This window comes from Falco cherrug, chromosome 1 (genome assembly GCF_023634085.1).
Source record: "Falco cherrug isolate bFalChe1 chromosome 1, bFalChe1.pri, whole genome shotgun sequence".
NCBI lineage: Eukaryota > Metazoa > Chordata > Aves > Falconiformes > Falconidae > Falco > Falco cherrug.
Genome location: NC_073697.1, coordinates 72,584,644 through 72,728,822, shown reverse-complemented (window position 1 = coordinate 72,728,822; position 144,179 = coordinate 72,584,644). Strand labels below are relative to the sequence as shown.

General features: G+C 39.2%; 1 long non-coding RNA gene across 1 annotated transcript; it reads right to left on the bottom strand.

The window, feature by feature from the left end:
• Nucleotides 1-34,064: 34,064 nt before the first annotated feature.
• LOC114017163 (uncharacterized) lies at nucleotides 34,065-88,422 on the bottom strand. The gene is made up of 3 exons (XR_003562052.2): nucleotides 88,277-88,422; nucleotides 69,872-69,963; nucleotides 34,065-37,174 (listed from the first exon to the last, which is right to left on the bottom strand). It is a non-coding gene; the product is annotated as an uncharacterized LOC114017163 (long non-coding RNA).
• Nucleotides 88,423-144,179: the final 55,757 nt, after the last annotated feature.

The following is a 144,179-nucleotide window of genomic DNA, read 5'->3' as shown; positions in this document are numbered from 1 at the left end:
ATTCATTTTTCATTCCTTTGAGAAAATGATCTAGTCTGAAATTGCCATGTCCTTGCTCCATCTCTGCTCTGATCAACAAAGTGAGGCCAGGTTAGTGCTGGAGAGGAGGAGGCATTAAAGGTCTAACCCTCCCAGAAGAATACACTCTTCACCCACACACACAGCTGTCCAAAGAGAGGTTTCTTCCCTTGGAAGGCTGTGGTTTTGCACCACACCACGCTCAGGCTTCTGCAAAAGTGCATTCTTTCGTGTCCAGGAGCAAGCCCTGATTGTGTCCTCTGGCTAGGCTAAATGGAGAAGGACCCCTCAAAAACTGAGGTCCAAGCCTCCCCTAATTTCTATTCTGCCAAAACACAGTCTGAGCAGTTCAGCCAGTGCCATGATAGCCCAAATGATTTTGAAAGGATTTTTTTTTCTTTTAATTTGGGTTTCCTCCAATCTAACTCAAGAGTAAATAAACCTTTTTACTTCTAGCTGCCTAGAATGAACCAAGGCCACTGCAAACCTCACTTCAGGCCTGTAGTTTCCTTCTGGTCAGCACTGCCACGGCTGTGTTAATGGTCATCAAATGTCAAGAGTCACTTTCACCTTGAAAAAGCTTGGAACAAGAGAATAACAACTAAAGCTTGAAGCTTAGGGATAAATATGTGATTTACGTTACACAACAGAAGGAAGGTTACCTGTATAGCACTTCCTTGGTAGGTGTATGCACACATAGAGAGAAGAATCTGTTCTCCTTCAGACACAGCGCACGTTTGTATGTGTTACAGACAAGGAACAGATGACTGTTTCAGATGGCAAAGGACTATAAAAATGTTAGTGGCTCTCCTTTCATTTTTGGTAATTTAAAAAGTGTTTTAATGAACTATTGCAAACTAGATTCTGAAAAGTCATATGGTATTTTAAATAACTACCAAGGAAAGAGATTACTTTTAAATCCTGTATTTTAGAGCTCACAGGAGACCTCAAGTAGTTTGTTATTCATTTCAACTCAGTGCAAGCATTAACAAGCTTACTGGATAAGGCGTCTACTTTCTGAAATGTCTTGACTCTCTAATGCTCATTATTAATTGTTCTAACATATATAATTCAGTGCAATTTATAGTATATGTCTGAACATTCTTTAGGAAATTAGGATAATAGGGTCTCTGGCCATTAAAAATGCCCTGGACAATGTATTTTATTACTTGTCAGTTATCTTCTGTTTTGAAAATATAAATTCAATGAACTCTTAGAAGAGGGGGATTATTAAAAAGGGCAAGAATATCAAAGTGGCAAAACAATAGCATTCTTTAGCTGCTAATAATCTCAAAACTGCTAGAAATGCTTCCTGCAGTCTGTGTTTTAGCAACCATGGCAATGCTAATAATATTTTGTATCCTCAGGATTCTCAGTCATGTCATTAGTACAAACTCATCTCAGGATAAATTCTCCAAGCAGCTGAAGGAGCATTTTGGGACCTTGCTTCTGCAGTATCCCCCTGTGTAATGTGGGTGCTGCGCTGGGGGCAGCAAGCTGGACACCCCAGTGCAAACATTGAGGGATGTAGCTCAGGGCTAGTGTCATAGTCGTGACAAGCCTTACCCAGATATGTGACACTGTCTGCTTCATGGCACACCAGCCCCAGCAGTTGTAGGTGGGGATGAACCAAAGTCACAGGCTTGTAGCCTTAGTGTGCCTGCCATTTTACACTACAGGAGAGGAAGCTTGATAGCTGCAGGTGCCATCAATGCTAGCCAGGTTTATTTGTTGTGCTGGGTGAGAGCAGTGACTGCAGTCATGTTATACCTCTGTACCAGACCCTTCTTGTTTGTTCATACAGTGTCACACCTTGAAGTTTCACAAAAGCCTTGCTAGGTAAAGAAAATGGTTGTTATCATTAGGGTTGACTGGAAAGCAATGTTATGCATTACAATGTCTGTGGAAGGTAGGAACCAACCTGTCTATGAAATTTCTTCCTAATAGTGGCAAATCAGAAAAGCATGTTGGTTTTTTTGTGGTGCTTTCTTGTGTCCTGGAGCTCTGTTTTTTTCTTACACTCAAATAGTTCTTAGTGCAGCACAATCATGGTTCAGCACTCTCACAAGCCACAGTGACAGAAGTAGAAATAATAAATAAAGCAGTGCTCACATCTCCCAAAATATTGATGCTTGCTGATTTTGGAAGCTACAATAAAAACAACACATTTCAACAGCAATACATTTCACATTTCAAGCACAATAAAACATGTCAGTTTTGTAAAACTTAGGGAAATGTAAAGCCCCTTATCAACCTCTGTTCTTCTGGCACTGCTGAATTTAGTAAACCTAATCTTGAGGCATCTGGCTGGCTTAAACCTCTCCTGTTTTATTCTTAGATGTCACTGATTTACATGATAGTTTGCCTTAGACAGAGCAGTCAGTCTGTGATATTTGATCCCCATGGGAGTGTTGATTAATAAGGGCTGAGAGGAAAAGTTATAACTGCAGAAAATGAGAATAAATGAGAGTCCTTTGTAAATGAGAGTCCTGGGATCTGCAATGATTTCAAATTACGTTTCAGCATATGTGCATATGTGTGTGTGTGTGTAGTCAGTCCTTTAGTATGCCAACAGCTCTTACTGCAGTTTAGAAAAGATGCTCTGAACATTAATAATCTGTAGAGCTAAGCTATCTTGGTTCAGAAAATTGTATAAAAATAACACTGTCAGAGTGTCACAATTGAAAAGAGAGAAAGAAAAAAATCATCCTGCAAAAAAGCAAGAGGCTAAAGAAAACAGAAGTGCTAGGTTTTGCAGCTGAGAACTATGTAATTTCTTCCTGAAGGCATAATAGGGAAGAATTTATTCCTTTGCAAAACAAGTTCCGAATTTGGGGCATCAAGAAACAGGAGAAGGAAGCTGTAAGCTTGACACTGTGCCAACCACCTGACTCATTGCTTTGGGCTGTTCCGAAGAAAACTGAAGTGTCTCCATTTCCTATATTCCAATTTTGAAAGGGTCACTGTGTGGTCTAATAGCCCTGGCTACATAAAGCATCTGACACTTTTTCATATGACCATACATGACCTTTCTCAATGTGGAAAAGGCTATAAATCTACACATTACCACTAAAAACCAATAACCAGTTTTGTTACATGCATGTAACAAAACCTCCACTAAGAGTTATTGATAAATGTTTGTGACATATACAACCAAAATTTTGAAAATAGCTTTGGAAACTTGGAATTGGAATTGGAACATTCTCAGACTTTGATGGTGACCTTCACTGAACTGATTGTAATTTGGGAATACTGTGAAATCCATACAGGCAACATTTTGCAACCAGCCAAATGTTGAATGGTGGTAATAATTTTCAAGGCATATGATTAGGTTAATATTTTTATTTTATTTAACCTCTGATTAGTTGTACATGGAATATTAAAGCTGGCATTTTGCAGCCAGTTTAGCTAGGGGTATTTAAATCAGAACATAGATCTCTCTTCTAAGTACAAATGAGAAGTGCAGACACTTAATAGTTTTGAAACATATGGTTAATAGGCCTATATTTTTAATTTATAGCACTATGATTATATTTTATTTTTCAGTTTGTAGATATTGGGAAATGAATCTTCAGATGGTCTTAATTATTTTGAATTCAGCTAATGAGGTATGTTGCTGCAGTCCAAACTCTAGGCTCATAATAAACAAAAGCTAAAAGAAGGAAATATACCCATTCTTGTTTTCTTGCTGAATGTTATTTAGAAAAAGAAAATGAAATTTCCTAACTACTGAGCAGATTCCTTTTAATTATTGATCTGCATCTCCAAAATTCACTGCTGCACTATGTACTCTGTGCTGGGTTTTTGAGAGCCCTCAGCTCTTATTTCCATCAGCGATTGGTATGATCTGGAGGGCAAAAAAGCACAAAATACATCTGTGCTATGAAAAAGCTGACCAGAAGCAGCCAGCTGTCAGAGCCGCCATGAGTTGAGAACTTGCCCAGCCCCTCTGACCAGCTGCTCAGCATCTGTACAGTATTTCCCCTCATTCTCCTGCAAAGCAAGGGAACAGGTCCATCTCATTTTTCAGGTTAGGAGCTGAGGACAGGAAGGGATCAGGGTAAGGCTGTGTTTCAGGTTGAACACTCATCCTGAGTTACACAGTGGGAGCAGGCCCTTTTCCCATGAGAGGAGGCAGGCCATGTGCTAGAGCAGAAGGACAAGGCAGGATGGAGTGCTGACTGAGTACTGGCATGGCAGATGCCATGTGGAAGTTGCAGTGCACCACTGCAGCCAGGGACATCTCTCATTCTGCCACTGTGACTAGGGAATAAGGCAAGTAATAGATGATTTGGAGGGAAGCAGGGATGATGCCTTTATCAGTGCTCCTCTCTTCCTGTTCCCAGAAAATGCCTACCCGGCAGACAACCTAAGTCCATGCTGCAGGTGAAGGCTGACCCATGCTAAAGGCTGGTATCCTGGCCATTAAACCATCCATCTTCTGTACTCACAATGCTGTACTTGAAATAACTTTCATTTTCCAATTCATGTAATGAAGATGGGATCTTATGAACCATGTTTTCCAGTTCTGCTTAACAACTTACAGAATCATAGAACCATTTTGGTTGGAAAAGACCTTTAAGATCATTGAATCCAACTATTAACGCAGGACTGCCAGGTCCATCACTAAACCATGTGCTTAAGCACCACATCTACATGTATTTTAAACACCTCCAGGGGTGGTGATGCCACCACCTCCCTGGGCAGCCTCTTCCAATACTTGACCACCCTTTAAATGAAGAAAGGTTTCCTAATATCCAATCTAAACCTCTCCTGGTGTAACTTGAGGCCATTGCCTCTTGTCCTGTTGCTTGTTATCTGGGAGAAGAGACCAACAGCCACCTGCCTACAACCTCCTTTCAGGTAGTTGTGGAGAGCAATAATGTCTCCCCTGAGTCTCCTCTTCTCCAGGCTAAACAACTCCAGCTCCCTCAGCTGCTCCTCATAAGACTTCTGCTCCAGACCCTTCACCAGCTCCACCGCCCTTCTCTGGACATGCTCCAGCACCTCAATGTCTTTCATGTAGCAAGGGGCCCAAAGCTGAACACAGGATTCAAGGTGCAGCTTCACTGATGTCAAGTACGGGGGGACAATCCCTTCCCTTGTCCTGCTGGCCACACTGTTTTCTATACAAGCCAGGATGCTGCTGGCTTTCTTGGCCACCTGGGCACACTGCTGGCTCATGTTCAGCTGGATGTTGACCAAGACCCCCAGGTCCTTTTCTGCCAGGCAGCTTTCCAGCCGCTCTTCCCCAAGCCTGTAGCATTGTGTGGGGCGGTTGTGACCCAAGTGCAGGACAAGGCACTTCTTGTTGAACCTCATACAACTGGCCTCGGCCCATTGATCCAGCCTGTCCAGATCCCTCTGCAGAGTCTTTCTACCCTCAAGTCAATCAACACCCACACCTTCAACCTGGTGTCATCTCCATACTTACAGATGTTGCAATCAATCCTCTCATTAAGACTGTCAATAAAGATATTAAACAGGACTGGCCCCAATAGTGAGCCCTGAGGAAACCACTTGTGACCGCTCACCAGCTGGATCTAATTCCATTTACCATTGTTTGGACTTGGCTGTCCAACCAGTTTTTAGTCCAGCATAAAGTCCAAGCCATGATCAGCCAGTTTCTCCAGGAGAATGCTGTGGGAGATGGTGTCAAAGGCTTTCCTAAGATCCAGATAAACAACATCCACAGCCTTTCCCTCATCCACTAGGCAGGTCACACTGTCATGGAAGGAGTTCAGGTTTGTCAAGCAGGACCATGCTGCATCCTCTCATGGATGCAAAGTATCTGTTGTGACCAGAAATCTGAGTATGCCTCTAGCAAACAGCTGCATTCAGAGATTAAACCAGACACCTGTTTAGATACTGTAACAGTTTTTTGCTATGTATGTTTTAAAGGGTACAAGGAAAACATGGAACTCAAGCAACTTTGCAGCTAACTCCATTTCAGAATATCAGGTTTCCTCATGCCTTGGCCACTGGTTGGACTTCCCCTGACAGTTTTCTACCACTGTGAGGGATTCCTGGCCTTTCTTGTGTGTTGTTTGTGCTGTTCCTTGCGGGTTCTATGGAAATCATATTGAGGGAGAAAATAGGAAAAAAAGGGGTTGGGTTTTTTTGTTCCCTTTCATTCATTGTTGGTACTCTCCAAATGAAAACCAGCAAGAAAGGAAGGTAACATAGGACTTGGCAGAAAGCCAATGCACAGGAGTGTTGCAGCAGGCTGAACACTCTGAACCTTTTGTCTATTTCAAATATCCCTGTTTTGTTCTGAGCTGTACAATCTGTACAAGCCCTAATTCATATGACAAAACCACTTATGTAGGATGTCATGGCAAAATTTTGTGGTTTTGTTTTGGTCACACCAGTCCTGATGAGCTCTTCACTTGGGATCTTCTTCATCCTGTTATCCTCGTCACTAGAATTTCTCAGTGTATGTCAAAGTAGTTTCAAGACAGCTGCTCATCTTTGCAGAAGACACCAAATGCTTGATGTGATACCCACTGCTCAGGTGTTACTGATTCGTACTACGGTGCATGAACTACTTTATACTGATGAGAGTGGTCTGGTGCCCGAAGTCATCATTCTGTGTCATTTGCCCCATGTTTGGTGGCATTACTAAGGATCAGCATTCTTTAACCTCCTGCCACCGGTCCTTCTTGTCCCTGAGCACTCTTAATTCTGTGTGCATATCCCCTTTCCTTAATGCCCCACAGCCTTCTGAACCCTTCAGCAGACACAGGGCAGATGCACAATTTTTGTTTGTCCATATGGTTACCTTCTACCAGAGTGAGAATTTGGTAACTGGCTCATTTACTGCAGCATCTGACTTTTAAAGGAGTCATTGCATTCCCTCTGGGTTGAATGCACGGGTAGTTCCCACCCAGACAGGTAATATAATTCATGGTGCTGGGTCTGTTCTGGGATTTTGGATTGAACTGTTCTCCCTTTTCAATGCCTAACTAATAGAAAAGAAGGGTAATATACTGTTATGTATAAATTGTCTTAGGAAAAATATGTTATGACCTTGATTTAAATAAACTCTATTAATAATATAGGAAAGGGGAGAATGGGGGTTGACATGATTTCCAGCAAGGTATTTACAGAACTGTTTGAACAGACTTTATAATAATTAAAACAGGGTATAGGTTATGTTAAAGTAAATGAAGTCAATTTAGTCCATCATCATTTTTACAGTGTTGCAAATTAACATAACAATGACAACTATAGTTGTCATTGACTTGAGCAGCAGCACTTAATCATTGCAATTAATCATTATTAATACATAATTCATAATGATCAGTCATGCTTGACACTAGGATTATAATGAGCTTATATTAAATATTATATACATATAAAAGGGCATTAATAGCTGTCCAAAAGCTAGGAAAATCAGTTCCCCGATTTCCATTTTGATGTTCTGTTATGAGCCATCACTGCCATGTGTCTGAATTTGTTAGGACTTGTTTAGTTTGAATTAATCTTGACAGGTGAGAAGTAAGATTCCAGCACATATATGCAAATTGCATAAATGTCCCATATTTGTCTAATATAGCTGTTACATGCCTCACAGATCTGGTAAGTCAATTAGGCAAAACTCCTTTGCTCAGAACCGAGCCAGTGCTTTGGGATTGCAGCCCTGCTCTCTTTCCCCATGGTGCACTGAACATCATAAAAAGTAATGTCTGGTTTTCAAAAACAGCTCTCGGTTCCTCTTCAGCTGCTATTCTCAAAATTTGTTGAGGAAGTGCTGCTTCTGAGGTAGACATTGAGCTGTAGTTTATACCTATTCCAAAGCTGATTTTCAGGAGCACAAGAACCTCTGAAAAGTAATTTTGCAGGCTGCCTGTATTCAGAATCCCATGCACTAGACCATGTTTTGGTTTGGTTTCTTTTAACAATTTCGCTCTTTATGTGCTCATCTAATTCTTTGGGAAGTAGAAGAGTAATGACATGAATTAAGTACTTTTTCAGAAAGCTTTGGACTACTACTTTTTAAGTTAGATCTGCCTGGGTATTTTAATGAGTCTTCACACAGAAAATCAACCATGGTTCAGACACATATTGTACCCCAAAACAAATCAATTTGTTTTAAATGGAAGGCTCTCTTAGAGGGTGTTGTTTTTTGTTGGGTTTTTTTTTTTCTTAGAGTGAAAAGCAAAAAACATATTTCAATTTAAATTAATTTTAAATATTTTAGTTTGGTTTAAGGAAAATGAAAGAACACAGTGTACATATTGGTAATGAACTGCAGTAATATTTGGTTCAAAATGACTGTTGTTTCAGCATACAGCAGTGCCTAGAGAAAGCCAAAAATTCAATATAAACAAAACAAAGGCATTAAAGTTTGATACCCACACAATTTCTAGGCAGAGGGTAAGGACCCACTGGTGAAGCTGTTCTGTGTCCTGGTACAGCAAAGGATTTTTAAAATCAAGTGCTTTTATCTTAACCAAACAAAATATTTCAAAAGCAGAAAAGCTGCTTTAAATTCCTCCTTGAAATAGAAGCATCTTCAAGGGTAGTTTGGCACAACTAAACTAGTAATTCATCAGATTTCAGCCGTGTCTGATCTCTGAATAGTAAGAATACCATCTATGCCTGAAGGGCAAACAGAACCATGAAACCTGCACGTGGGTAGAAGTCCTCAGAGCAAGCTTAGATCAGCAGGCAAAGTCGTGGTGTATTGCAGATGAACGAAGGCAGTGGGTTGATTGACATGGATGATGTGCAGCTGTAGCTTGTTCCCACTAAGTGGTTAAATAGCCCTGAGGAGGGTTGGGGAGGTGTGGCTTGGTTCCTGAAGTAAGGAGAAGCAGGATGGGTATTAGAATCTGACTGATGGTAAAAGCCTTGTTGCAGCTTGCTAGCTTCTGTGTGCTGTGACAATTGGTGCCCTGTATGAGGCAAGCTGATTTGGAATACAACAGTGTATCTGCCTCAAAACTGACCAGGCAACTGGGAGCCCTGTGTTGGTACGTACTGATTTCAGAGGTGGTCCTCCTACTGCAGGTGTAATTTCAATCTTGTTTTCTACTCAGGAAAGTTCAACACACAAACCTGAGGGTTTTTTTGATCTTACCAATATTTTTTCCTGAGTTTAAGGATCCCTTATGAAACTGTTATTTTTATCATGCTGCAGTACCTTTCCTCTGGGAAATCAGTCCTTGTGCTGCCAAGGGTATGAGTCTGTTTTTCAGCTTCAGTCTGGTCCTTGGCCTTGTGTTTCTCCTATCCTGTCAGTGACACTCTTTACTCCATGGCTGCCATGCCCAGAGCAGATGCTACCAGAGCAAGTTATTTCTCTGTGCACTGTAACCATGCACAAACACGGAAATATGAGGCTACCAGTAATGTAGAAGAACCAGGAACAAAATTCTGTGCACCTTGTTTTGGAGCCCTGGCAGGCAGCTATTGATTAAAATAGGACTGTACTGCCTTTCTTCCCCCTGCATATTCTCACTGTTTAACTGTGATAAAATGATTTATTACCTAAATTAAGAATGGTTTCTGTCTCTGTCCTATTTTTTTTTTTTGCTCTGAATGGCACATGGAGCTGGAGGAAGGTGAGTGGGGAAAAAAACTTGAAAAATAATGTTGCTATTAAAAAATATTTTAAGTGTCTATCTCTTCCTAAAAACTAATCACTGCAAAAGTTTTTAGGGAAAAAGTAGTCTTGAAATGACATGACAAAAGAAGGTCATATTAAGAAGAATATATTCATAAAGATCATATTAGGAGTTAAGACGTTACATCCATTGCAGGGTTTTGTTTTAAGGAGAAAAAAAAAATTATTTGACTGCTAAATCTTCAACACTTAAATTTTCAGTCCCCTGAGAGAGGAATCATATGCTCAGTGCCTTGAGTCCCTGCAGAAAGTTTGGGAGGAGTGGGGCAACTCAGAGTTGGATCCAAACCAGCTGAACTGCAAGCAAGTAGAGCTGTTAGGGAGGGGATTAAGAAAAACTACTTCAGCGGTGGGTAATTACTCCTGTCAGCTTGGAGCTTCACTTGGGATTGCAGAAAGGCACCTTTGTCCAGCTGAGGTCCACAGCTTGAAGGAAATCACCAAATTTTTTTTCTTTTTTTTTCTTTTTTTGGTAATGGGGGACTGAGACGGGTTCACTGCTTCTATTAAGGAGAGCAGCAGCAGCAGATGTACGCAGGTGTGAGCCACAGTGCTTAGGGGATTCAAGGTTAAGGAGAGCATAGGTCTCTTCAGGCTGCTGTGGTAGCTGGTGTCTGGTTTTGAATTGTGGTTAGGGACTGACAGGCAAATGCTCTCTATAATCCCTCCTTGTGATGCTAAATCTCTTATTGTGTCCAGCTCTTTATCACTAAGACTCATAGATTCAAGATAGAGGACAGAAGCTCTTTCTAGGCACATTTTTTCTGTCTTGTTTCTTTATACCAGTCACTTTTCTATTGATGAACTATTACTGCCCACATACAAAGGTCAGAGTGAATGACTCATCAAGATTAATGTTTTCAAGAATACTGGATTATAAATAATAATGTATGTATGTGTTTACCTTCTTTGAGGTGGGGGGTTAGAAAACTAGTTGGTTTCTGAAATGCAGTGAACCTATACATTTTTCAGGATGCTACTGTAAAAAAGGGTTAAGTGGAGCTTTAAAAAGTTGACAAAATTATTTTTTTCTGAAGAATTGCTCTTTGTGTGATGTCCTAAATATAATATCAACTAATTTCCATTCTGTTGTATGTTCCATTGCAGCCCTGTGAGTCCCATAAGTAGGACTGTGATTCTTCTAGTGGCAGATTGAAAATACATAGATAAAAGTATATTTATGTGGACATAATAAAACTCTGTAACATATGGTGGGTGGGTGTCCTCAATATAAAACAATAGAAATAAGAACATGTATGCAAATTAAAATTTTATATACATATGAATTTTCATCTCTAGAAAGTCACTGCTTAACTTAATATACAGACCAATTAATGTGTCTGTGAATGAGTGACACTGTCACACTGACGTGTTGCAGACGTGAGGAATGTGTTATGATTCTTTTATTCCTCACTCTGTTTAGGAGCACACACAAATTACTGTGAACTCCAATAATGCTAAATTAATTTACATATTATCTGCATAAGAAGCTGCAGGCATTTATGTAGGTAATAGTGATATGTCTGTACACACAGCAGAATATTCATTACTTCCCAGTCCTTGTTAACATTTTGGTAAAAGTCTCAACTCTTCCAAACTGAGAGCTCTTGATAGCCAGTTATGAATGAGAACTCTGAAAATCTGTACTCCTGTGAAAATGTGTATTTCCTGTGTGTCCCCCTGCTTGAATTATCAAAAGATAATTTTTCCCAGATGCCTGCTTGCTGTGTGTTTTTCATACCTTGGATTGCACATGTACCCAGTGTAATCTATGCATTTCAGTGATGTTACACGGAGTTTTAAGTATCTGAAAATGTAGTCCAAGATCTGGTGCTTATTACCTAGAGCCAATTGTCAGTCAATACTGATAAACTTTCACTTGGTAAGGTTCAGGTGCTTGGAGGGAAAACACTGGGGAGAGTATGAGTAACATCAACAGGAAAACATTGTGTTTCAGTATTCATGTTGTATGCGAACTACCTCTGTCCTGAGAATGTTTCTCCCTTCTCTTACCCACAACTAGAATTCAGTTACAACCCTAATGATGTCTACTCTCACAAACATCACTTTCAGGTTCTCTGGTGCGTTTTTTTTAGGGAGCTATGGCAGCAGCGAGCTTCCTCTTGCATCCTCTCTATCATCTTAGTCACATCTCCAGACCCCTGACAGACAGTGAGTGACCTGCAATGTCTATATAAAAGCTGCAGTACAGCTTATTATAGATTTTTAAATCATTATTACTTGTGCAAATATCCTTCGTTGCTGTTGAGTCCCTGCTTCGGCAATGTGAGCTGAAAAACATCTACAGATGTAGAGCAGGAACATGGAATTCTTTGTGTTACTGCAGTAACAGGGATGGTGAAAGAAGCATGGATAGCATTTTTATTATTGAATCCAGGTGTAAAAGTAGCAGTTTTCTGTGCTGTTTTGTTCCTGTCAGGAACCAGCTGCTGGGGTACCCCAGTGACAGCCTGAGTCTGTGTCTTCAGCCTCTTGAGAAATGCCACCACTGTGAGGCCTGGTGAGGCTAGGGTGGCTTAGTGAGGACCCCAAAAACAGGCACCAGAACCCCTCAAGAGCTTCCCTACACACTACTGCAGGTCCATCTGGTTGGTTCTTGGAGACTGCTGCTGAAACTGGATTCAGAAGTAGGAGCACGCTCAGTTGTTCCCTACCTGTGCCCACGGAGGTCACCATTACTGTGCCTAGAGCTCTTTCCACACCCAAGCCCAGTTTAAATGTTACTAGATTTGAAGAGCAAGACACTATTACAGATCAAGACCTTAAAATTAATTATACCTTGGACACGATTAGAGATAATCTCAGTTAGTAGTCACCTGGGTTGATGAGGGTTAGTGATGAATGATGATTTCTAAATACTTCTGTTCAAGGTGGCTGGCTGATTTTTTTTTTATAGATAAATAGCAACAATGAAGCTTTTTGGCATCTGCCATTGCTGCAGCATATGTTTTCAAGAACTTCTTGCTATACATGTTGTGAATACAACTTGTTATGGCAAAATCAATTTCCTCCATTCAAATGCAATTTGAGGGTACTTTTTAACTACATGGAATTCTTCTTGCTAAGAAGAGTCAAACAGCAGCATACAATTTACCTTCTGTACCACACCCCCTTTAAATTCCCTTATGAGCTACCAGTTTGAGTCATTTTTCCATTTAAATCTTGTATATTATCTAAAGGGGGGGAAAAACCCTTCCATTCTTGTTACAAATAGGAACAGGTTTAAAAACTAAAAGATCAGGTTCACACAATATCTGTGAATTAATTCGATGAGGTTTTGAGCTAATGTCAGTGGTTTTGGGTTGGCTTATTTTATATGCCTAAATTTATGCACATTAATAGTCATATTTTGTCACATAATTTATTGTTCTCCATTACCACATTTTGCTTTTAGCCTAATTTACTATCCCTATTTTTAACACTATGTGTTACTTTGTATAAAAATAATCTCACCCAGATCCTTACCTAACACTTTTTCCTTCTAGCTCTCATGCCACTTGGGGAGCAGGGTTAGATAATTTGGTTCAGAAAATTTGTTACAGACTAGAAAGTTTAAAAACATTTCACTCAATTTCTACTCAAGTAGGCTTCTAATTTTTAAAGAATTTCAGAGGTGGCAGAACATGCTATACTGACAAGGTCTGAGGCTGGTGTCATCTACACAAGCAAGACTGCACACAGCAGCAGAGCAAATTTTGGGTGAAGGTTTGTCAGCTCCTATTTCATCTGAATGTGTCATGCAGTCCTATTAAAAAAACTATAAATATGACCCAGGATTTGCACCTTTTTTCACAGTACTATGACTGTTCTTCCCAAGTTATTCTTTTTATTCTGGTAATACTTTCTACTTCCAAAATACATGAAGTACTACCCAGCACAGAAAACAGTGGCAGAACTTATCTCATGTAAAAGGCCAGATTTAAATGTATTTATGTGCCAAATGATTCAGAAACTGAGACCTAAGTACTTGGGAACCCACCACGTTTCTAAGTCCAGATATATCCCAAAAAACTGCAATAAGGCCCTTCCTAGACCCATCGTTAGTCATGCTGAAATTCATGACCACTCATCTAAGTGTGTTACCTGCCCTCCACATTTTTCTTATGATAATCTGAGGATGCTGTCACAGATCTTAATCTACACTTCCTTTTCTAAAACTTTCCACTAACAGTGAAATTGGTGAAATAAATCACAAGAAAAAATCTACTGCTTCCTAAACATATTTGTCATTGTATTTTCTCCTATGTGGTAAGATCTCCAAGAGTAACTATACTTAAATTAAAACAAAAGTATGCAAATATTCTTCATACTATAGTGATTTTGGAAATGGGGAACTTTTACTATTCATATCTTCATTTCAACTTTCTTCTAATCTGTTGTGTATGTTTCTGTAACACAGAAAACATTTAAGTACATTTAAATCATAAAAAGCTAATATGGTCCATTAATGGGTCAAATAGTGTTTTCAGATGTTCTTTTTGAGTTCTTCAGTGGTGTTTTTCCAAATCATGTTATAAAAATACATAGAAAAATACTTGTAGCAGAGACTTGAGTAAGGTAGACTAAAAGCACATCTTTTCCTCCTAGATAATTTACTTACATCTTTCTTGGCAAAACATGTATATCATAATTTAATCAAATATTTTTCTTTTTTTAACCCAATCCCATACACCTTCCATAGCCAGACTTAAATGTTAATTGAAATTAATATGAAAGAAGGCCTTATTTTTAAATCCAAAGCAACAAAATCCTGATAGCCATCATTTCACATTGAATGAAACTTTAAGACTCTTCAGTCTCAGAGGTACTAAATAACAACTGATATGGTGCCACTTCATCTTATAGATACTAAATCATTATGAAAATCAAACTCTTATATTTCATCTTTAATTTTCATTTCTTTTTTTTGGTAACAGGATTTTGTGGTTTTTGTTTCTAAATTCTAATTCTGAGGTTAGATGCAGCTCATTTTTTCTGGAGAAAAGGAGGCTCAAGGGACACCTTATTGCTCTCCACAACTACCTGAAAGGGAGGTTGTAGGCAGGTAGGGGTAGGTCTCTTGTCCCAGGTAACAAGCAATGGACAAGAGGAAATGGCCTCAACTTGCACCAGGGAACATTTAGATTGGATGTTAGGGAAGATTTCTTCACCTAAAGGGTGGTTAAGCATTGGAAGAGGCTGCCCAGGGAAGTGGTTGAGCCACCACCCCTGGAGATGTTAAAAAACGCATAGGTGTGTTGCTTAAGGACATGGTTTAGTGATGGACTTGGCAGTCCTGGGTTAACTGTTGGACTCAATGATCTTAAAGGTCTTTTCCAACCTAAATTATTCTGATTTTGTGATTCTATGATTTTCATGTCATAGTTTGGAAGTTTTTATGGATTATTTGTTTCCATAAAGATTGATCTAGCAAAAGAAATTGGTACTTTCTCATTGAGGTTTGTACCCATACATGTTAACTCGTTATATAGTTGAACTCTACAACCTATTTATCTTCCTGAAATAAACAGAAATTGCTTTGTCACAAGCTGCAGAATATATGCAGGACTGCATGATACTCAGTCCCTACTGCATTCTGGACAGTGATATATTTTAGCATCTAATATTTATGTTCATTTCAACTTGTATTCACATTTTTCATCTGCAGTGCCCTTGGTGATGATAGAAATTAGTTTCATTATGGTTTCCTTTAAAGGACATCCAGGCTTGGAGGAAAATCAGGGAAGAGAAAAGTCATCTGGAGGCATGGGCACCAAAGTGATATGTCAGGAAAGTATATCCATGAATTTCCTGTTGAAGCATAGTGATCCTCAATCCTCTCTTGTATTATACACTTATAAAATACCTTCTCTGATGGTATGTCATTTAACTATACAGGTCTTTATATCAAAACTACTGTTTCAAGCCCAGGTTGAACCATCAGTGCTAAGGAGGTCACCCTGGAAAAACAAAATGGATAGCAGTCTTGACTTCCCTTCCATCAGACACAGGCACAGATCTGGCTGCTACAAGTCCATGGAAAGTCCTTGTGGTAGCATTTGTTCCTGTTATGTGAGATGAGGCTGACACTGCTATCTGTCACTCAATGCATTACACAGGTTTCGTGTTTATGCTGCGTCTCACACTTTCTTTTTTCCTGAGATGGCCTCCCTCTAGACTTCTGCAGTTTAAATCTCAGCAGTCAGGTGCTATTTTTCCTGTGTCTAGCTTGTCAGCCTGGATCTTATAAAACCTTGAACAGGTCCTTTTCTCCTCCCCACTTCCAGAATGGAGACATTTTAAGTAAGCCAAGGTTCAGTATGTGACAGGAAATAGATGAAATAATAAAGCATCCTTCCACACCATATGAAGTTGTGGTAAAGGTGTAGTGAAGGACAGGGTAATTACAGGGAACAAAAATGTTCTGTGTTGCCTGATCTTCAACATTCAACTTGCTAAAAAAATCACTGAAATTATACTATAGCTGCAACATTTTTGTATGACTGGACCTAATTATCTGATACTTGGTCAAATGGACAAAATCTATTAAATATATATGAAAATGTTTTGCAATATACAGATAATAACCTTGCCCTTTAGACCTCTGGTTGCAGAGATAATGATTTGGGGATTGCTAAATATTTCACTCATGTTTCCAACTTCTGCAAGCTGTTTTTCTTCTGAGAAGGAGTTTGCAAGATTTCGGTAGTGCCTCGACATCTCATTACAGGGAAGGAAAACAGGCAGGCAGGCACAGGGTGTATAATCTAAAGCTATTTAAAGAGAATGTGAATGGGGAAGTGAGCAGAGTGACTGATAGAAATTCCAGGACTTTCAAATAAATTGACAGAAATGTAAGCTTGCAGTCTGAAGATAAATGTGTTATTCAGAGTTTTCTGGACAAAAACTTAAACCTGACACTGCTTCTGGCTGTGGCCTTCAACAACTCTGGTACCTGAAGGCCATGAAAATGATGTGGATGAAAGCCCATCCAGGTTGAAAGAGTTTCCAAGAGAGAGTTGGTCAACCACATACTCAAGACCAGCTCTGCTAGGAAGAAAAGAAAGGTGGTTGTTATCGGCAGCTCCACACTGAGGAATGGAAGGCCCAATATGCTGACCAGACCCAATCCACAGGGAAATCTGCTGTCTCCCTGGAGGCCTGGTGAGGGATGTTACTAGAAAACACTCGTGTCTTGTACAGCCCTCTGATTACTATCCATTACTGGTCTTCCAAGTGGGCAATGTTGAAGTCAAAATGACAAGAAGTCTAAGGGCAATCAAGAGAGATCTTTATCGACAATCTGGACAAGGGGATTGGATGCAACATCAGCAAGTTTGCAGATTACTTCAAGTTGTGGGGGTGTGGGTGTTGATCTGCTTGAGGGCAGAAAGGCTCTGCAGAGGGATCTGGACCAATGGGCCGAGGCCAGTTGTATGAGGTTCAACAAGAAGTGCCTTGTCCTGCACTTGGGTCACAACCGCCCCACACAATGCTACAGGCTTGGGGAAGAGCGGCTGGAAAGCTGCCTGGCAGAAAAGGACCTGGGGGTCTTGGCCAACATCCAGCTGAACATGAGCCAGCAGTGTGCCCAGGTGGCCAAGAAAGCCAGCAGCGTCCTGGCTTGTATAGAAAACAGTGTGGCCAGCAGGACAAGGGAAGGGATTGTCCCCCCGTACTTGACATCAGTGAAGCTGCACCTTGAATCCTGTGTTCAGCTTTGGGCCCCTCGCTACATGAAAGACATTGAGGTGCCGGAGCATGTCCAGAGAAGGGCGGCGGAGCTGGTGAAGGGTCTGGAGCAGAAGTCTTATGAGGAGCAGCTGAGGGAGCTGGAGTTGTTTAGCCTGGAGAAGAGAAGACTCAGGGGAGACCTCATCGCTCTCTATAACTACCTGAAAGGAGGTTGTAGGCAGGTGGCTGTTGGTCTCTTCTCCCAGATAACAAGCAACAGGACAAGAAGAAATGGTCTTGAGTTGTTCCAGGGAAGGTTTAGATTGAGTATTAGAAAAAATTTCTTCATCTAAGAGGTGGTCAAGCACTGGAATAAGCTGCCCAGGGAGGTGGTGGCATCACCACCCCTGGAGGTGTTTAAAATACATGTAGATGTGGTGCTTAAGCACATGATTAGTGATGGATCCTGTCTTAATGGTTGGACTTGATCTTAAAGGTCTTTTCCAACCTAAATGGTTCTATGATTTGCCTACTTTCCTCTTTTATCTTATGTACAGATAAGGAAAATAATACTTAGTTACGGGAGTAGTGCTACTCTCAAGCCATTTTCAAAAGCCTATTTGCACAGAATGCAGGTCTTAAATACTTTGTTAGTTAAAGATTACTTTACATCATCACAAAGCATTTTCCAAAAGAATTGTATGTCATAACTCACCAAAATGGAGGATGTTAGATGAACAGTTACTAGGTGAAAATCTTGTAGCAGTTTTCTTGTTGCCTTCCCCACCATTCTCCTGAGGGTTTTTGTAGCCTGTATGGTTTCAGTCCATGCCCCTAAAAGCTGCATTAAGTCAGTGAGGAGGATGCAATCTAGGTCAGATATAGATGTAGGACCAAGCTGCAAAGGTGATAAAACCAAGAATATTTTAAGCTCTGCTGCTAAAGGATACTTTACACTGGAAGCTATGCACTAAATCTCCAGAGACTTTGTTCAGTCTGTGTTGTGAGTTATGTTATCTTCTTTTCCCTCAGCTATACCGGATACATAAGGGTCCTTTTGGAAGCAAAAATTGTCATGTATGAAGTAACTGCTCTATATGGGGAAGACTGGCACAAAATTCTTGGATTTCAGTATTTTAAAAGTAATTAATTTGCCTCTTCCAGCACTGCTTAGTAGGAAAGTTCCCAGCTGATCCTGCCTGGTCTCCTTCAGCTCTCTCCAGGCTTTCTAAATCATGATACTCAAAGCTGAGGCAGGGCCTGTCAGTGGTGCTTCTTTCAAACTGACTGCAAAAGAACCACAATAGAAATTCAAAGACAAAAAAGTAGGTAAGAAACTAGAAAAATGTTATTAGTAGCAATTCCCTGTAAGGGGGTGGGGGGACTATCGCTGGGGAGGAACTCACATGGCCAGGTGTTTGATACAGTGCTTGAATATGACACAATTCATATCAGAATTGACAGCATTTTCTCTGTTGCAGAGAAAAGTTCAGACTTATGCTGTCATGCTGCCTCTCAGAAGCTGTGTACAGACAAGGCGGATCTGTAGGAGCAGCGTGGGTTTGGAGGTGCTGGTCAGTTATTGAGGTACAGAAGGAAATTAGTAATGCTCCTGGGAGGGCAGTGGGAGTCCCGGGCAGTTTATTTCAGTGCAGGCAGGACATTATTGACTGCAGGCTTATTTTTGCAAGTTCACAGCGCACTGTGAAATACTTCTTTGTGTACGCCTCAGTTACCATTGCTTCTGAAAAGTCCAGGTAGAAAGGATTGCAGTGCTTTGTGACTGTCATAGTGTCTTCTGTTGCTTCCCAACTGTTGCATGGAGGAGAAGCAGCTCTCTGGTTCTGCCTTGCCCTACATGTAGAAGTTCTGAGGATGGACAACTTCAGCCAGGTAGCAGTGCAAAGGTCAGGCCTCAAAATTTCTGCACATACTAATATAATCCTAGCAGCAGCAGCCCCTCCCTGTGCATTGGAAATGGTTCAGCTGGAAGGAGTGCCTCCCAAGCCCGTGGGGAAGACTGGAGTGAAATATGCTGTCTTCTGCAAAGGTGTACCGGAGCATAGGCTGCAAGCCAGTTTTTAAAATACAAAGTGCAGTGGTTTAGGACATCTTCAAAACGCAAGTGAGATGTTCAAGAGATGTAGAGCACCTGTCTTTTTTTAGTGAGAGGTGTGACATCACGCATTGCATCTCTGAGGGAAGAAAATGGTAGTCCAGGTGACATATCTGACAATCTACATCTTTATGTCATTCTAAATTTTTTTCAGGTACTCTTCAGATCTTATTTTTGCATAATAGGGGCAACTTATTGTATTCTCCAATTTCAGCCAAACAAGTTCTTGCCCAATATTAAATCCTGATGCTAGGGGAGTTTGTTACAGTTATTACACATGTGTTTAGGAATTGTATTCTGAAATAAGTAATCTACATGAAATATGGGAAAACTTTGTATAGGAAGGACACAAATCTGTGAAAGTCATCATCACTGAATTAACATGTTATGTTTGCTTGTTCCTATCTGGGGAGATTTTTCCCCCAGTATGCCATCTTTCTGTTGCTGTCCCCTTCTGTCTGACAGAACTATGAAGTTTTACCTCTAAAGTGAAAATTCTGGGACTTGCTGCTTCCTCTTTTTTGCATTATGAAAATAATTAGCCACTGACGAATGTTCCTTTTACAACACTTCTTGAAGTGATGGCATATTTTCCAAATAAATTTGTCTGTCCACATAATATCCACAGTAGCATTTGGTAGGAAGGTTTAACTCAATAAAGTTCTCCTGAAACTTTCACAACGAAGACCACTTTGTGATCAAGTAAGCATAAGAAATTTGCATTGATTCAGTATGAAACCTCAGCCAGCCTTCAGCAACACAGTGGTATTACATGTTTGTACTGGCTCTTCTGTGAAGCAGTCCTAGCGATGCCAAATGCAGCGTAACCTGTTAATCTTGAAGAACACATACTTAATTTTACACCTGGATCTCAATCTGTAGTCTATTAAAATGTCAATATAAATTATTCTGCTTAGTAGGAAAGTCTAAATACTACTACTAATAATAACAATTATACTAATACTAATAATGACTTACAATAGGTAATGATTTAGTAAATTATCAGATGTTGAACAAATCAATAAGGAAAAGGCCTTTGGGACAAAGAGAACAAGAAGGAGGCCCAAGACTGGGAACTGAAATAAAAAGGAAGACAAAACAGATGAAGGCAGCACCAGAAGGTAGCTAGCATACAAGTGTAGAGAGATGCACAGCAAAGCGGAAGCAGAAAAACAAGAGATTTTGAAAGAATAAAGAACAAGAAAGGTATGAGAAAAACTAATAATGCTAATATGGCATGGGAAGGAGAAAAACAAGTCTAATATGAAACAAGCTCTAGCAGAATGCCATATATCTTAGTGTATCAAAGTGATAACAAAGAATCATAAGAGAAATGAAATATTGAAGAGAGCAGTGGGAAGTAAGAGGATAAACAAAATGCGGAAACTCTAGGGGAGGTTGAAAGATTTATGTCTTCCTCCTTATTAAGCCTTATTATTAACAGGAATAGTGTTCTATTTTATTTATAGCATCAAAATAATGCTGCTGTAAAATCTTCTCCAATACTGTATCATCAGCAGCAACTACATGTTGCACTGCTCTGCTGAAACAGGTAAAGCCACAATCAGCCATAAGCTTTTTCTCATTTCCAATGATGCTGATCCTTTGGATTTTGGCAATTCAATGCTCCTCTGCAGAGAATCTTTTAAGTCTCTCTAGCACCTTCTTTGGATAAATGTGCAGAACAGGCAACCAGAGTGACAAGGAGCTTGTTACGGTAATGACTGATTAGGAGGAGGAGAGAAAAACAGACAACTAGGGAACACACATTTGTGGTTCAGTGCTGAAAATAATGGGATTGATACTATAAATTATAATAATAATGAAACAGGACTACAGCTAATGCAGAAAAAAGGATAGAATGGGGGGTGGGAGGGTGGGAACACTTTGCATAATGTGAATAAGGTACGTATGCAAAAAATAGATACCATATGTAAATGACTCTTGAAATAAGAACCAGGAATAAGATAAATACTCCCATACACTGATGTCAGTTTTGACAGTAATAGTGTTTAGTATGACTTGATAATTGATGACAGAAACTGTCTGCTCTAAAGTCTTGTGACACTATTACTTAACTCAATTAGTTCAAATTACAGAGATGTAGCTGAATAAGCAATATTATGGACTGTGACTCACATAAGCATTTCAGTCTGAGAAGGTAATTCAGAATGTACTAACTAGAAGCTAATAGCCAGCAGGAGCACATGCACAATTTATGACTTTCATTTAAAGGGGACCGCTTACCACAAAATAGCTACTTTAAAAATGAGAGCACTTAGGTCTGTTTTAACAACTTTCTGGACAATAAAGAGAAAAATCTGTGTTAAATCAAAACCATCTTTCCAAGCTGTGAAACTTGTGTTTCACTACTAATTTTGACAAAAATCAATGCAACATCATTGACACAGATGCATCCTATCAGAAAGGTTTCATTAGCTTTACTTCAAGCATCAGCTGAGCTGTGGTTCAAAAGAGGTACTATCAGAAGCATAAACATTCTTTCTGAGTGCATGTGATTTCATTTAACCACTCACATTAGCTACCAGGTTCAACTTTCCTATGACATTGATCCAGGAGGGATTTCTTTTGACTCTTACAGCTACTACCTAGAGCAAAGTCAGGTCAATTGAGTCTAATGGTGAAAATATTAATATGTCAGTGAGAGCTTTCTCTGAAAAGGTCTTTAAAACTTACCCCAGAAGAAAAAAGATTAGATCCCATACCCACTAACAAGCTCAGTGCTTACAATTGTCACCTTATGCTCACAAGCTATACCAATTACATTTCTTAAAACAGGATTAATTTTTTTCATCACCACATAATCCATCACATATATCTGATCTGAGAAAGTCATTGCTTTTACAGTCATCAGGGAATATGTAACCTTCTTATTTTCCTTTCTTATTCTTGTCTTTACATTACCAGAGCTTGGGGGATCTTGGGTGGGGTGGACAGACTGTTACGTTGTGGGTATTTTTGTCTTGAGGTCTTTTTGTGTTTATTTACTAAGCTTTGTCTTGCAGTGCTTTTGTGCATGCCACTTGTAAGAAGATATTTTGGGGTTTAATAATGTACTAGACTGAGCCTTGAGCTTTCACAAACAGATCTGTTGAGCAGTACGCAATGCTGAGAGAGAACCAGATTGTCCTCAGAACATCTGCTAGTCGTGGCATGGCCTGGGGCATACCGTCACATTTATGCCATTGATTGACAGTACAGCCTGCTGCACTTTGGTAAGTCCAACTAGATGGCATTAGCGTACACCATATTTTCTGCATCGCACTTTCTCCTTGGTTTCCACTCATTCTTATGCTTCAAAATGTAAACCCCACTTTGAATACATACCTGAAATGATGGCAGCATAACCTTTTTGTTTTCAAGGATGAAATACCAGTATTGTTAAAAAAAAAAACAAAACCCAAAACAAACAAAAAAAACCACAAAAACCTAATGTCACAGGTGTGCTTCTTATTAAATAACTTCTCTTCAAGGTCTCTTTCCTATAGCAATTGCAGCTGATGTGGCATTATCTCATTTTGAAGTAGCTGCTCAGAAACCATTCTCATGCAGTCTTTCTGCCATGCTATTAGCTTAGCAATAAAGACCAGGATAAAAATTCTTAGAAATTTTTTGTGGAATATAACACAGTATATGGTTCAAATCTAGATTCATATAAAAAAAAAAGTCCTGAGGGGGGCATCTAAACATATGTAGTGATTCAGGTGTAAACTATTAATAATTTCCATTGCAAAAATAACTCAGAAAAATACAAAACTGGATGTTCAGACCTGTGTCTCAGTTACTATCCTGAGGTCTTTTTGCTCATTTGGTATCTGGAACATTTGGGGTCTGAGAAGGGATTCATTTTTGCACTTTACTGTTCCTCAGGTGCCTGGTTTTGTTCCTCAGCATCATCTCAGCAGTCCTGAGCTAACTCTAACCTCCAGCACCAAGAAACCAGGCTTTGGTTTAGCTGGGTTAGTAGCCCTCAAAAGCCTCTGAAGGAAGACTGGAGCTAGGGATTGCCAAATCAGGAAGATGGAGATCCTGGTCCAGTATGTTCCCTGCAGAAGGATTTTAGACACCCACATGTGCCACTTTCCAGGATACCTGACCTTGATGTTAAAATGCTCTAAATGGGTGTCAGTAAGACTGCTGCAAAAACTATGCTGTTGTGCAAAGGATGCAGAATCTCTGCAGAGAAAGAGCTGTGCTCATAGCGCACTGCTGGTAACCTGGGAGGAAGGGAGAAGATCCAGGGTATGCACTGCTGTGATCCACTGCTCCAGTGGCTCAAAAAAATCAGACGAGCTCGTGCGTTTTTAAGTGTTGATAACCCTTGTTTTGCAGGTGATGAATTGCAGATCATTTGCAGCTATGACAATCTGTAATCGTGTTTTCTCAAATTAGCTCAGAGCTCTGAAAAACTCTGGCGTGCAGCAAGACAGCCCAGTGGGAGAGTGGGATTTTCCTGCCTTTGCAATAATGCATAAGTGAAGGCTCTTTTCTATGATGTTTATGGACAGATAACTATCTCATCTAAAGTACATCTGAACAGATTGACTGACTTCAGTGAGACTATACGTGTTTGCATCAGCTGAGGATCTGGCCTGAAGTATTATTAAATTATATATTGCAGTTCTATAAACAACCAGGTCCTGCTGAGTTGACAGGCCTGATTCATGGGGCCTGTTTTGCCACAGAGGGCAGCTGATGGGCAAGATAACCAGTAGCCAAATAATTAAAACACAATTAGACAGAAGGAAGCCAGAAATTCACCACCAATTCTCCCTCTCCATTTAGTGCTTCACCATACACTCGCGATTCCCGTGGACAGCTGCACACGCACAAGGACATTACCTCCTAGCTGCCTTGCCATACCTTCTCCAAGGAGAGCAGCAGCCGACAAGCAGATTGTTTTCCTGAAAATGGGGCATCCTGTCAGCAGGAAAAAACAAAAGGAACAAAAGGTCTGTTTGAAAATAATGCAGTTGTACTCCGGCACAACCTATATTCAGACCAATTTTTCATCAATTTTGTTTTAGATAACTCATCCAAATAAAAAGCAATAAGTAAGCTAGCAGGATATTTGTGGATATTTATGGATTTCTGTTCATTCCTAAACCAAGGCTTTTCTTGCAGGTGCTGTGATTGACATGTTCACAGTAGGAACACTAAAGCTGTATTTGTAAAGAAGTTAAAACAGTACTTGAATCTTAAGACTGTGCTGTCAGGTCCTGGAAAAGAACAGAAAAACAAAGGAAAAAAGAAAAAAAAAAAAGCATAAAGGAGACTAGAAAGTCTTCATGTGCAAAAAGGAAAGAGATTTTATTTTGGCATAATATCTGAGGTCACAGGGCCCTGCCCTGTAGGACTGCAGAAGAATCTCTCAAAAGCAGCCCTTTCCCTCTGTCGTTTGGAATAATGGAGGAAGCCCCCAAAAGCCTGGTGGTTTAGGCACATCTTTATTCAGCTTTTGACTGAAGTTTCTTAAGTACTCAGTAAAAAGAAAAAAAAAAAAGATATTAGAGCAAAATATATTTTATATCATATCAAATATAGGTGCTTTTAATTTTTGTATGTGTTAGCTTGTGAAAAGGCTTTTGCGGTTAATGAACCACTTTCAACAGACTTCTGGGCCTGAACCTGTGTGTCTGGTCATGTTTCTGCTCCTTGCCCAAGCATGCTGCCTGTGCCTGGCATGGTGCTGGGAAACCCCGCTCATCCCTTAAGGGATTTCTGCCTGGGGGTCACCCAGCAGGGCTGGGCAGAGCAGGAGTGTGTGCTGCAGGTCGCCTTGGGGCCTGCGGGAGTCACCTGTCCCTGTGAGGGGCAGCGAGTACTAGCAGGACACCCTGGCACATGGGTTGGGGTGGATCAGGGCACATGGGTGCTGCTGCACCATGAATCTCTGACCCCTCCTTAAACATGCATAAGCAACTCAGCAAGACACATAAGCAGTGGCTCAGCATAGGAGCTCTGAAAGGGATCTGCAGAGCGAGAGCCATGCAGGTAGTGGCCAGCAGCACAGGTCAGGGAGGAGTAGAAAAGAGGATAAATGTGTAACTTGGGGATTCCCTAAGCAAGAAGTTAATATATTTCCATAATATCACTTGATGGATTTTTTTTTTTATTATTGTTATTACTCTTTAAACCAATGTGGTTATGTTGTTTTCATTCCTGTGATACCCCATGGAAATACATGCCACTGCCTGGTTATGTGGCACATGAAGCAGCATATGCCACTGTCTGCTTACCTGCTAAATTCATAATACAACCAATCGTTGTATTAAATTTATTCATGAATCTCTGATCCCCACATATACGCCTCATGATTCTTGGAATTTTTTAGACCTTTATCATGAGCTTCAGAGTTGAATTTTTCTAGGATGAGGGGGTTTGTTAGATCCTTATACAAATCCATGTCTCTTACCATCCTTATTGCTCCTTTGGTTTATTTCCTCTGTATGTTGTAGAGGAGGTAGACTGCAACAGTAGCAAAATGATCACCGGTCAGGTGAGCTATGAGCTGGTACTGGAGCACGAACTGTTCTCTAGTTCTTTTTCCTGTTTTAACAGCTCAAAAATTTTTCCTCCCCCCACCCCCCAAGTCATATTTCTTGGAACTACCTAATGGCAAGATCTATTTCCTAGACAGCTATCTGCTCACTCTGAGGCCACTTTTGTGTACAGTTAAATTTGGGTTTTTCTCATGTACAGTACTATATCCACATTTAACGTCTCCAGTCCTTTCACCTCCACTCAGTGCCAGAGGTCTTTCTGCACCTTTACACAGTTGCTTTCCTTTTTTACTACCTTGGACAAATGAGTATCATCAGTTGCCTTTGTGACCTCAGTGTTTGTGCTGTTTTCCAAATCGTCTAGCCTAACTCTTTTCTTCGGTGGTTATGCTAAAAAATAATTTGATGTGCTGGGTGAAACCTTTTTGCTCTGCTGTCAGTAGAATTTTGTTACTGACTTAAACGGGATTAGGGCTGAACACATCAGGCTTCGGTTATTCCAGCACTTCCTTTATTGGATTTTTTAAAAGATAGAAATAAATACAAATTTTAATTCTTTCTCCTCTTTCTTTTTTATTTTTCCCATCACCAAAAAGTATTGAACAAGCATGAATTCTGTTTAAAAGAATGTAACACAATAGGAGCCTTCATCCTGATTATTAGATATTAATATTTTCTAGGGCTGTTCTGGATTATACTGTTATTATTGATAGTTTGCAAATATCACTATCTTCTTACCTTTAAGATAAGATTTCATTTGTTGCAGTTATATGGTGGGCAACACTAGTGAAAGTACTGGAGAATTATTTAGCAGAAATATAAAGTCAATTCAACTGTGTAAACTGAACTTACCAAGATTTGAAAATTCCTCTTTGTAGTGATACTTAGCATTTCTACAGTGTCTTACATCTCCAACACAGAGTGCAGGCATTCACTAATTAATCTGACACCCCATAGGTAACCTGGAGTTGCTATTCTTATTTAACATGTGAGGTGGTAATTTAATATCCCATCTCTGATCAGCTACAGGCTCTTTGCAGCTCTCCAAGAGAAAAGCTAAAGACTCTGACCATTTTTTTTCCACACTACCAGCTTTCAGAATTGTCAAAGCCTAAATTCTGTTGCTTCTTCTCACATCATAACAAGCTGTAAATGAAAACGTTAATGTTTTTTCACTTTTGGAAACTTTAGTTTCTTTCTATTTCTTTTGACAAAATAAGAAGTATGAAACTGTATATGTAATTCAAAGAAGCTACAGGAGCTCCAGCTATATGGTATGTAACATTCTGCCACAATGTTACTTTTTTAAAAATTCAGAAAGTGGATAATGACCCATTTTGAAATACAGCTGCATGCAGCTGATCACTTGGTCCTTCCTTATGCCTTTTTTGGCAAGAACCATGATTTCCCAAATCTGCCTTTCCTTTGTAATAAGTAATAACTTTGATGAAAATGAGTTTCAAAGCTTTGCCAGAGAAAGTTTCCAATCTTGCTGCCACTTAATCTAATATTAACTGGTTTTATATAACTTTCCTGCTCTTTTATGATTTAAAGTGCCCAAAGTCTATAAGTAGCTCTTCAGTATGCCCAAAGCCCTCTTAATATGAATCAATGTTGTATACATTTTAAAGCTGTGATTTTAATGCTCCTTTAGACATCTCTAGATTAATGCTTTCTGGTGATGAGCTGGCATATTATTAGTGTGATGAAGAAGAAGACAAAGTAGGAATAATTAATAATTATTGCCAGTGGACTCTGAATCTAGGGAGAAGGATGTGGAGGAAAGCAGTAGTCATTTGTAATGTGATCTCTTTCTTTTCCAAATGGAGGAACACCAGCTTCTTAAACAGCACACCATCCATCATTTAAGGGTGAACAAGATTATTTTGCTAGGAGCAGTAAACTGCATACATGCTACTCAACTCACAAAATGTGCATATGGGCTCAGACTTCCAGAAGTGATTTCTCAATCAAGGAGGCTGCTCATATGGTACATAATCTTAGTCTTCAAGATCAGTTAGTGGACACTATTGACACAGGCTGCTTTCATTATCATGCACTGCTTCAGACACCTGATGTGTGAAGGGCAAGGATAGGTGTCCAAATACTTCACTGCCCCATCTGTCCTTTCTGTTCTGCAAACTACCCAAAAATTTCCTTCTCATCTCTCCACAAAATTGAAACATGTAAATTGTCATTTTCCTGCTACCCTATGCCATGTGTTAGGATCTGATACCCAATTTTGCCTATATGTGTGTTTCAAGCTGGTTTTTCTCTGTTTTATTTCTTGGCATCCATTTGACCATGGTGTTTACAGACAGCTGCATATTCCTCATGGTACTGCTACTGATGGTAAAGAGGTGACTTGATGTGCTGTCCTCCATCCTTCTCACCCCAACAGGCAGTGAGTTTGCCTCCCTTTCAGTGACTGGTGGTTAACTGGTAGTATTCAGCATTTGCATTGCAATCTTTAAAATGAGACAGTGGGCTCTTCTCATGCCCAGGAGCTTCTGATAAAACGAGTGTTTGTGATGGGTGGCAATGGCAGGTAAAATTGCCCTCTTTGTCCTGTAAGCACTTCACAGACCCAAACATTTGCTTTTTAATAGGCACTCTGGGTTGTGGCTGCTGTATAATATAGGAGCTGTCAGGAGGAATTTGAGGTAAAAATGCAGACATTTCTAACCCGTCAATCAATTTGAAAATTTCACATTCATTTTATTCTTCCATTTGTGTTGTCTTGGTCGCATGTGTGCACACACACACCCGCTCTTGATATATTTACTGTTACTGTCATCTTGAATTGCTCCTTGCCAAAGGCAGCATAGAAATATATATGCTTCAAATTTGGTATGGTAGGTAATCTCAGTATCCTGAATACTTGCAAACATTTCAAAGGAATCTCATTTTAAGAATTGCAATTTAAATTTGCTACTTTTTATGGAGATAAGGGAGAGACCCCAACTTAAGGAAGGCTGCCCACAGCATTTTCCATATAGCTTTGATATTGTTGACTGTTGCAGCATTGACATTGTGTGTGTGTGTCAAGATCATGCAATTCTTTAGAAACTATTGCAATTCCAGACAAACCAAGTCACTGCTCAGTGCTGCTGGACTGCTGCAGATTGAGGAGTCTTCCAGGCTCAGGACATATGTACAGCTTAGGTAAAGTGGCTTTAGTTACGGTTGAAGAGAGCCAAAACCAGCTTCCTAGTAGAAGGCTGGGCTATAATTTGAGACCTGCTGACGCAATTCCGCTGAGAAAATTCTCAAGATGTAAATGAAGTGATAGTCAGGTAAGTAAATGGGATGGAGATTATTTGTAAATGAGAATCTACATATCATGGGAAGTGAGTGGCTGAACACCTGGTCTGGGTAAGGGACTCTGGTATTTGGGCACCTTCCTTCAAATAACCCTGGGGCATGTGCTCTGCAAATAGAATCTTATTGCATACACCTAAATATATATAGAAGTCAACTGTTCTTGAGTGTCTGATTCCTGCCTAGCATAAAGCCAGGACTGACAGAGTATGTGGAAAGGGAAAACACTGTGATAGGAAGTCAAAGATGATAAAACTATTAATAAGCCAGTAGGCTGCTGGGTTCTAACGTTCTTCTTAAGAGCTTTTCAGAATTTGTGAGTTACAGAGAAGGAGCTAATTTTAGGTCTCTCTAGTTTTGTGGAAGTCAGATAAGTCCTTTTACAGTACAGCTATTCTATCTTTAGGGCCAGTGATACACTCTTTCTTACTCTGTCTTGCACGTGTATGAAACACTGAGATGGAAGGCAAATTTTGTACAAGGCTGTCTATCCTTCATCTTTCGTATACCTTGACTGGATTCTTGGTTGAGCATGTGTGCATATATATTATTCTAAATTGTTAAAATCTGTTGGAAAATAGACTTTGAAGGGTAAAAAAATATAAATCCTTTTTCTTTTTTCCATGGGCTTCTGTTTAAAAAATATTAAATGAATGCAGTACATACTTTTAGTGTCTGACAAGAAGTCAGCTGTGAACTCACTTCAGTAAAGTTTTAGTGATAAATTGCATTATTGGATATTTATTAGATAAAGCAATATTTAAAATCAGAAAACCACATGTGCATTATTTAAGTTTGAATACTACTTTTTTGCTGCACAAGCTACTGCCATCCAGAACTTCTGCACAATTTTTTTGAAGTCAGATACATGAATAAAATTGCTAAATATTTTTAATGTCTGGTCACATACTTAGGAATTTAATATGGGTTCAGTGTTGTCTTCTAATAATTTAGATTTGTTAATGCATGATATAGAGTTGTTGATGTTCACGGGACAGTTTTTAGTCTTGCATGAAAAGAGGAACACCTTTTCCTCCTAGTCTTCTGAAATGTATTTTGCATTTCTAAAACAAACTGATATCCTTTTTATTCCTAGAGCACACATAGATGCTTTAAATTCAGCAATATCTTTTTTGGCAAGATTGGAGCATATTAGTCAGAACAAGAGTTTCAAACCTTCAATCTATAGCTTTCAACCTGCAACCTAGCAGCTCTATTTTGCTGCAAGGTCAGGGGATGTGATTCCCTCCCACTGACCATAAGAGCTTAAAGCTTGGTCCTGCTTCCTTTGTGTGACTTCAGATCCATGTCAGACTTCAAATCAAGCTCCACAGCCGGTAAAGCCAAAGGAGGATTTTCATCATAACACTGGAGAAAAAAATTCATGCTCCTATGAAATCAAAACTTTAAAAAGCCTCCCATGTGTGGTCTAGGCAGAGTAGCTAAGAAATCCTGACCGGATCTCCAGCATTACAGTCCATTATTCTCAACAAACGTTTTCCTGCTGACAAGATGCCCCTTTGCTTCTCCTCGTGTTGTAAACAATTGCTAGTTAATATAGAGATTAATTACCTTTCCTTTATATTTGGGTACTCATGGGAATATAAAAACTACTGCATACTTGCAGAAAATATTCTCATTAATGTCACCTTGGTGTTATTGATAATTCTGCCATCAGTCTTCTGTAACCTTTGATCCCACCTGTCTGGGCTGTAACAGGTTGATAAACCTCAATTGAAAGCATCATCAGCACACGGTCTTATTTTTCCAGATAAACTTCTCATAGACTTGAAGGTGAAAAGTTCTTCATCCTCCCTAGCCTTCTGCAAGTCTGGGTCCCAAAAGATTTGCTTTACTTTCACAAATGTAGTAGATTCACATATTCAAACATAATCTGAGCATTGCTATACGTGGCTTAGTACTGGAAATTAAAAATATCTAAGGCAGTAGTGGCACCATTACCTTTTATTTCCCTGGAAACTTTGTAATGGATAGGAATCCAGATTGACTGGCTGACAGTGACAGAAGTCTGTTACTGTAACACATCAGCTGTCCCACTCTTGGCATTTGCATGCATTATTTGAATATTTACAGTAGAATTATTTTAGCAAAACTGTAATATGAGGAGTATAGCAGCTCTAGGCAGTTGTAGATTAATTTTTTTCCCCAAGATTAACTGTGCTGTACCTATAGCGTACCTGATTACTTTTTGCTTATTCAGCGTGGACTCTGTTTTTAAAATAAAATAATCAGGTAATTCAGTGTCTGTCCCTGTTTGCAGAGAGCTAGAATGATCTGCAAGGAAAAAGAAATAATGGCCTCATAAAAACTGCAGATACACTACATGAACCCCACACATTCTGTGGCTTATGTATTCTGTGAAAATTCAACAGCTGCTGTTGGCACTATTGCTATAGAGATAGTGTAAGTTTCATTTTCCTGAGGAGTTTAAAATCCAAAATTTGGAGTGGTGTCCTATAATTTACATTAGACTTCCCTGTTATGCTTATCAGTAAGTCTGCAGAGCATACACAGGGAGCATTCACACTTTATGCACTGGTTCAATATTTATCATACCTTTAGTCTCCTGATGTAATGTTCTGTATTTTTCTAAGAAAACTGGATTTTTTTTTTTCATTTTTTCCCATACATTATTTCTTTGACTCCCCTTTGTCCTTTTTCTTACTAATGCACAGTTGCCATTTTCCAGAAGTCTTCTCACTATCCTTTGAAGGCTAAACTAAAATGATGGGCAGTGAAGGACTTTGTGATAAAATTGAAATCTTATCCATGGTCTTTAAACTGGTACTTCACTGAGGTTAGTCAGATGTATACTAGACTGGCTCAAAAACCTGTGATGCCAGAAGACATGACCTTTTAGCTGGTTCAGACAGAGAAATTATTTTTCATGACTGAGAGGTTATATCCACCCTCTACCCCTGACATGCAGTGGGCATGCAAGGCAGAAGTCGATTTTTAACAGCTGTGACGCTTAAAACCAGCATTTATGAAAACACGTGCCTCTTCTATGGGAACTAGAGGTGTGTTTGGCAGAAGGCACAAGGAAGAAATAAAGCAGGAGGGAGCTTTTGTTGGTAGGAGCTTGAGAGGGAAGGGTCTATGCCAGGTTTTCATCTGCAGCATGGTGGCACAGTCACCATGAAGTCAATATGAGCACAGCCTTTGATGGCACCAAGTCCCCTGTTTCCTATGGAGAGTATAGCTTGCAGGGTGGCTGAGATGTTAAACAGCACCTGTAATGGGGAAGGTGGAGGGTTTGATTACATCCAGCATCTAATTTAAGATATTAATGCCTTTTCCAATACAAAAATAATATTGTTATTATTTCACTTTAAATATGAAATGAAAAAGCCTTTCCCAGCAGTGGTTTGTGTGGAATGTACTTGACAGAGGTTAGACTACTCAGGGGAGCTGTTTCACCAGCACTCTCTGCATTACAGAAGCTATCAGCCTTTGGATTATGCACTACGGACTATTATACGTGCAGCTATTATACTTGTATCATTTTTATGTATTTTCACTATTCCTATCTGACAATCTTACTTGCATCCCTTTATATACAAGTTTCTATATGTATATGTAGATATAAAAAGGCATTGCCTTGTCTTGATAGTTTAGGAATAATTAATTCTCAGGCAGAGAGATGCATTTGAAAAAACAATTTGAAAAAAAATATGCTGAGATACCTACAGCAAGCACTGCTTGTTCTGTTGAAACACTGCAATGGCTAGTTTAAAGTAGATGCTCTTCTAAAATGTAAGCCAGGGCTTCTGAAGTTTAGGTAAATAAGACTGTAGTAACATTAATAATAGTTGCCTAATATCTGTTGTAAAATTTAATCTGTATATCGCTTATAATCTATAATATGTTTTGTGATCTTGTAAACATTTCTCAAAATGTCAAAGAACAAACTGCCTATTGGACACTTCTTTTTTCTGACTGGTAAGGTTTCTAACATATAGAAGAGATTCTTCTGCAGCTCCTTTGTAAGGACTACATTTAGGATTAGTCTGCCCTGGACATGTGCTGGTGCTCCTGGAGAGCATCCACATCCTGTCCTCAGGCTGTGTGAGACTCTCAGGAGGAGCAATGCTCTTCTCTGTAGAGACTGCTGCTTTCTTCTTTGGCATTTGACTTCGTAGCCAGCAGGGGGTTTTTATGGAGTACTCATTTTGTAAGGAAAAAGCATTTTAAAAAGGCAAATAAATCAGAGGCTGGATCATTTTTACCCAGGTTTCCTCAGAACTTTGATGTGCTGGATATCCCCGCTCCACTTTCAGTCTGCTCCTCTGCCTCCACAGTGAGATGGATCTGCCGCCTCAGAAGCAGATCCCCAGCTATACGTAACTACACACAATATGTGACACCATAAACCAGTTGGAGATTTCCCCAACAGTGAAATCTGCCTCAAATACCTCCTTCCTTCTGCATAGCTGTATGGGAATCATCATGCCCCAGGTAGCTATGCAAGCATACAGATGGGTTTTAGTTATAGAACTAATTAACAATTATATATATGTATGTATTTCCATTTTATAACCAATGCCATTTGGATGTTTGCCTGTTTGTGTATTGTATCTTTGCAGTAAGGGGGGGGGGGGGGGGGGGGGGAGGAAGAAGGGTAAGGGGAACAAGGGCCTCGAGGGTCCTGTATATTGAATATTGAACTAAGTAGTAGTAAAGTAATATCACTAAGCGGTGGGTTCTCTAGCAATCCCTCAGTATCCAGTATAGCAGAGATTTCAGTTTGTAACTTCTTAATTAATTTCTTAGCATTTTTTAATTTTTAATTTATAAATAAAAAATTCTTGCTGGTGACTGAATTTAAAGTACACCTACAGTCAGAATACTAGATGTTTTGCTAGAAGCATGTTTTTATATTTTTCTGTCTGCAAAATCAATATAGGTATGGCAGAGCAAGCTGTATTCCTTTGTCTACTGTATAATAGAGTTGGCTGGAAGACAGCAGTCCCTTTTCACAACAGCCTTTGAGATTTTAAAATTTGTTTTCCTTTTGTTTTCTTGGTTTTAAAACTAAAATTACTTTTGAAGTTTTGAGGAAAAAATGAATTGCTTCAGAGGTCAGTTTGTACGCTTTCCTAATAGTTACGAAAGTTATATGAGAAAAAAAATAAATAAGTGAGTCCACAATTGATTTACTTCTGCAATACTTTACCACTGGTAAGAACTCTCCTCAGATCACAGGCTGTGGTTCATTCAATATATTTAATAACTTTAAAGTCTGTAAGGACCCAAATAGATTTAATCCGTAAACCTATTCTACAGCATACCATACTATTTCCTCCAATGAATTTCAACTCATTCCTCACAAAATAATCAAAGGAAACTCATGATTTCCAGTGTTGATACATGTTCCAGTCAAACTGTCCATTGTTTTCAAAAGATATAAGTTTTTCTAAAAAAAGGGGGAAAAAAACAACCTGGCTGGGAGGCATAATGGAGTACTATTTGAGTAGGAAGCTATTTTAATCTATTCATTTCATCTTTTTCACTTTCCTTTGATCTGTTTTCCTTTAAATTAACATATTCTCAAATATGGCAAGTGGTCCTCTTCAAGACAAAGTGTTTTGGCTCTTTAAAAATGTGGTTACAGACCTTCAAATAGATTTTCAGCAGGGGAGAAGATAGTAATTGCATCCTGTCCCCTCTCACCTGAGCCATTCAGTCTATTGGCAATAGCGATTTTTCAGTAAGGATCTGCAAAGCAGAAGGTTGACTGGCTTTATCTCCTGCTACGGGCTGTCACCTTTTGTTGTTGCATTGGCCTTCCTGCTTGCTGTCTCAACACCAAGAAGGAAAGCTTACAATGCAACATGCGGGCAACCCCCTTGCAGTCACTATTGCTGACATGTAATACATGGACTCCCAGCGCGCAATTCAGATCTGTGGCTCTGGCACAGCAGCACGGCCATGAATTCTGTACAGTCATGCAACTTTTCCAAGGAGTCCAAAACCTGCAATACATTGATGTATTTTTAATACTATTTTGTATGAATTTACATGGTTAACATATCTGCTGTTTCCTCTCATCCTTTGCAAAGGAAGAAAATAAAGAAATCCTTGGTTTTTGGAAGTGGAAAAGGAGGGCTGATGGCTGGCTGTACGGCTCTGTGTAGCCACAGTGAATTGTCCTGCAGGTATATTGAAAATGTCTTATTCAGAAACGATCATCAGTGATTGCTGATGGACTTTTTTGATAAGTCATGTATATATTCCAAATTCAATGCCATGCTGAGACCTTCTTGGTGCAAAACTATGGAAATTGTTCCCTTGGCTCATCACAAGTGATGTATTTGCAGTAGCTGCACAGTGGCAGTAATACTGCCTGTTTCTGAACAAAAGAAAAGCCTCCATTGGGACCCTGCTTCTCCTTGCGTTCTTACCTCTGCAAAGGAGAGGTGTTTGCATGAGTAAGTCCATCCACATACATTATCTGAGGGAACGAAGGACCCAAGTCTTGTATGTTTAATATTAAAAAAAAAAAAAAAAAAAAAAAGACTCTCTGGTTTCTACCTCAGCCTACAGGCTGTAGGTGCAAACCTTTATTAGTCCTGTACATTTTTTAATCCCTTGAGTCTTCATCGGTCTTGTACTGTAGAATGCAGAGAGGAAATCTGGATTTCTTCTTATGTCCTTGATACTTGAGTAGAAAAGCACAGTATAAAGAAACATGGCTAAACACCTTGTTACAGGATGCTTTGTCTCAGAGGAAAAGCATGGGTAGTTGAGTGTCTTACAGGAAGGTTTAAGGGTTGTTTTTTTTTTTTTAATGCTTTGTGCAGGATATATATATATGTAATGTTATTATATATTGATTGTAGCTAAAGATCAAGATATAATGATTCACAATTTTATAGCCTGCCATAAGCAGAAGACAAGCTTGATGTGCTTGAAGTAGTTTGTGTTGCTAAGGATATATTGTATGGTTGTAGTCCAACTGAGCGATGATCAAGGAATGAATAACTGAAGCCATGTTATTATTCATCAGATAGGAGTCCCTTGCCAACTGGAGATAGAAATCATAATTCATAAAGGCTGCCATGTGAGAATTTAGCTTCAGGAATCTAAATAGGCACAAACTGAAATAATAAGTGGTTGGTATTCACTGTCTATGACGAGACATTTTGAATCCAAATTCTTTGAAATATTTTCTTATGCCCAGCAATAAGATCTTATTCTTATCCTCAATTTTATCTGCTATTGTCCACCTTTCAGCTCAGTTGTGATGATTATGAAGTTGAGACTTTCTAGTGAAAAATAGTAGAAACTTGAGGTCTATAGCAAAAGCTAGGATTAAAGCAGTCAAATGAAAAACTAATTTGAACTTCAAAAAGTTTTACATGGCTGACTTTTATCCTTCTGGCCATTAGGCACCAACCCAGTGCTCTGCTCTAAGGCCTTGTTGGTCTGTGATTACTTCATAGCTGGGAGAGAGGGGTAAGGAAGTTACCTCCACAAAGTATCTGAGAGCTTAGGTAAGGCAAATTGCCACAAAGGTCTCTGTGTCTCCCTCTCTGCTTCACTCCGATCAGGGGGTGTCAATAGTGAGGAGGTGAGGAGGACAGAAGGGCTATGGTTATCCGTGTGACCGAGTCCTGTGTCTCACCAATGGCTAAGGAATCAAGCTACTGCCATAATACTACATATTAGTATTTCTTAACAAAATGATATTCTACTTTCAGGTTTAATAGATCCTTTCATATTTTCTTCTATCTGGGGACTTAGGGAGAGGGATGTGCTACTTGCTGCAGGGCTGTTGTGTTCCAAGGGTAAAATTGTGTTTATAGGAGCTCTTGGAGTAGAAGGGTCAAAGGTTGAAGGAAGTGGTGTGAGCACAATTCAAAATATCTAGGAACAAAAAAGAGAATAGAACAGGCATATTTTAGGATTTGTCTCTTCTAACAGGCATACTTATCTATGTAGACTAAACAAGGTTAGGCTGGTGAGATCATTCGATACTTTGCAGAAACATATCAGGACAAGCCTATTCACAGGCCAGGGCTGTCTTTAGCTCATTCTGTGGTTTTAATCTTGTTGCCTAAATGCTGATAAGGAAAAAAACCACCCCAAACCCAAGCACTGTAAGTAATTCACACCAGCATCCCTGTAGTTGCATGTCTTTACAGCAGTCTAGCGTAGATACTGAAGCAGATCTGCATCTTTGAGTACCTGCTGTGGCTGCCAGCCTTGTGCTGGGGACAACTCTGAATAGCTGGAAGCCCAGGGATGTGGCTTCCTCCCCTCAGTCTGTTTTACTGGTTCCTGCATCAGTTAAATCATCCACTGCTGCTGGGTCTGACTAATTCTCCATTGCTATGTATCTTTTGCAGTCGCTTACTGCTGTGCAGTAACCCTGAATGCTAACCTTGTTTATTATGTGAGTGTAAGAGACTTAAATAAGTAAGCATCATTTCTTTTCTCTTTCCTGAAGTATAGTTCCTCTTGTCCTCTTGCGCTTTACCTTCTGTGACCAAGCATAAGAAGAGGCATAAGGGTGATTTTTGTTGCAAGCCTACATTTCCTTTGCTCTCTGGCTCTACAAAGCACTCACAGCATCTCAGGGACGAGTTGTGCTTTGCATTTATAATTTCTGTCACTTTACTGAATCCAAAATGTAAGTGGCACTGAAAATTGGCTGCTTCTGGTTAGGTTAGTAATTCCCTTTCAAAGTGAAAACCGATTGTAAAGTGGTATTCTCCAGACTTGCCCAAAGTCTGGGGTTTTTCTCTCTGTTTGCCACTGTTGTGGATCAGACAATAACTTGTAGGAGAGTTAAGGAAGACCTCTGTTTTAGACTATGGGATTTTTCCAGTCAACTGGATGAACTTATGAAGGACAGATAGGCCTGATCTCTTTTATTTGTGTGTGTCTAGGGGACTCGGTGCTTTGAAGTAAGCAGATTTCCATCAAGGATGAGTTCAGTCCTGCTGGTTTCTTTCCCTGTATGACAGAATATATATTTATAATTATGCTTGTATCTGTAATAAAAACACTTATTTAAATAAGAGAAAGGGGAATGAGTGACAGTAGGTGTTAAGACCACAGAGTGAGTGACTAGACAAAGGCTAGTGGTTCAGAAGCCCTGCTGAGCCAGCGCCTGCAGAACGCATGCTGCCAAACAGTGCCGGCTGTGGCTGCTTGCTGTGGACCACTGATCCATTGGATGAACAAGGCTCAAATCAAAGAATAGGAGACAAGCCATGTCCTTTCTGTTTTCAACCCCTTTCTTACCCATTACCCACCCCCTGCCTTTCCGCTAACATACATGCAGACGTACACACATGATCATTCATCCTTCTCACTGTGTTTCATTTCCAATGAGACTGATGAGGAAAAGAAGCCTTTTTTAAGATGTTCACTGCTAACATATCAGATGTTCATACAGAAACAAAACAAAAATAACTGTATATATTTCAGGATTTGTTTTTTCTACAATAGTTTGGTGGTCTTTCATGTCCTGAAGCACAGTAACAAAGAAATATGCAGGTACCTCTTTAGCTGCAATGCTAACTGTGAGTGACTTTCAGCGCAAGAACATTTTGAAACTTGAATTGGTAACTGCTGCTTCAGAGACAGGTAACTCTGATGGATTATGGCATAACACAGCTATGCAACATTTGAACACAAGTCTAAGTGAGCTAAGGCACATATATTGGTCTGTATTTACTCAATGATAAAGAAAATCTACTTCTGGCATCAATGTACTTTTCAGCCATGTATCTGAAAGTGTTACCAAAGAAAACCATTGTGTAAATGGCCTAATAGCATCTCTGTTTAGGATTTTATGCTGTATGGCACTGCTGGTGGGGAATGTTAACCTTAGTGCTGCGCACAAGGTGGAATGCCTAAATCCAGTGCAGCTCTGTGTTTTCTCAAAATTTCAGAAGCATTTGAACCTGTAAGTGTCTTAAAATCAATTTTAAATGTTACTAGATTTTTTTCTGATCAATATTATCAGGATTATGGCTAAACACAGGAGTAACTTCTGATATTCCTATCATCATATGTCAATTGGAATGGACTGTGCTACAGTGGTGCTATTTATGTCTGTTTCAGAAGAAAAAACAGTGAAATGCATTTTAAAAAAAATTACGTGTAGGACAGAAATTCAGTCTATCTAATGTCAGGGTGAGATTGCACTGACTGTTTACACTCTTCCTATGAAGGAGAACAATGAAAATTAAGACAGGCAAGCAGTTAATTAAAGTTAAAGATTATTCAGGATATGCTACATTATGTTTTGTTGGTCTTGAATTTCACGTGATGTGAATCAAGTGAAGGTTAGGTTTCAGGGTCAGAGGCAATAATATTTCTCCAAAGAGCTGTGTTATGTTCAGACCATGATTCAAAGCCAGACTCCTCTTGCCACAGACCTGATTTAGAAAGCCCGGGCTGAATTTGTGATCATGTAAAAGGGGTTTGCATCTGTGCTTCTGTTCTGCAGAGCTCAACTTTTCATAGTGGTATGGAGAAAAAGGGAGAAAAAAACCCTTAAGTGTTCCTTATCAGCAGAAAAGCAAGGACTGTGTAACATATGGTTATGTGAGAGACGGTCCCTTAATAACAATCCACATTTCAAAATTTATATTTGCTTCTGGCAAGAAGTTCAAAAACTGCACTCTAGTGTCTCTAAGTTACAAGTAACACTGGTTTTGGCCATGACTTTCAAGGGCTTTGAAGGACTTTTAAGCTGTGTCAGGATCTCCAGAAGGGGCGGGGGGGGGAGTTCATAATCTTCAGACTAAGAAACTAAGCCACTTCTTTAGACTCCAAGATTTCTTTCAGCTTGGAAGGGTGTGATCATGGGGAAGTCACTATCTTTTAAGTTTCTCAGATTTCATAACTGGAGAGGGGGATCTTTGCCTTCCATGTTAAAGTCCTTTGAGGCAGTTGAGCAAAAATAGTATATCACAACGAACTTATTATTTTGATAAACATTTACCGTTTTTAGAAGATTTGAATCGGTGACCGAACTGATAGCAGTACATTTCTTAAAAGAAATGTAAATTGTATTTCACTTATAATGTGATGCTTAATTACACTGCTTATCTTCCTTGAAACATTTCACAGTAACGTACGTTTAAAATGCAATGTCCACTAGAAAGGAAGATTGATCCAGGAAATACTAATGATACCCACTTCAACTAGCTATTAAATACTACTGGAACGTGTCACATTAAGAAGCCACTTGCTCAATGTGCCCCATCCCACCACGGATTGGTCATGATTAACCAGGATGACCTTGCAAGAACCACAAATGGTCTGTCAGTTCATGTTCTTCATTGTTAAGAACACAAAGGTTGCTCTGCAAAGTGTTTGCAACCTCTAGCAGCACAGCTAGGGAGGAATAAATCACTTTGGGCTGGTTTCCAAAGTTGCACTGGAGTCACAGAATGCATTTTCATTTTTAGGACACTGTTACTGAAGTATTATTTGGACAACAAATTGGCTTAACTCTATTACCTTTAATGAGTTCAAATGCATGTAAGTCATACTTGCAGGGGGGTGTGGGATGGTGGGAATCCAATAGTTCTCTAGTTGTGAGAGCTGAGAAGGCATTGATTTTTTTGTCCTACCCAGTGACCTTCTGACCTTTTACTTTTCCCTTTCTCAGTAACACTTCTTGACTGGGGCAGCTGTGATGGAGAGGCCCATGTCTGATAGCCCAGGGGCAGAAGGGCACTGTCTTTCTCTCTGAGGCTCAGCCCTTGGTTAGTTGATGACCCTGGATAAATCACATGTCCTCTCGGAGCACCACCATTTCTCCCTACAAATTAGAGGCAATAATGCTTTCCTACACTGACTGGTAGACAAAAAGTTTGTATTTCATTAGCAAGGAGTGCTTAAGGGCACATTGATTCATGCAGTATGGGAGGAGCATTTGCATACAGTGGAGGATATCCTCCCATCAATATCCATCCATGGCTGCTTCTCACAGTACAGAAGGAAATACATATGAAAAGTCTGGATGAAATAGAAGCTAAGCCTAATGCATTTATAGAGAATTGTTAGAAGAAAGGAGGGTGCCGCATTTTTTTCCCAGCACTGTGCAGACTATTCTATAATGGTTTACACTGAGAAAAATAAAGTTTGTAGTAACTGTATAGTTTGGATAAATGTATGTTCTGTATCTCTCTCAGAGAAGTAGTCCTTTATGTCATTCATGTCTTTTTAATATGCATATGAATTATACTATAGGTTTTTCTTTTTCGCCACATCCTTGTACTTCAGAAGTGTGTTTGAAGTGCTTTTCTCCCTTGAGAAGCAAGTAAGCTAGCTGGCCATGTACATTATTGAAAAATATCAGAAGTGCAATTCATCCACCAAACAGGCTTCTGTGTCTCTCTAGTGAAGACTTTTTACAGTTGTCTTGCTCAGAAGTTATTCTGGTTTATATTCTTTTGCCCACTGCATTGGGGAGAAGATGACAATACATTTAATGTGTAGAGTTGTTTTTCCACCTCTAGGACTACAGTTCACATCCAACTTGACCCTCTCAAGTGCTATCACTGAAACAGATGGAGATGAGGCTTGGGTGAGCATAAATCTGAACAATTACAAGGATGGCTTTTAGCAATTTGAACTCAATAGACAAAGAAGACAAAATATACATGAGTAATGGGACCCATGCTGAGCACATTTTTCTGGGGAAACCGGTATGCACACAGGAAAGAGGAAGGGGTAGAAAGGTTTTCAGAAAACTGACAGATTGGACTAGCACATGTTTTCAGAGGAGCATGGAGTGATGGGTAGGTAACAGGGTTTCCTGTCCTGCATTACATCTAAAATCAAAAGAGACCACACATATGCTTTGCTGTGTGTTGCTTCTGATGATTACAGTGCAGCGTTCAGATTAATAAAACTTAAAGGTGTAGGGGGACCAAGACAGTGGTTTGTTTGACGTTGATAATGTGCAGCTGTGGCCTTGCTTTGACGATGTACAGCTGTGATCCTGCAGCAAAGTGGTTAAATAACTTTGAGGGAGTGTGGGAGAAAACCTGGAAGAAGCAGAGACAAAGAGTGTGGTCTGGCCTCTGGAGGATGGGAAAATAGTGTGGACGCTAGAGTTTGACTAATGGTAAGCTTTTGGCAGCGCGTGTACAGAGTGTAAATTTACAGAAGCTGTGGCTACCGAATAGTAAAGGTCTTTGCTTCAGAATCCTTGCAAAGTCCGTGCCTTGTACACCACATAAAGGTACTTGAAAAAGACACAAAGGAGTTCAGAAATGAGCTACTGAGGTTAGGGAGCAAAACAGGACATCTTTGAGGTACTTGGGGTTCTCGGGGCAGCTGCTGTTCTTATCTCTGAGAATTTCAGAGTAATGTTCAAAGCCTGAACGCCAATGGCTTTGATAAACATGGTTATCCTTGAATATGTAGAATTATTACTATTTACTCCACAACTCATCTACCAGTTCCTTGTGATCTTTCATGAGTATTAGTCAAAAGTTAAGTGGTTGAATCTGTGTAGTTAATTTTCTTTTTTCCTAATATCTTTGCCAGTAAAGAGACTTCTGCATGTATTCTTTAAAACTGCAACATCGTGTTCTGTGAGCTTTAAGAAGTGCAGCTGAGTTTATAAAGGAAGCTGAGGAAGGTTTAATGTTGTTTGCTTTAAATACCTTCAAATATTTGCTACCTGCCCCAGGTAGCATTTTAGCTTTCATTTAGAGGCTTTTTTTTTTTTTTTTTTTTTTTTTTTTAATTTGCCGCAGATAGCTTTTTTATCTCCTACCCCACCCTACCCCAGCTGACTTACTCAGGTTTCAGCTTTTCAGACTTTAATTGGTGATGTTAGCAATTCACTTTTTTTTTTTTTTATCCCATATATGCACTTCTTTATTAATCTTTAAATTGTGTTTTGAATGCTGGCATAATTAGTTCAGTAGATACCAGGTGAGATAAGTTGAAACAGCTATTCAGTCAAGGTGAAAAAAAAATAGCTTGAGGGGGTTGTGTGTGTGTGTGTTGGTTGGGTGCTTTTATTTTTCCTCCCAGATATTTTTCAGTTGCACCCTAAAGATAGCATTTTGGTTCTTAATGACAGTTCCTGAGCCTTCTCATGCAGCTGTGGAGCTGGCAGTCTGGCAAAGGTCTCCCATGTGAGGATGTGGTTGAATTCTTGGACTGGCCAACCCAGACAGCTGTGCAGGATGGTGCTGATCCATAGGCACAGTTATATGCCCTTACTAGCAGGTTGCAGTTGGTGGTGAGAAAGCACTTTGGAAACAGATTTGGAACAAGGATTAGGGACATCACTGATAGAGAAGAAAGAACAGGAAGCTTTCTTTTTGAAGTGCTATGACACCCGGTAGTCCACAATTTGTTGTTTGAGTTATAAAATATGTGTAAAAAGGACAATTTATTAGACATTAACCTTCAAGGCAGTAATTATGAAGTAAAATAAACAGGAAAAAAAATCTATGCATGAGCTTTAATTTTTTTAACAGAAGATAGTAACTTCACTTGGAACAGAATTTCGTGACAACTAATTCACCTAAGCATATAAAGGCTCACATTTCAGAAGAGGTTGATGAAGTCAGGGGCTTAAAAAAGAATGTATTAAATTGATTTTAAAGAATCCCTTAAACATCTTTTGTTAATCTCAGTTTAAAATGTCATAAACTACCTGAAACTGTTAGTTTTCCTTAATTTTTATATAGAAATGGTCTGAGCTTGAAGCCACCCATCTAAACAGTGGGAAAATTCAAAACTGCAATAGATTTTAACAAATCTATAGGAAAAATGATGTTCATTCTATTTATTTGTGTACAGCCAGATTTTCATATATGTTGGTTTACATGGCTTTCAGTCTGTAGGCCCACTTTGAGAAATTCATAAGCATTATCCCAAAGAGCACTAGTTTGATCATTAAAATTAATGTAGTATTATGTTATTACATTAAATTAGTGTAAAATTTAAAGTCATTTAAGGTATGGGGTTTTTTTCCCTCTGACTCCACTTGTATCTGAAAGGAAGTAAAGTTTTCTGAAAGTCATTCAAATTGTTCTTAGTTAAGAGAAAACAAACAAACAAATGAGCACACTGCAGGCAATCTGGAGCAATTAATATGAGAGCTGTCAGGGGGGTATATTATAATAAGATGAACTGACAATGCTGTTCAAGGGCTAAACCTGAAGTTTCCACTCCAAAGAGGAAAATGACATTTATGCTGATTACAACTTCCTTTTCAATTACAGCTTTCTTTTGTGAAAGATTAATTATTTTCTTTTGTGGTTAGATGAGGAAAAGAACCCCTCCATGTTCTTTTCCTTGAAGGAGCTAGCTTAGGACTTTAAATTACGGTGGCTGAAAAATTAGGGAAAAATAGAAATTTCACAACAAACACCAACCAGCTGCTTCTGCTGTATATTTAATATGTACAGCTCTATTAGACTGGTTTATTAATACATCTGCAGGTATTCTGCAACAGGGGCCAGATGGCACGGGAGATGGATAATGGCATAAAAAGGGTTGCAAGTAGCAATCTCTTGCAGGTAAGAAATCTCCAAATGATGTTGCCTTCTGATGTCTATTCAGCAACCAGCCTGAATGACTCAAGAGAGAGGGTTTCATTCCAGCGCGTGGTCCTGTACCACCAAAACTGCAGTGAATTATTCTCCCATATGAGCAGGAAAAAAACCCAAACATGTAGAAGTGGTGACAGGTAATTAGGCAAGCGCTGTCTACACATTAGCAATGATGCTCCTTGGTAGGATTGTGCCGGACATTTGTTTTATTTTGGGAAGTAAAAAAAAAAGACAAAATCCAGCAGCTGACTCTGTAGATGGGAGTGGATCTGTGTCAGCAGCGGGGTCCTGGGCTCTGAAACATGCACACAGTGGGCTTCCAAAAGGTGGCATCAAGGGCTACGCTGATTCGTACACACAGCAGTATAGCAGGGTGTGTTTTTAAACTTACATGACTGACTCTATCTTCCTGAATTGTAAACTGAAGTTCATTCTTAAGGAAATCCTTTTATCTTTTTTTTTTTTTTTTTAAACCCAGTCAACAAATATTAGAGGGAAATAAGTGCCAGGCTTTGTGCTTGTTTCTCTACTTTTATCTTCTAAAAGTTTAGAAGTAGTTTGTTGTTTTGAATTTATGAGCTATGGAAACTGGTATTATTAGGTGACAGCAGGCAAAAAATTGAGAAGTTATAGTACTGCAGTCTTAATAAAGCTGGTTTAAAATGATTTATACAGATGCAATACAGACATGATCCTGTTTTCTCTGTCTGATGGGGCCATAAGAAAAATCACAGTGAGATTCATCATATGACCAAACCTGCAAAAACTCAGTTTAATGGTCAGAGCGTACTGTAGGTGTATTTGTCCAGAAACCTCACCTGTGTGTGGATATTACCTTGTCACTCAGGCTAAGATAACATAGTCATAATACAATATACGCTTTGCATCAGACCCCTTGCATCACTTTGGGTTTCAAGCATCAAACATAAAATTAATGAATCCTGTTTCTCAGGCCACAGGAAGGCAACCCTTTGTCTTTAATCCTTTGAACTGCTTTTGGAATTAAAGGAATGATACTACCTGTACTGTAGGGTTGCACTTGAAAACCTTTTCTGATGTCAGCTAGCTCAGGTGTACCATGTAATTCAGGTTACCACGTAACTGCGTGAGTATGTGTGTGAAAGGGTATTAAGCACAGCATGAATACAGACTGTACACTGCTTTGTACCCAGATGAACAGGGATGCTGCTGCCTGACATTGCCCTGTTGTAAGTCTGGGGGTGTGCTTGGACAAGCTGTTGAGGGTGGTCTAGGGAGGTATCTCTGACGCCAAGGTAAGTGTTTCTCTGGTATCTCTGTCTCTTGTAACACTAAGTTTATTTGTACCTTGCAGCTTAGTTTGTAATAAATCACTCTGATGGCCATTCATAACAACAGTGGCCTGTTGCTTTTCTTCAAATTCAAATAATCCCCCCGTCTCCCCACTTTTCAAGGCATCTGTTGAAACTTAAACTCCTTCTCCCCAAATGCTAATATATATGGCTGTCAAAATAAACAGAGTCCCTATCAATGAATTATTGTTTTGGAATTTGTGTACATGCAGGCTCTCGGTGTATTTTTTAATTATTATTTATTTGTTTGTAAAGCTCTGCCTCATGCTATGATGTTGCTAGTCCTGTAGATAGAAAAGACTTCAAACAGGAGCAGGGACAGGTCTGAGTAAATCCAAAATTAAAAGGAAAAAGTAATCAGCAACAGCTATATGTGTGTAATTCTTGAGAATGATTCTGTAAAAGCACATTAGCCTTGCACTGTGAAAGCATAGGAACCATTTGTTTGCATGTGTGTGTGTCAGCTGATGTACACTTGTGAAGTCAGTGATGTTAAAAGACAGAAATAAAAGCCCGATCCTTAACTGGTGTAAATAGATTCACCACCTTAGCTTTCTCATACCTAAAGCAGTTTATACTTGCTGAGGTTTTGACTCAATGTAATATTAAGTCCAAACATCTATAAAAATAAAACATGTAGAAAGAGTAAATATAAATTAAGACCTGTGTTACATAATGAGGTTTAAATCTTCATTATTCCATGGAAAAAGATAGTTTGACCTGAAAATAAAATCTTACTGGAAAAGGTGGCTATAAAACTTATTGTTAATATGACCAGACAGTAAGAACTGTTTAGTGAAACATGAGCTGAAGGACTTGGGGAGGTAAAAGTATTTATTTTACATCTAAAATTACATCCTGCAAGAATTCAGATGGAAGAATCGGATTTGCAGTGTTAAATCTGAATCCAACAAGAATCTGTTTCTACTATCCAGTGACTTATAACTTGATCTGCTCAAGCAGATAAGTAATTGCCATATCTTAAAATAAGTATTTTATTTATTTAGCGTGCTTTCAGGCTGTCAGAAGTGCTACAGCTAGATGTGAAACAACATCTACCACAAATAGGAGAAAGCAGTGCAAGAAAGTCCTTGGCTAAGATTGTGAATATTTGCCTTTACAAGATAAGGGTCCAATCAAATGCCTTACTAGCAGAAGAATATCTACAACTTCATAAATCAATCATAAATTCATGTTATAATTGCTACTACTATTCTTCATGCTAGGTGTTCTACCTATAAAGAGTTCTCTAGCTGCCTGTTTAATGTCCCCTGGCTCATTGTAGATGTTAATTTTTTTATCATGTTAGCTCTTTTGGTCATGTACTTCAGATTCCCTTGATTTTTCCCTTTTAAGGAAGTTCTATTACGTACTTTCCATCTCTCTCTTAGCATTACTTATCTTCATGACACATCTCTTTTAATCTGCCCCAAAATTCACTCTTGCTTTTTGCTATATATCTACTCACTGTTCATACATGGTAATGCCTCATTCTTCCACTCATGTGTTACTCACTCAGTCACTTTTAATGCATAGGAGGAAGAAAGGCTTTCCACGCCGCCTGCTGTCAAGTGCATTTAAGGGACTGTATTCATAGCAGAGAGTAAATGCTATGTCTGGGGGCAATTAACTGCACTAGTGAAGCAGAGGAGTTCCCTGACTGCAGGGTCCACATAAGCATAAACCTTCCAAGAGCTGAGAAATTCTCATCTTTTGCTGGAGCCACAGGGAGCTGAAAGGCTCTGAATGCTTTGCAGGAGCACATCATGAAATTTATGGAGAAGCCAAAAAATATTTCATAAGGATGACTTTATGGAATGTTACTCTTGCCTTGTAGGGGCCTGCAGGTTTTATGGTGCTGCCTTGTTCAATGCAATACCATTGTCAACATGGGAAGAGCCTCGGCAAATCATTAGTTAAGAGACAAAAATGGAAAAAGCTTTATTGAGACCTAGATTTTGCTGATTTCTTTCATGCCGTGTTACAGCAATGGCACTGCTGTACCCGTCAGTCATGAATAACCAAACCAACCAACACATAACCGTGGCAGTGGGAGCACTATTAGATGTAGACAGATGTACTAATAATCTTGCCCCTTCTTTTAGTGCACGGGTTGAGGTGATTGTTTGTTATGCAAATAGGGGGAATTGCATCTCAAAGTGTGATTTTTGTAGACTGAATTGGTTAATAAGCTAATTGGTGTGCATACTAAAGAGGATTTGTAAGGTATTTACACATGTACAATGGATGATTTTCAATCTTTTATCAACTTGGCTGCAATAAAGAAAATCAATTAAATGAAATAAAATGCCATGTACTAGGGATTAGTGCTTGCAGAGATTTCACTGCAATAAAAATTTTCTAATAAGAAAAGCCTAAACTGATAGACTTGAGGGTTTGGGGGTTTTTTTGTCTTAACTAACTGGCTTACATATTATCAGATGTGTTTCAGTTAATTTAAATGTTCCACTTGTGTGTTCATATCCCCATCTACTACTGTGTTCACCAAAAAAAGAAATCCATGTGCTAATCCAGAACAAAACTGTAATCCTTTAAATTACATTGAAATCTTGAAAATGTAGAGAGGCAAATATAAAAGTTTTCAATTATATGCAGCATGCTTCTAGTGAACGTGGATCAAGTGCAATAGATTCAGTTTAAAACTAACTAGCTCCAAACCAGCAAAATCCTGCTCTAACTTCCTTCCAAAAACTTGCTTAGGTTATTCCATGTGAATGAATTGAAGCTGAAACACTGTCTTCATAAAAAAAAAAACCTCATTCTGCTTTCTTCATCCCATTCTCCCTCAATATGCCTTGCTGACTAACAGCGGACAAATATAGTATCCAGTGCATTTCTGCACTCAAAATGTTAAATCTCATGATACACTCAATAATGGTGATGATTGTTCCCTTCTGGGGAGGGAGGAGCCCAAAGCTACTGTGCCATTGTATTTTTTCTGGTGGTCAGAAAAACAGTTTCTCAGTTCTTCTATTCTCACTTATTTGGCCATCCGCACTGAATAGGAATATTTCCAACATTGGTATCCTTCATACACACAGAGATGATTCACACCTAATATGCACAGACAGATTTCAGAGCTGTCTTACAACTTTATACCACGTTTGACCTGTAACTGCAAAAACTGTTAAAAAAGATGGTGCTCAAAACCCAGTTAATAAGATACTTCAGAAGGCTAAATATGCTGCTAGTTTAACAAAAGACTGCAAAAGTTCTGCTGAATGGGAAAGTAGCTGGTACTTATAAAGAAAGATTTGGTAACTAAATTTGCTGCTAAAGGTTCCCAGATGACCTTACATACTGATTTAGTTCTCCAGTCAAGCCTCACTGAAATTTGGAGCTGTATTTCTGTTGCCTGCAATAGGCTTCCTGTAAGTGTGTGTGTGTGTATGGACCTGCAGAGCAGCAGTCAGCTAATGTCTACTAAATTATTTTTTTTCCTTTAGTGAAATGATGCAGGGGAATGAAGGAACATGCACGTGCAGGTCCATGCTGGAGCAGCCTACTGATCATTTCCCTCTTGGTAAATTTGGTTTAACAGTTTTAAGAGCAGATTAAGCTGCTATGTTGATTTAGCATGCAAAATAATGTCTATGTTAAAATATTCAACCCAAGGTAAGCTAATAGCAATATTAAACTCTCAAAAGAGTCAGCATTCTTTTAAAATGTCTTGGGGGGCATAAGAGGCAATCTCCACTGAAGGCAATAGGAGTTTTACTGCCGATTTCTCTGGATTTGGGATTAAAATACATATATGTTATTGTATTAGATCAAATTGTATTCACACGCACACATTCAGTATCCACAGAATGAGGCTGGATTAACCATCCCAGCTGACCAAAGGGTGCGTTTCTAAGAGATGATTCCATGCCTGATGGGTTCTTATTCCTATTCAGTACAGTTTATGTATATAATATTCAGATTAGAATTATACTGGAGGAAAGTATAGTGAAACATCATGATTGCATGGAGGTTGAACAATTATAATACAACTAACTACACTGTTTAAATATTCATTTTTATGAAAGACATTCATTATGCTCTTCATCTGGTAAGTTACTCTCACTTAAGACTCATTCCAGTGTTCAATCTCTGATAGAACATTGGAAAAAATCATGAAATATTTAAATGCTCTCATTATGGTCTGGACAGCTTCTGTTGACAGTGTATCCCATGCTTCATTTACAACAAAGCTTACAATTTTTGCCAGTTAGAAATCACTGCCATTCCTCTTAGGCAGAAAGTTTTTGCTACTAAGAGGCAAAAAGAGAATTGCTGGGAGAGCACAAATCCAGAACTACTAAAAGGTCCTTGACTAGCCTAACATTTTTGAGATTTGCACTGAACTATTATTTAAAGTTACAGGGTAGATAACATTTAGACACACTGTGTGGCATCCAGCATAACATGTAACACCATCCAGCACAATATGTAACACCAGCATAAAAATGGCATGAAATAGGACCCTTGTACATTAAGGCTTTTTAATCTCTTACCTTGCATTTTGTTCTATCTTGTTCAGTGCAGCTTCTGCCAATTTCTGTACAAACCTAGCACATACATCTGTAATTTCATGCACTTGCTAAACCACCTATTGTTGAGTGTGTGACTGTGCCTCAGACTGAATTGCAGAGCTAGCAGCATTTTTGCTGTGTACCTGCCTTAGACAACTGCCTCCCTAGCAAAGAAAGCTTCCTTTCAGAAGGGAGAGTATAAGGCTGGGATATCTGAATCACTTTTGTCTTAGTGCTGAAATCCTTTCTGTAAGAACAACACATTATTTGAAGACAAACTGAAAAGAAAAAAATACATGTCTATTATTGGACAGAGGCTAGCCACTGGAGCGCTGAGGCTTCCTTTTGGATAAGCTCTTCAGATCTGAATTCTTATCCGAGTACACTGAGCAAGGCTGAGCCTTTCCAGGCCACATCCACCTCTGTATTGTCTGTAAAGTCTGCCAGGAATATGCTGAATGCAGAGAACAACCACAATCACCAGCCACCCTCTGCAGCTGCTGAAGACATTGGTCTCAGCTAAAACCCACCAGCACAGCCTTTAAGGTGATGCTGTTTTGGATGTGACGCCAAGAGCTAGCAGGCCTGCCGGGAGTGGGGATGTGGGCTGTGGCTTGGCCCCCACCACACTGCAGTGCCCAAGGCTGCAGGCAATGCTGGCTCCCCCTTGAGCCCTGTGCTTCAGGAGGGCAGCTGTTGCCCTGGCTTCCACCTGACCAAAGCTCTCTCCAAGCGTCTCAGCACACAGCTCCTGGCTGTTCACACCTACCCTCCAGCCTGCAATCTCCCTGCAGTTGCCACTGCAGTCTCATCTTCCAGATGCATCCTTGGGCCCTGCCTAATATCTTGAAGCACAGATGGGGAGTTTCAACACTTTCTGTGGATTTATAATGATTAGAAAAGTTGTAAATATGATGTATAATGAATTTGACTTCGGTTTCCTGCATGTCACGCATCCCGGGATACTGGATTTTCAGGGTAGGGTATTGTATTTTTGCCAGTGTTTGCATGCTTTGGACAGCACTGCCTTATTGACCTGAAAGTCCAGGTATTACTGTAATGTAAATATTAACCATAATGCAGGCCTCTGAGAAGGTAAGAAGTTGTCTGCCACTTCTTAATGTGAAGAGAGCAAGAGGCGGTCACAGCTGTTTTAGCTGTATGAACTATTTATGCACAGTATCAGATAAATAGAGATGAAGGAACCACTCAGTTTTGGGTGGCCATAGGGATTTTGTTGACCAAAGCTTTCCACTCATCATTTCTCAATGATGCTTTAGGAGCCATTTTAACATATGGGAACTTAAACACTTCTCTGTCACTTTACAAATGACAGATAGGGAAAGGGTGTTCTTTCTGTAGTGATGGAAATGCTCAAAGGATGTTTGTGCAGTACCAAATGCAAAGTGGTGTCAGACCCTTCCTGAGGCTGAAAAGAACAATGGCAATAGAAATAACAGGAATACTATGCTGAACTTCACTGTGTGAGGTGATGGTGACACAGTATTTCCCAGAAAGAGCTGTTGCAGATAACCACACAGCATGGAAGATAAGCAGAGTAAAATATGATTATTCAAAGCACAGACCATTGGGTAGGTTGAAGAACAATGCCTTCACAAGTGCAGGGTAATCAATTATTTCTATTTTCTGAGCAAGAATACTTTCAATTGTACTGCAGACAGAATTCCCTCTGGTTGAATAAGCTGCTGAAGTGGAAAATTTTATTTAGCAGCATTTGGTAAGAGTCTCACAAGTCTCCACTGAGTCATTAGGAGCGGTACAAAAAGTTCACTTTAGCTGAGTTAAATTCTGGCTCCTTCCTGGGTGAACATGGTTGTGAGGGGTTGCAGTAGCCCTGCATGTATTCTGTAACACCCTTCCTTCCCATCCACACCAAGGAGCCACACGAGCACTTGGTCAAGGGCTCCAAGTGAAAATTGCCCAGGTTTCTAAAATTCCCCATCTGTAGCTCTAAACTAAAAAAACAGGATGCTTAAATATAGTTGAACTTGGTTTTATTCTGTTACATCAGTGTTTACCAGAAGCCCCTTCAGTGATTATCAGCAAAATCAAATTTATGCCTTAAATGTAGTTTGCTAAGTCTGAGGTTGACCAGAGATCCAGCAAGCTACAGAGGGCTAATATCAATTTTACCTATACTTCTCCATTTACTCCTCCAGTACCATGAACATTATACATGTTTATCAAGAGCAAAAGGTTGCTAGATGATGTTCTGTCATGCTTCCTATAGCTTCAATGAGGTATTTCCTAACATGCTAATTATTGTCAGAAAATGCCAACTGATCAGAATGCTCCAAATTTGACCTCACCCAGCTCAAACAGGTGCACAGGAAAAGCATTTCTTTAGGAAATGGGAAATTAATTTTCAAGTCCTCTTACTACTTGATTGAGCCTAAGCTTTCAAGGCCATCCTCCTGACTGAATGCTTTTCTGTGAGGAAGGCAGGTCTCTCCTTCTGGGGTTGTTCTGCCCTGTACAAAGTAGCTGTTATTTATCAGCCTTGATACAAACTTGTGCTGATCCAAACCACCGGCCCATACCGGTTACTAGACAATCTGTCCTTCTTTCTAATTCTTCTTTCACTCACCCTTTTTTTTTTTTTTTTTTTGGCGGGGGGGGGGGAGATAAAGATGTTACTGTGAAATATTTTGATTGTATCTTGATGTAGAGGGAGAGAAAAATATATAATGAAGGGAAAACAATTTCTCAGAAACTGCATTTGCAGTAGGTATTTCACTTGGTTATCTTAGTCTGGGTGAATGAATACATACACTTTCTGGTCAAATTAGAAACCTACGACTAATCTGTTGATAACATTTTTATAGCATTCCTGGAGATACAGCATCGTTGGAAAGATGACTAAATGCGCCCTACAGGTTTTACATCAAGTCAACTGTGAGGGCCCCTTTCTGGGTCCAGCTGGAGTCTGGCATAGAAAAACAGAGCAGGAAGACTACTCTGCCCTTTCTTCTCTTCCCTCAATGTCATGCTCTGCATTAGCTGACACAGGCTGGGGCCACAAACCCCCAGCCCACATTCCAAAGACAGGACTGCACTTGCACTAGCCCCCAGGGACCAGAAGACAAATGAGAGCACCTCGGGAGGACCCTGACTGAGTAATAGTGGTGCCAGCTGGAAAGGTTAAAGGGCACCCACCATTTGCACTGCAGTAGGTTAACATCAATGGCCTCCCCCAGAGCACAGCCAACAAAATAAAGCAAAAGATGCCACTTTTAGCCTATTATTTGGAGTTACCAGAATGCTTTAACTGAAGGAGAGCGAGCAAAGCTAATTCAAAATGTTATTATCTGTTTGTCTGCATGGTGGTCATCCAGACAGCACACTAGCCTCTTGTGAAGGGATACCCGAGATAGCTCTCTTTGAGCTAAAGTACTGCAAGTAATATAACCAGACTAGCATGGCACTCTGCCCAGACTAATTTATCTGTCTTTTCAAAGGCAGGATATCTGACAGGTCTGTTTTATTCAGTGCCTCAGTTGTCACTAATGACTGCTGTGTAACTAGAGCCTCTGAACAGCACAATAATCAATTTTAAAAAGGTCTCACAAGAACTCCTTGAAGTTGAGTTCTCAGTCATGCTAATGATGCTAGATGAGTCCATCTACATAGACTGGTTGTCTAGAGTAAGCTTGCATGAAAACTACAGAAGTTCAATACAAGCTAGAAAACACATCTTCAGGCTGGAAACCTATACCCCAGCTTCAGCTTCTGAGAGTCATTTCAGAAATACCAGGGCTGGCCCAACTGTGCACCTACTAAAGGTCAAAGTTAAGACATCAAGGACTGGGGACAGTGCTCAACTTGTGCTTGAAAAATCCAACCTGCAGTCTTGTAATGACCCCGTTTCAGCTGTTACTGCATTTTAAATTCTTCAGTGTGCTGCTAAGTCAGACCATCAGTGAGAGGGCAGCAGAGATGTTAAGCCTCACTATCTGGCCCTGGTTCTTTGACATTTTTATCAGTTTTTCCACTTCTTTTGTCTGTTTAATCTATTTCATTTTCCAAAGCCATCAGTTGTCTACTAAAGTTATTTCTTTCCAGACGTTATTACTTTTTTTATTTTGAGATGTTATTGACAGGTATGATGCAGGCAAACTGATACCTAATGCAATAATAAATTAGATACAGCTGAATCCCAGTTTCCCAATATAATCATATTACAAGAAAGTATTCCGTTATACACAGGAGACCCTAATGAAGTCAACACAGCTGCTCATGTGTAAAAACAGCAGAATCTGATCCACTGAGTTCAGCTGGATCTGGCAGGTTTCCAGATTTTCTGAACTAAACTACTCTCGTTTCAGACATCACAGTCACCAGTAGGAACCAGTAACATTCAACATCAGAGCGGCACTTCCCAGAGAGTGTCCTCTCTAGAGCTGATTAAAATAACATAACCTCCAGAAATATAAGATCAACAACTGTATTTACATTCATTGCTTAAGGGGATATTAGTTTACTGTTTATTATATTGTAACATTCAAAATAATATTTATCATAGCCTGAACCAACTCTTTGCTCAGAGCCATTTATAAAAGTCAATGAAAACAGTAATTAATTACCAGCTCTGCTCTAAATGGTTCAGAAAACTTTATCTCCATCCTTGAGCTGTCTTTCCTCTAAACTGCAAGTTTAGTTTGTTCCCCTGACCCCCTTTTTACTTGTTTTCAAACTCAGAAAGAACAAACTGGAATATCTAATATTTTTCTTCAAGCTCTGCTGTGCCTGTTCCACAAGATGATAATCAATATGTCCCTTCTTCCTCCTGTGCTCTTTTCCATTTTGGGATCTCTGGGCACAGCATCCATGCTATCTTTGCTTCGGAGAAGAATTTAGGATCCCTTTGTCCCTAAACCGCAATAGCAGTTCTCAGATACAGTCTTTTTTTGCTTCTGTAAATGTCTGATGGGCTCATTTTCTCTAATCACTTCACATCTCATGTACTACAATGCTCTTTTTACCAGGTTTGGTTAAGGATGTTTTACATGGACAGCATCTTCCTGAAAATACCATCTCCCTTAGCTAAGGCTACTTTGTTAGTTTCTTTCACATCTATCCTCAGATGTGAAAATAAACACTTTTTTTTCTATCATACTACAAAATTTTTTATTCTATTAATGTGGTATGATTCTCATCATCATTTTGGCCATGCATTCTTTGCAGGTTCTTATCTGTTTATATCTGTACATTCCATCTTGAAATTTATTTTTACTCAATTCAATAGGATAGATTGGTTTTGTGATGCACTCATACAGTCCCTAGCCTGAAGGGTTTCTAATAACAAGGATTTATAAGCACTGCATAAGTATAAATTACAATGTCAACAGTATTTTTAATTTATATAGAAGGCATAACAACTCTCATTTCAGTCGTTTTTTTACTGTATACATCTTGTCACACTTGCCACTGCTAAAATAGATATCTAGAATGTGGAGCTTCTGAATAGTGTGAGATACTGGAAACGCAGGATGATAAGATAGGCTGTGGAAATTATTTAAAAACAAAAAGCATAATCAATATATTATGACTTAAGCAAAAACCCAACAAATTACTAGTAACGTTAGAAGCTTCCACTATTTTCTTCCACATTTTTGTACTACTTGTACAGCCAAAAAGGATGAAACCAATGATAGATTCTACCAAAGTTAGATATTTTGTCCTGTGACAGATCAGGTAACGGGGGCGGGGGTGGAGTGGTTTTGTCCAAGGTGTGCATTGAATCTGAATTATACAATAAATTCAACAGTAGCGTAAGATGGAAAAATGTATCACCACTACTACTATTTGCTGAAGCACACATGGGTTCAGTAATTCAGAATGTGTAACTTACCCCCACTACCTCTGAAAGACATGCCAGCAGATAACTGCTCCTGGAACTAATACTTTGGCCTTAGAGAAGACCATATTAAAGCATACTTTATTCTTTAGGTCTTTCTCAGAATCCTGTTCCTGCCAATATGTAAATAAAATGCTAATCGAGAGGTGTGCAGGGAAAACATATTCTGATACGTTGGCGCATAGCATTTTCAAGCAATACACAGCACATTTATCATTATGTTAATGTAAGATCCCAAAGGCAGCATTGCCTTAAAGGCATACTTGAGCATGCCAAAGTTTTCCCTTTTGTAGGAGGCAAAATAGAAGATAGATTTGTCATTCATGAAAATGTGAAGATTCCCCGAGTTATACACTGCAGTCAGAAACCCTAAAATAAAATAATATTTTGCTTTTGTGTAGTGACTTTTTTTTTCATTTTCAAACCATGAGCAGTTTATTATCTACATTATTTTCCCCCTTTTAGAGATGGCATAAATGAGGCATATTGTAAATGCAGCATTTCTTAAATAATGCTGGTTGAAGTCACATGCAGTTGGGCTGCTAATGGTGTTAAACACCAGTGGGTTCCTTTTCCTATCCTTCAATAACTTATACCTCAAAAGATTGTCTGGATGAACAAGTGAACAAACAACAATCAAAGAACACAAGATCAGAGAGAGCTCCTAAAGTGTTTGCCTGATCCACTTGTTCAAGGTTACATAGCAAGTCAGTGCAAGGGCTGGGAAAAGATTCGTGACACCTACTTCTCGGCTCATTCCAACTCTCATGTCAGATAATACTCCAAAAGCTTAAAAGATGTTCCAAATGTCATATGAATCTTTTTTGAAAAGAGATGCAAATCTCAAGGATATGGCTTATGGTAAGGTTCTGAGAATAGCTTTTTCCTGTGAGTTTTAGGTGGTGAGATTTAGTTCTATTCCTGTATCAGTAAATTGTCCACAAAATTTCAGGTATCCCAGGTTTAATTTGAAGATGTAATTGATAATTACTTGGGCTCTATCTCCTTATGTTTCTCATTCTACTTCTTATCAAAAAGCAAGGCACAGAAATAACAACACAAATATACAAAATTTAAGGTTCAGGAAAACCCTTCCAATACAGAACTCAGTGATTTGCTGGTTGAATCCAGGTCCCTACTGCCACAATTAAATATACATAACACGTATAAATGTATCATTTTAACATCAGTTAGATGTCTTAGCTTTCTTCCTTTTCTAGAAGGTTGCCCCAGAAAATTAGTTGTCGCTCATAAAACCTAGATCCCAGACATTTGCAAACTCTTAGCTATCCTCAAAACATTCAGTAAAAGGCAAACAAAACCCCTCAAAGAACAAGCACTTTGTTCCTTCAGCTCCAGGGAGAAATTGCACATGATAGGTTCAGAGGAAGTACTGGACAAAAGTGTAAGTTCCATTTCTATTCTAACCAAAGCCCCCTGTACTACTTCGGTATCAGGATGCAATTTGCTACTGTTATGGACCACTTCTCTGCCGTCTATTATGTAGCTCAATGACAATGGGCTCAGGTATCAGAAGGATGTTCTGGATGTCATCAATGATTACATCCCCATCTGGGCCTACTTACACATTCACGTGATTTTGCTGAGAACACACCTCGTGGCAAAAACATGCCCATTAATGATTTTGGGTGCCCTAAAAGACAGTCAAATTCAAAGTCAGTAAAAACATAAAAAACATAAAAGCAGTCGTGTCTTTGTGGCTGTTTATGCCTTTAATACATTAATCTCATGTGAACGTTTAAACTCAATCATGGTTCATTTAATGTACAAGGTTCAAGTACACAACTTTCCCTACAGTGCAGTAAATCTGCACCAAACCAAAATGTTTCTGGTCAGCAGTACTAAAATCTGGAAATGTTGCTAGGTTTTGTATGGTCAGGAAATATTTTTTCCTTCATATTACGTTATTGTACATTGTTTTAATCTTATCTATTTGTGCATTAAGATAGACAATGATGGTCTAGAATGGTAAATTCATCATAGTTAACCAAGCAAGCAAAATCTGCAACATCCACCAAGAACTTTGGCTTGGGTTTCTCTCTGTTGCCGGGAACCTTTAATAAAATGGGATGTATTTATGAAACAGAGGAAAAACTGCAATTGACATTCAACCCTGTTAAAGCCAAACAGAAAAAGGCACTCTGTTCTAAGAGTTTTATGGGGAACAATATAAGCATTGAGCAGTGGGAGACATTAAAAAACTACAAATAGCCTAGCTAGGGAAGACAGGGATATCTATTAAAAAAAAGGAAACCACAAGTTAACAAGATAATTGAAAGCAGAAAATAAATGAAGAATTGTTAGTTGGATAGAAAGCTCACTAACAAAACAACACAGTAACTGCGAATGACTTTTCATTAATTGTGTTCTTTACTAAAAAGAGGTAATTTATATCAGCATTGCTGCCCCAGAGCTAGTTTTGAGCCTTCACTTCCTATTGACATTAATGGTCACAAGCTGAAAAAAATCAGAATCTGTATTTCAGGTGCTTCATAGTCTGTGCATTCAGTTCATTTACCTTCATGACAATCTGGTAAAGCAATTATTTTCCCACTATCCATAATCCTCTTATTTACCAGCCTTTAAGCAAGTGCATTTTTTGTAAAACATTAGGAACAGCTCTCCTAGACAGTACTTTCTTTGGAAGCATTGCAGCAGTCATTTTAAAGGACTGGATGAGGCTCTGCCATGCACATTAGTAAACAGAGGAGACTGAACAGCTGCTGCTGTCGCTGATGGCACTCACGTTGCTGTTGTGACAAGAGACAAGCCTCTCCTTATTGTCCCCAGACCTTGCCACCACACTCAAACTGAACTTGAGGAGAGTACGTGCTGTCCTTCATAAATGTTTAGTTGCAGCTCCCTTAAATGCCTGCTTCCCAAGTTGTAAAACTAACAAGCAAAGTCTTTTCGTGTATGAATAAACAATATACCTCTCCCTATCTCACTGCACAGGTAAGTGCACAATTTAACCAGCACTAGCTGGAAGGTATTAGCTGCCCAGCAAAGATTAACTTCAGGTGTCAGTGAACACATTTCTCTCTTCTCTATTGCATTGTATTGTAGATGTTCCCACATTTACGGATATAAGCTAAATCTAAATAATTCAGGAGATGAAAGTATAGCTCAGAAAAAGGTGCCAGGAGTTCTCCCTTCATGTTGCATTACCAGCTGCAGGCCCTGCAAGGAAGGAGGCCGGTACAGTACAGTGCAGCGTGCATACCCTGCCAGTACAGCAACATGAGTGCGCCCGGGAGCAAACCCACCGTCTAAATGGGCAAGGCGGACGCAGGCAAGAAAGCTGTGGGCAGTATGGGGAGCTGGACCACCCGGCTGAAAGGTCGTGCTGCAGGTAGACAACAAGAGCCAGAATCCTGAGCCCTGACCACCGTGACGTTCCAACTCAGGCGTGCCACTTCCAAAGCCCTTGGCAGAAGTAGCTTTAGGGCTGGTGGTGATGTCTCTGTGTCACCCACTGTGAGACTCCGTCTCAGGGCATGGGGATTAGTTGCTAGGAATGTCAGATGAGAAGGGCTAATGATGAGCTCAAAGAAATTTCATCATTGCTACTGAACCATCTGATTACTTGGGTAACACTGTGGGAGTAAAACACTCTAATGCAATCATTATTTTTTTTTTCCAGAGGGTTAATTCTTTTATATATATTTATACATGTTTATGTACAAACACATGCACACAGACACATTTTGTCATTCTAACAATGCTGGGACATGAAATAAGAAGCCTAAGTGCTTCTTGACAGTGCTGACTTGCCAAGATGCCACATAAGCAGTACTAGAAATGAGGGGGTCTGTGACAGTGTTCTACCTCTGTCACTGCTGACTCGATACTCATCTCCCTTCCTATTATCAAAAACTTATGTACATCTCTAATATGGCTGATACTTCTAGGTCACGTATGTCTAGAAGTTTCCTGAATTTTCAGCACTTTTAAGGATTATTTTGTGCAAGTAGTGATTCATTTTTTCATTATTATTGCATTAAATATAACTAAAGAAATAAAATATTTTTCAAGGAAACATCTAGAACTATGATTTATATAAATTTGTCTTTCTGTGTCCACCACAAACACCCAATTGTAGATTCTCAGGACCCACTTCAAAATCCAAGTGTTTTTTTCATTCATATTAAATATGGTTAATTGTTCACTACTGAGAGTGCAAAAATATCCTTTTGCTTTACCTATTCTATTTCAATTAGAAAAATATATTTTTTTTTCATTTCCACATTACTGCATTTCTCAGATTTAACTTATTGCCATATAATTGCCCAACATTTAAAAATAGAACGGGTTTCAGTCCCAGAATGTATCACAGAGGAGTCTTAGCCAGCAGGAGATGTCTGTTTAATCACTACTTTGAATTGTTACAGCTACAGCAGGAGAACTATAGAAAGATTTGCCTTAAAAATTAAACCATGGAGAATGTTAGGACTGCCAAAGACCGGCTTTCTGAAGAAAAAAGAAAATTCTGACACTCACAAATAAATCTGTGAATCTCTTCTGTGTGTTTGTAATGGTAATGCTTTCCCACAGTTGTACAGAGAAGATTTAGGGATTTCATTAAAACCATGATACCCTGATCATGGAGACTCAGATAATTTGTTAGTGCCTTAAAACAGATGTTCAACTTACCTACAGTGCACTCAGGATGCAGCACAGTGTTGCTATTCCCTGAACACACATTGTCCTCATGGTTATGACCCACCTCACACCACTCTTAAAAGAGGCTGAAGATCATTGAAAATAACTACACCAGTAAAGTCTTGTCCCACAGTAAACATGAATCCCTTTGTAGTCACTAATGTGGCATTTCTAGTCCAATAGCAACTCAAAATGTATGGCCAGAGAAGTGGCTTACATGATGAAAACACCTGTATTTTAAAACAGAATCAATATTATTCAGCAGCCTGTGATGGCTGCCCTCTGTCTTAAGTAATACATATTCCTAAAGCTGCCTGGATGCTCTAAACATCTACTCAAAAGGACTCAATGACTCTGAAAAAGCCACAAATAATGTGCTTGCTGCCAGGCTTCATTTTTCAAAGAACTCTGGCAGGACTTTGTATCTGAAGAACTTTAGATAGAGCGAAGACACTTTTTCTTATGTGTTGTGATCGTATCAGGATTGTGTTAACTATTGGCTTCCTTTAAAGAGAAACAGACCTTCTGAAAGCCTGTATAAGTTTGTCAGGATTTACTAGGAGTACTTTGTGAAGTTTCTCTGTGTGGCTCTAATAGTTACTACCCCAAAACTTCATAGTCCGTGATGAAATAGAGCAGGTAGCACAGCTACCAACATAAACCAGCATCCATGCCTCACTGCTTGCACACTACCAGAACCAGAAATGATTACTCCAATAACAAAATTTAAGATACATGATCCATGATGTTGCACTGGGGTATTTGCTTAAGAAGAGGATTATGTCAACCCTTACACCCTCATTATTAGGGAATTGTACTTTTGTCTATATGATGGGTATCCCTGTACAGCACAGTGAAGGATAGACATTTAAAAACAAAGAGACATGGTGAAGCTGCCCCATTGAAGTAAGTCCTCATATACTGATTGATGTGTATAAATTAGTTAATTCATAATATAGATTATTTAACTATTATTAATAATAAAAATCTGTGGTATTCCCTCATGACATTGTTACACACTCTAGCCAAGAATGCAAAATATTGATAAAACTGCACCAGAATGCTGTAAAGATGGGTAAAAAGCCACCTGCACCTCCCAATCTGAGTAAAGATGATGATCTGATGTTATATGAGCATTTAATTCTCATGTGAAAATCATGCATCTATCATGGTTTTTTCATACATGAAAATTGTGGGGGTTTTGATTTAGTCCTAGAACTACTATTGCCTTCCCTTCCCCACCCCCACCCAGTCCCCTTCACTAGCACCAGTTCTGGCCAGCCATGAACATACATTATTGTCTCTGGCGTGAAATCAGAGGATGCAGTTGTATGCACAACCACATGTGTGATGACGCGTATAACTTAACAGAAAACTTTGCAAACAAAAAGGTACTGTGGTTTATAGTTAATGATCTTTTGCTGTGACAGCATCTATTTAAACAAAGGTTTTTTTGTTTTAACTGTAATTCCACTGGTTAATTGGAAGACTTGCCCTTTCTTTAAGCATTCACCTATTCCTTTGCAGCAGCTGGAAACTTCCTGTTGAAACAATTTCTGTGTGAAAAATGCCACTGAACTAAAGCCATTTTCTTAAATATATAATACCATTTTTTACACCATTGGTTTTTGGGGGGAAGGATTTGCAAAACTTCCAGAGATTCATTGTTCAGCTCTTTTAGAGTATGGACTGAAAACATTTAGGAGTAGGGCCACATTGTGTAGATTGCAATGATACAGCAGAGGAAAAAGATTTACTAGAAATTTTCAACTGTCAGTAGATGGATTGTGGCAGTAATACCTTATTTCAGAAGTCCTTGCCTTTATGAGGAAATAATTAATCTGTGTGATGTCTTTACTTTTAGAGAATATGATGAATGGATCCTTATAACAGAAGTGTGAAAGTATACAATGTTGCAAGGATTTAATTCCTATCTACTTGTATTCCAGAGAAATTTCTGCAGTGTGTGTTGCTTCTTGGAAATCTCCTGTAGCATATCCATGCATTCAAGCCACTGAAGGCTTGGCTTGGATCTTGTTTTGGCTATAAAATCCCCATTGTATACCATGACTTTTAAGTCTTTGAGACTGTGCCTGCAAAACAGCTGGGCAGTCTTAAGGAGGTTTAAGAGCTTTAGATTTAATACTGGACTGTATGCCCTGGTGCACTTGGGAATGACAAATGCTGAGCCCAGGCAGTCCTATGGAGACTTCTGCTGGCACTTGCTCTGAAGACCCACACTCCAGGCTTTCTCTTATCTCCCACCCTATGGCTAGTAAGGTACTTGAGAAAGGGAATTTTTGGCATTGGAAAGAACTTGGAAATATCATTTTACCTCCTCTGACACCTTCTGAAAAAAAGGATAAGCATTTCCTAAATTTGACACAAAGCCAAAGCCTTAGCCTTCTTGATGCTGTCAGCGAATGGAGAGGCAGGGGAAAAGCTTGTATTGATTACAGAAGGTTAACCCCAAAGGGATTGTGAAAATGTGTTTTTTTCACACAGCTTTAAGAAAAATTGTGTGGGCTTCAGAGATGCTAAATTGTTGGTTTGAAGTTGTAAGCTGTGTTTAATGACTTTAGTAACATTGCTATGTAAAGTTGGACCGGCAGATGTTACCCAATATGAACTAGGTGTATATATATATACACTCAGTATGTATGAAGTATGCCTTACAGTATTCATAAGGCTATGGTTTTATCAGTTGATTAGATACAGTAATAAAAAAAAATCCTCCTATAAAAACGTGGGCAGTCTCCTTGTGGAAACAAAGGGGTTTGATATAATATGTTCATTCACATACACAGTTTTTATCCATGATACTGTTGCAGTATATACTGTACACACACAGCTTTATATCTAATAGCATCTAGAAAAGCTACATTAAAAGTACCACAGGCTTCTGAAGTTCTGTTCAATGTTTGCCAATATCATGTGTAAAAAATATTCTTGTCTGATACTGGAAGTGATCCCTATCAGTTCTACTTCATAAAACTCCTAGAGCTTTCATTTTCATGCACCTTCACATTCTTCACAACCAGTGGTATTGATATGCCATTTAACAGCCTATCTCAAGGATGACTGCAGTAAATAAGTACTACTAAAAATATCACAAAGATTGATCTCTTTTTTTTCCTGCCCAGTTATCTAATGCTTAAATTATTAGATAGTTCCCCTGGGTATAAACATGAATAGCAAAAAAAATGCCTTTGAGAAGCAGCATAGAATGTTCTGGACAAGCACTGAATTTTGGGGACAGTTGGGCAAACCTTGACCCAAATGTATACACGTTAAATCACCCTCTCCTATGTAAAGAGTGCAAGATCAGAACAACTATGGTCATCTAGTCTGCCCAGGGTTTTGCCTGGCCAGTTTGTGATGAACTCAGTTTACTTCTACCTGAGCAGGCAGGCGGTGGATTCTGATGCAGACTCCACTGGCACAAAACAAACGTGTTTGCAAGCTTATCCTTCAATGTGACACAGTTTCATTATGCTTCAGATGAGCTGGTCTAATCTGTAATAACAGATCAATAAACCTACGTGCAGTAGCCTTGAGGTGGCAGTTTATGTGAGCTGCTGTACCTGCGTACACCAGTGCGCTCTGTGCGGCCCTGAAACCCTCTTCTCACATCCACACATGCAAATAACTCATAGAAGCATCCAGGACTTTTTGAATGGCCAGTTACAAGCCCCCAGTGCCCATGAAGACTAGCTTCTGCAGCAAAACCATTACTCCTGTTGAGCATGACCTGCTGTGTGAAAAATCAGTTTTGGTGCACAGATTTCAAGTGAATGCATGAATGGTATGGGTATGATAGCACTTACCAGGTATGCATATTGATAATAAACGTGTGTAAAAACATCAGCAGGAAAAAAAAATACATGCATCCTTGCTTGCTCACATGAAGTTTTCTACAGGTTTGGGACTGAACTAAGATTTATAAGCATTTCCATTTCATCCTCTTGATTGGGCATTTCAAATGTGCAGAGAAGTGGCTAAACCAGCTGAACTACCCTGTGTCTGAAAAATGGCAAAGGAGAAAAGAAAGAGTCTGGAGAGAAGCTCAGAGGTAAGTTACTTCCAACAGTCCTTCAGCAGCATTGAGTACCGCCTTGTTCTCACAGTAGCTTTACTTACTAATATGCACCAACAGATACCACCCCCTAAAAAAGCAAAAGGATCACATTGAGTACCTGACTTCTACCTGTCCAAGAAAAAAATCTTACACTTTCCATTCAGCCAAATGTCCCCAAGCCCAAGGCAACCTAATGCCTTTTTTTTCTTTTTACCACAGGTCTTGGTAGCAGAGGCAACAGACATTTTACCATGCACTTCAAGAAGACAAGAAATTTCCACCAGAAACTTGAGATGGAGGAGCGCTGGATGTAGAGGATCAAGGTGCAGAGACTGGGAGTACAGAGGGGTGAGTAGCTTCCCAGGGAGCAGTGTGGAGCTCCTGGTTTTGGTTTTGGCTTTTTTTGTAGAGGGAAAATACAGCAGCAATACTTTGAGGAAAGCAGAGAGTAGGTTTAGTGGATTTAGAGCAAAACAACAGAAACAAAAACTGTGGAGATGGACCTTTGCTTAAAATATTGGCAGCATCTTGCTTTGGCTTACACTCCCTTTATTAACTATTGGCTTTCAGAAAGGAGATGCAGCAGTTTCATAACTTTGGTTTGGTAATATAGCACCAATAAAAAAGTAGTGGGTGTGGGGGGGAAGCCATTCCTCCCAAAGCTAAAGCATTCCCAGCTAATGGAAACTGTGACAGTCATTACCACCATAGGGGTTCTGATTACATCTGTTGATACAAGATTGATTTTTCTTGGCCCACAGTCAACTGCCATCTCTGCAAACAGTTCACAGCAATACAGCCCATGGGGGGGTATTTTAGAGCCGCTGACCTAGGCAGCACTGTTTGGTTTACTGTTTTCTCGTGAATGCTCCCAGACATTTTGGTGCCTGCATAAGTATGGGGCTTGCCAGCAGCAGCCAGTGCAGGTCATAAAACACTGTAATAGAGGATTTCCATCTCAGCTGTGACTCTGTCCTGAATTCAGGGCGGCTTTCTCTGAAGCACTGTACTTAAGGGTGTTTATGATTAAGAAGAAATTTCCAGCCTATACAGTAGTTGCAGCTTTTATCTCTTTGGCTTTGATCTCCTCTGTATTCTCTTAAATATAATTAACCTGTCACATCATTTCCCTCCTTCTCACTTTCTCTCTGAAACAACACATTTATGCACAAATTAGGAACTTTAAACAAAGGCAGTTCCAAGGAGTAATAAAATAAATTTGGGACATTTCAGCTTCAGCTCATATATCATTTCCCAGCAAATGTGGTGCATTCCATCCTGGCTAAATCCTGAACCAGATTTTTTTAATTTAATTTTTCCTACCACAGTATATTTTACTGCAATTTCTCTTAAAGTCTGCCATTGCTAACCTGGAAATAGGAGTGTGAACGTTAATATCCTTCTTATAACACAGCATTAAATGAATCTGACAATGCTGGCATCCAACCAAAGCACAAGCCTCACTGACAAATGCACAAACTCCATCTTGTGGTTTGACCCATTGATTAAACTCGTGAAAAAAGAATTGTAAGGAAACCTTAAATTCACTGAAACTTTCAACAAAGCTGTGCATTATTCAAAGTTTTAACACAGGCTGAGGAAACTAGGGCTGAGCTTGCCCTCTTAAATGACTTCATACAAGGTCAGTGACTAAGGAGTTACGAAGTGCACAGTATCGCTATGATCGATCCATTTTATTCCTTACTGTGTATGGAGTTCTGCACAACACAAAGGAAAAAAAAACCAAGCTACTTTTAAAAGCTGGTTTGTGTTGTCCTGTTAAAATGTGGATTCAGGCCTCAGAACTTCTGTATCTCCAGCAAGGATTCTCCACTTGTTATTAGTAAGATCTTTCCTAGCATCCGTAATTGCAAAACCCCATTACCTTCCAAGTGCTTAGGTTTATTCTCACGATAGTTTCTCCCATCCCATAGCAGCAAAAGTATTACCATCCTACAGAGGGAGACCTGAGGCACAAAATGATTACATGATTTACCCACTGTCACAACAGAATTTTGAAGTGCAGTGAAATTATAACCCACACTGAAAGACTGCTTTTACACTTATACTAGAATCCTACGCAATAAGAAGAAAACTTTAAAATAGCATGTTAGGAGAGACACCTGGTACAATTAGCTCAACTGAACCTAATAGATTACATGAAAGACTAATGAAACAACTGAATGTACTGTGTTGAATTTCATTAGTAGTATACTTGCTTTACAGTGATGGCTTGCTCAGAAAGACAGGAGCAAGTCTGCTTGTGGTTAACACTGTAACAGACTAATTGCAAAGTGGGATACTTGTTGGACTGTACTTTATCCTGCCAGATCATGTGAAGTTTCTCTAAAATCTACCTGTACAAGGTGTTTCCAAGTTACTAGACCTGTCTAAGTGACCTGAGCCAGGTGAGGGCCACCAGGATGCGTTAGACTTGCTGTGCCTGTGCAGTCTGAGTGTGATGCATTAGTTCTCATGCTTTCTGGGACCACGGGGGCAATTGCACACATGTAAGAGCTTTGTGGTGATTCTGAATGCAGCTATTGCTTAACATCAGTCAAGTGACAAGTTTAGAAAACAGAGATCCTTGGTTTAGTTTATCCATGAGAAGATTACAAAATGATCCATCTGGGTTTACAAATACTTACAGGTTAAAAAAGGTAACAACTAAATAGGACACCAGATGTTTCTTCAAGCTAATAAAAGAAGACACTGCAAGATGTTGCCAGTGGATGGGAACAGAAGATACATAAGTTTCAGTGATGTTTAATTGATGTGATTTCTTTCACCCTTAATGCAAGTCTCACAATCTAGGGATAAAGCCTCCAACTGCTGTAATTATTTCATTCCTAGCATCTCTGTTTCCACTAATAAAACCAAAATAAAACCTCAAAACCCAAAAATTTATTTTTGTCCCTCAGTGACTACACACAAAACACATTTAAACTATGAACACTGAAGTCTTAAGTATCAGAAGAGGAATGAAAAGATGCCCACAACTTTTTTATGCATGATATTGGCAATGGGGAAATTAAGCTGGGTATGAAATGCACAACAGTTTTGCATGAACATTGGAGGTACATAGGAAGAGATTGTATAGATGGGTTACCTCATTACTTGTAGCTCTTTAATTTGTACAAATATCTGTAATGAAAAAAAAAGGTAGTTCAAACGTTTGGATATGTAAATATTGAAGGTGCTTTGGCCCATGTTGTGTGAAGAGTGAAATTAGATGCCCGTCATGGTTCTTCCTCAAATTTAAGAAAACCCACAGAATATGAGCACCAGCCCCATGGGCCACTCACAAGGCATCCTGGAGAGGTACTCTGTCAGCCTCACACTGCCAATACCCTGCAATACCCTTCCAGCACATTCTCAGAGGGTTTGTCATCTTTCAGCCATGGATCTTTGATACTGCTCTTAAAAGGTTTAAATAGGAGGAAAAAAAACCCACAACCAAAAACCAAAACAAACAAAAATAAAAAATAAAAAAACCACACCAAAACTAGATGCTCAGAATGAAAGGATAAATAAAAATAGAAGTCCAGCATCCCTGAGAATGTGTGACTACTCTGAGTCAGTGTTTTACAGAAAAATGAAGGATAAACAAGTGAGCACACAGCATTTTTAAAGACAGCACATTCTCTTTGGGGGGGGGGGGGGGGGGGGGGGGAAGACAGACACGTAATTGAGTCCTGTTAGCATATGTCGTTTAAGGGGTTTTTTTCAGTCACATCAGACATTATCTGATGTAACAAGTTTTGTCAGAAGCTTGGTGTGACAGCACAACATGGCTCGACAGAACCTCAAAGGAGGTGATTGTTTCAGGTGTGTCTTGTTTAGAAACACAGTCTTTTCCTGGGTTCCAGGCTTTGAAATAGTGCCAGGCTGGAGCAGACTCACATTGCTGGAAGATGCAGATATTTTTGCTGTGCTGACAAGACATTCCTTCTAGACAACACTCTGTAAAGCATGTGAAACTGTCACATGTGTCTCATTAAATGAACTGACATGCTGAGGTAGCAGCATACGTTATTATTTATAGAGCCCTACTGTTTCAGGTCTGCACATAAGAAAGTGCCAAATACTATGCAGAACTATCCATACTTTTCAAAGCTGTAAATCTGGGCACTGAATGCATTCATTTTTGAGAGAGAAGTGAAAAGGTGAAGTACAACGAATGGGTAAAAAATGAAGCAAACTATTTGTGAATGCCACCTTAAGGCTCTATTTTGCAGACCACTGCCCATTCATTACATCGATAAATGGTCCTATTTGTCCCATCTAAACTGAAGTCTTACTTGCCCAATGTCCTTGTACTGTACCTGATCCATTGCTGACATCTCTCTCTATGCCAGCAAAACTGATCTGGTAATTACCAAGGACTCATTTGAACAGAAGAAGCAAGAGCCATGCATAGTTCCTCATTCTCACAGAAAAGCCTTCAGGGCATGCTGCAGAAATAGAGGATAAAGTAAGAAGGATGCAGAAAAATATTATTACTTATTACCTGTGATTTACTTGGGTAAAAGATAATGCCAATTCTTCAGTTGTCCAAAGTGGGGCACCGTATTTCTAACAATTGGAGATATCACATAGGACCTAGGTGAGAGAACAGGAGTGTCAGGTTGCCATGATTTAGTACTGGAAGGTTTATTATCATTTATTAGGGCAGGAAGAATTAAAATAATTGAGATTTATCCCTTAAATCAAATAACATCTAAATGTAGTCCTTTTTCTTTGCCAACTCAGTATGACTTAGGGAAGGAAAAGCCCTCTACAGTGGCTGAGATATTATGTAGACCTAGACATAAACAGAAATACCAAGTAAGTTTCACAACCTACTTCAGATCACATAAGAAAGTAGGTGAAATGCTGTCCTCACAGAAATAGGTTCAAAAGTTATATAGCTTGACCATTTCCTAGTCGACTTACAGTTACAAAACACCTTCAAAAGATTATGAACAATTGAGAATATGATAGGAAAATTCAGATTCAAACACTGAATTTTCCCTTACCTGCTGTAAGGAAACAAAGAAAGTGGGACAAAAATTGTGAAATTGAGCACACAATACAAATTGAATTATCATGGCAGCCAATATTATCTACAACTATGACATTAGCGGATAGCTGTGCAGACTTGAATGACATAATGCGTTGGGAAAAAAAGACGACAGACGCATACAATTAGGAGATCTATAGCAGCCAAATTTTGTATGAAAACTCCCATCTCCCTCTACCACCTCTAATGCTGGCTGAAGAACTTCGGTTATTTTTATAGCTGGCCTAAAGTTGGTAAAAAAGCTTCACTCATTTTACTTCAATATTTTTAACCTCACAGCCTTTGGAATAGTTTTGGGGACTTACCCACTTATGAATCAGTACAATTAGGGTAAAGTCATTGTGTTATGTTGAAGCATAAAAATAAACTAGCATAAAAATGGGTGTGATAGAAAGGGTCTTAGAAAGCCATGAAGATACGTACAGTATGTAGTGTTCAAAAACAAATGAGAAAGGAGGCCGGGGACCTAAAACAATGCATACACTATATGCTTCAGCTCAGTTATTCCATCTTTGCATACTTGTTTCTTGACTGTATTAAGGTTTATTCTATGTCCTTATTTCTAAATAAAGGAATATTTAAATCAAATTAGTCTTCTGTTTCCCATTTCCCTCTGAAGTCCTGAACAACCTCAACACTTTGAAAGGAGAAGCCTTTCAAGAGCCACTCCGTGTACAGTAACAATTGTTAACATAAGTTGCGTTGATAATACAGATAAAGTCTTCTTTGTGCAGCCAGCACTGTTCTACATACAGTATAAAGGCAGCCATACCAGATCCTTAATTACATTCAGCGGCTTTTTCCTCAAAGGCCTTGAGAAACAACGGTATCTTATTTGTCAAGAGAGCTCAATAGTTAGCAAGTCAGATCCATAATTTTTTATGAGCTTGACATGTTGTTTCTGCTTTCACTGATTAATGAGATAGTGCCCTTTATAGTAGGTCACAAGTTGGATTCTGTGGAATAGGACGTTACAGGTTTACAGCTTTTGGGGGAAAAAAGAAAAAAAAAGCACAAAAGCAAGCAAGTACAAGGCACAATGGGCATTGACCAGCTCTTCCTTTGGGACTGTCACTACAGCACCAGGGAACAAATTATCATTTCTCAAAAATTACTGATATTCTGATCTACAAGGCAGACACATTCAAGTTATTTTCATCAGGGAGTGTTTATCCTCACTGACTCTTGCATGTAAGTCTAGTAAGGTCTTGGTACATGTCCCACCGTATGTAGTGTCTTCGGCAACCATAAAGTGTTTCCCAGCAGCATGCTAGCTTTAGGTGCTTTTTCATCACTTTGGAGGAAGGATCACTTCAACACGTTAGCAGTAGCATAACAAGATGGAGAACCTCTTGAAACCACTTCCATTACACAGCGTACCACAGCTACTGACAAGGCACATTACCTACATGATACCCCGATCTTTCACTGCAGCGATTGCACTTTTGTGAGCTGTTAAAGTAGGAATTGCTCTTTTCATCTGCCGTAGTCCAGCAATTCTATAGAAACATTTGTTCTTAATTAAATGATATGATGGTCAAATATGCTTTCTTTTTGATCACTGTTTGGGTGATTTATCCCATGTACAGTCCACCTAATAGACAAGTACTTTCAAAAGTAAACATATTAACCAGCTCTTGAAAAACCTATACAAATTATGATTCTAAATCTGCTTGCAGTACATTAATTACATGGCAGAATAAGCAAATATTGATGTGTAATTTAATCTTACAAACTGTCCACAAATGAATACATATGGCTTCAGACAGAGGGTTTCTGTATTTGGCCCTTGGTCTGTGACCAAGCGTTGTAGTTGGAGTCCAAACCAGTTTGCTTCACACAGGGCCCCAATTGTCACAGCACAAACAAAACTAGCAAGCTACATCAAGGCTTTACCTTGTTGGTCAGATGCTAATGTCTGTGCTTTTTCTCCTTCCTCCAGAGGCAAGGCCAGGCCACACCACTCCTCCTTCCTCCAACCACCTCTCCCACGCTCCTCAGGGCTATTTAACCACTTAGCAGGAAGGAGCTACAGCTGCACATCATCCATGTCAATCAACCCACTGCCTGCATTCCTCTACAACCAAGTGTAAAATACACTGCCCTGTAAGGCAGGGAAACATGAGTTTAAGAGTATGCTGCTTAATCATCTGAATTACAGAGCTGAAAAAAATACATCAATGGTAGTTTGTAATTAAAGGTGGCATCACTGAGGACAGAGCAGTGCTTTGGGGTAAAGTGATTTAAGAGGACACAAAAAAGGAAGAGGAAAAAAAGCAGACAGTAATGCCAAAAGCAGCCTCCTGACCAGTGCACTGGGTTTGCGCATCCTGACTGAACGTGTTTTTAGACAGGCTGGTTATGTTTGCAGTGGGCTTTAGGGCAGGACTTAATGGTACGGTGTTCAACATCACCCCACAAGCTGATCTGAACACAGAGCTCAGCAATGTTAACAAAATTAACCGCAATAAGTAACTGCAAAGAATGGCTGGAGGCAGAGGAACATCAGCCTCTTCCGTGGCAGGTATAAAATGCTGAAAATATCCTATTCCTGCCTAAGGGAAGCCAGTGCTTTAATGATACACCTGGCTCTGATGACCTTGAAATACATTTGTTCTTTCTGCATCTGAGCTCTTGCTGCTCTGCCACGCTGACCCCTGCATAGGTACAGTGACCCCACCCACACAGCTCCTGTGAAAGCTGTTTAGAAGTGCAGCTGCCAAAACCAAAAAAGTCTCTGCTTCAGAGATTACCCTGTAGCCCTTGTAGAGTCCAGGCTGGAGCATATACCCACACTGCTGCCCAAGGAGAACCAGCACCGGAGCAAGGGGGTATTCCCTGAAAAAAATCCCATGCTGGAGCAGGTTTATGCTGGACTGCTGTCCACGGAGGATCCACACCAGAGCAGGGGAACAGTGTGAGGGGGAAGGAGCAGCAAGTAGGAGTTATGAACTTACTGCAACTGCCCATTCCCCATCCCCCTGTGCTGTTGAGCAGGGGGAGGTAGAAGAGTGGGAATGAAGGAGTAGAGTTGAGCCTGGGAAAAAGCAGGAGGGGTAAGGTGGTGCTTTAATTTTGTCTTTGTTTCTCATTGTCCAAGTCTATTTTAATTAGCAACAAAATAAATTTATTTTCCCTAAGTCAAGCCTGTTTTGCCCATGATGGTAATTGGTGTCTTTATTTTGATCCGTGAGCTTTTTCATCATATTTTCTTACACTGCTTTACTGAGAAGGGGGAGTCACAGGGCAGCTGGCTGAGTGGCCGGCCGCTGGCCAAAGTTAACCCACCACACATGCATACTGTATCCAGGAAAGAACAAGGCTTAAGTCAGAGCCTAGGAATCTAGCTGATGCTACCAGCAGCTCCGAATGCACTAGGTTTGCTAAGTTTCTCAATAAAACTTAAGGTAGTTAAACAGTTGGGAGAGCAGTTCTGGCTGGGTTTTTGGTTAGAGATTACAGCAAAACTAGGTTGTACCTCCCTTTCACCTCCCAAGAAATAAAACTGTAAACTGAATTGAAACTTGTCTTATTTCCCAAAAGAAAAATGGCTTCTGGGGAATCCTATTTTTTGTTTTCATTAAACACATCCCTTGAACTGTAACACATAGGACAGGCATGTTCTTCTCCTGTCTGGTGAGGACACTTGTCTGATATTCACATAGGTGAACCACTCATATGTATGATGTGATTTGTTAGTTTATTGCAAGCTTAAACACAATTTACAACCCTCTGAAGTGCTGCCTTATCTGACTCCCAGTCGATAAATGGTACACAATGACTTTGGATGTTTACTTAGAATAATTTCACTTAAATACCTGTTAAACTATTGAGAAGGCCAAGACCACGGTGCATAAATCTTCCAGGAACAGAAAGTGCACATGCAAAACACTAAGAAGCAATGGAGCTACAGGAAATAAATTCACAATGTAATAATGAGAGATTATACAGTTGAGACCGGTATGATTGATGAGCTTTATCACAGAAAAATTGCAAAAGCGCTCTGATATCTTTTAGAAAAGGATTATGGGTATCGAAAGCTCAGAATTTATTATTCTGATAGATATCATAGGGGAGGTATTTCAAACATCTTTTAGCATAGTGACAAGAGCCTTCGTATCAGGACAGTATGCATTTCAAAGAGTCAATATGCATTTAGTTTCCTTTATTAGAAGAAAGTTGAATATACATAAATACAAAATATTGGAACAGTAGTACTGGATGTGAGCACAAATTAAATACACTCTCCCTTTTCATGTGCCACATTCAGGTGAGGACAAAAGTCCTTCTTTCAAACTCACTTTTATGTTCCTATACTACGAAGTTCCAGATCTAGGAATGATTTTCCATGGAACCCTTAGTGTCTGCAGGATGCACTATATAGGGTTGTCTTGCTAGATAATGCATTTTCTGTCAAGCGTACCAGGCCATAACAGGAATCACCTCTGTCATTTATGCCAGAAGGATGCTTTTCTCTACCAGACTCCTCTGCAAAGTAAAACTTTCCTGTGTCTGACCTCAGAGGTGTTGCATTCCCTCATTGCTGTGATTTCTGCTGGCACACACTGTTCCATAGTGCTGCTCACCTGTCCTGCTTTGGCAATTATGTGCATGTGCAAGGCCAAAGAGTCACCTTCCACGTACAAAGCTTTTCATCATTTCAGGATCTGTGGGTTCCTGAGCATGCGGAAGGGGCACAAGAAGTCAAAGCTGGCTGCACAGACCCTTGAATAAACCAGAAAGGCCTTAGGGCTCCTAGAGGCTGTTCAAGCAGCAGGAGCTGCCCACACTCTCCTCTTTGCACTGGTGCCCTCTAAAAGTCAGAGCACAGGATGCTGTACTTTCTGAAATGAAAAGTCTTGCAGCGTCACTCCCCACAACATGAGACACATGTTTCAAAATTGTTCTCTAATTACACCATGTCTGGCTCCTGCCTGGCTTCCTTACGCTTTGCAGACAAACAGGGGTTTACTTTGAAAAAGCATGCAAAAGGCATGCCTCATTAGAGGCTCAATTACGCAGCTTGCTCAAGGACTCGATGCCTCAGAGTGGGTACCCAGCTGCCTGCAGGACAACGCTCTGTGATACTATGTGCTAGTCAATGATGTTAGTCATTAAGCTCTGTACAAAGTGCATTTGTTGTAACTGAATACGAGCAAAAGTTCTGTGCTTCAAATTGGCAATTCTTTCACCTACAAACTGTAAACAGAGGCTGTACAAATTGTGAGCCGTGGATAAAGGCTTCCTGAAGTCCTTAGAAAAAAACAAACCCTTGTTCCAAAAATAACACAGTATGCAAAGCAGCTCTGGCTGAAACAAGGAGAGTAAAAACTGAGAAGCCAGGTTCCTGAGAATGTCAAGGCACCTTTCCCATCAGTTCTGAATTTGTGTATTTTACAGTGTTGAAATTCATTGTGAATAGCTGAATTTCCTTTTTTTTTTTTTTTTTTCTTCATTATTTATTTCTAACCATGCATGCTTGTAAGGGTTTCTGATCATCGGTTTACCCTGTCGGTTTTGTTTGAAGTTAATAAGGTATGTCATGTGGGAACCGTACCTATCCAATCTACTATGCTTCTTCAGCCCGTGAGATACAATACAATGGATTATTACCCATTGAAAGGGATCACCATGCAGTGACAGAGGAAATGACAAGGCAGCAGATATCAAGAATTTAAAGTAGGTAGATCTGAAGGGTGAAAGGTTGCACCTGGTCTCCAGTATTTTCAGACTGTTGTTCTAAAATGTGTGCAGCTTGTTCATAATTGGAAGCTTGAGATGTCAGTTTTGATTCTGGTTTGTTTTGATGATTACCAACTGTACCGAATATGTTTCTTAAATGGAAAACAAAAGAGAGTGATCATTAGTGGCTCATTCACTGGCCCTGGATGTCATTAAATAAAATTAGCATTTTCCAATCTGTAGAGCTACAACATTGACATCTCTGTTATTCTAGGTACAGTAAGAGATTCTCGGTAATGTATGATTTGCATAATACCTAATGAGTTTGTAGCAAACCCTTTTCTAGATCCACTCTACTGATAACATGCACCTTAGATGATACAACTGCATCATGCTACATTGCAAAACAGCATCAGTTCACTAACTGACAGTACCTTCCAGACATTTGAATCTTGTTATACAGGTTGTTTTGGTCCTCTGTAACGGAGTTATAAGCTAGAATTAAATAAAAATTGAGCTAAATTTTTGCCCCAGATCTGAATTAATGCTTTTCTTGCTTTTTTAACAATGTACTTTATGAATTTTCTGATACTATTATTCATTATTCTGTGATCTCTACATTATTTATTTAAGAATGATATAATAATATATTAATAATCTAGGCCCCTATTCTCCATGTATTTTTATCTAAAGTGAATCTAAACTGATCCCTAATGAACAGTGTTGTTATATTCACTGTATTAGGAAATGAAACTGCAACTTCTAAAAGAAACTGATGTTATGTGGTTCCTACATGCTACAGATGTTAACTGAGATCCAGCCTATGTTGTGGGGTTTTTTAGTTTTGGGGTTTTTTTTCCAGCATCTAGGACTTAGTGCAAGGTTAACTACCTTTAATTGGTAAAGCGACCTTACATTCTCTGACATTTTCTACACCTATTTTTTTTCCACACTTAGTTCAATGGAAATTAATTTGAAATAATAGAAGGTAAGGTATAGTTTTCCAGTTGCATCTGATTGTGACTTTTCTCTTTTTAAAGAAGGAAATATTAACTGCCTGACTCTATACATGAATCTCTAATCTTGACCAAATCAGAAGGACCAGATCTGCCATCACCTTTCTGGTATCTTTACTCCACTCCACAGCTGCATGGTCCCCTCCCCATGCAGTTTTGCAGGAAGGAAATACTCCCCTTCCCATCCTGTGCAGGGAAGCCCACAGAAGTTCTCATCGGCTGCGTTAGGCTGACAAACAGCACAAACATTAATTACCATCTACATCCATTTGTGTGCTAAATCTAGTTGCTTTCTGTCTTTGGAGAAAATTGCATACAAAATCAATAAGCTCAGGGAAAATGGCTATAAAAATACAATTCTTTAAGTGGAAGGAAAGTAAATTGCCCATGCTGCTCAGGTAGTTTTGGATTTGTTGCCTGGTTCCATATGAGAGATTTCCTTCCCAATAACTTAAGTCTCTGAAATTATTGTTAGTCACTGTAAGCTTAAAAGTCTGATGCATTAATCTTTATATACGTTCCCTTCTATTGCCTCTTGCTTTATTTATGGAAATCATTTTGCTGGGGTAATACCATAAGCTATACAACTTGTTTTCATGAGGAACTGAAGTTTTAAAAAATAACTCAAAATAAAACTAGACATGAAATATCATTTGAAAAGCACCACTTAACAATTACAAATATTTATTACTTGCAGTAAATATTGCCCCTCTTTCTATGTTGGTAAAGCTTTTTAATACTGTTACAAGCCACTATTTATACCTCTTCTTTATCATTCAGGAGTTTAAAACCTCTCAAGTGCCTCCTCCTTACTTAGAGGATTCACAGGCCACCTGTATCTTTTAACACATCACCCATCTAACTGATAGATTTACATCTCTGAAAATAAACTTAGACTACATATGAGAGCATTGCCCACAGCATAGATAAAAGCACTGGGTTTTGACAGAAAAATCTCAGTTTGTTTGTTGCAAAAGTAACTAAATCTCACCTGAATGGCAGCAAAATATAATATGAAAGGTCATTATTTACCTCCAGAATCTATCATTCTCAAACTGGTTTGATTCTCTAAGACTCACAGTGTGCTCCCAGCTCATTTACCAGGGAGCCAGACATTCAGCTTGGAAGAAAAGCATCAGAGAACTAAGTACTGTAGATGTCACAATGTTTACCAAGGCTGGTCCATGAGCTAAATAAGGAAGATTAGGAAATGTGTGCAAATATACTGAGCTTGATTTGCATCTGTATCTCTGGAGCTAGATATGCAAATAGCCATCTTTATGCACTAATATTGCACCTGCAGGTATAATCAGAAGCACTGTTTCAGGTATGTGATACCTTTGCCTTTCTATGAATGTGTTATTATAATATTTAAAAAAACCTCTAAAACCTGTGAAGAGCTTGATGCTGGGCTACTGCAGTGAAAGGGAGGGAGTTAAGAAATTGTGATTTAGTTATCATTTAGAAACCTTCCTCCCGACTTTTCTCATTGCCTGTCATCCTGTGAAGCACCTCCAAGCCTGTTATTCTGTTCCCATTCAAGTTGCTAGCAATCACATAAGGTAACTGTTGCTGTAACAGTGCAGTATGGACACCATTTGTATCTCTAAGTGGTGTTGTATGCAAATGATAGATGAAGTAAAAAATATATCAGGGTATTCTACAGATATTTCAGGACTGCAATACTCTAATAGTGAGAGAATATTTTGATCCATTAGATTTATAGATGCTGAAGGATTTGTGCACCTGCTTCACTTAAGCACACAGACACCACCAGCAGTAGTCCTTTACACTCATAGGCAGGACCATACGTAAATCCTCAAAAGACCTGTGGTATAAAAAAATATTCCCTTATCCCTCACCCCTGCCTATCTACACTAACTGGGCAGATGCTATTCCCAGAATCAGTTCACGAGACTGCTAATTAAAATACCATTCCTATTAGTGAAACACTGCAAAACTTGCATTATCTGATTTTGTTTTGATGATAATGCAAAAAAGTGAAAAAATAATAAAGCACATAAGTTGTTTTAAAAGTAACTCAAAGCTGATCCATACCCAGCATTTATGAATAGCCTTAATTCATATTTTTCATAAACAAGTTTAAGCTTTGCTGTGATTGATCAGAAACATTTTTCCCTGGCCCCAGCCCCTATCTAAGCATGCTCATTTCATTGTTAGATAGCAGCATCAGCATCCAAATTAACTCATTTACAAAACACCCGGTAAACAGCTCAGAATACTTTTAAACCTCTTTGAAAATTGGTTTATAATTTTAGTACCAATAAAATAATAAGTCTTTTTAGTCCTCAGTAATCTTGCTAAATATTTTACAATAGCTTGTTTATTCTTCAGTCAAAAGTTTATTGTCCTGTGTGTTACACAAGCCTACTAGCCCCAGTTCATGTCATAAAATGGTAGCTAAATACCAGATACATCCCCCAAAGGAAGATGTGGAAGGTCCGTTTTTGAAGGATTTGAGAACCAGTTAGATAAAGACCAGGCTGGGATGGCTAACAGGCTACCCTTGCAGGAGCTGAACAGCTGAACTCGGTATTGCTCCCTTGTTAGCCTGCAGACTGCTGATGGCCTGTGATCATTAGAAACTGTTTATAAAATAATAATAATAATAACAATAAAAAGGCATAACCAATCAGATAAATGATACCCACTTCCACAAGCAATAAAGACTTTAAATGGAGGAAAATGAAAGTAAGAACTGTATGCTCTCAGGCCAGTTAGCTTTCCAGATAAGCCTGTAGAAGCTCTCCAGAAGAAAGCATGGCAAGTCTGAGGTTAAACCAGCAGTTCCCATACCCCCACATGAAAAGTATGAGTATTAAGCATACCAGGCCAGCTGGTAAGAAGAAATATCTTTCAAAGACCAGTGATGGAATATACATCAGATTTGTAGGGGCAGAAGTTTGCATTTTAGTAAGTCAGAGAAAGAAAGAGTGCTAAATATTTCCCAATGCTTGTGACTGCTCACAGATGTTTACCTTGCCAGAGGTGAATTGTCATTTTCTAAGGTGAAGCATTTAAATGTAAAACTCCCAACAAGGAATTCAGTCCTGCAGCTGAGTTAATCCTGTCCTGTACCTTGTTTGCTACCCACCATGACTCCCCGCAAAACCTGGACATGCTCCCTGTCCTGTCCCAACACCTTTGCTACCTTTCTCTGTCCCAGTATCCAGCAGACCCTGTCTGCCACTTTGGTGTCCGGGGAAAGAAACCAGCCTTTTTCCTCCAAGTGTATCGTGCACCAGCCCAGGAAAGCACCAGCTTGCAAACTACCTAACAGTTGCTGAGGGTATGCATGTCTTCATCACATTTTACCATGATGCCATAAAAATACAAACAACAGAGGATTTGTTGTTTAAGATTATTTGCTGAATATTTGTTTTGTTCATTATTCAGTATTGCCTGCTATCAAGTTTTGAACAATTTTGTTTTGGTTTGTTCAGCTTCTTGCATGATAGGGCTCTGTTATATGATGAGGATCAATTCCTACGTGCTACAGTCACGTAAATGGTAATTAATGACTTGAACAGTTTGTGCTCATCTTTGCAGTGCATTTGGGCTATACAAACATTTTTACAAATGCTGGCAGCTGGCAAAATACTGGTAAATAATGAATAATACAACTTATTTAATAACAGAAAACCAAATGCATTGGGTTTATTACAAATCAGCTGTTGGCACTTGCAGAAAGCAGTATCTTTCTCCATATTGCTAATTACTTCAAAACATCAAAGGCTTTGAGCACTCTAAATTTCATAGCTTAATTACTCAATGAAGAGAGATTTGCATTTCAGGTAGACAGAGCCACTGGAATTAGACTGCTGTTGTCACCTTATTTTTGACACCTAATTACAAATAAGTACTTTAGGTCAAATGACTGGTTGCATCCAAGATCTGCTGACACAGCAGAAGGGCAGTAAAATAAGGGCAAAGTCAGCTTAAAGCCACCTTGGAGAGCTCCCACATTTTACCATAATTTAGAGTTTTAGATATGCCTGCAATAATCTTCAGGAAGCAATTATTCTAAGCAAAGATTTTTGGCATTTCAGCAGCACCCAAGCCACTACATCTTCTCACCATGCACTTCTCCACTCTCAATTAAAGCTTGTCCCACTGCCAAACTGCCCTGCACAGCTGCAGGCATGTATGAGAGCTTTGCAAGTGCAGGGCCTTGCTTGATAACAAGGAAACAAGTATGGTGCAAGAAATGTGGTTCTGGGGCATTTCAATCAGGAAATCACAGTACAACAGCGAGCTGGGTTAAGGTATCTATCCCACTTATGTTTTCTGGTTTTAACATGGGGAACTGGCAGAGTCTCCCAGTTGGGGGGGGGGGCAAGGGGGGAAGGTGCTTCCAAAGGCAACTTGCAGCCACATTGCATTTGACAATTGAGCCACCCACCTATTGTGTTTAGAGGCACTGCCTTTTAAGGATTAGCTACAATTTAATTTGCATGCTGCAAATTGACAGCCAGCATCCACAGCATGCAAAGTTGCTTCATCTTCCTCTTTAGATGGCAATAACTAGACCCAGTGGTTAAGCAATGGAAGTTCATTCAAAAACAACATCTGTTGGCACTTTAGACTTCAAATCACACTGCTGCGTTTGCTTTTCATCAACACTTTATTTGTGAAGAGCAGTGGCATTTTGCATAATATTTAAGAATTTGCTTATGTAAAACACAGAAGAATTACTTGTAAGATTTTGAAGAAAATCCTCATATCAAGTCACATTCTCTACATTCTCATCTAGATTCAGAATTTGTACATCCAATATTCTTCCTCTCCTTGTCTCTTTCTGAACTTTTGTTAGGCAACATGTGCTGCTTTGCACATGAAAAGCATTATTTCTGCAAAACTGGCCTTCTTCAGTTCTTTTGGTTTGTGGTGATCTGTAGTACACTGGTTTCATTGACTGCTACTACAGGGCACTACAGCATTGATAAAATCATCTGTGTTCCCCTGATAATTAGATTCTACAGATTCTGCTTGCTGACTAAAAGGCAACTTTTGAGAGTATCACTGAATAACTCCCTCACAAATCTTTATGGCCCAAACATCACAGACTGATATAGTGGCAGTGAGTTCAAAGGAGCTGTGAAAATTATATCAGCCATGGGTCAGGAGAGCAACTTATTTTTTTCACCAAGGATACTGAGATTAGAGCAGTGGAGATCCCCAAAGTATGGAGGTGATGTAGGTTCAGAAGAAATTTATACCTGTAACCTGCAGTGGTGATCAGCGTGATCCCCCATGCAGCTTTGATCATGATCTTTGGAGTCCTTCTGAAGGGAAATGCTGAAGTAAGGAAGGACAAAACTATAAAAGAAGAAAATAAATTCTGAATTATAACCATTTTTAAAAGTTCTTCAGGCTTCAACCAAGATTTCCAAAGGTGACCAGTGAATTTATGTGACTCATTGGCAACACAGCAAAAGGCCCTTCAGTAAAGTGCTGAACCACCTAGAATATTCAATATATTACTGTACAGTCTTGGCAAGCTAGACTGTTCTTTGCATAAAGGTGAAAAACTTAAAAATGTTGATTTAATTTGTTATACACTCTTCTATTTCCAGTTGAGATGTTTTGTTTGTTTGTTTTAGGAGGTGATGACAGGCTAAAGAGAAGGTGGGCGATGTGGAGCTTCCTTTGTTCACAGCTGTGGGGACATTCCAGCTGCCCGTAGGACTATGACATGGTACAGACTGGGGTTATGTGTGTTCTCTTATCCTTAGGTCAATGTCCTTGTACAAAGCTGCAACACTCTCTGGCTGAGTGTTGGAGGAGGGTGAGGACAGGAGCATGCCGTGATCTGGTCACATCCCTGTCTAGAGCTAAGGCTGTCAAAACCAGGAGAAACAAGGACCAGCAGACACCCTCCATCACCATGAGCAGCCCTTGCCTCCCTGCACAAGACCCTCCCAGCCTCAGGCCAAGGCTGTCCATGTCATGTCTTCCTGACAGCCAGAGGACATCTGTCCTAAACATCACCATGGCTAGTGCCAGAAACTGGTGGCAGCTCTCTGTAACAAGGCCAAGACACCGCCAGGGCTGTCAGTGCTGTATCAGTGTGACATGGCTACTGTCTTCTGCCACTCAAGTGAGAGGAAACAAATAAAAGAGAAAAAAAAAAGGGGGGGGGGGGGGGTAAGAAAACATTTTTAGAAATAGAAAAAGGGAAACTGCTAATGCTGAGCTGTGAAGTCAAGTAGCTGGAGAAAAAATTAAGGAAAAGCAGCTCAGTAATTTAAAAGGGAACTGAAAGTAACAAGTCCTACCCACTGCCCAATTTTAAAGGTTGGTGTGGTACTTCCTGCTGAGATTTGTGGGTTTGAAGGCTAAATTCTAGAAGAAAAATGAAGGTAATATTTCACATCTTTGGAATGAAAGGCAAACTCTGCATCCTTAAGTGGCTGACAGTGCTGAGGATGTTTCAGCGTGGACTGCCAGACTCACATCTGTCTTTCCCTGAAATGGACCAAAAGACATTGCAAGGGATGGTCTCATGCTACACACTTCTGTTTGTCACTAGAACAAAACACATAAATGAGCTTCCATCTACTTGGTTCACTGTAGACTACTACATCCTCTTGAACTGACAGGACCGGGGCAATAGGCACAAACTGAAACACAGGATGTTTGGAGGCTGTGGAGTCTCAATCTTTGGAGATATTCAAAAGCTGCCTGGACATGGTCCCGGGCAACCAGGTCTAGGTGGCCCTGCTTGAGCAGAATTGTGGGACCAGATGACTCCCAGAGGTCTCTTCTAGCTTCAACCATTCTGTGATTCCTGAAAAAAAGCCTAAACAAACAAAAAAATGTGTCTTTTGCTCTGCATACCTGTGCTTAGAGCGATCTACAGAGTGCAAGTATTTTCTTCATTATATTTTTTTTATATTGGGGAGAAAGGGTGTGGCTTTGGGGTATTAGGAATTTTTTAGTTTTCTTTCTGGGATCACATCATCAAGAACTGGCTAATAAGAACTATAGAAAACAACCCTCCCCTCAGAGAATTATGCAAGTTTCATTAAATTACCCTTTCTTTTTTAAAATCTTGGGTCAAACTCTGCCTTGCTTAGAAGAATTCAGAGCAAGAACTGGTTAGATAAACTGCTGTGACACCTTTCCTCTTCCTAAGTGAAGAAAATAAAAAGTATATGTATTTAAAAAAATAATAATCAAGATTGCAGTTCACAGGAAAAACAAAATGGTATTTACATAGTTGAATGATGACGTGTTTGCAGAGTAAACACAGCCCGAGAAGGGTCCATGGGCATACAAAAAAACCCCCAAACCAAACCAAAACACAAAAGAGTGGCTTATCATGTCCTTTTCTTCATACTGTCCCACACTGTCTTCTCAGAGGAAGACCTCAGCATAGAAACTGGTGCTTAATTAGGTTTAACTTTTACTTTGCTCTTGTAGTTCACCTTTAAAAGTTGAAAGCCATTGCTTTTCATCAGGTATGCCAGAAGGTGCTGGAAGTGACACTCTGCAGTTTGTTGCAGATCCTTCCTTGGAGTCAGCACTTGTGCAGCTATCTCTCCACTCCCGTGTCCCTGGGGATTTCTCAAGGACAGGTGGCCTATTTTTCTCGTTACAGTGTCCATATCCATCCTAATTAGTTTGAACCAGGCTGTATGGATTAACAAGATCCCCTCAATAAGAGGCTTTGCGGCAAGGGTGACCTCCTACCCTCCCAAGTTGCATGAGTGTGAGCTCAGTTGCAGATATCTGGAGCAGCGTACGTGGTAGACCTGCATTCAGAAATGGAACAGGAGACCACTGTAATATTTTCCCTTTAATCCCCAGAAACCAGACACTGAATTTTTCCCTTACACAATTTTATACCGGTATAAATGCCACCAAAGTTGACAAAAAAAAAAAAAACCAACAACCAACAACCAATTCCAATATCTACAGGAGAAAACAGGGTCCTGAATGTACCCTGTCTGAACTTCAAGGTTGTGATGGGCCACTTGCAGTACTCAGATTATCCAGTCTTCTCATTTCTCTTTCTAGGTTATCACATTTAATATGGTGCTATTAATCATATAAATAACTTCACTTTTTTCTGTTGTAATCGCTGATTTCAGCCTATCATCTGGAATTTTTGACTGCTTTTATTGAGGATTATGCTGCTGTGGCAGAAACTAGATTTTGTTTTAATAGGATACCAAAACATGAATGCAGACAAATTGGAAGCTGTAGGTCTGCAAAGATTTCCAGAGACAACGCTTTGGGAAACTTGATAGAGCTGCATGTGAAGTAGTGTTGTTGGAAGCTGATAAGGACTAAATGTGAAGACAAAGAGCACAAAGTAGAATTGTTAAACTGAACATATGCACAGTTCACAAAAAAAAGGTGAGGTTTGAAAGGACATGAAAACCACGGCCTTGAAGTGAGTTCACACTTTTGTATTCCACCATGATTTCTACTTAGCGCTAAGATTAACAGGGTTTTACCTTGGCTGTTTTAGAAGTTTCCCATAACAAAAAATGCTGAGTTCTCACTCTGCAGTTGATTTTACTATCCTGCCTACTCTGCAGAATAAATCTCCTGAGGGCAGATTTTGCTTCCCATTACCAGTCAGAGTAACTCCAGGCTTCAGCAGAATGTTCCTGGATTGACACCAGTGCCAGTCAGGTCATGGTATCATGCCTGAAGGTCACTGTCTTTAGGAAATGTTCTTCTGTTTGTAGCAATTTCTATTTTGAATTGCTGTTCAGTTTTACCAATTACTAAAAAAAAAATAATTAAAAAAAAATAATCTTTCTCCTTCCCTTTATTGTTCTTGAAGCTTCTGCTCCTTATTCTGCCACCATTATTAAGCAAGTCCTCCTTGTGCTTTTCAGTATCTGCCACCATTATTAAGCAAGTCCTCCTTGTGCTTTTTAGTAAAGTATTTATATTACAGAGGTATACCTTTACCTACTCTTTACCTACTGTTGATTAAATAATGCTTGAGTCAAAGCCTCCTGAAGACAACAAAGCTCTCTCTTTGACAAAGTATATAAAAAATTATATACGACCCAGCACTCTTCTTTTACCCCCACCACAGTGGTCTGTAGCCACATCTGTCTGTTATTCCAGACATAACTGCATGTTGGTTCATCTGCATTTTAGCTGTCCTCTCCTGAATCTCATCTAACCTGTTAACTTCAGTTTTGTGATGAGAAGTCCCAAACTGCACACATTTCTGACTGTGCTCTTACCAAGACTGCCAAAAAGCTGTTACTTGGAAAGAAGAAAAAGTTATTTCAGTCGCTCATTCTTATCCTCAGCTGACCAGACTTAGCTGCACTAGGGAGCTTTACTTGAGTAGAAGGTTTAGCCAAATATGGAAACTCATATACCATATTACATCTGTATCATTGATATTACTCCCTAATACACTAAGGATGGCAAAGTTAGAGAAACGAGATTTCTTTATAAGACAACTCTTTTTTTTTTTATATCTATCTTTATGTTATTTTTGCAACATAGAGTCTTTTAACCCTTTCACTCAGTATGCCTCCCACTACATACACCACACTGCCATCATCCACTAGTATTTCTTCTAAACCAACAAAGTTGAAGCGATGAGTGACACAGGTAATTCAATTCTTATATATTAATTCTCTTTAAGCAGCCTAAACCAGCCAGTCACCCATGGTTACATTTAACTGATGCTGCATTCCATCCTTGCAACCTCTCTCCTGGTTGTTGCTACACCAACATGTTAACTTGAAGGTGATCAGGCTGTATTTGTCCTATTTCACAGCACCAGCATTAAGAAAGCAGGAAACTGGGCTTCAAGTTTCATCTTGCACTCAGCCCAGTCTGTCCCATTCTGTCTCCGTGAGCCTGTGGATAGCCCACTGAGGGCTTTGGCACGAGTGCCTGACAGCATGAGAACACTGCAATAACTCTGACCACTTCTCAAAAGCTATGTCCTGGCAGCCTCTTACATGCTGTAAGAGGTTTTTACATATTGTAACTTAGGTGTTGCAACAGTTTCCAGGAGGTTTGCAGGTTACCTCTGTTGTGATAGGCTGCCACTGCATGTCACCATCAAGATAAGATAACAAAGAAAAGCTGTACGAAAGCCTCTGAAATTCTGGTGAAAATGGGCCATGTTATCCCTGAGGTAAAAGCCACCCTGGAAGTAATAACCCTGGATTTCACCTTAAGGAAATGGAAAGAAAAAAAAAATCATAACACTGCCTTTCATTCCCATTGCTGGATTTTGGATTTTATTTTAGTTTAAATGTACATCTATAATTTGTAGTCTAAGTATTAACTACCATATTGTATATATACTTATTTATGCTGCAGTATAATACAGAGCTGTTGTCTGACACAGCTGAATGAAATCAAATACACCATAAATTTAAGATGCCTGTATTTACTGTGATAGTTAAGATGTTTGCATTATGCGGAAGAAATAACAGAAATCATAAACTGTGTATTAAAAGCCATGATACTTTTAACCATGGAAGGTGTTTGATCCATAAAAGAATAAAACTCTGCTATTTAAACTTGAAAGTCCAAATGCTCTTTTTTCTTAAAAATCTAGTATTGGTTTCAGTGTCTATTTGCTCTAACAACTCTTTGACTAGAGATTTCCTTGGGTATTTCAAAAAGTAAAGAATATAAACACAAGTACTTCAAAGGCTGAAAAACAAGTCCCCCCACTTATTTTGTGCTGAATGTCATACCCACATATTTTTTTCCAATTATTGTGGAAAAGGTTTCAAATATGCATCCAACAATTATGAGATACATACATTACGCAATGCAAACTATTCCTTCCTATCACAGACTTAATGCTAAATTAATATCAGGGGAAAAAAAAGAAAACAAAATCAAAAATAAAACTAAACAAACAAAAGTGCAACCACAAGAAAACTAACTAGTCCTGAAGTTGGGTATAATAGCTTGTGTTAAAAGATTTTTGAGAAGATGCTGCACTCAGAAGAATTCCTAATCACCACAAATGTAACTCTAAAATTAAGGTTAATTTCAATCTATGGAGTATCAAAGAAGAAAGACAAGCCAATGGCCCTGTAAACAGCCACTCTTTTCAAGTCATGTGAAATCCAGGAAACATTTATATTCCTGAAACTATGGGGTTGTTCAAGCTAAAACTGACCTTCCAGATATCCAGGCAACCATAACAAAACATGAGAAAATGGGTTCACCTCTTCTAATACCAGGCTTTGCTGCAAATTCAAGGGTCTGCACAACCCAATATGGCTTTGTTCTCTTGAACTTTTTGGTTTCCTCCATATAAGTCACCCCTAGTCTTGACTCTGAAGACCCAGGAAAAACCCCCAGTGCTCTAGCTTCTAAGCTGCTTATGCCTACCAGTGCTAATTATAAGTATAACCTTAAACTCTGACCTGAATTGGAGACCAAGACCCTTAAGAGGCAGAAATCACATGGAGGATCTTGTTCTCCCTGTTCAATGAAATAAATTAAATATTAAACTTAGAAGCTATTGTGTATTTCTCACCTGAAAGCCTAACTCTCACTCACTCCTAAAATTGCACAGTATCCAAGGTAACACTCCAGACTCCAATGAGAGAGACATGCCTCCCAGTAGAAGCCTTTCTTCTATCACATTTCCAGAAATCAGCCTTAATAACACCAAACATTTTCAGCTTTACTGGTGTATTCATTACAAGAATTAAACAAGACCAGCATCCTAACCACAGTTCAAGGGGCTGATGCAGGCTTATAAGAAGTAGTGAACAGTGAAGCCATGGGAAGAAGCGTCTCTTTTTTGTTAATTAGATGAAAATGAAAGGTGCAGAACAACTTGGTTCATTTCCAGGTCTCTGTGGGCTTGATTGGAAAGCCACCCACTCCAGTGATTTCCTGCTGTAACTGCACAAAAAAGAGTTTCCTCCTTATTCATTTACATCTCTTTCTTGTCCCACTTTTTTTCAGTGAGATGATTTAGCACCAGTGTCCACTGAACAAAAAAAAAGGCCTGATTAATGTGCAGCAGTTGACATTATAGCATATACATTCATGTTAGTGATGGAAGAGCCTCACATAATTGGATCAGAAATTGGATAAAATAATGAAAAATTTAATGCAGCCTTTGTCTTTATATGTTACAGTGGGATGGCTGGGAGGTCAGTGAGTGGGAAACAACTAGGGGTGTTTTATATTCTTTTCTAGTAAAAATTTGTTTAACACAGGCCCATGATTAAAAAGAATGTAGTATCCCACTGCGACACAGAGGTACAAGAGAGGGAATAATAAATTGGTGGCATTGACAAGGTGTCATTTGTTATCTGCTTTAAAATGTCAGGTCATGTCATTGCACTGAAATATTTTCTCTCTTGATGAATGCCTTACAAAGCAAGTTCAATGTTTGGCACTTTTCGATTTCAATAAAAGAAAACAGCTTTTAATCTGGAAAGCACAGTAACCAACAGGAAAATAAGGTCAATTCAAGGCTCTTATTTGAACACTTACAAACCTCTCGAAAAAACCTATTCTAAGTGGCCTAGTTCATTGTGGAGCCCTGCTCTTCCTCACAGAGTCCTGTCTAGCTCTCTGTATTTTTCTCACCTTTTTTGTTTGTTTGTTTTGTTATAAATTAAGTATGTTTCTGTGATTTCAGTAGCAAAAAGTAAAAAAGAAAGAATTGTTAATTTCTGTAGAACTGGAATGCTGTGCTAAATATATCAACTTTTCCATCATGGAAACTACTAAAGGAATATTTCCCAGGCTGACATTAATTACATGCTGGAAATACATGTAGGGAATTAAATTATGAACTTATATCCATGATAAAATCCATTAAATAAACCAGACATAGGAGAAGAGAGTGGTTATTATGTTTGTATTTTTTGTATTAGCGAAGAATAAACAGAGATGAGTGAAATCCTCATTGCAAAAGCCTTTTTTTCCCATAAATCTATCAGAAACATGGAAACTGGAAAAGTGGGGGAACAAGACAGGTAATAACAGAATGCAATGCAATTTCAAATTAAGTCACAAATTTCACCCACAGGATGCATTTGCAAAAAATAAGACAAAAACAATTAGTCAAGGGTTATGGAAAAACCTGAAGCTTGCTCACAAACACACTTCCTAATGAACCTGAGTGTTAGTTACTTCTTGAACCTACTCCCCAAGGAGTACTTTATGTTATTGTTTGGGAAAGACACTGTGAATAAAAGCAATATGACAGAGCTGAGAGTCAGCAGCAGCAGATTAAAACCTAATTCGAAGCACTGTGGCTCCTGACTTGCCTAGTCTTTGATACACAAAATAGCTAAGGCTAGGATGGGAAAAAGAGGGAATGCACAATACGTACTTACAGGCAGATTTGGAGCAGTGGATGAGTCTTTGCTGGGGCTGTTGGAGGGGCTGGCTATTGCCAGAGAAGTACTAACTGAGTAAGCGTCTAGAAAAGGCTGTTGCGTCTATGTGCAACTCTGCCTTTTGCAGTGTTTTTCTCTCCTCCATTCATTTGCACAGCGCTCAAGTTCAGGGCAGCATTGTTGTACAAAGCTTTAAACCTGCCTTCACAGACTCAGCAGCAATGTTTGCACTGGTATAAATGTTTCCCAGAAACAAAGGACTAGGAATTTCCCTGGCTTGGCAAAACAGTAACAAAGTGAAAAAATGAAGGGTAAAAGGGTTTTACACATTCCTTCCCCCACTCAGTTGTTACTGGATCCTGCTGCTCTAAGGTTTTTTTGAGGTTTTTTTTTCCTCCATCAGTGAGATATATTCAGCTCATCAGTCCTTAAGTAGATCCTAAATCCAACTTCTTCCAAATGAAGCTATGTAATATCTCTAGCACCCTTTAACTCCACCAGTTGTTGTATATTTATCTAGAGGAAAATTTGGAAATACAGCAAGTAGTATGATAGGAATGAAAATCCTAGGTCCGTGACTGGGCTTTATTCTGCTTCCTCTATATATCCGTAGAAACACAGAATAGCTCCACTAAAATCAGCCGCTTGTTTGTTTTTTTTTCCCTGTCATCCTAATGAAGATCAGATCCTGGTCCAGCAACCCTCTGTTTCTTCAGTTCAACTGCATCTAAGCATCAGTAATTTTCACAGTCTCTCCTTACCACAACTCCTCTGGATTTATCCCCAGAATTTCAGAAGGAAAACATAGTGGTGGGAGGGGTGGGGAGGAAAAAACAATTTTTAAGAAAAAGGATGAAATTACATACCAAAAAACAAAACAAAACAGGTGTGCATGAAAAAATAATAATAAACCTATTTGTCCCAGCTTCCTGGGAAATAACTGCTTGCAATGTTACTGACTAGTTTGTGCGACATAACACCGTAGGGTCTAATTTATGACCAGCACCTCACAGAGCACACAGCAAGTTCTCTTACATTTTTCATATTTCTGTAGTCCAGCTAGAATTTTTTTACATCACCTTGAGCTGAATGCCTTGAAGACACTAGAAAAAGCAAGCACCTTGATTTATGTGGCAATGTTTCACTTCAGCTATTATGATACAATTGTTTAGACTAGTAGAGTAATAAATGGCCCAATTGTTCGCAAAGGACTAGGGATTGTCAGGCAGGGGGGATTACTGCTGTAATCTGTGGTTTAGTAGCTAGCATTTTGATTTGATACCTGATACAGATTCATAATTACAGTTTAATTTGTGTGAGAGCTTGCAAGAGAGCGAAAAAATATGCATGCATTGTACAGACCATGGGGAGAGAAGTATATTTTCTTTGCATATGGACTGGTTCCAGTGAGGGATTTGGGAAGTTTCCAGGGAGGTGGCACAGTAAAGAAGCTCAAGACTGAAAAAAAACCCCTGATTTCTAGAGTTAATAATTTATTACAGTGCATGCAAGATCATCTAAACTATGTGCACAGAAGGCAGGCAGTTACCTTGATCTAGTTACTAGGAAATACTAACCCTGCAGGTGCTCAAGAAATCTCACCTCTCCAGAGTGTTGGTACCTGCCTTAAGGAAGAGAAATGCCTTCATTCCCTTTAGGATACCGATCTGTGAATCCATTCCTAAGAGTTTTAACCTTACTCCTTGAACAAACCTACTCTGTTCACTCCTTTTTTATACTCCTGGAGGAAAAGGAGTTGCTTCTATCACTCAGTTTTATTGTAATAATCTAGAAATTGAAGCTACATCATCCTTTTTTTTTTTTTCTTTTTTTTCTTTTTTTTTTAATATGTTGTGATATTTATATAAGACTTCTGCCGTTTAAGTGAAGGGATGCTAATACTAAAACCAAATACTTTACCAAAGAATATATTTCAGCAGCCTTAATCCCACTTACTGAAACAAATGACAGTTTTACCAGGAGCAGTGCTAGCAAGATCTTACCATTCTTAAATGCAGTGCACCAGCAAACATCTTTTACACCAAGTAAACAAATGGTAGGATTGTTTATTTTATATTTCAGTCTGGGAATAGTTTACATTATTATTATTGAAAAAGTGAAAGTCACAAAAAAGCAGATGACCTGTCCCCATTTTAGCAGCTGGAAGTATTTGGCATCTATCACCTGCAAGGAAGCTGTGACAGAGGGTGCTACCGCCATAGATGTGCATGTTCCACGACTTCCAAACCCCACAGAGACACACACTCAGACTAGCATTGCTAACAGCTTGTTCAGCATTAGAGATGGTAAGCTACTGCTTCTCCACTACTGTGATCATCTGTTGCGTGCCCAACTCTTTACTTAATAGTTCACTTATGAATTAGAGATCATGCAAACTTTCCTGCAGTAATTTCTGATAGATAAATCATAAAAACTAAAACAATTGCAATTTACTTATGTGCAGCTATAGCACTGGACATTATTACCTCCTTCTAGATTTATTAGGAGACAAATAACAGCAATGCCAGGCTGCAAACTGAATTGTGCAGGCTTCACAGCATACATGACTTATCCCTTTCCCCATCACTGACCAGATTATGTCCTAGGGTGTGTTCTCAGTGATTCTTTAAGTTCTCCAGACGATACGATTGATTTAACAAAGGGTCTTGGTTATCATTTTAATCATAATGGTGACATACGCATTTATTTATTTATTTATTTATTTAAGTTTTAAAAACTTCCTAGGACTGAGAATTAAACAGTGGTCTATTCATCTGGTGGATGTCACCTGCCTGCTTCTATCATTTGCTCAAAATGTTATTCTTTAAAAGAATAAGAATGCAAACAAATAGCTGTGAATATTGGCAAATAGGAATAAAAAGTTCTAAAAAGAACTGTTGAACAAATGGCCATAATTACAAAGGATAGAATTTGGTTTTTTTAAGACGAAACACATGTTTGATATGGATTTCAATTAAATGGTTTGTTCAGTTTAAACCCAAGTATTAAGCTTCAAATTTGGGTTCTTAACACTATTGAAGTTACAGTTAGGTAGTCAAAAAGTGATTTTGAAACATCTTAGCCATTTCATTATAAAATGGCCAAAATTATGCACTTTGCCTTTCCTAAATTTTGGCTTTCTGCAAAATTTATTTGCAAAACTAGGTGAAATTCCACCCCCCACACTCCCCCACCCCCTCAAATTCTAGTACCCTGGAATCCTAACAGTTAACATATAAAACTGTCCCTGATGATTGGTTGCAAATATTTTTTTCAGCTTTTATATACTTCTAATTATAAGGTATTTCAAATACTTCTGAAAAACTGGGATAAAAACCTGGATTTAGAAACAAATACATCTAGCTCCATAACCTTACTAGCATAGCTCCCAAAAGCAACAAAAATGTAATAATTGAACAAACCTGGGATATCTGTTTTCTCCAACTTCAACAGTCAAAATTCTGGGAAAATTTTACCTGAATATGCTATTAGAAACTGGCTGTAAAATAGCAATGCTACCAGGTGAAAGTAAACAAACTTTTCTTTTCTCTCGTAAATAATTTCCATACCTTTCCTCTCAATCTAGAATTCACATATTCACATTCACAAATAGCATATCTTCTGGTCATTAAAACACACACAGTCTTTTAAAAGAAGACACCAAACCTTTGCAGATAAAAAGCATATCCACACCATTCCAAGTGTTTTAAGAAGCCTTTTTGTACATATAATTATTCATGTTGATTTAAAAGCACCAAGCTATAACACACACAAGAGAGAAGTGGTGTAACACACTTCTAGCATCATACTTGACGGTTTCATTCCTGAAGTATACAAAAGGTACATTAGCTGCATTGACAATGCTGAAATGTGCTCTTATTTTGTAGTACCATCTCTTGATCAAACAAATTCTCTTAAAGCACAGCATTTTTAATCCAGATACTGAAATTGAGGCAGATAATAATTTGCATGTTTTCTTATTATTAATGGCTGCGCACTGTATATGAACATACCAACGCTGCCATTTCCATGTTTGTGTCTATTTCAAATAGATAACTTGTATTTGGGGGTTTGGTGGATCTCTCTCCCATTTCCCCTCCTGACAGACCTCACCACAGAGGAGGTGGCAGGGAGGTGCCTCCTCTTAACCAAACTGGGGCATGGTAGTGACACAGGAGCATTCAAGGGAGCACTCATGGGTGAAGGAAGGCAGCTGTCAGGGAGCAAAACTCAGCATATTGGGAATGTGAGGTCCCAAAAGAGAAGAGAGAGTATGCCAGAATTAAGTGTCATAAAAAGAGGTCAAAAAAAGTCTCCTTTTATTGGATCCAGAACAAATACCAAAAGATAGTGACAAATATTCACGTCTAACTTGGTATATTGGTTTTGGCTGTGATAGACTTAATATTCTTCACAGTAGCTACTACAGGCCTATGTTTTGGATTTGTGCTGAAAACAGTGTTGATAACACAGGATTGTTTTACTTATTGCTCATCTGGGCTTACACAGGGTCAAGGCCTTTTCTGTTTCTCACCCCACCCCACCAGTGAGAAGGCTGGAGGTGCAGAAGTTGGGATGGGACACAGCCAGGACAGCTGACCCCAAGTGACCAAAGGGATATTCCATACCACATGTCATCATGCTTCAGCATATAAAGCTGAGGGAAGGAGGAAGGGGGGGATGTTCTGAGTGATGGCATTTGTCTTCCCAAGTCACCATTATGCGTGATGGAGCCCTGCCTTCCGGGAGATGGCTGAACACCTGCCTGCCCATGGGGAGTGTTTTTGCTTTGTTCCTGTGCACAGCTTTTGCTTTGACCATTAGACTGTCTTTATCTCAATCTACAAGTTTTCTAACTTTCACTTTTCACCCATCTCACTGTGTGTGTGTGGGGGGGGGTGGGGTGGGCAGTGAGCAAGAGGCTGCCTGGTGCTTAGCTGCCAGCTGGGGTTAAACCATGACACTTGGCAAGATCCAAATACAGCCTGGTGAAAGTTAAGATGAATTATTTTATATTTTTCCTCACCCTCTTCTACTCAGTTACTGATAATCAAGACCAAAAAGAATGATATTCCATAATCTCTTTTTTCAAAACAGAAGCATACTCTTGAGCAACTTTGGTAATTTCCAAGAACAAAATTCATTTCTGTCAGGCACTGTAAAGCAAAATAATCATTTAAGAATAATGTAATAAACAACCCTTGAGCTGTACAGCATGAGAAGTGTTGTCTTGGTTACATGTTAATATTTTCATTTTTATAATTACATTTTTTGTTAAAATAAACTAGATGGCTTGGGTTTGGTGTTTACCTCTTTTTATACCAAGAGAAATGACAGAGTTACTAACATGCAGGGGCAGAATCCCACCAACTGCAAGATCATAGCCTAAAGGAAAAAAACATCCAAAATTTTGAACACATACAGAAGAACCAGTCTGAGGTGGACTCTTTTGCCTTTCATCAGAGCCTAACTGAGGGGCAGTTTATACCTGTCAATAAATTCCTCAGAATTTTTATAAGGATATGAAGGACTGACCTTGATCTCCTATTAAAATAAATACTTATGAATAATAGTGCTGAATCAAGTGAAGAATAACTTGGTCCCAATGACATTTTGGAAATCCAGAAGCACTCTATTAATTTGAATAAAGTTGTTGCAATTTAACATTAACACCAAAAAGCTGAGAACTAGGACCACTGCAGCATACCTGCTTAAAAGGTGTCTCACAAGTCAGTAATTAGTCTCACAAACACTGGGTTTCCTCCAGAATAATTCCATAGGGTGATATTAAAAAATCTGATTTTGTACCAGTCTTTGTATAAAAGTCTAATGGCAGCAAGTAAATCTCAGCAGGATGATGGTAATTTAGAGGGAAATGCGGGGGATTTCCAGCAGAAGTGGTTGCACTCCAGTGGATCCCCAGGTGGCTATTGCTGCTGTGTTAATAGCAGAAAGGCAACACAAAGCAAACTTGCTGATGAGTGAAAAGAACACTAAAGGCTCAAAAAATGTCAAAATAAAATGGTAGCAGGAGCTTTTTCCCTACACACCAAGTGGTGCACCCTCAGTAGCTGGCCTGTGGAGTGGCCAACTCCAGTAACCAGAAGCAGTGTGCTCCAGCAGATCCCTTAGCCCACAGTCTCAACAACCACCACCTTGTTGGAAAAAGCTGTGAAAACCCATCTGATGTTCACTGCAGCTGGACTGGGTGACAAATATGAGCAGCTATTGAGGACGGTCAGTGAGATGGAAACCCATGCAACCAGAACTGGGGCATGCTGCAAAGAGCCAATAAAAGAACTGAAGCAGCGAGCAGCAATCCCAGGAAGCATGGCACAGGGGATGAAAGCCATTCTGAGTAGTGTTAAACTGCTGGAGAATGATATCCAAGGGGGATAAGCATTAATGAATCTTTAGATGTGGAGAATTCCAGCTGAAAGCTAACTGAACACATGCTCCCTGCTGACAGCAATATCCTACATATCCTACCACCATGATGAAAACTGTTAGTGTGAGGCCAAAAGAAAATTTTTGCTCAAAGCAGTAAAAACAGTATAGCTGTGCGAGTCCGCAAATTGATAGTAAAATCTAACTGTACCGAATTCACTCCCAGGAAACACTGGGGCACCTGCACTTTGTGCTGCTGAACCAGTAGTCCACCCGGCAGAACCACTGCTTCTCTGGTTCTGAATAACCTTACTCCTTGCCTTTTAATGACATAAAAAAACCCATGTATAAAACACCCCAAAATCAAACAACCTTATGATCTACCACTTTATATAAAATCTAACGAATATCCTGGGGCAATTTGTGTTTCTGGTGAGCAAGACTAAGGAAGAATGTTACTGCAGAGAACTACAACCCCTCCAGACACCACCCCCAACTCATTCATCAGTGGTCAAGTGTTCCAACAGATCAGATCCAAGCATAAGAACAAACAAACTGAACCTTGTTCTCGTGCAGAGGGACAGGTCAAGACAGATGCAACACCAGCGTGTCCTACTGCCCTAGCCCTTGTGCTAGGCTGATGTAGGCAGGAACAGTTTAAGCTAAGTGCTGATATCTACAGTCCACTCACATGGACACCATGTAATTTTATTATTTACCAGATATTTATAATGTGAGAAAATGTCCACTTCTGTATACAGTCATCCAGAAATTTATTTGCACATACAAAATATGGTAAATGGCACATGTGTGTATTTCCTGAGCAAGACTCCATGAAGAAATACAAAACAAAAAACTCAGGAAATGTTATTAGTCAGATCACAGTAGTCTGAATTGAAATTACATTCAAATAAAATTGAAAACGAGATTTCAAATTTAGCATTCAATTTTCTGCAAGAAGTGGCTTAATTTTCTTTTAAAAATACTTACAAAATTGAAACCAGTTGGTAAGGGAAGTGCATATTTATTCAAGAGAGAATTCATTTCTTGTTTGACTAGCATGAAGACCATTCACAATTATGCAAGCTATCTTGTATGCCTTCATGTTTCAGTTTATAAACCATCCCTGAATTACATGGGATTAGAAATCAAAGTGTGACAGGAAGAGGATCTCTGCTAATGATCCCTATTATGGAAGGCTGCCCTCTGAAAAATCTGAGAAAATATTCACCTGGAATGCCAATCTTACATTTTCAGTACACTTCTCAAAGGTGTGGCTGCTTCCAAAGGCTGACTGGGTAAGGCAAGATACAGCAGCAACAGAGGTAATGGAAATGCTTCTTGTTTTCTGACAACCATCTGTATGGGGCTTTCCATTCAAGTATTGTAGTATTTTGCTTTTAGATACCCGTGCATAAAATCTTTTACTGACTACGTGTAATACCATTTCAGAATTGTTTGGGCAACAATAGCTTCCCACACACACTTCTTTTTAAAACAGTTTCTGAATTTCTGATGTTGTTTTGGTTCCATATTGGAATGAAAACTAAATCTTTACAATATTCAGAAATCAGAACCACAATCTCTCTTCTCTCTTTCTATTGAATGTCAGCAGAGTCCTTTGGTTCAGAGCTTCCCTCTCCCACTTTTTGTCACATACATAAGCAGCAGTCAGAAACCAGCAAAGAAGAAACTAAAGCACACAGAGACTAAACAATTCTCCAGATATCACTGGGAAAGTCAATTGTACAGTCAGGAGAAAGAACAGACTTCTTAATTAATGCTACGTTGCTTTAATAATTTACATTTAAATTTAAACCAGTGACATTTGTCCCAAGACCCACACAAAGCAAAAAAATGTGACAATAAAATCTAGCTGAGATATCGTCCATATTTCAATGACAAAGCACCTGTACAGTGCAAAGCTAAAATAACTGCAACAGTTTTCATGCAGGGATGTGTAGAATTTGATTTATCATTACCTAACATCTGTTTCTAAGCAAAAAATGAGACTTCATAAATGGGTTACTTTCATAAATAACTTAAAGCAAAAGAAATGAACAAAGTAATGCTAGTAACAGTGCAGTTTTAACTAATATAACATACTAAAGGGTACTAAAGGGAACAAATTACAATAAAACTTTCATGTAATCTCACCCAATAGATAGGAAGAACAATGGTCTTTTGTACTTAGTTTTTTATTTTGGAAGAAAAATTGTGTAATCCAAGCCTAGCTTTTTTTGACCACGTATCCTTAACTTCAACTTCTGTCTAAAGTAAATGAGCATTTATTTAGGCTGCAGCCTATGTTTTCCAGTCTGTTTATACTTTATTGAAAATGTTATTTATAAAATATTCAGCATTTACAAGTTGTGACTATACAACAAATCTATGACTCCAATTAGGAATTACAGATCCTGGGGCACAAAGCAGCAAAGCTTTACTGAAAGTGCCTGACGGAGCATTCTGGTATATACCAGTATTTCTACTTTATGTCATTTTTTTTTTTTTTGTCATTTTGTCCAAAATCCATGAAATCAGACAGGAGCTCTAGTGGCTGCACATAGTAAAAATTTTCAGCTTGAGATTTATTTTGTTTCATTGGAAGCAGGGACATAGGACAGGGAAAATTCATTTGAAGCTAGAATTCTGAGGAAAAATTGCAGATAGGCTTCTGGCCATCAAAATGCTGCACTCCTTTAAAGCTGAGGGAAAAAAAAACCCAACCAAAAACAAACAAACAAAAAAAAAACCCCACCAAAAAAAAACCCCAAACAAAATCATAAGAAAACTGCCATTTTACTTTCTCTTTTTCCCTCTTCAGTCATTCATAGTCATTCATATAAAGTTCTGTTTATAATCTTCCTTTCCAGCAAGAACAGATTGTCCTAGTAAAAAGGACACTTCCTCCTACACTACCAACAGGAAGATAATAATACTGTGTGGATTCATCCTGAAAGGAAGGAGGCTTTTTAGGATCTCAAAATAAACCAAAAGCCTGAAGAAATGAAATCAGGTTCCATTCAGATTTTCTTTGTGGTGGTTTTTTTTTTTTTTTTAATTTTTTAATTAACTTCCTTTGTTTGTTCTTTTTTTTCTTTCTTTTTTTTTTAATTTTTTATTTTTAGATTTTTCACTCCAAGCAGCAGTTCAAAGATAGAGGAAAACCAAGCAGCTTTCTCTGACATCAAAGAGGGTCAAATAAAGGACACTGTGCACCTTTCCAGAGGCACCTGTGCTCAGCGGCCTGAACACAAAATGAGCCAACATCACTTGGCAAATGGTTTCTTTACTGGCTTTAGCAGAAATCCCTTGGCTCTCGCTGCTGCCCTGGGTGCTGTGAATCAGCAATAATGACGTATTTTCTCTGCAAGTTTTGGTTGTTTATCTTCCTTCACAGTGAATGATGCACTTTTGAAACAAAACACACAATCTCTCATTGTGTGTTTGCTGCAGCACTGTGGAAAAGGTTGGACAATTCTTAGCAAAGTGGTTACCCTTTTCAAAGGGCTTTTCTAACAGATACAGAATTTTTTTTCTGCAAAATCTGGAAAACTTAGGGAATAATAATAATAATTAAAAAAAGACCTTATATTTGAACAGAGACCAAAAACTAAAATTAAGAGTTTATCATCAAAGTCTCAATCTCATACCCATCTGAACCAAATCAAAGAAAACATAATGAGATTCATTTTCCTTAGATAAATCCATCTGTGCACTTCTAAAACCACTTACTATAGCAGAAAACAACTGTTCCACTGTATCATCATGTCCATGCTGAGTGGGTTAATCTTTGCACACTAAGACACACTAGCATACATATCATACAAATCCCTCCCTTTTTCCTCCTTAGTATAAGCTAATGAAACTTAAGCGGAGTCATCCAACAAACTGCAGGCCAGCACAGCAGCTGGCTGTACTTACACAATTGTTTCAATTTGGCACATCATACTTGGAGTAGGCAATATAAAGTCTCAGCATTAATAAAGCAACACAGTCTCACAATGGCTGGACCAGCTTTTTTCCTTCTCATTGTTTTTAAGCATCTAAAATTCTCCTGCTTGTTTCAGATGTCTCTACTGTTCAAACTTAACCTTCACTCAGTTTTTTGTAGGACATCTTCAAAATTTACCTCCAATACAGCTGAAGTACATACCTCCTTTTTTAATGTTAATGATTTCTTTCTCTCCGTAGGTTAACTTACCTACCCTACAATTCCTTATATTGGTGCTGCAGCTCTAACTCTCACCCTCCCTAATTTTACAGAGCCACAGTGCAAATGCTGTTGCCATTGCTTTCAACAGGGAGGCACAGGCGCTCCCCTGCCTACAGGATGCCCTGCGCACGGCTGACCGCAGGGGAAAGCCGTTTCTGCCACCCTCCTCTGTGTTTGTGCATGGCCTGAGAAGCAGGAGGAGGAACACCATGGGCTGTGCTTTAAGCCCAAAAAACTGTTTCTGTCCTTTATCATACATTAAAGTAGGATCTCTCTCTCAAAAAAAAAAAAAAAAAAAGGAAATATCTGTAAAACCAGATAGAAAGTAGTATTTGCATTCTCTATTATCAAAAGCAGAAATTTGCTGCTGTAAGTACCACCGTTTCCTCAGGTTACTTAGTCACATCCTTTAAAGATGCTTGGGAAGTTATCTTAATCAAAAAGGTGCAATTCAAAACAGCTACAGCTCTGCTCAAGCATCCCAGGTGCTCTTAGCTCCCCCACCTTGCAGAGGTAGTACCAACAGGGAACATTCCTGCAAAGAGGGCAAAGGAGGTGAGTCTCTGTTCGTGGTGCAGATGCCAATTAAGCAGATACATATCAGGAGACAGGACAGTGGAGTTCATGAAGCTTCCTTTATTCATACTCATTTGACAAAATAACTCACTTTATCTACACAAACTCACAAGCACTGCAACCGGGTTCTTAAAAAGCAAGGAGAAAGTGAGGTCTACAGATATAAGAAAAGGATCAAATTCCATCCCAGCTGGTAGGTGATTACTGAAAAAGGGAATTTTTTTTTTAAGCAGCTGCAAGCCTAGGCAGGATTTACCTGGTAATACAAATGTATCAGAGCTTATTGAGAAAACCGAAGGTAAGTACTGTCTGCTAAGAATATTATCACCTCCACAATATGCCATCACTACTCGCTATTTGCAGACCAACAGTTTCTTTCCTCTTTTCTTCTCAGCATTCATTTCTTGAAATTCTGAACCAAGGTTAACACATACATTTTTTCATCCAAATATGAGGATGAAGTTTACTAATAGCTGCACACCAAGATCTCAAATTAGGATGTGCCTCTTGGAGGGAAGGACTCCTGAATTTTCTTTCTTCACCATTTGTAACTGGTATGGATATGCTGTGTATTTTCAAGTTAGAATATGAAAACTTATCAAGTTTTCTGGAGAATTAAATTGATCAATAAGATTTTAGATTAATGCCACCGTTGCTTTCAGCAAGAGCTGAATTTCACTCCCTCCGAGTTATTACATACAAGAGTATCTCAGCTATTACAGAATTCTTTCTCTTTGCGTTTTGGTTGTTGTTTTGTTTTGGGGGGTTTTGTTTGTTTGGGGGTTTTTTTGGTTTGTTTTTTTTTTTTAAATAAATATTAGCTTACTTTGTCATGAAACAGAAGTCATTGACATACTATAGAGTTATTTCAACCTGGCCTTTAAGAATCCCTCATGACAGACTGCCAAAAGGCAGCAAGTCAGCCAGTGATCAAGAACTTGCAACATGACCTGCAAGCACAAAGAGCATTGATTTGAACTATCCTTTCCCCATATAAAATTTCAACTCTAGCTTCCCAGCTAGATGCCAGCTTTTCTACTCTGGTTAGGTTTTTCTTGTAGTGGTTTGACCCTGGCTGGATGCCAGGTGCCCACCAAAGCCGCTCTGTCACTCCCCTCCTCAGCCAGACAGGGGAGATGAAATATAATGAAAGGCTCATGGGTCAAGGTAAGGACAGGGAGAGATCACTCAGCAATTACCATCATGGGCAAAACAGACTTAACTTGGGGAAGTTGGTTTAATTTATTGTCATTCAAATCAGAAAAAAACCACCTTCCACACAGAGAAGACCACCCTTTCTTCCAGTGACTTAAAATTCCATATTTCTCTATGTCCTCCAGCTGAGTGGCACAGGGGGACAGGGAATGGGAGTTACAGTCAGTTCATCACACGTTGTTTCTGCCACTCCTTTCTCCTCACACGTTTCCCTGCTCCAGTGTGGGGTCCCTCTTACACGAGGCAGTTCTCCACAAACTTCTCCAACATGAGTCCTTCCCACATGCTACAGTTCTTCACACACTGCTCCAGCGTGGGTCCCTCCCATTGGGTGCAATCCTTCAGGAACAGACTGCTCCAGGGTGGGTCCCCCACGGGGTCACAAGTCCTGACAGCAAACCTGCTCCAGTGCGAGCTGCCCACAGGTCACAGCCTCCTTCAGGCATCCACCTGCCTGGCAAGGGTCCTTCATGGGCTAGAGGTGGATATCTGCTCCACCGTTAACCTCCATGGGCTGCAGGGGCACAGCCTGCCTCACCGTGATCTTCACCACAGGCTGCCAGGAGATCTCTGTTCTGGGGCCTGGAGCACCCCCTGCCCCTCCTTCCTCACTGACCTGGGTGTCTGCAGAGATGTTGCTCTCACAAATCCTCACTCCTCTCTCCTTCTGGCACAGGGTTTTTTTGGGTTTGTTTTTTGGTTTGGTTTTTTTTTTTTTTCATTCTTAAATATGCTATCGCAGGGGCACTACCACTGTCGCTGATGGGCTCAGCCTTAGCCAGTGGTGGGTCCACCTTGGAGCTTGTTGGCATTGGCTCTATTGGACATGGGGGAAGCTTCTGGCATCTTTTCACAAAAGTCACCCCTGTAGTCCCCCCCCTACCAAAACATTGCTACGCAAACCTACTACACTTCTATTATAAAATTCAGCTGAACTGAGTCAGCTTCCATCATTCTCAAGGCATGATCCAGACAGCTCCCTCCTGTTCTGGCACTGAGACCTATAGAAATCCATTTTCACTGTATACATTTCCCTGACTAAGAACCTGAGAAACTAAGTTTTACAAAAGTTCACAATATTGTTACTAATTTGTGGACTGAGTCATGATTGCTTGAAAGAAAACTCATGACATATTCTACCACTTCATATTTACAGTTACAATTTTTTCAGTCAAAATGATTCAATTCTGTACAGAAACGCATAAAAGTTTCTTCACAGACGTTCCTCAAATAAAAATAATTTCATGATGAAAATACCATTGCCCACATATTCCTCTGGCACTCAATTTCACTTTTGTAGAAGATTCTGAAGTAAGAAGTCACCAAATATTTTCCGCAATGTTTCTTTTAATTTACAGTGAGTCACATAGCAATATAATGGAAACCCAGAAAACTAGAAAAAGACCAACATTTGCTTCCAGTGTTCTCTGCTCCAACTGAACAAATTGTTTGGTGTTGTCTCTTAATTTGTGCAAAATCCAAATTAGATAACACTATTGACTGCTTGGCTATCTGAATGAAGCCAGAGAACAATCTGCAAGCTATAATGCTCATCTTCCTACATGTGTGGATTAATCAGCAATGAAATATCTAAATTGCTTTTACCATTATGTAAGACCATTTGCCTCCATTATATACTTCGTTCATTGTAAATCAAGAATATTCATGTGTTTTCTCCAGAAGTTATTTCAATTTACGCTGGTAAAACTAAAACAGCAGCAGAATTTAGCTCTCTAACTAATGGCTGCATGGGTTTACTGCTTCATTAGAATGTTACTCCAGGCTTGATGGTGAAGTGTCTTTCTAATGAAAATTTTGAGTTACGCTTTGAGGAGTGTGAAGGAAGTGTCTTTCACGTGTAGATGCTGACACTTCCTCGGGTCTGCTTCCAGTATGAATTCAGTCTGCTCTTTGTACCTGCTGGACATCCACAGGTCATCAGCAGTGGCCATTTACTGTGGCACAAGCTTACTCAGCATAGTAATGGTAGCTTGAAAGGCCTTCAAATATTCTCTGATGATTTTGTTAACTTTATGCATAAAACCTCAAAAATTTAATTACTCATCTGGAAAAATATAAATACAAATCATGAAACTCAAGGGGTTTATACATGCAAGCAGCTAGAATAAGCTGCTAGTTTCACAAACCCTGTGTTAACATTGTTTCATTTTTAGAAATTTTTGGTCTCTTCTTTCCCAGAGCTTTCATTATTTTTTGAAATGAGAGGGCAGCTACTCACTGTTGCTATCTATTATTTTGTGGTCTGTATGTCTCATATTACAAGTGCTCAACTGAAACACTTTGAAATAAGACCTCTGGGATGCCAAACCCTCTCAAGGCCAACAAAACAGTGAGATGCACATCACATGAAGCTATCCAGTAAGTCAGCTTTTAAGTAAATAAAAGCAAATATTGTAGTTGTAGAAGAAATAGTAGTAAAAAAGACAACATAGATGACTCTTAAAAAGACTGTTTTTCTACTTATATAAAAGCTTGCATAATCTCTTCAGAACATCTTCAGAATGTTTCGAAGGATTCTTCTTTTTAAAAGCTCAGTGATCCAATAATGAATACATGCATGCACACACACATATAGACAGGTATTTAATATACACAGTTTTAGAATATTGCTTGGATCTGTAAAGCCTGCTTAGTGTGAAATCGATTCAGATTGTTTATACAACATGGACTAAAACTTTCCAGTTTGCTAATGAGAAGGAGGGGGAGCACCAAGAAAACAATATATTTCCTTCTCCTCTCCACCAAACTGAAGATAGGAGGTAATTCTTTACATTCAGATATTTTCAATCAGATTTGTTTCTTTCATTTAAGAGAAAGCAAGTATCATAAGCACACCTGGAAACAGAGCTTCCAGTTTTACTCATGATTATTCTTGGTACACATTACAAAGAAGTACTGGCAGGATTTTAACCAGCCCATCCATTTTGCAGGGCTCTCACCACCTACCACCTGTAATTTACATAATAAGGCATGTAATTGGAGATGTGCCCTTGCTCCTCCCCACATTCATTTTCAGTATGGTGCAGTTCACCTGTTAAGTAATACCAATGCATCACTGACAAATAGCACAATAAACCTGCTCATTCTGCCTTGCAATGGGAGCCAAATCAAACCAAAAGAAAAAGTCTTGCACTCACATTTCGGATTAGACAAAGACCCGTGTAATAACATCACAAATTCAATTACTTTGCACTGTGATTATTAATGACAGAACAATGTAATGAGTCTGAGTGCAGATAAAATTCCTGTGGTTAAGTGAGTCCTTGATGCTGAATTTCTTTACCAAATTAAAGGACTTTTTCCCCAGGCATTTGGGTGTCTCATTAAAAGCCCATTTAAGCCAATGAGAATCATCCCATTGACAGATATAAGTCTGAATTAGGTCCTCACTGCATTAAAATTGAAATATGGGGGGGTCAAGTTTCAGGAAAAACAATTTCCTGGTACTGGCTCGGAATTGCATCTGAACCTGCTCATGCATCCAGCACCATTTGTGCAACTACACACAAAGGCATGTAACATCGCATTACATATATGCATGTAATAATCCAGTCTGCAGATATAAACTGTGATAGTAGATAATTTTAAATAGGCCTCAGAGCTCTTTCAAAGCCTCTCAGCTCATAGGTGTGCCTTGAAGCACATGCCTTATTCTTTCCTCTCTCTTATTGCTAAGAATCACACAATTTTTGCACTTAAATTCCCTACCCATAACTATATAACTTTTAACAGAAAGAGCCACAGTTACATTATGGAGGTGGTTGCCTAAATCCAACCTAATTCTCACTGTGGCACCCTAATTCCAAAACTACTTCTCAAATTCCCCTGTCGCTGATCATCTAAGCCTGTACAATCCCTAGGCATCATTGGTTTTGACATTAAAACTTCTCAGGTGCCAGAGGAATTGTGGCTTCCCCAATGAATATTTCTCATTCCCCATGAGGCTGGACAGGATGCAGTCACCTCCTTTTCCTGACATTTCTCAATTTGTTATTAAAAACATATACGTGTGTGTGTATCTATTATATTTATATATATATTTATACATATATAGAGAGAGAATAAAATCAAGTTTTAAGACAATGAGAGCAAGACTGAATAGGACTATACAGCCTAAACTAAACCTTAATCTGGAGACTGCTTGATTCCCGTCCCTCGTCTACAGCTGCTATATATGATCACACAGTATGGGACAAAATGATCACTCAGAACAGGAATAAAAGTCCTTTTGTCCCAAGCTTCAATTGTTACAGACCATGGTTTTCCAATAGATTGTTCTTCTTTGGCCTAACAAACCCTGGATTGCATTGAATAGAAGGGAGCAGCTTCAAACCAACCATATGAGTCATTCCTATTCCTACCTGCATCCCAGTACTGGAAATTATGCGCAGCCTTTTAGTGAGTGACGATCAACCACTGAAACAACTTACCAGAGAAAGTGGTGACAAAATGACAAATTCAGATCAAGATCTGAAACCTTTATGGAAGACAATCTTTACTAAAAACCCCATATATATTTTAGAAACACTCGAGGCAGCTGCATGAAAAAGTAACTGGCTACCTAAAAGAACTCAAACTGACCCACACTGCATCAGGGGTCCCTTTTGCTCTTAAGCTTTATGAACTTTACCATATAGTATGTCCATTTAACTAGATGCAGTCAAATCCACGTTGATTCTAAGACCACTTACTGTCTTTATTGCAAAACTGTTTCAAAAATCCAAATTACTCCATGAGTTTTTCTGTACTGTATCATGCAGATAATCACACCAGATGATCTCGTAGGTCCCATTTGGTTTAAAATTTCATGCACTGGCTCTTACTTTTATCTGCCAAATACTTTTTTATATTCTGAGCATTTATCTAAAGAAAGATAAAAGCTGAACATTTGTAATCTAGCTGTTTCTTTACAAATGGCACAGCCAACATCCTGCTTCCATGTGTGACATTACAAATGGAAATATCAACTGATCAGAGAAAGGCATCTGAAAAAAAGTGACACATTTTCAATATTCTGAGATTATTTTCAAAAGTACAGTCAAACTGGAGGTGCTTTTGGTCTAGCTATATATCTCCTCCTAATGGCAAGTGAACAGCTAAAACCTCTTGCCTCAAGCTGACAATATGCTTTTGCTTTCCCAGATATAAAATCACTGTTTGACTGAAGCCAGTAGACTGTGGTCTGCTATTGAAGTTATAGTCAAAGACAGATCAGCACCAGCTTTGTTTCATAAGAGAGATTTTTAAAGCTCCTTTAGAGCCAAGTCCATTACCTATAATTCACATTTGCACTAAAATTCATAGCCCTTGGAAGAGCATTGTCCCGAGCATTTGGATCTGACTTGGAATAACTGAAAGAGGATGTGTTGGCACTCACTTTGGTGCTGCAAATAAAAATACAACAGAAAAAGCACCTATTCCTCTCTTTCTTTCTTTCTGAAAGTATTCTCTAACCTCACAGTACAAGATGTACCTTACTTTAATATTATACTAGTTAACAGAAACTTTAAAGAATGTTGGCAAATTCTACTCAAGGTATGCATAAATCTTCAGAGAATTTAGAAAAAAATGCATAGAAGTTACTAGTTGATTCATTTTGTCTGTTGGTTACAGAAAGCAGTGAAGAGAGAGGAAACCAGCAGAATGCCAAATCACATTTGCTGGGTTCTGTTACCCAAGGTTGATAACAGTTAAATTCTACCTGCCAGAAAAATTAGTAGCAAAAAGTACTCTCTGATAGATCCTGCAAGCCCAAGAAAATATGTCAGGAATGGGCACACACATTTTCTTCAGCCCATTTATGATGTAAAATAGTAAAATGTAATCTGAGAAATAACCAACTGAAATCTTGCCCAAAACAAGATCTACTTGGATCAGAAATTTTTAGTGCAGGTATGATATGGGCTGAAAAATTTTCCTTTCTCAAGTATTCTGTCATTGTAGATGTATGAGTAAATACACAACTTTCTGGTTTGGGTTAGGACTACAGAAACACCATAAACCCAGAATCTTTTGAATCTAAATGCTGCAGTTTAAAGCATAGCTTTGGAAGTCAAAGCTGTATTATTTTACCTCAGGGGCTGTTGCTGCGTTAGCTTTCTTTATCTAATCAGAAACAGAAAAGCTTCAGATATATAAAAAGCTTCCAGCCTGTTCTAGAAAGATTTCTAACTCAATTTTGAGCTAACACATCAGATTATACTCAACTCAACGTGGCAGACAAGAGGAAATCTGTAGTTCATTCAAGACCTTGAATGGCTGGGGGTGGAGATGGATGTCTTGGTAACACTAAAGTATATATTTTCTGGCTTCTAGGAGTATTTCAAAGGCATATTTGGTGATCTGATTTTAAAACAGAACATGTTTAACTCCACACTACTAGGCTCTGTTGCTTATATGTGTTGCACTTATAATAAAAAAAAGTTAACATGTATAATGGTAAAAGAAAAGTCATGGTACTAGCACAGAAAGAACACTGTCAGAAGTGCGGGGGTGAAACATGCTCCACTTAAATCCTGGCACTAATGAAACAGAACCATACAGAAGCTGGGCAAGCAGAACCAGACCCCACTGTGAGCTATCAGAGATGCGGGAGCTCTCTGTCTGTGTTTCTGTTTATAGGGTGCTCTATCCTCCAGGACTGCAAATGCTGCAGTACCTCCCCTGGCCTTAGCTTCTGACACAGTGCTACCCTTCTTTGGTCCTTGGACACCCCACGTGAAAATGTATCGAGGAGTGTGACAGGGCACCCTGAACACCTCTCTCACTTGTTACCTCTGTGCCTCCAGGGAGTCTCTCAGCAAATACAGAGCTCTAATTTCCAAACATCTCCAAAAACAAGAAAAAAGACAGCCTGTCTTTTACTTTAACCAGGCAAGTAAAATAGAAATAAAGCACCCACAATGCTAGAAAAAAGTGTGGACCTTTTAAAATAATTCATTACAAATTGTTTTTATTTTAAATAATTAATAAATATTTCATTGCACCTACTCCTTTTCTTTTTCTTTTTTTTTTTTTTTTTTTAAGAATTTAATAGGAAAGAAACAGAAATTATAACAGTCTATATAGAAGCAAGAATGTGTTAATTTCCTTAGCAGGTATATCCGCCTAATGGAATATTTTCACAGCATTACCATATCAGCAGGTTAATACTATTTGCAGAAGTCAATAACAGTTAATGAGAACAATAATTATTTGAGAGTGAATGTTGCTTTGGGCTTTATTATTCCTTTCTTATAAATCCGAGTTCTTTGTTTTGGACTCTGTAGAATGGTAAACTGACTACATCGCCAAGTAATTGAATTTCTCTTACTACGCCCACACACACACCCCCCATAAAGTGTGTGTCATGCAGCAAGGACTTATATAATGCTTTTCTCCTTCTCACTGAATCATTCAAACTCTTAATGGAATAAGTCAGATCCTGGTTACAAGTACACTCTTGAAACCCAGTACAAGGTCTACAAATATTGGTGGATACTTTTCATTTTCAGGGGAGTTCTATAATCAAGATAATTTGCCCCATCAACTGCACGTTCAAGCATACTGAAGGCTTGTAGCAGCCTTGAATTAATTAGTAAAAATAATCACATTAAGGTTTGAACTTAATAATAAACTGGTACAGCATTAACATTTTGGTCATTAAACCTGTTTAATTAAATTTAATCGAGCTCTCACATTATTATGGCTACAGTACACTAACTAACCACATTGTCATGTCCCTCTCCCTAACCCCCACCAGAAGAAAAGAAGAGAAACAGGAAGAAGAGGAGAATAAAGAAAAGGGTGTGTGTGTAGTAAAAAGAATAAAGGAAAAATTCAGTCAGATTTTGTCAGAGAGAGACTGATTCAAAAGCACCTCATATCAGAGCTAAGCTTAATGAAATTAGAGAATGAGACCTTTACAATCAATGCAGGAAAATATATTAGATCAATTTCCCTAACCTCTCAAATCCCCTGTGAGTGTTAAATATTATTTTTGTTTGTTTGGGGTTTTGTTGGGTTTTTTGGTTACTAACAGATTTATTTGTGTCTAGGGCACTTTCACACTGTTAGTGGCAAACACATAATATTAAACCACAGGAAACAGTAAAGAAACTGCCATTTAAACACTTGTTGAACAAGTGTATAAAACATGACTCCACTGCTTTTTTTAATAGAGTTTCCCTCCTGTGCATTTGAAATGTGCCTAATTTTATTTTCTTGGAAATTCTGCAACACACTAGAGTTAGAAATTTCATTCTCTTTCAGAAACACTATTGAATTAGAAGTGCAAAAGTCAGTCCTTTCTGAACTACAATTTCTTTATATAGTATCATTAAGCCAGTATTCAGTTTTGCCAACACTGTATAGGTTCCCTAGTAAACCTACATTTACAGGCAGACAACTTACATATCACAGCGCTGATTTAGGACTCTCAATTTTAGTGGTATTTCCACTAAACTAAGTAGACAAGGAAAATTCTGTATGTTAGTAGCTCCACCTCTACCCCAACAGGAAGACAACCCAGGCTTCCTTTCCTTCCTGAGCTAATTCTGCACACAAAATTATTACTTACTACCACCAGAAATTTAATCTGAGCCTCCCCCGTTCCAACCAGGAGCTTAGCAGGGACATTACCAGCAGCAGCACCCATGTGCTTTACCACAAAAACAAATGGCTTGATAGGAAATTGTCAGTTCAACTAAATTTGTCTGATTTCCACATTTTTCCATCAAAATGATATCTGGGAAATACAAATATTTTGATTCAGACATGTCACTGGAGCTTTTCACAGCAAGCAGTTAGAGATAAATTATCCCATACATTCAGCCTTCAGTAGGTGTTAGGTGCTTTAAGGAAAGACTGTGATGCCTTCTGGAACAAGTACATTGGCTGGGGGTGGCATCAACAATATTGGTAGATGGAGGCATGAGACACTAAAATAAAAACCTTCTAAGGTATCATGACAGCAATCTCAAATGAAACTACTAAAGATTAATACAAAAAAATGAGGGTTCTGATTTTTCACCAGAAGCTCAGACTTCTCCAAGGAGAGAAAAGACCAATTTTCAAACAGTTAAAATCATCGAGATTTACAATGTTTAGAATGGATCCTGGCAGATCTCTGTGCAACAAGCTCCACTAGGCTTTTCACCTTGCCCAAGTATTTAAAGGATCTCTGGAGATGTGTGACAAAGGCTCTGTACTAACATGCTCATTCAAACCTCATTTTTTTGTTGTCGTTTATTTGAAGCTCATAAATAGCATACTTTCTGCTACATCCAACTTCACTGACCCACTTCTGATGTTCCTGAAGGTGTTTAAGATTCAGTGTAAAAATTTTCCAAAAGCAAATTCTTTGTATAAAATAAAGATGTGGCTACAATTTCTATCTAAACCTTAATGTTTTCTGTCCCTTTCAAAGTATTATGAAACACTAGACCCTAGATAATAAGAAATATTTAGCAATTAAAAAAACTTCAAGCTGGGGGTGGGGGTGGGGGTGACGGTGTAAAAAACAATAATAATAAAAAAAGGTTTGGACAGCTTTAATCTCCTATTTACACTGGAAAAGTGTCCATAACATTTTGTTGGCTGCTAAGCATCGTTGTCAAAAATGTCAGAGGTGTGGATTGAAAGGCTGTTAACCTAATTAAAATAACATGATTGAAAACCTTGTCATTCTAGAGAAAAGATAAAGACTATAATTTTTGAAATCAGTAGATCAAATTTTTACAGAAAAGGGCATGATGGATTTCGTTGCAAATATACTGCACCTCCTGAAAAACCCAGAACTGATAACAGTCAACGACTAATTCAAACATTTCAATTACCTGTAGAAAACTGGACCATCACAAAACAATCTAGAATTTATATGTAAATGCCATCAGATTTAATGAAGCTCTCCAATTCCTCTCATAACAATAACAAACTTGTATTACAAGTAAAAGGTCTTGGTTTCAAACTGTTAAATAACCTATTCTACTACACAAGCAGTTTAGTCTTTTCCTAACTGATATCAGCTTTTATATTAGATATTTATATGACTGACTCCTTTCCACTCTACCTTTCTTTTTAGGATACCAGTATGACTAAGATGGGAAGAAACAATGGAGAATCTCAGAACTGCTACTTGAAATCAATTTATACAAGTGAATCAAAATGTCGCTGTCATAAATATTTATAAGAAAGGATTTCACATTATATGTTCAGCATTGAATAGTGCATGTTATTATTCTTATTAATGTTTCATAAACATTTGTTCAAAAAACAATATGCTTTACCTTACTTCTAAGTATTAAGTAGAATTATAGCAGCATCTGCTTCCAACAGTTGAGTGCACAAGCTATTCATGCCCTGTCGTAAATTCCATGATGCATTAAGATGTCATTAAATGTACCTTCTGTGGTTGTCTCCTCATTTACATACCTTGTAAATCATCAGGTAAAAATCAAGTGAGCTGGGGAGTAATCTCCTACACTCTTCCCTTCTGCCACAGAAGCCAGTGCCATCCACATCATCCTCCATCAGGAGCTTCACCATCAAAACATGAAGTCAATGATGTCAATAATGAGAAACTTAATTGCTAAAGGTAATTTGATTTATATTTTCTTAGCAAGAAGACACAAAATTTGAAAGCTGAAAGTTATAGGCAAGGCAGAAAACACGAGCATGGTAATGCCCTTTTTTCCCTCAAGGATCGTCATTTGGGAGTCTTAAATCAAATAAAAATGATTAAATAGAGGAATGAAAATTAATTAAAACAAAAGCCTCTTTGTGAGGTTTCTCCCACTGTAGCGGGTTTCTGTGGCAAAGCTTTGGTAGCGGGGCAAGGGCCTACAGCTGTGGCTTCTGTGAGAAGCTGCTAGAAGTTTCCCCCATGTCCAATGGAGCCAACACCAGACAGCTCCAAGATGAACCCACCACTGGCCAAGGCTGAGCCCGTCAGCGACGGTGGCAGCACCTCTGGGATAACGTATTTAAGAAGGGGGGAAAAAAACCCCTCTGCAACAGATCGCAGCACAAGAGAGGAGTGAAGGCATGCGAGAGCAACAGCCCTGCAGACACCCACGTCAGTGAGCAAGGAGGGGCAGGTGGTGCTCCAGGTGCTGGAGTAGACTCACCTGCAGCCCATGGTGAAGACCATGGTGAGGCAGGCTGTGCCCCTGCAGCCCATGGAGGTTCACAGTGGAGCAGATATCCACCTGCAGCCCATGGAGGACTCCATGCTGGAGCAGGTGGATGCATGAAGGCGTCTGTGACCCCATGGGAAGCCCATGCTGGATCAGGCTCCTGGCAGGACTTGTGACCCTGTAAGAGGGACCCACGCTGGAGCAGTTCATAAAGAACTGTAGCCTGTGGGAAGGATTCACATGGGAGAAATTCACAGAGAGCTGTCTTTCATGGGAGGGACCCCATGGTGGAGCAGGGGCAGGGTGTGAGGACTCTCCCCCTGAGGAGGAGGGAGCAGCAGAGACAACATGTGATGAACTGACCACATCTCCTGTTCCCCATTCCCCTGTGCTGATGGGGTGGGGAGAGGTGGATGGGGAGGGGGGTGGGGCATGGTAGAGAGATCAGGAATGAATTTAAGCCTGGGAAAAAATGGAAGGTTGGGGGGAAGGTGTTTTTAAGTTTTGGTTTTATTTTTCATTATCTTATTAATAAATTAATAAAATAAATTAATTTTCCCAAGTCAAGTCTGTTTTGGCCATGATGGTAATTGCTGAATGATCTCCCTTGGGTCCCTAGCTTGAACCACAGGTTTTTTGTTATAATTTCTCTCAACTATGCAGTTGAGGAGGGGAGTGATAGAGCAGCTTTGGTAGCCACCTGGCATCCAGCCAAGGTCAACCCATCGCGCACACATACACAGGCTCTTTAGTGTACTTTGTATACTGCCTCTATTCCTGAGAAAAAAATGTTATGGACAATATCTCTTCTGCAGAACTAGAACATACCTGGGGGAACATGATTTTTTTTCTTTATTTCAGTAACGTTCCCTTACTGTTTCATCCTTTCTAAGTATTGATTAGTTCTTTCAGTCCTCCTATTAAACGGAAACCTTTTCCAGCTACCTTCTTATGAAAATGCCCAGGCAGTTTCCTGCATTGGCTAGCAGGATAGTTTTGTCAGCGTTGCAGCTTTAACTCTGCTGTCTGCAGATTATATCTCTCACCACTCTGGTAATTCAGCCTCTAATAGTCACGAGCTTGGAAACAGGCACCTGCACCTGGGTACCAGAGCTGGCAAAGCAATGTGCTGCTGGCAGAAAATCCTGTTTGTTTGATCATTTCCCCTCCGACATTCAAACATTTCAGGCCCCGTAAATTAGTCACATCAGCTTTCTCTGAACTTAACAATTACTTCCATGCATTTCTTATGAGTTGTGCTCTTTCTGTGAAGCCAGATAAAAATGTATACCCTATAGAAACTTTGCCTGATATCTTTATTGTGTTGCAGTGTCCTTGAAAGGGAACAAGCCTGGTGAACCGTAAGGCCTGAAGTCAGCAACAAAGGAAGGTTGGAGTGGAGGGAGGGAGGGAAGGAGAGAAGACTAAGCAAAACTGAGTGCACATATGCATCCAAGGTGAACTGCAAGACTGCCAGAGGTAACTAATTTATTTCAATTTGAATCTGTTGACTTCTACTGGAAAAATATTTTTTAAACCTAAGGAAATAACTCCTTATTTTAGGGTCAAATTTCACCTCACACACACAGCTCCCTTGCTACGAGGAATGCAGCCCATGTGAGTTCTTAGCATCCTTTCCAAAAGCAACAGCTTCTTTAAATGATCAGATCACAGGTTTTTTTTCCCTTCGAAGGAGGAGAAAAAAATGGAGGAGGGAAGCTAATAAATAACATGAAGTTTCTTACTTTTAGTGACAAATGTTATGAAAACCCCACAGCCCTTTGTAACTGATGCTTCTCCTTGCCTGTCATCTGTGTTTATACCGTACCTATCAGTCTTTGCAACTGTCAGTCCTTGAACTCCTTCTGAAAGGAATAAAGAGAAGCATCTAACATGCTTTATTACCAAACATCGCAACACTTCTCTTTCTTTAGCCTTTCAAGAAATAGTAGGGGAGGAAGACTGGAAATCTTCTGAAGATTAGAAGAAACAGATGCTGAAATGGGGGTGATAGGTCTGCTATAAACTTGTGGGTACAGAGAAGTACCCTCCACAGGTGAAATGAGGACACCTCTGCAAACTGAGCCCACCCCTGTCAAATAGCTTCTGGAGGAGACCCCATTTCAAGCCAGATGTTCAAACAAAATAAGGTCAGGTTTGAGTATATCAGGGACCCTAAAGAGCCCAGGCAGATAATGGAAAACTGACTTTTACAGGTATCTAGTGGCATATAAGTCATTTAAAGGTGACTGTAATTATTCAGCACTACTAGTAAAAATATTAACTTGAATGACAAATTAGAACTTAGTCAGCCCTACACAGGAGCAACGTGAGCATTGGTAGCAGTGACAAGCCAAAGACAAGTGGGTGCCAGCACAGTTGCAGCAACAGCAACTGCTATTCCCTCTGAGCTGCCACATAGTTCCAGGTGGACAAGCCAGATGGAGAAACTTGTTCTCCCACAGGTCATATTGGGTCACTGTCTCCATAAGGGCAAGCCCTGTAATAGCCAGTTGGCTGCCTCTGTGCAGCTGTTAACCCCCATCCCTCATTTCCTTACGATCTGGAAGCAGAGGCTGTCTTTGTGCTACATTCTCACTTGGGAAAAGCTGTTGTCATTAAAAATATTTAAACTTTTTCACATCTTCTTATTCCAGTTTTACTAGTCTCTCTGAAGAGTTTACAGATCAGCCAGCACTGCCAAAGCTTTCCTGCCACTTTTTCAGTGACTGCTGCTACTGCACCTTTCTGTTTTCTTATTGAGAAAAACAGTGAGGTTGTCCGTTGACCCTCTTGCTTTTCAACTCAAATTAGTATTTGCATTGGGAGAAAGTTGGTGATGCTTAGAGAAAGTGGAGCGCTAAGGGTACTGGAAAATAAGAGCACACATTTTCTATTTAGAGACTGTGTGGTCACTTCAACCCCTCCTGTCATTTCAGCATTGCCATATTCTTAGGGTTACAGCCTCTAACTGCAGTCTTACAGCTCAGAATATTTAAAAATAGATTTGCATCCTAACCTAAATTCAGAGTGCTAGTCTATCTCCATTGAGAAACCTTTCAGTTTTACTGTCCTACTAAACAATCCTCCCTTTCTAATGTAAGCACCTCTAAATACTCATTCATAAGTAGATCAACAATAACCTCTGTATCACTCAGGCTAGGTATTTTTAGTTCAAACTGCAAAAGCTAGATCCTGCAATTGCTTACACCTGTGTAGAGGTGTCAGTTCAGTCAAAAGCTACAAAGACACAGCAATCTGCCCATGTGGCTTTGCTTCCTGTGAACTGGTCCCAGAAATTACCACATTACATTTCCTACTCTGTAAGAAAACCTAAATAATAATTTAAAAAATCTAAAAATAATTTTAAAAGAATGTCTCAGAGTGCTTGATTCATCTTTTTTTTTCCTACCTATACTTCACCCAGCATAGTCTGACGGCGGTCCATGACTCGTGCTCCTGTGCACTACCACTGTGTAAGTTAGTTATGATTCCTTTAAGCAGCTGGAAAACATAATTGAAAGCAGAAATACAGCCTAATGCTTAACATCTGAAATCTATTCCTTATTAACATAAATGCAAATATATATATACACACACATATATGCATCTGTATACCTCTTGGCTTTCCTAACTTCAGAGATTTTGTTACTGCCTACATGTGTAATCAATGCTATAATTGTTCCTTACTTCTGTTTTTTTCTCCAAGAACACTACTATATGTTTTGTGACAGACATTCTACATCCAGTAAGAGAAAAGAAAAATTTGCCATGAGATAAGGTGTGGGTTTTTTTCCCTAGACAAGATGAAAAGAATTACTCAAAGAACTGAAAAAAAACAGTACAAATTTGAAACTAAACCAAAACTTTTTAACTAAACCAAACTATTTCACTCATCTTTTCCCCTGGAGGATTTTGAATAAACAAAATATTTCTGTGGCTTTTGTATTTTTTTTAATTTTTTTTCCTACTCCTTTTCAGTTTGATATTCAAATAGGAGAGGGAAAGAACTCCTAGAAACAAGATTTTGTGTACTTGTAAGGTTGTATTCTTGAGAGAATGAAACTTTTTCATGAACAATTCCAGCTCTTCAAAAGGAAAAATGTTTTGTCAAGAAAAAAAAGAGAAGCAGACAAGTGTTATAAAAGGTACTTTAAGCATATCTCAGTCATATTAATGACTCTGAAATGTGTGCTACCTCAGTGCTTCCTGCTCTTTTACATTATTCAGCTGCCAATTGTCCTGCGTTTTATATCCTTTACAAGCATTTAACACAAGGTAGATTTCATACTGGCACTGAAACTCTACTTTTTTCCTTCAGCTCCTCATATCATCTCTATTTCTCCCCTATTCATCTAGGTATATGACTAATGCAAGTTACTATATTGTTTAGGAGCAGAGCTCTTGTATATCTACTACTTTGCTTTGCCTACCATTGGATTCACTGAATACCACAGTTTTGCTACACATTTTCCATGCAGTGGAAATTTTCCACAAGTCCCTACTAGACATCATGTAAAACCAGTATATACTCAAAATAACACTTTAGAGGGTTTGGAGGGGTTTTTTTATTTTTAAATTTTAGTTTCCTTTCTTTCCCTCTACTGCTTTCAAGCCTCTTACCATTTCCAGCTCTCTCCTTCATGGCACTCACAGTCTTCATGACAACATGGGCTTGAGAGGACTGACGTGTGAACCCTGGGAGGTGCCATCTACTTCTACAGGTACCCAAAGCCAAGCTGGTTGCATTCAAGAAACCTGTCTTGGACTGTCTCAACATCCTACAATGGCTTTGTGTTCCACTGTCCTTTTTTTCTATATCATCAAAATAAAAAGTAATCCTTCTTATAGAATATGCAAAAATACTCTTACCATAAGTTAAACTACACAGAAGCTGTCTTGGGTTAGACTAGACAAAAACTGTTTTCTGTATCAGACTTGTTTATGGCATAAACACAGAGGGTCAAATCTGTCATCTTAATGTAGAAAGCCATTTTGCCTGCACACAGGCACACAAACACTTATGGTATAAAGTTAAAGTTGTAACCATATGCAGCTTTACTCTCAAAGCAATAACAGCTCCCAAAAGATTACATTCTCAAGTAGTGTGCTGTTGTGATGTGAAATAAAACACTGTACATATTGTACAATAGAAGCATGATAGCATTCACTTCAGAAGTAACTCATGTTGGAATAATAATAATTTGCAAAGTGCTGGCTGCCATTCAAAACTTTCCTGAAACCACTCAAACTGCTTGATTGAATAAACTAACAAACAGCTCCTTTCTTGTCTCTGCTTCCCCCTCTCTGCCAAAAACAAAAACCAGACAAACAGTATGGCTCATGCCTGCATTTCTAATTGATGTCATTCTGACATAGGCATTTGAATTTTACCAAGTCCAGGGCCCATTTCAGAAAATCTGAACGTACCATTTATTATGGTATGGTTTGTACCATAACAAACTCTTCCACTACTGGAACCAGGGATGAACATTAATACCAGATTCTTATCGTAGTCTTGATACAAGTAATGTAATTTATGATTCCTGCAGAAATTCAAAGTGGATAAATCCTTACTTTAAGTTACATTTTTCATTAATTTAAAATAAAATTCCTGAACCTGATAACTGTGTAAGTTGCTTTTCTGCAGCTGCTCCAAAATCCTTTAGGAAAATTCTGTTGTTAAACCCTATACTACTGCCCTTTCAGTTAGGTGTACTGAAAGCAAGCCTTAAATAGTGTAGGAGGGAGAACTTGAAAATAACAAATGGACCAAAAGAAAGTATATATTTCACCTGATCGGAGTACAAACCTTGGGTTGGTGGCTACTGAGATAGCAAGCACAGTATAGTCTCAGATTTCTCAGGAAAATTTTGCTATGCAGTCCTAAGTCCTAAGCAGAAAAAAACAGGAGAGAGATGAAAAGAGCTACAAAACCTACTGGGAATGAATGCATCTGCTACTTGTTGAATTTTCAAGAAACATGTGTTTCTATTTTTCACATTATATATCTAACACAAAGCTGGCTTCCACCTCCTGCCAGCAAATGTTTTATTTATTTATTTGTTTGTTTTAAATTGAGAGGCAGCATGTGGGAGAGAGAGTTTCATTTTACTGGAGCACCAACAGTCTGAAGCTCTCAGTAAATTTAGATCACCAGTATTTTCAGTCCTAACTGGCCAGATAGCCCTGATCCTAAGAGAAAGCTGTTAGAATACTACCAGCTTCTGTATAGAATTCTAGAGTACTACTGAGTTCATCATGGCTTCATACATCAAGATACAAACAACAAGCTTCAATAAATTAGATAATCCTATGTTGCTTAAGTCAAATGTTTTCAAAAAGTCTGTTGAGGGTGACTTACCTGTGTGAAGATCCTGCTTGTTAACTGATGTATTCTCAACTCAGATCTACATCCAATTATTTACCAGAGTACTGAGGCGGGCAATATTAATAGGTACAACAGTGACAATTTGATCCATTCAGCTCAGATATTCCTGTGAGCACTCAAGTCTGGTATGACCCACCAGATCCTGCTCAGCTGACACCTGCTGTGAGTGACACGAGCCCATGAGATGTCCCCACCAATATGCCAACAATCTTGCTCCCCTCTATTCTCCCCACAGTTCCAACAGACTCAGAGGGGATCAAAAGTGGACTTAAAAGTTGTGGTCTTTTCTTCACAGACCTTTTACAAATGGTATCTGTTATCTGGCTTTTATAATAACAAAACAGAAATAGTCCAGGGATAAGGGAATTAAATTTGGATAATCTGGGGCTTATATTAAGTTTGTTTCATTTGCAAACATTCAGAGTTTTCCCATTTAAATGCTAGCTTTAATCACGCCATCCAACCTCAGTTGGCAGACACTAGTATTTTATCAAGGTATTTCAACAGATGATGTGTTCTGCTGGATATCACGGTTATCTACATATTCAAATGGCACAACTTGCAGATATTAATTATTTTAATATGAATTTAATTTAATATATTTGAATAAATAAACATGTTATATTTCTAAATATAAATGCTATTTATTTTAATAACTAAAACTTATTAATATAAATAAATCCTTATCTGTAAAATGTGTTGCTTCTTTTCCTCTTTTTATTAACCTGAATTAGAATTCAAGCCACATCTTAGGTTGATTTCATGACCCCATATTCTTCCCTGTTTCAATTTGGATAAATTTTGAAAGAAAACAAAAAAAATATTCACCTACATGTTAGAGAGGGAGTGAAATCTAGTATTTCCCAACATTTGCTGAAAATCTAGCAAAAGAACACATGGTTTAGAAGGTAAAAAGCAAAACAAGCCACTCACAATAATGGTTTGCAAGAAATTATATAGGCTATTCCCTATTGCCATCAGAACAGAGCAATGTTTCCCAAACTGTGTATTCAGACAGAGCAATTAAGTGTAATAGTACCTCCCAAAGAAAATAGAAATATTACATTTTTATAACTTTATAGCACTCCAGACTCTTGAGCCCAAATTTATTCACATTTTGGTTGAACCCTCTAACAGCTCTGGAGATGGATTTCATTAACATGATCTTCATTGCTTCACTTCTCTTTCTAAGTCCTCCCTGCTCATTAGCTCTGAAGAGACCCAGTGCTTGTTAATGGTAGAGCACTCATATGGTAGATCAATGACATAATAAGGCCAAGACTTGAAGTGCAGGTGGAAAGCAGAGCAAGCAGGAGAAAAACATTTCACAATTTACATTTGTTCCTCCCCTGGTAACAGACGTGAATCAAGGCCTACCCATGAGAACTGGGAGGTCTGGATCAGGACGTAAAGCCTGCCCAAAAATCCAATTGGATTACACAGTTATTTCAATTATAAGTCCTGATGTTCATTTTAACCCTGCTCAGCAGCTGGCAGTAGTACTGGTAGTTTCTAAGTTTGGATAAATGCAAGCTCCAGTGAAAAACATGTTTTAAGGACATGATCGGTCCTGAAGGGTTGTATACTACAAGACTGTCGCTTACTACCGATGGTTTTCACAAAGAATCAGCTCTGCTGAGGAACTTGGATAAAAGGTCTTTTTTATTTCAGTGGGAATTAGACGCCTCAAATGATCTGAGAGCCTGCATCAGAGCATCTGCTAAGCTGCACGGTAATACTAAGGTTATGGATATTCATCCACACCAGTGTACAGTAGCACATTTTTCTGATCTGATAGGCATCCAACAAGCAGTTATCAGCCAGGAAAAAGGTGCAGGGTTAGATCTTCAAGTATGTTGTAGGTCAAGAATCTCTGTCTTGCCTGCAACACAGAAAACTTTGATTGCATCTAACCAGCCTCATGAAAACGAATGCAACAGTAGCGCCTTAGTGAGCTCTTTCAACTCACCGGGTTAGCCCGTGTAAGAGTGATTTGGACACATTTGTTACATTTGTTGTCCTTTTCAGCCAGAAAAATCAGAAGCCCTATCAGAAGAAACCCTGCAAGCCTGTAAGTAAATGCAGAGAACTCTCCTGCAGCAGCCAGCTTTAATGAGACGCTGCAACATCAGCCAGTGCATTTCAAAGGCAAAAAATCCCATGGCTTTCTGAAAAGCAACACGCCCTCACCCCCTTCTCACCAGTGCTGCAGTCTAAGGTGCATCAATCGGCTTTTAGGTTTTTGTGGAAGGATAGTTTGACCTAAGCCACCAGAGGTAAACGATTATATGATTTAACAGGCATTAATGCTTGTTAAAAAGCTTTGCCTGAGCAGCCAATTTTACACCCACAACAAACACTTCCTGCATTACTCTAAATACTAATCTTTCTAGGTACTGCTTACTACAAGTTCCCTGTTGGTTTTGAGTTAATTACCTTTCTGTGAGCGTCATGCAGTGTAGAAAAAAATACATTAGAGTTAGATCATCCTGCTGGTGCAGGATTTTTCCCTATCATACAGTTTACTCCAGCTTTACAGAGCCCAGCACCCAGGCTTGTGGGCTTCTTGTTGGGCCCTGTGTACTGTTCCTGTCAAAGGAAACTTTCTCTCATAATCCACATAATTCTATCCTTTTCAGCTTCCTCCTCTGAGCTTCACTTTATTAAACCTACAGATTCACTTAAGGCAGCAGCTCACACTTGCTTAAGTGATTTATTTTTTCTAACAGATACAGATTTTCATGGGATTGTTAAAGCCAGTTTCAAGTATTATTTTTTTGAAAAAATGCACCTACTGAATTATTAAACCCATGTATAATTACAAATAACTCTGTTTTCAATATACATAGGATTTTTTATTATTCTGTTATTCCTGGAGTAAATGTGCATTAATTCATAATTTTAAAATAAAATTGGGATTAGTCTGCTAAAATATCTTTACAAATAAATGTTGGGTTCTTGTCTTCAGTATTGATATTCTATTCACTTTCCTGGCTTGGTGGAAGTTGGATGTATGCAGATGATTATAATAAAGTATTCTGGTTTTAATATCCACATAATTTTACACTTTATTTTAGATTTATTACCTATTAACAAACCCAAGTATATAAAGCAAATAAAGCATTCCATAAAACAAGACAAAATCTAATTGCACAGAAAAGGAAGTGGTAACATAAGCTAATAAGAAATCATTCAAATTATAGAAATTCTACAAATGATTATATTTAAAAAAATTAATACCACAGGGCTATTCTACATTATGTGCTTCTATTCAATGAAATTGCATACCACAGGACAGAGTAACATTGTGGTGAATGAACACCTCTGCATTTTGGGAGAAAGAAACTGACTACTTGCTTTGTTTTGAAGAGTCTTCTGAAAACTGCCTCTTAAAATTCATATCCTCTGCAATTCCCAGTGAGAATGGCTAATCTCCCATATCAAGTTCAGGCATGCAAAAAAAATGATCCTCATAAGAAGCACTTAACTTAATTTGCTTTGCTTTGTTCATCTAGCCTCAAGTCAGTGCAGAATAGTCACACATTATGTGGATCAGACCATTTCCAAATAACATTGTGTTTTCTGCTGGACCAACAGAGTTTTCCAAGACTTACATTCCACTGAGCACTTAACTTCTCTTTCTATAAAACTGGCATAGAATCACAAAATCTTTTAGGATCATCTAGCTCCAGCCCCCTTGCCACGGGCAGGGACACCTTCCACTAGACCAGGTTGCTTAAAGCCCCATCCAGCCTGGCCCTGAACACTTCCAGGGATGGGGCAGCCACAGCTGCTCTGGGCCACCTGTTCCAGTGTCTCATCACTCCCACAGTAAACAATTTCTTCCTAATATGTAAACTAAATCTACTGCCTTTCAGTTTAAAACCATACACCATTGCCCTGTCACTACAGGCCCTTGTAAAAAGTCCCCCTCCAGCTTCCTTGAAGCCCCCTTTAGGGAAGGCTGCAATAAGGTCTCCCTGGAGCCTTCTGTTCTCCAGGCTGAACCACCCCAACTCTCTCAGCCTGCCCTCGTAGAAGAGGTGCTCCAGCCCTCCCACCACCTTTGTGACCTTCCTCTGGACTAGTTCCAATAGGTCCATGTTAAACATTAAAAGAAATAATGAAATCTGTGATGAGCAGAGACCTGTAAATTGGCAAACAGAACTATCATACAAAACAAAGAATGTAATCTATTATCTCTCCGCCACAGCTGACCCATCTGCACAATGAGGACACCAAACTACCTCAGCGCAGCACTGCAAGCCTGTCCATTTATAAGCTCTTTCAAGGTCCCTAAGTATACATGTGGAAAACATCACTACCAGGTCTTATTAAAGGCGAGCCTCTGAACACACTAAGCAATAACGGAGCAGTTGTGAATGCCACTATGTTTCTTAATAAAGAAAGAAAGCTTTCTTCAAAGTGTAACTGTTTATGATTTATCATTGATCTTTAGAAAAAGAATTCAATTTATGAAGCAATACTTTAAAAGCTAGCTATGGGAGCAGCAAGTGGGCTTTAAATTGACAAAACATTTATTTTCTTGGTAGTCATTAGAGTTGATGTTTATCTTCCTTTCATGTGTCTATCTGACAATTCCTTTTGTTATTTTTTCCAAAGAGCATTTTTCAGTTACAATTTTTCTGAAACAACTAGATTATAAAAGCAGATGTTGAGTTGCAGGGTGGGGTCTGCCTTGATGGCCCAAAAGTAGAGAAGTTCTATAGGCTGGCAGGCACAGTCCATCATGGGGGAAGGTGGTGGCTGAAATAAAAAGGAATGGGATCAGCTTATGTAAAGCTCCTCTTTAACTGTGTTCCTTTCAGGCAAGGAGGTCATTTGAAGAGCTGAAGAACACCCAGCAGTGACACAGGTGGCCAAATAAATTTAAAATTTGTCCAAAAGTTTAATGAATGTAGACTTTAGGAGTTATTAGTGCTTGCCGTGGGTCACCCTGTGCCCTTCAAATCTGATCCTAGGCTCAAGGATTTAACACATTTAACTTGCCACTTCCCAAAAATCCCTCCTCAAAAGTATTTTAATAACTCTCAGGAAAACCTCAGATGGCATACACTTCAGAAGAGAATCTGTAATGCACCAATGAACTATGGACACACACTTCTCCATGCACTGCAAAATAGAAGAAGAGGGGAATGAGGATAAAAGCAGATTTAGATTTGCATTCTCTTCTCTCATCTTGCTCTTACTGAATGAAAATGGGAAAAACAGAGTTTCATCCAGATCTACTATAAATACCTTTTTCCCTCTGGAGAGGGCATCTGAAAGCTCCTTAATGACAGAATTTTGTTTTCTAAAATTCCTATCTCTGTACAAACAAAGCACCTAAGTTGTTTTTTTTCTTTTATAAGCAAGCAACTAAAAACCAAACCAAATCCCCCACTAAATACATGTCATTTGTTTAATTGTGGAGACAGAAGGAATGATGATAAAAGCTGAAATAAGAAGGGGAAGGAAAGCACGAGAGATGAGTTAACATTCAAAAGCCAGGCTGATTAAAAACCTGGACAAAACACTGCATTTAGAATTTGCTATTTTTGCCCTTATTCAGGGACAGCAGAGTTATGCCTGTACTCCAAGAAGCTTCAGAAGATCGCTTTGTTTAATAAGCTCAAAGATCCGAGAAAAACATTTGCTGGGAAAAATACCAGAGAAGCTTGGTTTTCAAAGTGATTCAAACACAGCTTTTTACTACAAAGTGTCTTTTCAATTAGTTTGCTAGGAATCAGAGGAGGCTAAGATGTAAGGTAATGAGGGCAGGCATGACACGGCAGCCTTGGGGCTCCGTGGGATTTTCCTTCAGCATTTGATTCAGCCCCTTGGAGGAACCTGCGGTGAATCTGATAGCAGGCACTTGCTTCTCTTCCCCCATGCCTCAGCTTTCAGGTCTTGTGTGCTCTGTCATACCCTTGCATCTATTGTGCACACACCACCACAATTATAGAGCTTTTGTTTCCAGGAGTTCACCAGTTTATCCTTTAAGAAAATAAAATAACTTTAATAACACGAAGTCAGGCCTGTTTCTAGTCACTGGGAGATTAAATGAGGGAGGGAGGAATCATCAGAAAGTCTCTGTGTGTTAGAAACATCAAGTAATGACCTTTATTACTAATGACCTAGGCCTTCCAGCAATGAACCTAGACAACACTGATTAAGAGAGTAGCCTGCTGCTTTTTACAGGCATATAAAATAAAAGGATTCTTTGTGTTAATAGAGAGGGGTATGACACAGAAGGAAATGTAAAAATGAATGAGCTATAAAAAGAAGGGATTTTTCCTCCTCTGTGGAAGACAATAAGAAATTAATCCAGAGATATAAAAGCTTGAATCATAGTTTCATAAACCACTGCAGAAGTGGATCTTTACAAGGCAACGTTAACTACATCTCACACTGCAAATTTGCAGAAAAAAGACAGTAGCTTCCTGCCGGCTAAGATATAGAATAGAAACTTATGTTTAACATGCCAGCCTTTGAATAAATAACTCATCCTAAAATTTTCTACATCATATTTCCATTAAAAAACAAAACAAAACAAACAAAAAAAACCCCAAACAAACCAAAAATGTAATGGAAGTCTTACCTATTTCTACTAATACTGTAGCTAAAACTTAAAAAAAGCCCATCTTGCTTTTGTTATGTGAATATCAAGCCCTTAGGCTGGAACAAAGTCATGAAGAGTCACAGGACATGACTGGCTGTTACAAGACACCTGTTCTGGGAATATAACTTCAGTGGAAAATGTTCTCATCTAATCTTTGCCATTCCCAGCACCACACTATAAAAGCACTAATAGCACATAAAGTTTTTTTTATTATTAAGTAGTTACAGCTCAAAGCCATCATTAAGAGCCTGAGTATTCATGTTCACATTTATGACAGGCACTAGACACAGCAAGAGAAATGTGGAGCATGTTAGAGAAACACTTTTGTGGAAAACATATCAGAAGAAAATAAAAGTTGCAAATAGGGAAACTCCAGAAAGATAAGGTAAGTGGATAACCAATGACAGCTAACATCAGAAAGCAAGAGTACTTTCTTGTCTGCTACAAGACAGTTTGGGGTTTACCAGCTGATAAGGAAGAGCAACACAAACAATCAGTAGTATCATCTGGCTGTTTCTAATGAAATGGCTATATGAAATTTGGAAGAGCTCAGATGATGGTAAGTTATGCCTGCCTTATTCATTGTTGAATTTGCAACGCAATCAAAGTATTTGTTTTTCCCATTGAAGAAAGAGGGGATCCCCACTCTTACGCAAGCAAAGATATTGCAGCCTGGAAGTTCAGCTTAAATTACCCAAATTAGGGGAAGTAAAGTCTGAGTCTCAGAAACCTAAAAGGCACGGAATTCAAAGAGAGAAATTAGCTGTTTGGCATATTACTTCTGTTGCCTCAAATCTGAGGAGTAGCAAACAGAAATCAAAATGGAAAGATGGAGAAATGCTGGCCTTTGTGAAAGAGGATACGTATTTCTGTTGGCTTTGAGCTTTAGCTCAAACCAGGACATGACTTCCAGCAAGTCTCTTAAGTGGCACAACAATCAGGATCTCCTTCCCTTGATCCACAGGGACAATCACATGCCAGTTTTTATCCATCTGACCAGTCTTCAGCGCATACGGGCTCATCAGGTACCCATTGTTTCATTCCATGACGTTACTTGGCCATTTTCTCCTTGGACCACTTTTTGGTCTGCAGTACTTCCCCAGGTGACAGAATTCAGTCTGCAGCAGGCAACCCATCTTCTTCCGGCACCCCAACAGCTTTTACACTGTCCTTTTAGGACTTTCTCATTCTTAATGTCGGCTTGCTAGCTGACCTCAGAGCTGTACACATCAAAACCCAACGGATTCCTTCTGCAGTTTCATCTAAAAAACCCAGTAGAATTCACAGATAACTTTCCTGAAGGCATACTTCTTTGTTATAACAGAGTAGGATTGAAAGCACATTCTGTGTCAAAATTCAGCATACCAGTCTTTCTCCAAGATATTTGTGCATAGCATGAATGTGAGCAGCATTAGATTCCAAGCCTTTGATACTACCTTTTCCAGACACAATCCTAATCTTTCAGCACTGAGCTGTGATTTCAATCACCCAGTGAGATTTTGATCCTTCAGGAATACAACTTTCATACATGCTTTTAGAGTAATCCAGTGCAGAACATGGCCCTGCATCTCACACAGATGAGAACTATCTGTATGTCCTCCACACTATGTCTACAATTTTTGTAAGTCTTTTCCTATTCAAATTTGTCCAAAAAGAATTTGGCCTTTGTGCAAATATGCTGGCTCAGTCTTCATATTCATCTAAATGACTGATGGCCACTTTAAAAATTAATTTCTACACTACCTATACAACTGAGATCTGAGACTTATGCTCCAAGTTTCTGTAATTCTTAGCTTTTTCTTAAAACATTAAGGAAGTGTTTGCCTCCCTTCTAGCTCCTGGTTCTACAACTAGTAGGAGATCTTTCATGAATGAGTTTTTTTCACTCTAAAATTGCTATTTGTGAAAACTAAATGAGTTCATAAGCATGAGTTGACATGCATTATATTCTTGGCTTAAAGGGTTCATTTGTATTAATTTTTTATATTAAAAAAATCTACTTGGCTATTTAAGCTATCTACAGTCAATAAATGGTTGATAACTTCAAAAATATTTCACTTCAATTTCAAAATAATATTTTTAGATGTATCTGTGCAGAATAATCTATGTAGTCTGCTACTCCAAAAAGTTCAGTGCTTGCTAGCTTTGCCATCCGTTGTGGGACAGGCTTCAGAACAGCATTTAGGGCAGCCAAGTGTCAGTCCACATGCAGAGCCGTGGTAAGAGCAACCGGGAAATCTCAAGGAGACCCCAGAGGCTGTGGCAGAAAACACCAAATTGCCAAGAGGAGGAATGAATTCAAGTACAAAGTGCCTACAAGTTTAACCTCTCAGGAGAGAAGACAAAGCAGGAAGGGCAGAGCAAGTTGTCTACTGAAATGCTCATAATTGAGCTCAGCCTTTCCTTGTCAGGCTGCTGCTCTGAACAAACACCACCTAGGTTAGAAAACACTGTCATTGCTCAGCTCTCATTGCCACCCCCAGCACAGCTGTGCCTTTGCATTTTCTGTATGTGATCATCCTTGTCAAATATAGTGATGGTGCCTGGCAGCTGGGCAATGTATCAGTCTTTTGGCCAATGTAAAACCACTAGTTTACAAACAGACCCCTGCAAGTTTTCTCTCCACTAGAGAGTCAACCCAAATCTCACACAGCTATAAACATACCACCCCCTTCAACCACCTCCTAATTATGTAGAAACATCTGCTGAGCTTAATGGTAACCCAAACCCAGGCTGTCTGGTTCAGCTGGGTGCATAAGACAGGGCTTGGGGTACACATTCACTTAGGCAATAACCTACTCACTTTCCAAAGTATTCATAGTTGGGGTGGGCTTCCCATATTTCTACTGAATATCCAGGACAGACAACTTCTTAAAAATACACATCTTGCAAAACAAGGAAGGTTAAGATGTAGCCAGGTCACTGGACTGTTGTAGCAATAGAGGGGTACTCCAGACCAGCTGCACAAATTTGAGTTAATCTAATTCTTGTGATCAGATTGGTTTGCTTTTCACTTAGGATAACTCTAACAAGCTGGAGCATAACTTCTAAAGAAAACAAAAATCTTTTTAGAGAGCTTAAACACTTGATTTCCTTTGAAAATAATTATTTGAACTGATGGCCTATTGAAGTCAATGCCATTTGCTGATAAACACTAGCACCCATAGTTGTGGAAGTCTAATTACATGGTTATTTTAAAGGATTGCTTTTCAAATGAATAAGCCAGATTGATGTGCATGAACCACAAATTTGACTGTAAAAGCCTTTATTTCAAAAAATGGCACCCAAGGCTGGATTAAAGAGTAGAAATTCTTAGAGCAATAAAATATTATGGTTCAATTATATAAGATTTCTACTCAACTTTTACCCTTGCCCACAAAACTCTGGAATAAAGTACATTTTCTTCCTTATTTTGCAGCTGTAGATTCAATGTACACCCAAGTTATGTTAACATCTCTCTCTCAAAAACATTAGGACTGGGAACTTTTTACTTTTTGTATACATTAAGAAATTACACTGTGCATGGCTGATTACACAGATGCATTTATACCTGAGAAATACAGAAAAATGTAAACAGATGCCAAGAAACAAAAAGATCAGACTCTTAATAGTCTCATCTTCCATATGGGGTGGTTTTACTGTACTAAGTAATACTCTGGGACATGACAATTTCTAAGAAAAATATGACTTTCAGTATGGGGATTCATTTTGGCTGGACTAATAGCAGAATCAGAACCCCCTACAACTTACCAAAAAAAAAAAAAGAAAGAAAAAAAAAAACCAAAGAACAACTACACTACACACCACAATCCCCAAAAAACCAAAACAATACAGACTATGTGATCCAGTCTCCCCACAGCTTCTGTGTTCTATGCCATTTCACAGGTGTGTCTCTTTCAAGACATTCTGCTACTAAAAAAAAAAAATATGGAAATTCCCTACTTTTATTAACAAAGAAATAAAAAAGAGTTCTTGAAAGATTAATATAATCTAGAACTTGTTTCTGCTATTTTATCCTAATGAATATTTCTCTTAAAATCAAAAGGACCTTGTTGGTCTTGCCTGAGATAAATCATAAGATCTCTTACCACTCTTTCCCCAAAGTTCACCAAATTTTCCCTGTATTTACTGCTGCAATGTTATTGGGTGCAACTCGCATTAATAATTTGAAATGTGCTGGTTTGTGATGTATACAATTTAGGATCATATACTCTTTTGTAGATATATACAGTGTACTGTAAAACTATTACTGACTAGCAGCCTAACATGGAAACATCTTTTAAGTTTAATTAAAAGTCATTTTAGCCTAGTTTTTAACTACAGGTAGGAGGGAACCATGTTACACAAAAACTGTTGCTTTACAACTGTCATAAATCAACAGCGATAACACTATTTATATTATAGAATATAACCAAAAGACTGTGAGAACACGGGACCAGCACCCCCTGCAAGCTATACTACAGACACACAGAAATCACAGCACTTGCCCCAAGCAGCTTACAATGCAACTGTAAGACAAGAGACCCACACAGAGTGTAATGGGTAAGACAGTATGGGGAAACAACTCATAGCAACAGACAGAGACCACAGCATCCCAACTACCTAACCTTAGTTTAACTAAACCATGATTTTTGTTCAATGGAGAAAGCTCTTCAAATGCTACTGCTGGTAAAAACTAAATCCTTTCCTGGGTACATCTTTTATCCAAGCATGCTATTCATTCTTCTTTGTTTCTTGCAAACCATGGAAATTTTGCAAAACACATCATAGCTGTAGGTATATTGGTATATAAGTAAACAGAACAAAAAAAAGCACCTTTTTATAACTGAAAAAGCTATTTCCTCTTTGTTGCCTTTGTTACACTTCATAATCATTAACAAAACCCAAAATTAGCGTTATACAGCTGGTCTAGCTGCTGGCAGGATCTTTTTTTTTTTTTTTTTCCACAGGATGGAAGATACATGTTTCCTGTTTCTAAAATGACAAATTTCAATTTCACTGGATGGGTGAATAGGATAGTGATGGTTTTGGCAGTGGTTTGATATGAAATCATAGTTTCATTCTTTTTATAGATAACTTCAGTAATCCCTTACCAACACCTATCATTTTTTTTTCCACCTATCACCTTTCCAAAGGCTGACAGTTTGGAAAGCACATTAAAATCAAGCTTCATAACAATGCTCAATATTTCACCTCCCAGTTGAACATAATGTAGTCGAATACTACTATCGCAGATGAGGAACCCTCACTGTAATTCTAATTAACAGTGATTAAGCACAACTGTGCTTAGTTCTTGAGGCACAAATACAAGGTTTGATGGCTGCAGGCACTATCATCAGGTAAGATTACTGTTTTTGTCTCAGTGATGTTGCATTACTCAGGTGGTTACCACACACTGATACAGAAGAACAAGAGATGCCACCTACAGAGACAAACAGAGACAAACTAAGTTTCTGCAGACCTGCTCCAAACATTGGTATTGGTCATGCAGCAGCTTCCCAGCTGTGCTACCACATTTCCAGGGTGATTGCCTTCCTCCTCCATAGGAAATGTGATAGTTCACAACCTTCCTTCACCCTCATCCAGCCACTGGTATGGCTTTGGGAAGGAGGGTGTTTTCTCCTTTGGGGGAAGGGGGTGGTGGGGTGGGGTGGTGTAATGGTGATAACCATCAACAGGGCAAATTTTTGCCTGTGTTGGAGTAGCAGGCAGGGACTTTCATAATTAGTCTGAAAGCACTAACAGGCTTCCAGGTGAGCAATCCGGGAGCAGACAGAGAAAGATTTCTGCCCAGTAATGAGAAAGGTCACTTTGCATCAGAAAAAGCTTCTGAGTTGAAAAATTCCCTGATCCCACCCACCACAACACTATCCATAGGTGGGCAGTCTTCAAGTCTCACTAATCAAATCTGCAGTTTCTCCCCTGAGTACAGACTAGCAAGACTCTGCTCTGCCGTATTATTCATTTATCTGTTACATCTAACAGTGCCTAGGAAGCAAGAACTACTGTAATTTGATTCTTTTTTCATAGACTGTATTATGTGCTGTATGCAATACTGCAGAAATCCTCCTTGGAAAACACTAAAATTATAAACAAACTCATTTTCTTTCTCAGTGAAACCATATTAACCAAGAAGAATATACAGAAGGAAGCAAGGAGTGAAAGTCCTGTAAGAATCAGATAATTTTTGAAACAAGTTCCTACCTTTGCTAGTAGAAATTTATATTACCTTCAATAATTCAGGGTATACTTTAAGTTAAACCCCTCATTACTGGCATGGGAACTTGGCCCTGTGCCTTGCCTTACAGACATGCCAGATTCCTCAGGCAAGTCGATAATTGGTGGAAGCAAAGGTACTATTTATTGGACAAAGCGCTCCAAAATATTTGGGTTCTCATCTTTTCCTCCCATACCCCCATCAGTGGTCTCACCAAGAACTAATTTCCTGCAAACAAATTACCACTCCTTAGATCTGCAAAACTGGATGGGAATTTTAAGGAAAAGCAACATATGTTATTGCATTATTAACAATTCCTAATCAAATCCCAGTAGAAACCACAAGTATAATATCAACTACAAAAAGTTTGTGTAAGTTTCCAGTGGAGATTCAGGAACAGCCTGTTCTTAGGGCTTCCCATTTCTTTCAATCTCTTCACACATTGTTACCCAAAGATCTTATTTGAACTGCTTGCTAATTTTCTTCTGGAACATTTCTTTTTTCATGAGATTGATAAACCAAATGTACTTAGTAAAGGTCTGTTTTGCTTTCTCATGTTGCTCATTAGAAAAAAAGAGAGAGGCAACTTTTCAACATTTTTTAGACTTTTTTGCTTTCAACAAAAAGCAATTGGCTTTTCATTACCAAAAATGTAAATAGAACTCAGCTTTCCCTTTTCTGATGAAAAGTTAATTTTACCATTTATCATTTCAAAATAAATGTTTTCTTTGTAATAAGTATCACAGAAAAATAAACTATGTCATTACTTTCCAGTACAATTTACTTCTTGTTCTTCAGAACTGATCTATTTCCACAGACAACCTTGAATAACTGGCAGAGATGCTCCATCAGCCCACTGTTATCAAGCTTTTATGATAAAATAGACCTAACACTACATTTTCAGTATATTTTTGGCTAATGCTATTCTCTCCTTAAATTTTATTAAACATAAACCCTGTTACCGTAATCCATATCTATATCGTTACATAAAAGAGGAAACAATTAACATTTATGTTTGTTTCAGCTAATGAACAACCCAAACAGGGACTGCATCACACCTTTTTAATCTCTGGGCTAAGCTGAAACAGAGTGAATGACTAGTTTGTTAAAGAGTAATAAGGAATGGGAGAAGAATATCTTACCTACTTCATGCCCTGGGTTTAAGAGCAAATACATCATAATATAGCCCATTAATAACACTGTTACAGCTTCAGAATCAGATTTGCAGTTTCTATGTCACAGATATTATATTCATATAATTTTCACTTCCAAGTATTAAATATTATATTACTGAGATGAAACTGGACAGTCCCAACCCTGCATTTGAGAAGTGGTCAAAAGCTTTAAAAGGTTTCAAATTATGTAAAGAAGGAAACAGAAAAGTACATCTTAGAAGAACGGGCAATAAAGGCTAAACAGTGCCAAAAAATGCGCCTTTAAAGCAGTCAAGCATCTTCCTCTTAAGAGACTTCCAAGTGAGATAAACTTACAGGTATGAATCCCACTAAAAACTAAACTCTTTTAAAAAATAACCACACAATGATGCATCCAGAATATGCTTTCACAAAGGAAAATGTCTCGGCACTACATATTAACTAGTGAACAAATAAGGAAATTGTTTACCATGAACAGTTATTGATTTTGAAGGTACCTAAAGACCCATGCTCAGCATGTCCTCAGCTACACAAGGAAGCAAAAGAACAAGGATGATAACCAATCTCCACTCTTCAGAAGTGAAGGAAAGCTGATCTAGAAAAGTATTTCTTCCATGGATGTCTCTCCCTGTGTTCTCCACGTTTGCCTTTTCCCATTACCTCATTTGCAAAATTTTTTTCTTCTGCCCTGCATCTGTTTGCCAGGTTGATTTTCTAACATCTTCTCTATGCAAAAACTGCCATGAATTGACCAAACTTTGTCGTCACCTTCATAACTACACTTTTGTCTCCTCATCGTATAGGTCTTCTGCTCCCAGCACAGGAATCTGAAATAAGTCTGGGTCAGTATTTCTACTCTCTTAAAGATATCTGACTCTTATTTTTTCCTCTTTACTGTAGATCTAATATCTGAAGAGATTTTATCCTTTAAGAAACTTTATCCAGTGTCATGCAGACAGAGAAACAGACTGAAGCATTCTAACTCATCCTTCTGTACTCTGTTTTATCTCTTCACTGATGGGATTTTGGCATCAGAAGTAAGCTGCCCTGCTGGATGCTTCTGTCAGATCCAGTCAAAGCCAGCAAAGTGCCACAAGGTTGAGTTAACTTAAATAGGCAAAAAGATGCAATTGCATCTTGCACACTGCAGCCTGAAACAAAGATATCAATGAAAAATTAGAGCTAGGAAATTATAATTTACATTTTTCACATGTGTACATTACTATTGTCTGTAGAGCCCCCCAAAACCACTATGACAGTAGACTCAATGTTCCACAGGGAAAAACTAAGAGAAAAAGAAGCATCCTAAAGCTCAACAACCAAGGACATAGCTTTATCCTACCTATCGCATTAGACCATGCTTTAAATGAACAGGCAGCTATAAAGCAGCACTGTTTTTCTATGGAAGCATTTTAGCATTAGCAATAAATACATTACTTTAAATGCAGAAATACTAGCAATGTGCAAAAACTTGTCTCTATTGTAAACAAGGCTACCTGTTTACTGACTCTATTTCTTAACCATGAGTCAGTTGGAAAAAAAAGGAAGTAATTGGCAAACAAATTCTGAAATGTCAAATATTTGGCTTGTATGAAAACACTGCCATTCAAGCTCGAGACAAACTCCTCCATCCTCCTGTCCCATCTGCGATAGGTACCATAGCTACAAGTCATATACCTTTAATTTTTTGGCACAGTTGGTCATTATAACAGTTGTGATGCAATGAAATATACCATAAAGTGCAGTAACTTGTTGGGAGCAAAAGACGTGTTCTTCTTTAGAGAATCATAGAATGGTTTGGGTTGGAAGGGACCTTAAAGATCAAGTTCCAACCACCTGCCAACAGACCAGGTTGCTCAAAGCCCCATCCAACCTGACCTTGAACATTTCCAGGGATGGGTTATCCACAACTTCTCTGAGCCACCTGTTCCAGTGTCTCATCACTCCCACAGTAAACAATTTCTTCCTAATATCTAATCTAAATCTACCCTCTTTCAGTTGAAAGCCATTCCCCCTTGCCCTGGCACTACAGGACCTTGTAAAGAGTCCCTCTCCAGCTTTCTTGTAAGCCCCCTTTAGGTACCGGAAGGCTGCAATAGTGCCTCCCCAGAGCCTTCTCTTCTCCAGGCTGAACAACCCCAACTCTCTCAGCCTGTCTTCATAGGAGAGGTGCTCCAGCCCTCCCACCACCTTTGTGGCCCTCCTCTGGACTCGTTCCAACAGGTCCGTGCCCTTCTCATGTTGGGGGCCCTAGAGCTGAAGGCAGTGCGCCAGATGGGGTCTCACAAGAGCAGAGTGGAGGGGGAGAATCGCCTCCCTTGACCTGCTGACCACACTTTTTTTGATGTGGCACAGGATTATATTGGTTTTCTGGGCTGCAGGTGCACATTGCCAGGTCATGTTGAGCTTCTCATCAACCAGCACCCCCAAGTTCTCCTCAGGGCTGCTCTCAGACCATTTTCTAGCCAGCCTTTATTGGTGCTTGAGATTTCCCTGACCCTCGTGCAACACCTTGCACTTGCCATTGTTGAATTTCACAAGGTTCTCACCTCTCAAGCCTGTCAAGGTCCCTCTGGATGGCATCCTTTCTCTCCAGCGTGTCATCCACACCACGCACCTTGTTGGTATTGGCAGAGTTGCTGAGGGTACACTCAATCACAGTGTCCATGTTGCCGACCAAAATGTTAAACAGCACCAGGTGCCAATACCAGCCCCTGAGGAATGCCACTCATCATTGATCTCCACGTGGACATTGATCTGTCAACCGCAACTCTCTGAGCGCAAACATCCAGCCAATTCCTTACCCACCAAACAGTCCATCCATCAAATCCGTGTCTCTCCGGGTTAGAAATAAGGATGTCATGTGAGACAGTGTCAAATGGTTTACACAAGTCCAGGTAGATGATGTCAGTTACTCTTCTGTTATCCACCACCATCTTGTCAGGCATAATTTGCCCTTAGTGAAGCCATGTTGGCTGTCACCAGTCACCTCTGTATTTTCCATGTGCCTCAACATAGTCTCCAGGAGGATCTACTCCATGATCTTGCCGGGCACTGAGGTGAGACTGACTGCCCTGTAGTTCCCTAGGTCTTCCATTTTCCCTTTGTAAAAATGGGAGGAAATGTTTCCCCTTTTCCAGTCAGTGGGAACTTCACCTGACTGCCACGACTTGCCAAATATGATGGATAGGGGCTTAGCAACTTCATCCACCAGTTCCCTCAGGACCCACGGATGCATCTCATTGGGTCCCATGGACTTGTGCACCCTCAGCTTCTTTAGATGGTCTCAGACCTGAACTTCTCCTACAGTGGGTGGTCTTTCCTTTTCCTAGTCCCTCCCTTTGCCTTCTGCGACTGGGGTGGTGTGGCTGGAGCACTTGCCAGGTAAAACCAAGGCAAAAAAGTTGTTGAGTACCTCAGCCTTCCCCATGTCCCAGGTAACCAGGTCTCCTGTTTCCTTCCAGAGAGGGCCCTCATTTTCCCTAGTCTTCCGTTTATCACTAATGTACCTAGAAAAGCTTTCCTTCTTGCCCTTGACACCCCTGGCCAGCTTTAATTCTAGCAGGACTTCATCTTTCCTCACCTGATCCCTGGCTGCTCAGACAATTTCTTTGTATTCCCTCCAGGCTACCTGTCTTTGATTCCACCCTCTGTAGGCTTCCTTTTTGTGTTGGAGTTTCTCCAGGAGCTCCATGTTCACCCATACAAGCCTGCCGGCATTTTTTCTTGACTTTCTCTGTGTGGGTACACATTGCTCCTGAGCTTGGAGGAGGTGATCCTTGAATATCAACCAGCTTTCTCAGGCCCCTCTTCCCTCCAGGGCTTTATCCCACACTACTCTACCAAGCAGATCCCTGAAGAGGCTGAAGTCCGCTCTCCTGCACTCCAGCATAGCAAGCTTGCTGTGCGCTCTCCTCACTGCGCTAAGGATCTTGAACTTCACCATTTCATGGTCACTGCAGTCAAGGCTGACCTTGAGCTTCACAGTCCCCACCAGCCCCTCCTTGCTGGTGAGAACAAGGTCCAGCGTAGCACCTCTCCTCATTGGCTCCTCTAGCACATGGAGAAGGAAGCTATTGTCAACACATTCCAGGAACCCCCTAGATTGCTTATGCCCTGCTGTGTTGTTCCTCCAAAAGATATTGGGGGAGCTGAACTACCCCATGAGGATCAGGGCTTGTGAATGTAAGGCTGCTCCTATCTGTCTATAGTGGACCTCATCTGTTCAGTGATGAGTGTTGTAGAAACAATTTGTCCACAAGCTCAATTGTCCATTTATTTTTATTTTTATCTAATAACAATGCCTATGTCTCTAAAGCTTTTTGATCTGAAGTGCAATAGGATCCTCTTGTTATAAGGTCCAATGTGCTTCTCTTGCCCAGTAAATTCCCAAGCATTCAACTCACAAATACCACCTTGGACTACAATTTACATATGTTAACTCAAACTGGAAGTTTGACAGAGTTTTAGTGATTGGAGACTGTCAGATATAAGTGTGGTTACATTTCTTTACATTTTTTTTATCATTTGAAGAAATACACAGATTCCGGTGGAAAATTAATCTGATTTCTCTTAATCATATATTAATTACCATGACTTGAGATGTTCTTCTGATACTATAACTCCTTCTGAATTCTTTATCATATTGCAGAAAAGATTATGACAGCTGAAGTCCCTATCCCCTTATTTCATGCCTTTTGGTGTGAAAATTGAGCTAAGTAAATTGTATCCCATTTGTTTACAATTGAAAGGATTGAGACAGGGAGCACTACATTTTTCTAACCAAAGGTCTTGGAGACTAGCAGGGATTTAAGTCCACGTAAAAGTTACACAAAATTAACTCTAGCTGGTCAAGAATATTTGTTTTCCTGTGCACATGCTAAGTACATAACTAAAGAAAAAAGTAAAGGTGACTTCCATAAGGAAAGGCAGCTTCACAAAGAGCCACCAGGTCCCTCCAAATCCTTCTGAACTAACAGACTATTCATATTGGTTGACAGATCACAAGCCCTAGGCATCCTTCGAGTCTTTTGCTCTTCACTGAAACACCTTCTATGAGGTGAGCACACATAGGAAGAGACTTTGGGTTTTTGATTTTATCCCTGCTTTGGTTAAATGACAAATTCTAACTACTGGTGAAACTTTGTGTAGTATAATAAGCATTATTGCACACATGTCCTGTGTGAACAGGGACATCAAGTGACTACTATTTCCATTTTATAGTCAAGCTTAAGTGAGGCACAGAGAACTTGAGTAACTTACTAAGATGAGACAGGATAGGCGCAGTGCACTTCAGACAGAGCTTAGTGCTGTGGTGTAAATCTCTCCCCTCTCTATGGACCTCATTGTCTCTCAAATTAATCATTCCATATCCTACACAAGCTATGGCTATGCTTTTTCTACAGCAAAACTTGCTGGTCAACGTTTTAATGTCTCCAAGATGCACCAAAGACTTTGCAGAAGTGGATATGATTCACACTTATCAATTTTTAATTTTGGGTAAGTAACAGCTAACCCAGAAAAGTCCATTTCCTTCCCACAAAACGTTTCACATTTTGGAAACAAACAAACAAAAAAAAACAAAAACGTTTCTTCAGCTGAACCAAAACCTAACTGTGCATATACATTTATCCCTTTTTTTCAAGTGATATTTCCTGGCTTATCCTCAAGCATCCATTCTCTTCTCCTTCCCTAGGAGTTGCCTTTCAAGGTTGCCTGACTCCACAGCCAACCAGCTCTGGGAGCAGGTGGAGATAGCTCCAGCAGCTTGTGCTGACAGAAATAGGGACAGCTGGGCAGGGAGGGGGCAGGGAAGGGAACACAAAGAAGAAAAAAAAAAAAAATGTTCAACTGTCTATATTGTCTATATTAGGAGGGTGAGGTTCAGCACAAAGACCCAGTAGGAGACTCCAGAGTTCTCAACTCTGGAACCAGCCATGCTGCACTTTTCCCTGGCAAAACCCAATTTTTAAAGGTCAGTGCATGTGCCCACTTCTGCCTGCTAGGGTTAGGTGTGCGATTTCACAGGGACAAGTCACAACACAGGAAATTAAAGAGTCATAAGCATGTTTCATAGCTATCAGTAACACAGGGCAGTTCATAATAATTACCTCACAGTATTCTATTAAACACACATTTGTAATATACAAATGCAAATAAGTAGATCTGCTGTAGTATGACAGGTCAGTTATGCCAATATTAGTCCCACCTTTTTCCCTTACATTAGGTCATTTTCAAATCATTAGAGAAAGAGAAGCAGCACTGGGCTGTAAAAATACCTTCTGATACTGAGTTTTTAAAGCCATGCAGACCTGAAACAGAGAAATATAAAAATAATTCACATAATTTTCTCCAAAACCAACTGAAAGGAACAGATTTTTTTTTTTCTTCATTTCCTTACTTTACTGTTTCATTCTAGCCCTGCCTGTGCTTTACAATTACACTGGGCTGCCAGCAAATTATTGTACTCTTAAATTCCTCATTCTTGAAACATATAACTCTAATGGCTTGCTTAACAAGAAACACATTGACAATCCACAGAGTTCCCTTAAGATGAGGCTGTCATTGCTTTATACTACTTTGCATGATGGCTGCTAAGGTTTATCATCATCGTTCTGCAAGAGAAGGGAAATTTAAGCAATAACTTCCTTTGCAGGTTTTAATTACTGAAAGTATATGCAAAGTACAGTGAAGGTATCTCTGACATGCAATATGCAATAACCCTCAACACTAATTAGTACTCCATTGACTTTGTTTTGCAAATAAAGCAAGAGAGCACCACACATTTCACACTTTCCTGTCCTCCTCTTTCTTCCTTTCCCTAGGGTTGCAGAATCATCTCACTAAATAATCACAATTCATTCACTGTAGCTATAAGCAGAGAATCAACCTAAGGCTAAAGCTGGTGCTTTTCCTGCTGTTGATCTGTATTTTATTTATTTATTTATTTATTTAGTAATACAGGTGGGTTCATTACTCCTATTTTATATATGAAGAAAATGTTGCACAGGAAAGGACAGGAAGGAAAATAAAGAACACAGTAAGTTAATTAATTCCCAGCCCCTCTGCCATCAACACTATGATTCCTTTCACACAAAGGTGTGTCACATTGGGTAACAGAATTTAAACTGAGCATAGGGAGGTTTGGACTGGTTAGCAAGGAAAACATTTTCTTCATGCTGACATTCAAGCATTGGCACATGTTGGTCGGGCAGGTTGCACCATCCCCAACATTGCAGGTTTTCAAAACCCAAGAGGATAAATCTGAGCAATCTGGCCTGACCCCACAGCTGACCCTGCTTTGAGCAAGAAGTGAGACTGGACATCTCCGAAGATCCTTTCCAGCCTGAGTTATCCTCTGATCCCTGTCGTCAGAGGACAGCCATGGAAGTCTGCAGAGGGGAGACAAAGCTTAAAAAAAATATCTTTAAGCCAGTTATTTTACATTTTGTGACACTGGACATAACTGTTGTGATCTGCCCAAATCTTCTGGTTTTGCTGGTGGTTGTTGTTGGGGGTGGCTTCCGCACATGTTTGTGTGTGAATTACTGTTAATTTGAGAGCCAGCAGTCCTAAACACTTAAATATGAGAAACAATACTTGCAAGTGTGCTGCAGAAGCAGTGACAACTAACTAAAAAACCCAACCAACCAAAACCTGAAAACCTATTCAAAAGGATCCATAGGAAAATTAGAAGACAGTTCTTCATTCTTTTTAAGATTATTAGTGTGATTCAGAGTGAGAGAGAAGGAAAAAAGAATAGTATATCATCTCCTTTAAAATGCTGAATGACACTTTTTTACTTTTCCTATCTCTTTTCTTAATATATTCCATAGTCATATTTTCTAACTACTTTTAAATAGCATTCTGTATGCAATAACAGATAATAAAAAGATATTTTCAAAAAATAGAAGTTTCTTTTTGTGGTAATTCTCAGAAACACCAAAAACGACGAAATGTCATTAAGGGAAAACTACCACAGAATAGAGTACAGGAGATGCAATTAAATTCCCTCCCTTTGCCAAAACTTGTAGAATACAAAAAGAATTTTCATGTTTACTCTTCCCTTAAAAAATCAAATATTCTAGTCATTTCAAATATTCCCCCTTCAAACTCCAGTACAAGACTTGCCATCAGTACCACTGCATTTCTAGCACTTCATGATTATTTCAGAGATGAGGGAAAACAATATCTCAGGTTTTGCTGAGGCTGTCTGCCCTTCAGATGAAGCTAAAAATTCTTGCTGGACCTGTGCTATATATTACAGAGTCAGCTTGGCAGAATAAGGCACCAACACGCTCATCAGTGCCTGAATTACCCATGATTCCCTAGGCTATTTTTTCCATCCATTTTTCCAGATGTTGGAGATCTGCCTTCTTAGATACCGTACACAGTGAAAGAGCTAAGAAGTTAAGAAAAGCCCTTCTGAAAATGCCTTGTCTTTTTGGAGCTAGGGTTTTCTTATGGTTGGGAGACCTGGGTTCAAATCCGTGCTCCAAGACTGGGTGATCGAGTCTTTTAGCCACCCTTTCACATCCTCCTGAATGAGTGCTCCAGCCATGCTCCAGCAGGAGACAGCAGGTATCCCAGTGGTTACAGTCTGTGCTCCTCAACATGCAAGTATGCCTCCTGATAGGCACAGCCAGGGAGTATCTACCACACTATCCATGGATGATGCAGTAAAAAGAAAAGCCGTTTTTTGGGACACTTCAAATGCAAGCACGGAGCTGCCTGCCACCATGAGAACCGGGGTTGTCCTCAATACACTGAGCAAATGGCTAGGAAATTACATGCCTTCATGATTTGCTCGCAATAAAGTAAGGCCAAAACATCAAAGTAACTGAATTAAGATACAAGGCACCTCACTGCTTTCTTTAGACATGAAAATCTGCTGTGTAGTTAGGCTTCAGCAATTAAGATCCCTGTGATTGTGTAACAAACTAACTTTTAAGAGAGAGGAGTTTGTAAGTATGATCATAGGAGCAGGGTTACTGAACAGCCAAGCTCTTGCTCCAGCTCTGATTCACACTGCCTCTGCAGCTGACTACTTACCTGTTAATTACCTGCCTCCAGTTTCTTCATCCGCAAAGGGAAAGTAGTACTTGTTTAACAGAAGTGCAGGAAAATCAGTACCCAGCCAGTCCCTGCAAAGCTTTTGCTGAATATGGACCACTTGCTTCTTCCCAAAATACACACCAATGTGGGGTCCAATCTGCAGTCATGCCAACAATACAATTGCGAAAATTAACTGTGAAGAACTGGTACGGGTTTACTCAGATGGTGACTGAGCTCAGATTTGTGCAGTCAGCCCACCTAATTGCACACAGGAGAACACTCCATGTTGTGGAGATCTTCACCAGGTTTCCAGAAGATGATGAACTTACACACAACTGGAACGTGTTCAGTAGAAGACCAGCAAGATGGCTCCAGGGGTTGAAGCACTTGCCCTGTCAGGAAAGGCTGAGGAAAACAGACTGGACAAGAGAAGGCTTTGGCAGAATGCGACAGCAGCCTTCCAGTACCTGACTTGCACTACAACAGCTCTCACTAACCTCCTTTCTAACCCCGTCAGTTAAGACTCGCTGCTCATCTGATGTCCAGGGGCAACATTTCACAGAGGAGTAGGAAGATGCTGACCCACGTGAGTCTCCCCCAATCCTTATTAAGAAAAGCATCACATCTTCAGGTGTGATGGGAAGAGGCAGGGGTGCCTCCCTTGATCAGCAGCTTCACAACGGCAGAGAGAAGTGGAAGCAGAGAACAAACAAACGGGGCCTCTCACCAAACTAACACGGAGCAC